This window comes from Neopelma chrysocephalum, unplaced genomic scaffold, assembly GCF_003984885.1.
Source record: "Neopelma chrysocephalum unplaced genomic scaffold, ASM398488v2 Primary Assembly neopelma1_24, whole genome shotgun sequence".
In the NCBI taxonomy this organism is placed as follows: Eukaryota; Metazoa; Chordata; class Aves; order Passeriformes; family Pipridae; genus Neopelma; species Neopelma chrysocephalum.
Genome location: NW_020897693.1, coordinates 20,209,233 through 20,316,733, shown reverse-complemented (window position 1 = coordinate 20,316,733; position 107,501 = coordinate 20,209,233). Strand labels below are relative to the sequence as shown.

Sequence of the window (107,501 nt, the reverse complement as noted above, 5' to 3'; positions counted from 1 at the left end):
TTTAAGATAGAGAACAGGGTTCCATGGGCAATACACAGGATTAAAGGACTTGACTGTTCCTATGATGCCCACTGACTCCTGTCAGCTGTGCCTTTCTAGCCAAGATCCTTCCTGGGACAGCAGGATAGTATGCTATCCCCTAAGGACCTGAGAATATATTACACACACATCCATGACAATGCAAACTCCTTATCCTCACTGCAGATACCCAGAGGCTTAACATCGTTCTTCCCTATTGGTTATCTAAAACAATGTCAGTGATTAAATCTCCCTTCTTTAATCACACCATACAATTATCCCTTCTAGGAACAAGCCATACCAGTATAAATACTACAACATAAGCATTTTTATACTGCTATAACTGTGCTCACCAAGAGGAATTCCATCTTTTTGGCACTATATGTAAAACACTGGGAGCTTGTGTATGTGGATGAGCATGGAAAATGTTCATAAATACTTCTGTAAGGTGCCATAGTGTCTAGTAGCAAAGTAAATCTGCTATGGGAATCAAATAAGCAAGTATTACATGGGCTTTCTCCTGTCATGCTCTGAGCAGATCTGAACAATATGGTTGCTAAATCAAGACATCCTGTTTTCATAATATTTTTGTTTTGGTAGTGCTGCATCAGAGGTGAGCAAGCAATTTCAAAGTACTTCAGAAAAACTTCAGTATAGGAAATAAAAGGTAAAGTCTTTTTGCAAGGCTTCTGAAATGGAGAAACTTACAAAAGAAGCAAATGTTGAATGGTGCTGCCCTATGTTAACATGGCTATATGTTAATCTTGAAATAGTGGGTATAAATATATTTAATGAGTAAAGCTATGCAGTTGCCATCATTAATACGGAAAGGATATGAATAGCAACAATCCTTTTAAATCTGGCTTCCATGGAAAAGCATCAGCTAAACAGCTCATCAAGAGCCACACTGTGCATATCAAAAGAATTCTCTAGCACAAGATATATGATTTATGCAGGAGGGGTTTGACTATACCTTCTATCTCGGTTCTCTAGATGTGATTAATCCCACAGGGCAAATATTTCATTCAGGTTCTCTCTGCTTTCATTTTAGGATGGGGATTTTCCCCTCATGGCCATTACTTCTCTCCTTCTGCTGGAGCATTGGAGTCTGCAGCTTTGAATTTAGTCACTGCAGATGGTATCTGCACAATGCTACCAAATGCTAGATAGCATCTATTTGGAGCACAAAAACCCTCATAAAATTATTTCAAAGGACACATGCCCTGTCAATGGGGTAAGTAAACTCAGTCAACAGTCCTACTTAAATACATCAGGTAAATTCAGCTTTAACTATTTTAGTGTTACATGGTACTAAGCAAAATATCTGTGCTTCCAAATCCCTCCAAAAAGATAATTTCATAGGGAGGACTGGACCTTCTAATTATTATTTTTATAAATGTGTTTTAATTTGGCTGTTCCATGGTGAGAAAGCTTCTCTTCTCAGTGGGGATCTGTGTACAAGATAACCAGGCTTAAAGACCACAACAAGTGACTGAGTAAGAAAGTCCTCAAGAAGAGAGGAACAGCTGGAGAGAGGCCAAAGTCTCTGCCAAGAGATGCTTCAGTGAGTGAGTGCATTCACTCGGATGAGGGAGGCCAGAGGATAGCTCTTGAGAAACAGTTCCTGAATTAGCTTTCAGTCTTGTTATCTGGCAATGAACTTTATAGCTTTCACAACAAGGAGCAGGCTTCACAATCCAGCCCAGTGTCCTTCTAGTGATGACATAGTGCATGTCGCTAGGCTGTATGAGAAAGATTGTCAGCTGGAAAACCTGTCAGTGAAGGCTTGAAATGTTCTTTTTCCTTACTAGGTATTGTTTGTGGCATGAGGAAGGTGCAAAAGGAAGGTTGCCAGCAAACTAATAAAAATAAAAAGGTTTAACTGGGTTTAACTTTCTAAAAGTGACTGGTTTACAGTAACGGTTTGCTGGGAACACAGAGAAAGTTTGCATGGTGGTGAACAACTGAGCATGCAATATGCTGAAAATTGCAAAGAATTTTGCCCTTTCCACTCATTAGTGAAGACTGTTCATAGCTCTACAGGATCAGGACTTATCTGAACTGCACTTCAAACTCAAGGTTTCCATTATTTGAATGGCATAAGGTTAAAATATCAAATGAACCCTACCATCTCTTTGAGGTGCCATTTACTTACTTCTTTTGAAGTCACTTGTGCTTCTTTAATAGGTTGTACTCACCACATTTATATGTCCTCTTAAATAAAATGTGTGGCTCTTGGCAATGCAGCTTATATGCTCATAAAATCTGAGTAACTTTGTGCTAAATTCTAATTAAGAAATTTAATTGAGCCTCCAGTTGCTACTCTGTCACATGAGCAGCAGCTGGGGACTACCTAATCATTCAGAGATCTGTGCTACTTTTGTTTTGTTTATTTAAAGAGCTGTACGTGACACTTCTTTCTTTAGCAAACTCCCTTGAAGTATCGGACAATTAATGCAAACAGCATGTAGACCTTGTGGCTACTCCTAGACAACCATCTGAGTACTCTGTAAGTGATACTGAAGCTCTCTCTTTTTGCCCTAGGTCAAAACCCTTTCTTGTGTCACATGGAAAAATAGCAACATTCTTTATTCTTGAAAGCATTTATTCTTAGAAAGTCTAAATTGTCAAAAGAAACGCTTTATTGTCATAGAGATTTCACCACTATTATTTTCCACTGTGTCCTTCACTCGAAGAATTTGTTATACATCAAAAAAGAATCCAATGTCAATCAATTGTCTCTCAGCAGTAGAAAGTGACATCCATATGAAGATCAGAGCCATTGAATAAGGCTGTGAACCCCCCCTGTACTGGTAAACATCCAGGACAGCTTTGCTGCAGTCATTACAGATATTCTGGTGTAACTCAGGTCAGGCTCTGTGTACAGTGCCCGGCTTCTTCTGAGAAGGATCAGTTGCACTCCAGTAAATTACACAGTAACACAAATAACAATCCAGATGCCTAGGTTTTTCAAAATTCTTCCCCCTCCCAAACCTATTTAGCTATGCTTACATATAACTAAAGCATGCAATGGCCTAACTTCTACCATATTTCAAAGCGCTTGCATCTCGATTTTGTTAAGGGCCCAGTTCTGTTGAAACGGTTTCAGCTGATAAGATTATTTCGGTAATCAGGGCTTAACCTTGGGAAAACAAAGAATGGATTGAAATAGAGAGTTCGCCCTTCCCTTCTCTTCCCGTCTACTCTTGCATGCACAGGCTGCTTGCACACTCCTCTCATTTTAAACCTCATCCACGCCTGTCCCCTTGACAGGAAATACGGTATCCTCTTCCATGCGTGCTTCCCACCGCAGGGGTGCAGAGCGCTGATCGGCCTCTGCCACCTGCTGGCAAAGCCAAAAACGGTCCAGACGTGAAATGGGAGGCTGAAGTGTTGCTTATGCACGCCAAAAATCTGTCTCCTTTAATGAAAACCATCGTGGTACAAACAGGACAGTCTTCTGCTGTTGCTCGTCCCGCAACTTTGGCTGCAAAGGTTGTGCCCGATGAACTCTGTCAGAAAAATACCTCCAAAATGAAAATAGTTGTTACTGCATATATGCAAGAAGGGTCTGTTGCTTACAGCTCAGTGCTGGGATCTGAGGCTGATTTGTGTTGGTTTTAAGGCGATTCAAGCAACAGGCAATTTTAAGATATCTGCATGTTCTAGAATTTGAGACTTAACAGCTGAACTTATCCTCATTAGGCCTAACTGATTTCTGCTCCTGAACTGTGGTAAAATTGAAGTGTAAGTCTGGATTGAAACCCTGTCTAGAGGTGAGAGTTCTCTTTTCAGCTTTGCATCCTATGCCTGGTACACTCAGTAGCCCACACAGCAGATCCGCATATGCCTTGGGAATGCTAGCTGTTTCACATATTGTGTGCAGCTGATATTCATATCTGTGAGAGGTTAATAACACCCTGTGAACCAGAGGGTTTCTGGGCACACTTGGGTAATTGCTCCAGTTAAATGCTTTAGACTCACAGCAGCCTCTGGAGATAAAATTCTCATGCAAAATTCATTCCCATGAATTACCGCAGCCCATAACAGATTCTTCTCACAAAAGTACTGAAGTGTGAATTTCTTGTACTGAAGCTTTTCTTGATCAGAAGAGCATCAACACAGTCTGACAATACAAACCTCTACAGTTTTTCACATTTGCCACAACCAGAGTCTTGCTGGTCTGTCCTCTACCCTTCAGCAAAGCTTCCTGTGCTGAAGCTGCAGTCTCTGGAAGAACAGAGCAGCCCTCAGGCTGTCCAGGTACCTACAGCACCACTAACGTTACCTTTCTATGAAACTTCAGGCCTAGGAGAGAGATGGAGAGGGAACGAAGGTCTGCCCATCTTATTAGGAAGTTAGTGGATTTGGAAAAAAAACCAAAACCTATCATCACCATTAGAAGGGGGAGGAGGGATGGTACACCAGAATTAGCTCCATCCAACTTGGATTTCTATTCCTTGCACAACAGAACCTTATGAAATCGGTTTTACCTCATCTCGCCTCATTAAGCTGCAAAGTAATTGCAGGCAGTCCAAAAGTATATTCTTATGTTACGCCTTCGGAGAAAAATAACTTTATGAACGTGCTTAGAGCATACGTCCGGAGCGAAGCTTCCCAGACAAGGAACAGATCTGCCTGCATCGGTTCCCAGGGGATTCGCCTCTCCTTTCCTTTTGCAGGAGGGGAAAGCAAATACGCCCGGCACATTTTAAGCGGACGTGATGACAGAACACAAGATATGTTCCGTGCAGCACCACAAGCACGCTCGGGAAATGCCCTTCCGGGGGCAGGCGTGGGGGCTCCGCGTCCCGCGACATCCCCTGCCCTGGGCGCTTCCGGCGGATGCGGCAGGGCGGGGCCGTGGCGGCCATGGCGGCGGAGCAGCGGGAGTTGGGGGGGCTGTCGGCGCTCGCCGTGTACCGCCGGGTAGCGGGGCCCGGGCGGCTGGAGCGGCGCCGCCGCGGGGCGCCGCTGCCCGCGGGCCGCAAGCGGGCCAAGGCCCGGCCGAGGCGCGGCCGAGCGGGAGGCGGCGGCCCGGAGCCCGAGGCCCCGCCTCAGCCGGCGTCGCCGCCCGCCGCGCCCCCGAGCCGCGTGGAGCTCCCGGTGGAGCTCCGCGTGGAGCCCCGGCCCGGGTCCGCGGCCACCGGGCCTGAGGAGAAGCCGCGGGGCGGCCCCGCGACCATCCCAGGCGGCCCGCGGGCGGCGGGGGAGGACGGCGGCGGCGTGTCGGGGCTACTGCGGCGGCTGGGGCGGCTGGAGGACAGCCGGCAGCGGGCGGCAGAGCTCTTCCGCTGGCTGCTGGCCCCGGTGGCGCCGGGCGAGTTCCTGGGGCAGCACTGGGAGCGGGCACCGCTGCTGGTGCGGCGAGGCGACCCCAGGTACTACGCGGGGCTCTTCTCCACGGCCGACTTGGACGCCGCCCTTCGGGACGGCGAAGTGCACTTTGGCACCCACCTGGACGTGACCAGCTACGCCGAGGGCGTGCGGGAAACGCACAATCCCTCGGGCCGAGCCTTGCCTGCCGTCGTCTGGGACTTCTACCAGAACGGCTGCTCCCTGCGGCTCCTCTGCCCACAGGCTTTCTCTCCCACCGTCTGGCACTTCCTCTCCATCCTGCAGGAGCAGTTTGGCAGCATGGTGGGAGCCAACACATACCTCACGCCACCGGGGACACAGGGCTTCGCCCCCCACTACGATGACATCGAGGCCTTTGTGCTGCAGCTGGAGGGGAAGAAGCACTGGCGCGTCTACAGCCCCCGGACGGATGCCGAGGTGCTGCCTCAGTTCTCCAGTTCAAACCTAACGCAGGCTGAGCTCGGTGAGCCCGTGCTGGAGACGGTGCTTGAGGCCGGGGACCTGCTGTACTTCCCCCGTGGCTTTATCCACCAGGGCGACTGTCTCCCTGATGCACACTCGCTCCACATCACTGTGTCTTCCTACCAGAGGAATTCCTGGGGGGACCTTCTGGAGAAGCTCCTCCCAGCTGCCCTGCAGATGGCCCTGGAGGAGGATGTGGAGTACCGGCGAGGGCTTCCCATGGACTACCTGGGGTACATGGGGGTTGCCAACTCAGAGGCAGTTGATGCTCGGCGAACAGCCTTTATGGAAAAGGTGCAGAGCCTGATAAAGAGACTCATTGACTATGCACCCATTGATGCTGCCGTGGATCAGATGGGCAAGTCATTTCTTCATGACTGTCTGCCCCCTCTGCTTACACAGAGTGAAAAGGCACAGAGTATCTATGGCTTCCCAGCCCGGTGGCAAGATGGAGGCCCTCACAATGTTGATATACAGATAACAAAAGACACCGAAATACGCCTCCTCCGCCATGGCATTGTTAGATTATGTAATGAAGAAGCAGGTGTGATGCTGTATTACACGACAGAAAACTCAAGAGTGTATCACAAAGAAGAACCCAAGTTCTTTGAGCTAGATCCTGAGTATACAGACAGTATCGAATTTCTGCTGTCTTCCTATCCAAATCACATCAGTGTGGGTAACCTTCCATGTGAAACCTTGGAGGAAAGGATTTCTCTAGCCACACTCCTGTTTGAGAAGGGCATTCTGACTACAAAGAAGCCTCTGGTGCATGTGTAACTCTTATTTTTTAACAAAATAAACATACATTTGTTTAGGAAGTGTTCTGTCTTGGTCTTGCCTTACACCTGCTACATGTGAATCAGCAGTCCAGGTCCCTGCATCTCATCTGGGGGCAGAAGGACTATGGTACGGGTGGGGAAATGTTCTGATTACAATGGGTATCTGCTCTAGGAGCAGAGTGGCTGAGTGACTAGAGAAGGGAAAATGTTACTACGTGTTACTACACCCTAGGTAACTTCAGGAACCTAGTGACCTTTCTTGCAGTCTGTAAATCATCTTTGTATTTTCACAGTATTTTAAAGCAGCCTGCTCTGCTGCAGGAAGTACTCTTATTATTCACAGGCAGATTTGGTGATGGTCAGTGTTCTATGTGCCTGTGCTGTGCCATGCTGCGTAGATCTTCAGGCCTATGCTGTGTTGTAAAAATCCCTTGGTCACAGAAAAAATTTGTCCAGCTCTTCCTGGAAGTGGAGCTTGCGGGCAGCTCCCACTCAGTTCCAGCTATTACATTACCTACGTGAGCCTGCCCTTATCACACAGTGCAGCAAGATGTCCTCAGGCAAACGATCTGCTGCATTTGAAATGTTTCAGGCTCACTTGCATCTTCTTCAGTCTGCAAGGTGTCTTAGTGATAAAATAACCTCCCCTACTGGTTTTCCCACAGCAGCCCCTAGCAATGAAATTATTGGTCCTTTCAAAGCAAATGGGGCACACTCTAATACGATTTTTTTTGTGCTAGGTGAAAAAAGTTTCATTTAAGGACCTATCAAATTACATGAACACATGCCTGGCTGTGTGGCCAGTTCCCATAAATACTGACAAACCTCTGATATGCTTTTCCTCAATGCTATTTGATCATAGCAGTCAGCAGGTGAGGGATATTCTGTCTTTAAAGCCTCCTGAAGCTATATCCACAAGGAGCAGGGTGTATTACCCTGTGGTCCTTCTGAGCTGTTGGATCATCAGAGTTTTGCAAGATGGCACACATGCACTTTTAACTAGTTAGGATTTAAGTGTACGCTATGTCCTCCAAGGTCCCATACTTGCAAAAGCCAGTGTGCCAGCCTTTCCTTCCTCTTTTGCCTGTATGCTTTTGCTAAATCTTGAAACTCGGGCTGTGGAAAACTGCACAGCATGAGAGTGTGCTGAGGTGCCCTGCAGCCCTCTTTGATCTGTAAATCACTAGTGGCTGGACAGAAATGCTGTTGTCACATGTCCTCTGACCCTTTTGTCATCCTTAGCAGAGGGTCAGCCATCCTTGTCCCACCATTCATGCCCCTGGTAAATATCTCATGCCCAGTTCCTAGGCTCCTCTGTGTGGCTCCTGTGCAACCACGGGCACCTGCACTGCAGTTTGCTGCTTGGGGGCTTGCAGTGCAGTGCTGCACCAGGAGCTCATGCAGCCCTTTCTGTGATGGTTGTAAGCACCCCCATGTCCATTTCAAGTACATTAATGACAATCAAAGATGGCACGAATTTTCCCTGCACCCTGTTTTCTAAAATGACGTAATACTTCAGCTGGGGTGGGAATTCTGATAATTTCTCCCCAGCTTCTGAACCTGCTAAGGAAACTGCCTGGGCTAAACACCTTACACATACTCCTCACGGTTTTATGCAGGGCTAGCCAAGCACAGAGTTTCTCTTTTTTTCTTGGGTCTTTCTCCATAAAGGTATTTCTCACTAAGACTGGGGGAGTATGCCAAATTATTTGCACTGGGAGGTGCTGGTCCATTATGATCCCAGAAAAAGCACTTTTGTAAGAAAAGCACTCACATTCTGTAAAGTATCTAAAAATGCTATTTATTAGAGCTAACACTCTAAAAAGAGACTAGTATAGATAATCTTACACCCCTTTAGATGCTGAGAACCCTGAGCAATGAAGCATGTGACAGGACTCCACCCCACATACAGCATATCTTGCAGATATGGTCCATAGCAGATTCTCCTCTTTCGGTCTTTTAAGGTATTGTAAGATTTTTGTATAAGGAAACAGCTCTATTTATCATGTCTACAGTCAAAGAGAAACAATGTTTGCATGGGAATATCTTGCTGCACTGTTTTATAAGGGCAGGGCCACGCAGGTCGCGTAACCACAGGTACTGACTGGAAGCTGCCTTTGAGATTCTGTGTGTCCTGGTTAGAACGGCTGGGACCAATTCATCACTGGATGGGTGTAACCCAAAACTGTGTATTCTATAGCCTCCATGCCATTTCCCAAAAACTGTTGTCAGTAGAGGCCTGCAAGGTGGGAAGATGTTCCTGTACCCTTCTATGGAATTCCCCGCTCTGATACCCTTTTATGGAGGAGGGACTGAGCATCCGCATGCCCTTTTATGGAATTCCCTACTCTGAGGGAGGGACTGAGCACTCCCGCCTGAACTGGAGAGTATATAACTGGGAGTTTCAGAACCTTACCACCTCTCGTGGGATCCAGAGGAATACTGCAGACCACCGCGTTCAACCAGACTGAGACCACCACCCTCGACTGGACTGCAATCACCACTTCTGACCAGACTGCAGCAGCTCTCCCACCAGCAGGTTTATCCCCTCTCCTTTTGCTTTGGACTCGGGGGTGGGCCAAGGTACACCACTCTTGTTCATACCCTAGGGTGCTGGGTATACATTTGGGTTTTGTGGGTTAAAACCAATTGTCTGTCTGTATAATTGTACTTATTGTATTATTTTAATAAATTGTTATTCTGACTTGTAAATCTCTCTTTTGAATTGAGTTCATTTTCCCTTGCTGGTTAACTTTTAAACCAGCACACTGTGTAAGGAAGAGATGGCTGAGTTTCCCATAAGGCTTGGAATCTGTGCAGCACAACACAGGCCTGAAGGCCACATTGTAAGGACAGTGCAGCACAGCACAGCACAAGCATCAAAGGCACAGGGCAGTGTTGTGTCCTCCAGAGGCTACACCATGGCTATTGGAGGGGAATGTTCTGCATGCTGTAAGGCAAGGCAAGGACCATGCTGAGAGTTCCCTCACATGGTTCCAAACAGTGCAGAAACACAAACGAAGGTACAGGGAGCACATCCAGCAACTTTTCCAAGAGGACCTGTGCAGGACAGGAGAGCTGTGAGAGAGCTGGGTTTTATTTGCTTTTGTAATCAGCCCCTCGGGGCATTGGTAAAACATCTTTTTGAAGGATACAAGGACCATTGTCTTCACAATAACCACACGGGGCACAGAAAGTGGGGAGCGAAGCCGGCCGTCCCACCTGGGCAGGAGGAGGAGGCAGCACTCCATGTCTGGCTGCCCAGGCACAGGAAGCCAGAACATCCAGCTTAAATACAGTCATGATGCAGCTGAGTGGATCACAGAAGCTGCAAAATTGCTCCCAGCCTTCTTCGCTGAGCATGGTTGTGGTCATGGCAGACAAGGTTTCTCCTATCCTGCATTTCCACATCACTCACTTATCATCCCTGGCCCCTTCCATATGCCTCTCGCCTGCTGCCTGCAGCCGTTTGATGTGCCTGTCACTCTGCCAGAGTTATCTCTGGGGAAAGCTGTACAAATACTCACCTGGCATGGCTAGCATCTACCAGAATGCTCGCCTAGGAAAGGGGAAGGATCAAACAGATATGCACTGGAAGGGCAGAGGATGGGGTACTATTCTGCTACCATCATCTGGAGTGACAGAGATGGTGTCTGAGACATAACAAGGTGGGCGGAAGTGGAGAAGAGAAACATGCATTTTTCGAAGCAGCCTTCATGAATTGTCATTACATGCCACCATATGACCCCTTAGTCTAAGAAGGGTAAAGAAAAAAGCCTTTACCAGTAGCTAACTGTGGTAAGCTGACCTCGGCTGGCTGCTAGATACCCACCTAGCCACTCTCTCAATCCCCTTTAGGAACAGGAGAGGTGAAGAAACTAAGATGAAAAACCTCATGGGTCAAGATAAGGACGGGGTGTAATTCATCAACTAACACCATGGGCAAAACAGACTTGACTTAGAGAAGATTAATTTAATTTATTGCCAGTTAATAACAGAGTAGCACAGTGAGAAATAAGAACAAAACTAAAAACATCTCCCCCCCATCTTCGGGCAGCATCAGGTCCGTCTCTGAGCTGGCTGAAACTGCCCCTGTCCAATATGGGGGAAGCCCTGGTCTCTTCTCACAGAGACCACAGCTTCCCACTACCAAAACCTTTCCACCATAGCTCTGGATAGCCTTACTTTTGTTTTGCAACCAGCACTCAAATGGTATCATTATGCTTGCTCTCTCTTGGCTATCATCAAGGAACATTTTGCATGGGAATGGAAACAATTTGTGCATAGGAGGTTCCTGTTATTTGTCCAGAAGAAAAACTAATAATTGCCATCACTTTCTTCATGCAGTTTGCAAATTCTCAGCTTTAGATGATGTTCCCCTCCATGAACCAGCTGTCACGCTTTTCAGCTCAGTACTGATGAGCATTTCCTCCCATGTGCCAGGTGAAGGGTCCAGGGATTGGCCTGCTTGGTTACTCCAAAGGAGGTGAACTGTCTCGCCATGGCTGCCTTCCTGAAGAACATCACAGCCATTGCTTCCCTCAATGGCCCTGTGGCTGCTACATTTATTCCTCTCTGTTACAAGGATAAAACCATCCCCATTTTGACCACATATGAACAACATATCAAGGTCACCAATTCCAATATTCTTGATTGTTCTGATGTCCTTATTGACCCCTTTCAAACCCCTGGCAACTGAAGCCTGATCCCAATAGAGAAAGCTGAGGCACAGTTACTATTCATCACGGGAGAAGATGACCATGTTGTCAAAAGAAAGTATTATGCTACTGAAGTCTGCAAGCTTTTCCAGGCTCAAGGGAAGGAAAATTTTCAGATTCTCTCCTACCCTGGAACAGGGCACTGCATAGACCCTACCTTTTTCCCTTTGTACCCCATAGGAAACTATCCCATTTTTCACAAGTGGGCAGTCCTGGGTGAGGAGTTCAGGGCTTATTCTAAAGCTCAGGTTCATGCTTGGCCACAGATCCAGGCTTTTTTCCAGAAATATTTAAATGACAAGTAATGTGCAACAAGTGATGTGCAAGCAACACACAACTTTGAATAACTAGATCTGATAAATTCCGTTACAGTTATCAATCTAACAGCTTGTCTCAGCTGTACAATGACAGTATCTTCCATGACTTTACACATCCATAACTCAGAAAAGAAATGGGTTTGCCTTTTCTCTTCTTCCCTGAACCTTTTTGTTCAAGTGTCAAGAAAATGCATGGCATTTTTTGTCTTTTATAAAACACCTCATGTGCCAAATGCGCTGTTATGTTTCTTGGGGAGGTTCTATTCTCCTAATGCATTCTTGACAGTACTTTCCATATCACTGTGATCTCTACATGTACACACTCATACTTGAAAGCAACACCTCCCAAATGACAGTTTTGGAGCAGGGATTTCACTGTTGTTATGGTGAATGTCTCATTGCAAATGGAAATGTCTCTGATCTCTGTGCTGCTGGGAGTATGCAAAAATGGATGCTATAGCCAGGTTGCTGGACTGTTTCTAGTTTACCCTTGGGGAAGGTCGTTTGCCTTCTGTGCCTTCTTTCCATCTTCCCTTCACAATGCTGTGTTCTGGCTAGTGGATACTTCTGGGTCCAAGATGTAATGTAAAAAACTTCCTGCTGAATTTACAGTCATTGTGATCTTCTCCCACATGATGTGTAACATTTTAATCTTTGTTATTGGGTTGAGAATTGTAATAAAGGACTGAGATTTGAAAGCCATGGAGTCATTTGTTCTGTTTTGGTTAGAAGCAGGGTTTGCAACTTGACCAGTCTCTCATCCCAGGGTGAAACCTTGGGATTGCAGAAGCTTGGGATCAAGGGCTGCCCAGGTAGGAACAGGGCACCATAGAAGATAGCTCTCTTACCTTCACTCTTCCACTCCTCTTGTGTCACCAAGCATAGAGGAGAAGGAATGTTGCTGAAGCCTCCAGGACCTTTTCCCTTAGCATCTGCTCCAGCCTATGGTTAAGCTGGTGATCAAATCCAGTACTGTAAGGATTGTTCTTCTCAACAACAGGAGTAGTTACCACACATTGAGGGCTAGACACCAGACAACATGCCCAAATGCCAGATGACAAAGCACCTCATCTGTTTAGGAGAGAATGGGTAATCTCCACAGGGAAGGAAAGACTGCTGAGACTCTGTCCAACACCTCTGACCACTTAGTATTTCCAAACAGGACAATGCTCAGGATTCCCTCAGATGCTTCCACTTGTTTCACATCACTAAGTCAGACATAAGGAGTTCAGAGTGTGAGGCACTCCTACCTGCATCTCCAGGAAGAGTCTGGGAGCCTTAGGAAACAGCTGTCCCTCTGCAGCTCCTTTTGGATCAGAAAATCCAGCTCGGGGCAAGATGGACTGAATGGCCTTCTTTTTCAAAACCTTGCAAAATCCATTACTAGAAGAGCCAGATATTTCCTGACCTACCTAAAGAGTCTGTGAAATCACTCCCTCCTCATCCCTCCTGCACCACTGACGATCCTAACCATCCTTCCCAATTCACCTGGCTGTGCAGCTGCCAGGGCTGAGCAGAGCCTGGTGGAGACATAAGCCACCTTGCCCATGCCTTGGGGCACCCAATACAGAGGCAGAACCGGCAAGGAGAGGCGAAGCACTGCCGGGCTGGTGCTGGTGTGGTTTCTCCCCGCCCCTGCTGGGGCTGGCCCACGCTCCGGTCTCTCGGCTGAGCGGCACAGCACAGTTCGGCCCTACTCGGAGTCGCCGCCGGCGGGCAACAGCTCCGCGCTGCCCCATCTCTGTGCGGTCGGTCCCACACAGGCCCTTCGCTGCCCGGACAGTGAATCCCGACTGCGATTCTGCTCGGTGGCTCGTCAACACCTCTGCCCGTCCTGCCCCCGCCCGGTCCGGGGAAGCTCGGGAGGACACTGAGAAGCTCTGGGGCCAGGACAGGTCTCAAGAACTCGGTAGAGTTTGACAGAGAACCCTCCCATAGCCGGAAGGGCAGGGTCGAAGACAGAGGAGAGGCGAAGAGTAGGCAGGCAGGGCAGCAGGGAAGCAGGCCGGCGGGGCGAGGGACCTACCGCTCCGCTCCTTCCCGCAGGGTCTTATAGCGGCACTCCGGGATCGACCCCGACTCCGGTTCCGCGGGGACCTCCCCCAGAATCCGCCCCCAGAGGCGGGAACTACCCGGGGCAATGTGGCAGATCACTGCCCGCTCCCTGCGCCGGGCCAGCTCCCGTAGCTGGCAGAGGCGACTGTCCTGGCCCGGCCCCGCGCCTGCAGCCTCACGGTGCCGCAGCCCCGCGTGGACCCCCGGGACAGCCTCTGCCCGTGGACTCGCCTCCATGGCCCCCTCCATCCGCCTCTCGCCCGCCACCCGCAGCCTCTTCGATGAGCCGCTGGCCATCGCTGTGCAGGGCCTCGGCCCGCGGCAGCAGGTCACACTGAGGACATCCTTGCGGGACGAGAAGGGAGAGCTCTTCCAGGCCAGTGCCCGCTACCAGGCGGGGGACGACGGGGAGCTGGACCTAGCCCGCTGCCCTGCCCTGCCGGGAGGCAGCTTCTCCGGCCTGGAGCCCATGGGGCTGCTCTGGGCTTTGCAGCCCCAGAGGCCCTTCTGGCGGCTGGTGAAGCGGGACGTTCAGAGCCCCTTCCTCCTGCAGCTGGAGGTGTTTGAGGGCCACGGGAAGCCTCCAGGGCGCCTCCTGGCCCAGGCGCAGCACGAGCGGGCGTTCCTGCGGGACGGGGTGCGGAGAGTCCCGGTGCGAGAGGGGAGGATCCGGGCGACGCTTTTTCTGCCCCCCGGTGAGTACCGGCCGTGCCGGGCTCCTTCTCCCACTGGTGTTGCTCTGCTTTCGGCCCCGCGCTTCCAGGCCCGGAGCGTGACCCCTTCCAGGCTTCCGAAGCCTCGCCCTGCCAGCTGGCACTGGACACTTCTCAAGGAGCGGTCTGATCAGCCCAACCCTCTTTGGTCTGCTGGGCACACTCATTACGGAGAGCAGCTATATGTGCTGAAGCACACGTGAGTTTATTTAATTGATTCTTACTGGACATGAAGGCATTTATCACAATACCCTTCTTGTTCCCAAATGCTGTGGGAGGTGGTGTCAGCCAGTCTTCAAGATACCTTTCCTCTACCTGGCTGTTTCCCAGGGAATTCAGCTAGTAATTCTTTGAGTAAGTAGACGGTTGCTCTCCCAAACTATAGAGTTTAAGCCTGCTGCTTCCCTTTCCAGCCTCTCCACAGATCCTGAACTTAGTTATATCCTAGTTGCTGAAGCTCAAGGCAATCCAAGCTGTCTTTTGCTGCCACATTTGTCCCCAATTCTTCCTTGTTTGTGAGCAGAAGATTAAGGAAAGCATTAGACAGGTTTGCTCTTACAGTATTTTTGTCAGAAAGTAATCATTACGATGGTCTGTGAGGTTTTCAGATTGCCTGACAAATGCTGTGTTGTCCTCCCAGCAGCTGTCCAGATTTCTGCTAGTTGGCTGTAGGAAACCTCATTCCCTTGGTTGAGTGGTTTGCAGTAGCTGCACCACTGCCACACCCCATCTTTCCTTCCCCCTGTGATCCAAAGGCTTTCACCAAGCATGTCTCTGGAACCCCATGTACTCAAAGAGCTCCTCTATGTATCATGTGCTTTTCCCTTTCTTCCCTGTCTGTCCCTGCCAACTCCTCCATGATAGCGCTAAAATCATACAGCACGTCCCAGCCAGTGTCCTGGGCTCTGACTCAGCTGTAGCCTTGAGGCTGGAGGTGAATTTCCAGTTCTTCTTGCTTGTTGCCCATGTTCTCCATGTTAGTCTGCAGACACCTGAGGGAAGCCTCGCCTTCCCTCCTGAGCAGGAATGGGAGCCTCCCTCTTGGCCTCCTCCTTTCCATACTTTGTTAGCAGTTTGCAGCAATCCCTCTCAGCTTTGGACTTGTCCCCTGATGCACCTAATGTAAAGCTTCTCTTACCAGGTTAGCAAGGTTAGTTTCAGATACTTTTCTTCTCTTAATCCCAGAATAAATGGCCATAGTACATTTACACTGAAACTGAGAAGCTGAAATCATCAGAAGAGGAGATTTTTTTTGGATACTGAGAAATGCAGCAAGGAAAAGCCTCCTGGGTATAATTGAAGCAGAGCTTGATACCTTTGCAGCGAATTTACATCATACAGAAACTAGTTGTGACTGTCAAAAGATCAATTCTCTTCCAGCCACATGTTCCCTGATGTTATCCAGAACATTACCAGGCCTGCTAATTTTTGCTGACTTGTTTAATATTGAAGCAATGTAGCCATTTAATTAAAACTGGCACAGTAGTTTAGGACCCTTAACGCCATTCTGCTGCTTTAGGTTTTTTTCTTTTTTTAAAAAGACACATTCCTAGGCCTATGATATTGGCATATAACTTAAGAATTGTGGGTTAATGTGTCCTGTTATATGGTCTCTCGCAGGAAATGGCCCCTTTCCGGGAATTATTGACTTATATGGAACTGGAGGAGGACTCCCTGAATACAGGGCATGCCTGCTGGCCAACTATGGCTTTGCTGTGCTGGCTCTGGCTTACTACGGCTATGAAGATCTCCCCAAAGAGATGAAGGAATTCCACCTGGAATATTTTGAAGAAGCTGTAAACTATATGTTACAACGCACCCAGGTTGGTTTGTTCATTGACTCACTACAGTGAACTCTCATTATTTAGGTCCTGTCAGACTGCAGATGGGGCAGAGCTGCTGTATTTAAAATAGCATCACTGTTAAGTTGGCTGTGATTAATTTGTTTTATATCTTTAATTCCCATTACAATGGCTCTCTGGCAGCTTATTCCAATTCTTCCTTTTGAAGTGGCCAGGAGAAACAGTGACACATAAGTAACATACTGGTAATTTCTACTCCATTCAGCCCAGTGTCATAACTAGGGTGCTAGTTGCCTGGAGGCTTATTTGACTTCCAGCAGGGCTTTTAGGTTTATGCTCTGTAGAATGTCCTGCAGATCTTAATGTCCTTTTCAGCTGTGGAGCACACGATAACCTTCTGTGATACAAGTCTCAAGGAAGTCCACCAGTACACATTTGTTGCTGTGTATTTTATACGCTGTTAGAATCACTCTAAATGTTGTTATTTGGTGAGTGTGGGTTTTAGTAGCTAGTTGTGCACTTAGGGATCCTTCTAAGTCAACACCTCTTGAAAGAGAATCTGCTTGGATCTGCATCTCCTTGCAAGCAGCTGTGCATGACAATAGCTAGAACTGTACAAGGCAATACTTGGTTTCTCTGGAGAATGAAAACAAATACCTTCCTCAACCTCAGAAAGATGAGTACATGTCTTGGTTGCTTTTCAGAAGCCTTAACCTTAACTGCTCGTGCCACCTCTCTGCCCAAAAAAATCTGAAAATTGCTTCCACTTGCCTTTTTTTTTTTCCCTGAGAGCAGTACCATTGCCTCCCATTAACACCTCCACTCATACCCTCATCATGTTTTTAATGCGTTGCAAAGTTTCAGCTGTATTTTCTAATCTCTCCCTTTCCATGTTTCAAAGTCAGTGGGTTTAGAGCCTATAACACTGGTGATAAGATACGAAAGATACTAAATTTTGATGCTGTCTCAGAGCCTTTTTGCTCCTAAGGGTCTTTGGATTTTGAAGCAGTTGTGGTATTAGCTAACCTTCTTCCAATATCCTTGGAGGCTTTCAATACCTTGTAAGGTCATTTAATTTTTCTATTCTAGTTAATTTGCCTTGTGTAAAAGAAAATGAAGGTAACCTATTCTAGATTGACTCCAGAGGACTGTACAATTCTCTTAGAAAAATGGGTTTAATAGGTTATTTCTTTAAGATGCATTTTAATGAGTAAGGTACCTCAGAATGCTTCCTGTGAGTTAGACACCAAGCATACCGGAGAAGCGGGAGAGCTGCTGATGTGGAGCCTGCCACTCCATGTTATCTTCTTAATAGGGAAACCAAAGACAGTGGTTGAGTATAAGAAATACATTATCATAAGTGATGACAATATCATAGTCATTGCTGACTTTGAGCATTTTGCACTGAAAGAAAGCATTTGTAGAAGAAGCCTCCCCTTCTCCTTCCCTCAACTGCCTTATAGGCAAAGGGAATTTGGGACTGCACATCTGCAAACACAGCTGTATTCTCTGCTTCAGCACTGAACCCTGTAGCTTTGTTAGGTGATGATGCTGCAGTCCCAGTAGGGCTTAGGACCATAAATCAAGCACAGAACAGTGCCCAGGGTCCCTCAGATGTGGGCTCTGCAAACAGGACCTTATATGCCTGTACTTGGGGTCCAAATTTGGGACAGACACGGCTGCAAATGTGGCAACATCTTAAAGAAGTGGCACGCTTTGGTTCATTCCTTGTGGTTTCTCTTCTCTCACCTTCAGGTTAAAGGTCCAGGAATTGGGTTGCTTGGAATCTCAAAGGGTGGTGACCTGTGCACCTCCATGGCCTCCTTCCTAAAGGGCATCACAGCCACTGCCCTTATCAACGGCTCAGTGGCAAATGTGGGTGCAGTGCTCCGCTACAAGGACATCACCATTCCACCTCTTAATATCAATTTGAAACGCATCAAGGTCAGCAAGTCCGGGATTGCTGATATTTTTGATATATTGAACAACCCACTAGAAGGGCCTGACCAGCAAAGCTTCATCCCTTTGGAGAAGGCCGAGTGTCGCTTCTTGTTCATTGTTGGCCAGGATGATCGCAACTGGAAAAGCGAATTCTTTGCAGTTGAGGGGAGCAAACGTTTGCAAGCTCATGGGAAGGAAAAGCCTGAGATAGTCTGTTATCCTGGAGCAGGGCACTACATTGAACCTCCCTTTTTCCCAATGTGCGCAGCCTCAATGCATCTGCTAGTTGGCAAACCTGTGGAGTGGGGAGGGGAGCCCAAGGCACACTGTGAGGCACAGATAGATGCTTGGCAGCAGATCCAAGCTTTCTTCTGGAAACACCTCACAGGCAAGCCATCTGGAACATCCAGTAATCTGTGATGTGAAGTAGATTACGTTACAGATGAAGATGCTGGTGTTTCAAGATTGCTTTGTTAAATGGCTCAGAATGAGAACAAGGAACATCAGAGAATAAGCTATTGGGTTTCTTGGAGGATGACAGCAGGTGAAAGCATGAAAGCTGCTTGGTTTCTACACCCTCCTCTAACCTTGGTTAGAGGTTCTTGGCCTCCTGCTTTGTGTAGTATAGGATTAAAAGCTGTGGAAGACAAATGTGGTAAGGCTGGGTGTTCTTTGAATGTGAATTTAAGTGGAAGGTAACTTATCCAAGCTGAGAACTGGGGTGAAAATATACCTTGGCGTTCTCAGAGGAAACATATGCCATTGCCTTTACCAGAGGCAGCTTTGTGCGCTCATTCCAGTGTTCTAGTTTTTCTGGAAGCAGCAGTTCTCTCTTCCTGCCTCCAGTATTCTTTCTGTTCTCCCTATGCACGTCCCCGTCCTTTGTTGCTCATTCCCCTTCTCTCACACCACTAAAATGCCTTTACAATATCTAATATTTCACTTAGCAAAAGCAGCAATAATGTGCCTGCTCCTCAGGTAGCAAATCTCCCGTTCGTAGGCAACAACAGCCCCTAGCCTGATGTGACATTCTGGGCACATGTAGCAGAAATGAGACATTTTAACAGTTTTTGAACGTCTGTAAGCATAAGAAAACAAAAGACCCGGCCCTGTTGGTAGTCATCCTGGAGCCGCTCTCGGGCGTCTCCTCAGCTGGCCTGGGTATCCGGTCTAGGTCCGCAGCGCTGTTGGAGGGTAGCGTCTCCCTGCCTGTACAATCCCTTAGCGCCTGCTTCCAGAAGTTACGGGAAGCAGTCCGGCTGCGGGGCTGGCTCGGCGGCTCCATGAGGCGCCGGGTGCTGTGCGGGGGTAGGCAGGCTGGAAGGGGCGGTGGGGCGGCTGCCGTGCTGTGCCGGAGCCGGGCTCCGGCTGCATGTCTGGTTCTCTCTGAGCAGCGGGGGCAGCGGGGTGAGCTGTTAGCCCAGCCGGGGATCCTCGGTAACGTTCGGCACCCAGCCAGGGTTGGAGGAGAAGGCGCTGGATGTTGCCGGCGAGTTTGCGCTGGTGTATCCAAACACTTTGCACCCCCTAGTGCCTGACAGCGCGCGCGGGCCGCATCCAGCCTCGGCTCCTCCCCGTGCGTCAGGCGGGCTTTTGCATTCCCTGTGTTTGTAATAGCTTAAAGTGAAACTTTAGCCGCTGCCCTAGTCGGTTGGACGGCTTGGGGGAGGCGGGAGCGGCCCGCGGCTGGCGACCCTTCCCGGCTTCGCTGCTCCAGTCGCTTGGATGGTTTGGGAGAGGTGGGAGCAACCCGGGGCTGTCCGCCTTTCCCGGCGGCGGGGAGGGGCTCTTCTCTCGATTGGGGCCTCCTGGAGGGGGCGGCGGCTGCGGTACTGATATTGCGGGCGGCGCGACGGCTCCGCGCAGCTGCTGCCGCCGCCATGTGGAGAGCGCTCTCCGCCGCTCCCGCCGCCCCGGCGCGGGCCCTGCTGCGCGCCCGGCCGTCCCGGCGGGCGGCCAGCCTGGCCGTGTCCCCCGCCGCCGGCCCGGCCGACGAGCAGGTGGAGACGCGGGTGGCAGGGCTGAGCCCGGGGCAGCCGGTGACTCTGCGGGCTCTGGCGGCCGGTGACCGCGGCTGCCTCTTCCAGTCGTGCGCGCACTATCGAGCGGACAGCCGCGGGGAGCTGCACCTGGGCACGGACGCCTCCCACGGCGGGGACTACACCGGCGTGGAGCCCATGGGGCTCTTCTGGAGCCTCGCCCCCGCCGCCATGGAGCGGCCGTACCAGCGCCTCGTTCCCCGCAGCACCGACGCCCCGATGAAGGTGGAGGTGTTGGTCCACCAGGGCCACAGCCCGCCCGGCGCCATGCCCGGGCCCGTGGTGGCCAAGACCGAGGTGGAGAGGTGGTTCATGGCCCCCGGCGTGCGAAGGATCCGGCTGAAGGAAGGAGTCGTAAGGGGCTCCCTCTTTCTGCCGCCGGGTGAGTGTCCCGGCCGGAGGCCTTCGCTCCGGGGCTGGCGGAACCCCCTGGTTTCTCTGACCGGAGCAGGGAAAGTCTCGCAGAACAGAAACATACATCTGCCACCCGCGGAATCCGTATTCCGTCAATGAGCCGAACGCCCTCCTGCAGACAGGTGGCCGGTTTTTTTCCCCGAAACCTTACGGAGATTCTCCCGAGTGCTTGTCGGGACAAGGCCCGGCTTGTGCGTGTCCTGGTCCTTCTCGGCGGCACGGGGCAGGCGGCTCTTGCGGGACGGGAAGGAACTGAAGGAGAACAGGGGTTCTAGAGTTTACATCGCTGCGCTCTGCCTGCGGTTTTTCAGTAGGTTGGATGTTTGTTCTGGTCTACCAGAATATGTAACATTCAGAAAAGCTGATGCGTTTCATTGTATGAGACTGTGCTGAATGTCCCAATCAGAGGCATTTTTCTTCCATGTGAAACACATGCCAGTAAGCAAAGCAACAGAAGAGCTTCTAGAAAATACACTTATTCCCCCTCTGTTACATCGGAGCCAACGCTGAGTTAGTAATTGGGTTACTTTGTGGTAAACAGGCAGAATAGATTTATCAGCAAGTTCTGCCTGTTCTGCTTGTGGGATGGTTGTGCTTTATGAGGTGTGATATTCTGATGGGCTCCTAGTGGTATTGGAAAACAAAACTTTACACCAGTGATGTCGTTTGTATGCTTTAGCCATGATCTAAACTTCTTGTAGTTCCCTGACTGTTGTGCTACAGGAACTGCACTCCACATTACCTCTAATTTAAATCTACTTGGTTCAGCAGCTCCTGTAAGTATCCCTACAGTATTAGGTATTTAAGTATTTTCAGTGAATTTCCAAACCAATATTTTTTTTATCTATTTAGATGTGGATCCAAAGTTCACTGAAGAAAAAAACAACAGCAGAGATTGAACTTTGAATTTCAGATGTTTAGTCAGCATGCTGGATTTTCCATCTCTGAGACATGATTGTTTTGCTATCCTGCCTTAGAGAATGAGTTTGATTTCTGCTGAGCTCAGTGGAAATCCAGAGATCTGCAAGATAGAACTGTGTTTTCCCCTTTAGGAAGTTTGGCATTGTAATAGTGTGGAAAAGTCTGGAATTATTGCTTAAATGATATTGGCATCCCTCGTGATGGAGGATCCAGTTACAGCATTACTACTATACCCTCCTTTGCTCCAGGGACAAAAAAATGTTAATACTGTTAAGATAGGAATCTTAAATGTGAACCATTCTTAGTAAAAGTGAAATGATGTGAGTGGGCTTATGCTGTAGTTTTGATATGAAAAATTTCTAGATTTGCGCATAAGAGTTAAGGTGTGGGGTTTTGTTTCTTTGTTTTTAAACAGTAGTAAATTTGTCTATCGTGTTTTATCCTGCTTTTCAGTGAGCTATGCAGAAACTATACTTGGGCATGTGTAGGCACTCAGGGAGGCAGTCCAGGATCCTTGTATAAGTTTAAGTTTCTCTTCATGAGAGAAACAGTCATGCTTGACTGTGTTCTGATTACGTGTTCTTGCTAGAAAGCTTTCTGGGTAGGGGTGATAAATAAATTACGTATTTTCCAGCCATGTAGGCTGACTGCTGTTAACCGAAAGTTCCTGTTGATCATGGCATGATAAATTTATCCCAACATATTTTCTCTCAAGAATATTGAACTTCTATGAAAAAAAGATCAGAACTGAAAGAGAGAGAACACAAAAGCATGGTTCAGTCCCTTTCTGACTTCATAACGCTTTAATTTAGGAGGTTTCCACCATCTAGCATGTCTTGTCCAAAACTTCCTTTTCTCAAGTGTGTTGAAGTCAGAGATCTTTTCTTTAGTGCATACAGGTAATGTCAGAGAGTTAGCACTCTCTTGCACAAGTGGGTCCTTTTTGTGAGATGGTTGTAGTGAGCTGGATCCAGGTACATCAGAGGTGATGTCTTGTGGCCAGGGAAAAAAAAAAAAGAAAAAAAGAAATTGCTTGCTTGGGGTCTTTATAACTCCACGAGGTAGTATCCTTAGCCTTTTAACCCAAGATCTGCTGGCTTGGCATACCAACATGGTACAACACAACCTTGGCTGCAAACACATGGCTGTTTAAAATTGCAGTTCTGATTATTTCTGTAGTTTTGCGGGACAAATTGTACACATGTATGTGCACATTTATCTGTATATCAGTCATGCGCGTGTAACCACACCCATAACAGCTCTCAGTTTTACCCTCCGTCTGGTCACATCTGCAGTAGCAGTTCTCCTACCAAGTGTTACAGTGCTGATGTTGAGATAGAGCTAGTTAAGTTGGTTGATTTTGTTTAGCAATTGGTGTCTCTTTGCTGTGCTTTGCTCAGTGCAGTTTATTCCAGAGTTTACGTAAGTTTTGTAGAATTGACTTTGAGGGATTAGTGCTCTTTGCTCATTACTTATGAGCTTGCACTTTGTTAATTAAGATATGACATATTTGTGGGGAAAATAGCAGACTTAGGGTATGATTGTTCTGAAGGCGAGAGGTTAAGACCATTGAAAAATACATTTAGAACAGTTGTTTTTGATTTTTTTAAAGGAAAAAAAAAGTCTAACTTCAGATATTTTTGCAGGACTTTAAAGACCTATTCTTAGTTTGAAATAGCTGAAATGGGATACAGCGCTGGTTCTCTTAATCTCTACTGCGCAAATGGAAAAGTAATGAGCATTAATAGCAAATGTCTTAAGCATTCTATATTTTGTTGTTCACTCTTCACCAGATAGTTTTTAGTGTCCTGTTTGTTAACTTGTCCTCTATACCACTTCTTTTTAATATAGGGGATGGCCCCTTTCCAGGAGTGATTGACATGTATGGTGATGAAGGAGGCTTGATTGAACTTAGATCCAGTCTCCTGGCTACCCGTGGTTTTGCTGCTCTTTCTCTGCCATATTTTGACTTTGAAGATCTTCCTAAGGTCATGAAAGAACTCAAACTCGAGTACTTTGAGGAGGCAGCTAGATTCCTACAGCGTCACCCAAAAGTGAGTGTAATGAGAGATCTCTTGGGACAAGGGAGGATTCAGCAGTCATGCCCAAGTGGTGGTGGTGATTGGTTTTTTGTTGTTTTTTTTTTTGTTTGGTTGGTTGGGTTTTTTTGAGTATCAGTTTCTGCTGAGCAGGTTTAGGCCTAATAGTGGGAAAATTGTAGACACTGCATAGGTGGCTATGCATATGACTGTGAGAGTGAATTTATTCCAGCACAAACTGTCTGTTAAATAAATTCATGCTAGAAACTAGAAGACTGCTGATCATTAGGATGGTGAAGTGCTGGAATGTCCTCCAAACAGGAGCAGTGGTGATAGTTTTTTTTTTTAATAAAAGCAATTAGTTTAAGAGAGGATGATACAAAGCTGCTCAACAGTCATTGAAAGAATGGATTCGATGGTTTGGGATGTTGCTTTCAGTTTTACTTTCCAGGCTAGAAAAAGACAAGATTAAATGCTACTTATTAATCCTTCAAATGCAATCTGTAAGGTTACTTTATTTGCCTGAGACAACACATGCTTGAATTTCTTGCTACCTGTTTTGGGAAAAAGAGAAAAATTTTGTATCAACATATGCAGTAGGGCCCAGGTGAGGATCAAGTGATGGTACATCTTATGCCTGTCTCTGAGATTTTCCGTGGGGTTTGACAGCTCTTGATGTCTCTGAAAAATAAGACAGTAAACAGAGGAGGAGCCTGGGTCCAGGCTGTAGCTTTCCAACAGGTCACATCAATAATTAACCTAACCTTTCCCTTTTTTAATAACACAACTCCAAAGTCACTTAATGGCTAATCGCATTATAATGCATACTTCCTTTATTCTTTTCTTCCTCTCTTTTCCACCCCCATCTTATCTGAAGGTGAAAGGACCAGGAGTTGGAGTGATTGGGACTGGAAAAGGGGCAGAATTAGCACTCTCCATGATCACCTTCCTGCCAGAAGTCGTGGCTGCTGTCTCCATCTCTGGCTGTAGTTCAAACACAGTTGCAGACCTCCATTACGGTGAGATGACTCTGCCTGGGCTGCGTTTTGATATGAACAAGGTCAGTGTCTCTGACACTGGTGTATTTGATATTTTTGAAGCTCTGGAGGATCCAATGAATCCTGCTAATTCTCCTTGCACGATCCCCATTGAAAAAGCAGAAGGACACTTTCTCTTAGTGGTAGGGGAAGATGATCGTATGTGGAAGAGCTCCTTATATGCTGAGCTGGCAATCAGGCGTCTACGCCAGCACGGGAAGGAGAACTTTGAACTCTTGAGTTATCCAGGAGCAGGTCACCGAATTGATCCTCCCTCTACTCCATTTTGTCATGTAGCTATGGATCGTGTTTTGGGGGTGCCTGTTCTGGGGGGTGGAGAGAGCAAAGCACATGCCCATGCACAGGAACACTCCTGGGGAAAGATTCAGGAGTTTCTGCGCTTGCATTTGGGATGAACATTTACACACATGCAAGCTGTTGCGGAACTGCAAGGACTAAACTTGAGCCACCAAAATGACTGGTGAATTGGAGGGACTGACTGAGAAAAACCTTGAAATGTGAAATAACCAAATGACTACTTAGCTACAAGTATAAATCCAAAAAGAAAGAGATTTATTTGGATCAGCCTAAGTTATTTTAACTAGGTACACAGAGGAGAAGTGAAACAATAAGCAGGCTGCACTGTGGTATAAATTTGACAGCCCAAAGTGGTCATGATAGGAAGAAAAAAAGTATCTGAAGAGCGTAGTAGGTACTTGTTTGCTTGCAGTATTTATGACTTGGAGAATGTTCACAGCCAGCCTGCACCCTCAGTAATGACAGACAGGATCACCCCTGGGGAATGATGGATGATAAACTTTGACATCAGAATGATGAATGATTCTGGCTTTGAGTCCTCAGTTACCTTAGCCCAGAACTCAGATTTACAGCCATAAACACCTTGGAAATGTTTTCTATTTGCAGGAAGCTGGAGATGTCTATTTGCAATGAGGCTTGTATACTTAGTATACCTTATGTAGTGGTCTTCTGGTGACACAGGCTGTTTCTTTCCAAGAAAAACTACCTGTAGCATGAGAAAATGAAGAGTACTTTTCCTGTCATCCAGGGAGAACAGCGGCACTAGCACTGTGTTGTATTGGGGATATAACTACTTGTTCCTGTAATGTCTTGGATTGGCATTTGACACTCAGGGTATTAGAATTCTGTTGGATAGGTTAGAGCATGGCTAAATGCAGCCAGTAAGTAAGGGATTAATTACTCTTGGACCTTTTTAGTAATGATGTCAACAGATGCTGACAGTTGTTCTTAGGGAGGAAGCAGAGTTGAGAGACAAAAAACCTTGCCTGTAGAAGATTTAAACTGACTGTAAAAAGCTGTCACCTTATGGCGATGATTAACTTAGAGTCATAATTCTTAAAAAAAAAAAGCTAAACAAAAAAACCCAACCTAACTAACAGTGCCCTCCAAAAAAACCCTGAACTCAAATCTAGGATATCTTTTCCATCACTGCCTGAGATCGTTTTTTTTTTCATCCGAGTTAATTTTTGGCTAGTACCTTATTTTTCCCCACTATTCAGGTAGAAAGAAACAACTTCTTCCCAAATGAGTTGATCTGTTTAAAGGGTCTTGCTGAAATGGTGCCAGTGCAGCAGGCCTGTTTAATGAGGACCTCTATCAAGACAATTTCTCCTTCCAAAGTCATTTTGTCAGACCAGTTTGAGAGCTGCCCAGGAAGATACAAACCCTTCAATTCTGGTAATCAGTTTTGTTTTGCTCTCAGGGATCTTCTCTCTCCAGTTAACTGTCATGATGCTGCTGCTCAGGTCTTATTAGCTTTCTGCAACTTATTACTCCTTATCATTTGATTAAAGTCACATGTTCTTTACACACAATCAATGCCAATTGAACAATTTATCCATTTTTACGATTCTTTACAAGAGAAGCCTCATCCTGCTAACTCCACACAAGATGTCTTCATACCTAGTCTCTAAACTTCCTCACTAGCTGAGGAGGCTTTTGCCAAGTCATATCTAGTGCTTGAACATCCGCTAACACCAGCAGCCCCAGAAGTCCAGGACCACAGCCTGCTGTGATGTGCTTGTTGGTGTCACTGATACTTGGTACCCTGCCTTTTTTCTAGACTCATTACAAGTGGCAGCCACAGAGGAGAGGGTTGTCTGAAGGTTTCCGTTTGTCTGTCTGCCTTGTCCTGTGCATCTTCAGTAGTCAGAGCTGTGTAATTAATTGTGCAAGAGAAGCACCTCCCCTAACCCTGTTTTGTCACTCTCCCAGCGCCAATACCTGTGTGTCCACGCTGCAGTCGTACCTCAGCATATGCATTGGTATGCAAGATTGCAATCTGGAGGATCAGGAAGTAAATGTTAATTTATAAATAAAAGCCAGGTAGGTTAAGAGTCCTCACACTTAATTTCTAAAGCACAAACCTTTAAAATAATTCAGTGTTAGATTTGGTCAGATATATGCGATTTGAAAGAGAAGTAAAACGCTTTATTAAAAAACAACCTTGTGTAAGAATTTGATGTTAGATTTTTGTTTCTGAATAGTTCATTTGTTTGGAAAACTGAATGATACTTTGTTTAAAAAGGAGGAAAAAAATAAAAAGAATGTAATTTTACTTTGAAGATCCTTTTATGAATGGGTCAGGGTCAGGGTATTCCTGGACAAAATAATTCATAGAAGGGCCTGTAGAAAACCAGCCAACTTTTGCACTAGCATTTTGTATATTTACAATGCTACCTGGAGACCAAAGACGCATTGCTGACCCTGCAGAAAACATAGCTGTTTCCTGAAGTGTACATTAAACTGAGTGTCTGTGGCCTTAGTTAAAGCCACGTTATTTATATAGGTTTACATTCACAGAATCACAGAATTGTTAGGATTGAAAGAGACCTGGACATCGTCTAGTCCAACTGCCCTGCCAAGAAGGGGTCACCCAGAGTAGGACACACAGGAGTATGTCCAGGTGGGTTTTGAATGTCTCCAGAGAGGGAAACTCCATGACCTCCCTGGGCAGCCTGTGCCAGTGTTCTGCCACCCTCAATGTAAAGAAGTTCTTCCTCGTGTTGAGATGCAACTTCTTGTGTTTCAGTTTGTGGCCATTGTCACTGGATACCATTCTCTTGACACCCACCTTTGAGATACTTCTAGGCCATTGATGAGATCCCCTCTCGGACTTCTCATCTCTAGACTATTCAGGCTCAGATCCTGCAGTCTCTCCTCATAAGAGAGATGTTCCAGACCCCTAATCATCTTTATGGCCCTCCTCTGAACCTTCTCCAGTAGCTCCTTTTCTTTCTCGTACTGAGGAGCCCAGTACTGGACAGAGTAATTCCTTGCCAGGCAAAGCTCCCATCACGTTCCATTGGGACTAGTGCTCGGGGGGCTGGATTAGCTGCACCGGCCACCTCTGGGAGGCCTCACAGCCGCCCGTGGGGTCCCAAAGCGCCCGGGGCGGCCGCCTTCCCCGGGCCGGGCCCGCACAGTGTCCCCCGCCGCGTCCCACAAGGCGCCGCGGCCGCCGCCCCCGACGCGAGTTCCGGGCCGGGGCGTTCCCGCGCCCGTAGCAACCGGAGCGTTCGCGGTAGCAACGGCACCATGGTGGGTCCTGCGGCGGGGGCGGCCGGGCGGCACCGCGGCCCGCCGGCGGCTGGGAGGGCGCGGGACGGACTGGGACCCGGCGGCGCGGGGCTGGTTCCGCGGGTGGTGTGTGAGCGGCGTCCCCCCGGGGCCGCTGCCCAGCGGTCCCTGGGCCGGCGGTGGCGGTGGCGGAGCCCTCCGCGGCCGGGCCCTGCCGAGCAGCCCGGGCTCGACGTGAGATGTCCGGGGGGCAGCTCGGGGCTCGGGGCGGCGGCTGAGGCGTGGTGGCCTGATGCTGTGCCTTGGGAAAGGGGCATTTCGGGATAGGCGAAAGAAGCGGGGAGTCTGGGGTGTCATCGCACACAAACCTCAGCGTTTTTAAAGCAGCAGTGTCTGCGATCACTACAGCGATTAGGTTGTTGTCGGTTGCTGTGCAATTCCGATTTCCTCTATTGAACATATAAATAAATGTTTCCAAATTAAGGCGAAGTGTCGCTGTTTTGCTTTTTCCTTGGGGACTAAATTTTGTAAATAGTCTATGTCCATCTGCCGTGTTTAGGGAGGGGAAATACTTCTTGTTATAACTATTGTAATACAAGTATGGTTATTTTTTCCCCTTAAGGTATTTTGTTTCTTGTTCCTGCCGTGTTGATGGCGACTCTTCAGGGTGACAATTGATCACTTGGCGTTTTGAGTATTTTAAGTATTATGACTTTCTTTAGTCTAAATACCTGTATAAAATTGTTCAATATGCAGGTAGAGGAACCCTGAAAATAAGCTGCTCGCAGGGAAGTTTCCTTTAGGTAATCTTGCTTGGCAGAAGATACTCATTATTTATCTACAGAAATTTCAAGTTCACCTCAAAGAGAATGAAATCTCTGACATGTGTTCTCCAAATAACCCACTGTGCTGATGTCCATGTTTCCAGCAACTCAGCAGAGATAAGTCAGCAGAGGTCAGGAAAGAAACTGCTTCTTGTGCTCAGATGGATCCAATCCGGTTTTAGGCATGACTTAGAAACAGAAGCAGATATTGGTCATATAAATCCATTTCTGCCTTCAACATGAGTGACCAAGATCAAGTACCCAAGTGCTGTACTGATTTACTGCCATAATTATGAAAACAGCAATGAAGTTCTGTCCAGAAAACCCAATTAGCTGGAAGCCCCTTGTTTTTGCTGGCACACTGGTAGCTGTTAATTGGATTGCATGAGGCTATTGGAATGGGAATTAAGGATGTGATTTTCTGAACAGGAAGAGGTCATGCAGCTGTTTATCTGTGGCAGACACTGAGGAGATCCTGCCTGGCACAAGTTTGCCGAGTCATCTCCAATGGGACCATGAACTAGCTGTCAGTTGGTATAGACCAGAAACAAATACTTGTCAATGGGCAGAAGCAGCTGGAACATCTGAGGATGCCCAGTGATACATGTCTAAGTGGAGGTGTGTATCGGTGATTGAGGTGCATGCTCAGGCTCCCTGGTGTTGCTGGGTCTTGGTGGTTGCTGGGTGTTCAGTGGCTGTGGCCATTTTTTATATGCAGCTGCCTCAGCTATTGTCTTTTGCCCTGAGACCAGTGTTTCCAGTGGTCCAGAGTAAAGTACCCCACACTAGAGCTCTGTGGTTGAGGTGGTTGCCTGTAAGATTTTGGGTGGAAGTTAGTTTGTTGGGTTTAACTTTTACTGTAGGGGTTTTTTTTATATCTGAATACCCGAAAGACTGCTTTTATCCGCACGTGATAGTGCTACACATAAGAGCAACAGAGATGCCAAAACTAGAGTCCTTCTATATTTGTACAAAGGAGGCTGTCGATCAGTGTTTGTGAAAGATTGGTCTCTGAAACCTTTTTAATCCAAAAGCCATCTTGGAATATGTTTAGTGTTTAGAGAAGCATTAAATATGTTGTTTATATACTACTGTTTTGGATATCTTCATGTGGTTTTATAAGGCTCTGATGTGAGACAGAAAAGTTGGAGTTAGTGACAACAGGAAGTTGGTCAGTGGGTCAGTCCCTAAATAGCCTTGTACAGCAGCTCTCAGATTTTTCAACCTGAATAATACGTTTTCACATCATATGATGCAACTCTATGCAAAGCAATTGGAAAAAAACACCAAATATAAACAATCCCAATTGCTCTTTAGTTTTGGCAAGATGTACCTCATTTTCCTCAGTGAATCTGAAGAAGGCTGTATCATTCTGTGTGCTCACAGATTTGCTTTCAAACAGGAAGTTGCTAATGGACAATAGAAAGTGTGAGGGTTTAAGAGCATTAGACCACAATTTTCAGTGCAGTAGCTTCTTATGCTGTTGAATTGAATTTCACCATCAGAGCTAACAAGCAGTGTCCCATGGGGCAGAGAGTAAGATAGGAGCATAATGTCCTGACATTAAGCCCATCATTTGCTTCTGAAAATGCTGCCAAGTACCTCAGAAAACAAATTTATGGTACACTGAGGGTTTCCAGCTTCTTCAACTCAGCTGACACAAGGCAATACAAGAAAGTGGTAGAAGGGGATAGACAAACAGGATAGGGAGAGAGAAGGGAGAGGAAATAGATTTGCAGAGAACAAGCCAATTATAAATTTGCAATGAATATTCATTTAAATTTGTTTCATTTTTAGGCCAAAGCAACAACTATCAAAGAAGCTCTAGCCAAATGGGTAAGTACTAGAACAGTGTCTAGCTGCTTTGCAGTACTCTGCGGCATGGGGTTTGACTGTATTCAGCTAAATTTGTTTTTCAAACATTGTAGGAAATACATTTGCTTGAAACATCTGCTTTAAGAAGTTTCACAAAATAAAATGTTGATTACTGTTGTTGTATAATACATTCTGTTGCATTTTCTGTATGTTCTTGTTAAATTGATATGACTGGTAAAGATGAGTCTGTTTTTCTCTCCTGCCTCATTCTGCTGCGTATGCATTGGCGTGAAGCTACAAAGGGACTTAAAGTTGGAGATGTCTTATGTTTTAATTATGCTCTTTTCACTTTACCTGACTGTAGTCCTTCCCACAGAACAAACAAGTATGAAATTTTCACTATACTGAATTCAGTGAAACTTCTACATGTCTTTTGGCATGTTGTCCCTCATATTGTGCAAAGCTTAACTCAGAATCTGAGTTTCTTGCTTGTTTTTCCTCTTAAAGTACTGTGTTAATACAGAAGGTCATTAGTTTCGTGGTGACTGACCTGGTCTTTTAGAAAACTGTGTGTTGGCAAGGGTGTGAATATAATTTCAAATGATAATGTAGGATGCTCTGGGGTCAGGTTCGCAGTCCAGTAAAATCAGTGAGACTCTTTCCCCAGTCTCAGTGAATTTTAGATAAGGGCACAGAGGTGCCACTCCGTGTACATGCACTCCCCCACTATTTCTGGCCAGCTGCTAGAGCAAGGTTTTATAAATATTTTGGTCTCTAGAAATCTGGATGTGAGACAGCATGGGCGGGTACACTTGAAAGACAGAAGATCTGTACTATCATCAGCTCAAGGTACTAGCCTGGAATTGAAGACTATTTTCATTCTGAATTTTATCATTGTTTAGTACCTTCAGTATTTCAGGGGTTTCCCAGTTATGTTGACATGTCCCACAAACTTCACTCCTGCTCTCCTAATAAGAGCTAGAATGCAACAACTTGTGGACATTAGCGTTACTAGAGGTGTGAACTGAGTGTTAAAAAAATTTGCTCTTCCTCCCTCACTCTTTCTGCCCTTCACAACCTCAGCTCTGTGTTGCGTAGTGAAGATTTATTTTCCATTTGCTTCTCTGTCACACGTCTCTTAGAGATAATAGGCCTGTGTCAATGAGTTTCCATTAATGTTAGGCATGAAGTGCTGAATTTGCTTTTCCATTCAGATTATTGGAGGTGGGTCTAAATCTTCCTTTTACTATTCCTAATCTGGGTCCCATGTGACTTGTACGATTGGATCTGGTGTTGTGTTGCATTCTGCGTGTTTTTCTTCCCTTTGGCATAAGGGTTTACTATGCCCTACAGCCAGCTTGACATTAGGTAAATCAAAGCAGCTTTAAATCAAAGCAGCTTCAACTTAGCAAATATATAACCTATTCTTAAAAAAGTGTGTCTGTTCTACCTGTGGTTTCTCTATGGCATATTGTGGTTGTGCAGCTGACCTTTCTTCCAGAAGTATTTGGCAATCAGGATGAATTTTCTTCCTGCAGGTGCTTACTGCTGTCCAGAGTCTGTGTTGGAAGCTCTCTCCCTTTCATGTTTTTAAGGCAAAATGTAGTTTTATTTATGAACCAATAGATTAGAAACTGAGCATAAATGCAAATAGATACAGTGTTGTTCTTAGAAAAGAAAGTGGAAGTTTCACATTCATACAGTGATTTAGTTTATATACATATAGCCATATTCTAGCAAAACATCTGACGTGCTTATTTGCTAAATCGCTAATTATGGGTAAAAATACTGTCACACTGAATTTGGACAGAATCTAGAATATAAGTAATTGTACAAGACAACATGCTAATTTTTTATTACATTAAGATTCCTGAAGTATTTTGGGTTCATAAAAGGGAAAATAACATTATCAAAACCTGATCTTCTGCTATGGGATTCTTAAAGCTTTCTGGGATAGGATTAATTTCATTACAAAGTAGCCATATAAACCAGGCCACACTCAGCTCTCTCTCTTTTCAGTAGCTGCCTAAAATGGGGGAGAAAACAAGAGTCCTTGTTTTGAAAGCACTGAGGTTTCTCCTTTGTTAATGGACCTCCAGTCCTCCCACTGAACACTGAGTGAATTGACAAAATGCTCCCTTTGTGCTGTCAGGGAGGCAGCTGTCCAAACTGTTGCTACTCTCTAAACAGATACTTGTTCCAAGTGTTTAGCCAATAATTGCCATCACTTCAGAATTTTAAAAGATTTAATAGAGTATGTTTTTTAATAAACCCAGATGCTGAAGTTATTTGGCCATGTTTCTAAGGCTTTGAACTTTACTAAGTATTTAATTTAGAAAATTATCAGCCTAGGTTGTAAAAAGGAAATTCATCTTTTGCTGTATCCTCTTAAGTGTGAAATCTTCCCCCACTCTTTTTTAATGGCTAATCACAATTTTTTTTTTAGATTCTTAACTCTATGAATCTGTTGAGGTTTTCCCCCCCAAAAAACCCCACTCCCCTATGTTCAGTTTGTGTTGTGAGTTAGGTGTGAGTTCTGAGGTCTCTGGATGAAGTGAGAAGGAGATTTTTCTAGCAGAGCTTTTAAGACTCTGCTTCTGCTACAGATTGGCCAAGGCTGATGTTTCCTATATGTTAGTCTCCATGGAAATACCTTAATTCGGAATTTTAAACCTCTGTCTATTTTCCATTCTTTACAGCACAGGACTCCTCAATTAAGTTCATTTAATAAACACAACTTTTAAGAAAGCATATGTAATGTGTAAGTTCTTTTGCTATTTTGAAAATAAGGTAGCCTTCCCTTTTTGTGCTACACCATCAGGAATCTTGATAAACAGGATTCAAAATGCTTTCTCTTTTCAGTAATATCTTTTAGTAGTATATTGGAATTATTTCTATAGTAATTGCTTTTGTAGTAATTTTTAAATATAGTAATTTTTGGTAATTGCATGTAGCAGTGAGCCTCTTCCTCACCTTCTCTTTTCTTTAGGAAGAAAAAAATGGCCAGAAGGCTTCAGAGGCAAAGGAGGTAAAACTGTACGGTCAGGTTCCTCCTGTAGAGAAGATGGATGAATCTCTCTCCACACTTGTTAACTGCGAGTAAGTTCAATTAAAAACAAATTGGAAACAAAATATTCTCTTCATTCTTTTTTTCAGTTTTTGTGCTGTCCACTATGCAAACATGTATTTACTATGTTTAAGTGTAGCCTTCAAAGCAGCAGCTTTCTCTTTTTTTTTTTTTGCCTCAGCTGAGCTTCTCTTTCCACAAACAGTTGCTCTTTTTAATTCACAGATCCCTGCGACTTAACTCAGAAAATGTTAGGGTAGATTCTGTATTAATATTTGTCCCCAGAAAAATGGTATATAATTACAGGTCTGTGTTTGGAGTCTGTCAACTAACTGGCACATTTATGATCCACTCCAAAACTTTGGAAAAAAAAAAAAAGCGGGGATTTAAGCAGGACTTTCAGAAAGAGATTAGAGCCACTTTAAAAATAAACATCTATGCATTTGATAAGGCTAGGCACCAAAAGATAATTCAGTATGTCATATAAGTACCTCATGGTATTTTCCCAGAAGCTAAATAAAGTTCAAGAAGCCTTGATGGTTTGAGGATATTTTGAGTCTGTTAACACACACAGTCAGTTCACCATCTATTGAGAGAACAAGAGAAAATTATTTCTAATGCAGTGGTGTTTAGATGTGGAATTCTTCCAATATAGTGATCCCATATATACTGTGAATTGATTATTCTTGCTTTTAAAGGAAACTATCGCTGTCTACAAACTGCATTGAAAGAATCGCCAACTTGAACAACCTAAGTAAGTGACAAGCCAGCCAGCCATAATGTTTGTTTTCTAGTTGTTTGTTAGGATATATACTGTCATTTGTTATATGTATCCAGCTTTATTTAGTCCTATTCTTATCCTTTTTTATTCCTTCCTCTTAGAACACTACAATTACAATGTTAGAATTATCAGTCTTACTGGAGAATTCATGCTTAGCAGTAATGGTGTATTGAAACAGGTATCCCTGCACTAGCCTTGACAGTTGTCTTACTGCAAGTTTAACAGAAAAAAACAAAAAATTCCCTTCAGTAAGCACTTCAGTACCCTCCAGTGGGCCTCACTGTGCTATTCAACACCTCATCAATTCTAGAGTGATGTAATGACCGTTTTCCACACTCATGATGGATATAGTCTGCAGTTCAACAACTCCACAATTGCCTTATTGCTTGAAGTGAGGTTGGAGTGTTGTAGACCTGGATGGAAAAATGTCATTCCACTTTGCAGAGGATTGGATGTACTTGGTTTCATTTTGTTCATGCTTTATAAATGGATGTGCCACTTGTCTAGAAGTAGAACTTTTCTTTCTTGGACAGCTGTCTATCAAACTCATTGAGCTACTAACTTCAGGACAGAAGTCTTAATGGTCTGTCGTCAAGACTTTGATTCTGTGGCATGAGGATGGCAAAGAGCTGCAGGTTTTGGGGTGGAGCTTCCAGGCTTTTCTGTTCCCATTAACATGCCAGTGGACAGACAAGGAACCTGGAATCTTGTCCTCTCCAACTGCACATCAATAGGTTTCTCAAAGAGCTTTATGAACTTAATTATTTTCATAATATGCTCAGACTTCAAAAAATTTGCAAATTCTAATCAGGGAAAAAATATTCCAATAGTCTTTCCAATTAACTGTACTGTAATACTTCAATTTGAGTAACTCTATCATGAGAGAAAATAATTAGCCACTTATACATAAAAGTGAAATCAACTAAATTTTTGTGGGATCAAACATTAAAAGCTTTTAAAGCATCTTTAATATTTATATTAATAAAAAGTGGATTCAAAGCATCCAGTCTGTACCAAATACTTGATCCTAAAGCCTACAGCTTCTGTCTCTTAAAGGTACAGCAAATGAGGAACTCATGTCTGTTGGCTTCTGTGAAAGAGAGGGATAGCAGTACTTACAGCTATAAACAGGGTGCTAATTATTACGTACTTGCTTTTGCTTATTTCAAAGAGGAAGACGAGAAACCATTTTAAGGATCTACACTGTTTTCAGATGGAAAATATTATTATAATGTATATACCTGATATGGTAGTTATGTCAAGTAGATAATTCTGTCTAAATGATCGCGCCCCTGTATCTGTACACAAGGAAGAGGTTTTAGATGACAGCAACAAGTGTTAGTTTTGTGTTTTAGAGAGTATAAATATTCCATGAGGGAGGTTTTTATTCCCTTAAAATATATAATATCTCAGAACAAGAGTGATAAAAAACAGTAACAGCAGTTGGAAACAATTTTAAGACATGGCTTTTTAAGCAATCTGTCATTTTGGTATTTGTGTCCTTTCATTTCTCACAGATTTCAAAAGCTAGGGCAAACCTGTAATTTATAAATGTGAGTTACAGAAAGAATAGCTGGCTAGATCAAAAGACCATCTCCCAGCATTCTCCCTCATGGATGGGGATACTTGGATATATTCTGGAGAATATTAGCTATAGTAGGCATAAAATAGTTTAGACTTAGTTTAAACATGAAATTTTAGACTTACTGGTTATGATTCTTTATTTTTGAGCATGGTCGTGTATTAAGTTGTTGTGCTTCAAAAGAAAAAGAATTTTCATTATACCTCAACTTTTTAGTGAAAACTAATCTTCCTGTGGTTTTAGTAGGTATGGTTTCATCAGGTGTGGTTTCATCCCTGCATTTCTTGAGACAGAACATACAACTGTCTGTTCTTGATTAGCATTGAATCTTCATCTGTAGCAATCTCAAGATGCTACATGTGCTGTCTATGGAGTATCTGTGGCTACTTGGCTGGAACTTGCATTGATCTTGCCCTTAATTACTGTATTTTCAATCATTATTCGTACAAGAGCAAAGCAAGATCATTAAGTATTTCATTCTTAATGCAGTTAAGAAGTGTTAAAACATTTGTGAAAGGTATACATCTGAAGCTAATGCAGTTACATGCTGCAACTCAGTTTGCTTGTTTACAGCTACAAGAAAGTTTGTGGGATAAATGAAAATGATTATCACAAAGACTGCTAGTTTGTGGTAGCTTTGAGGTACACTAGTATTATACTACACCCCAGCGTGAACAGCTCACTTGGAAAGGAGTTTTGTCTGCCTGCTAGACGAAGTTGAAATGCTTGTCATCAGACACTGTAAGGCAGCTTTATATGCTGCCTCTAGTTTAGAAACCAAATATACTGCCTTAAAATAAGATCAGAACAACTTTTCCCTGGAGGAGAAGGGATATGAATTATGTAAGATCAAAACAAGCAAGTCAGCAGTTAGAGTTCAGGTGCAAGGTGAAATAATAATTTTTAGTCAGTATTTATCTGGACTGAATTTCAACTAGGTAACCTACACATGAGCAGCTTTGTGTTCATGAGTGTATTTCTGAGTTGTCTCCTGTATCCATTCCTGCTGATCTGTGTAGTCAGGAGGTTTTGTTTCTGTTAGGTCATTCTTTCTTAAGACAGCCTGTTCAGAGTGCAGTTTGTAAGTAGAATATGATGTTTTACCTGACTTCTAGCATCTTCTTATTTTAAAAAAAACCCTGTTTATTAACAAGAGTTTTTTTTATCTGTTACAGAAAATTTGAGGATTCTGTCTTTGGGGAGAAATAACATAAAGAACTTGAATGGATTGGTATGTGCTTCTTAGTATCAATTCTTCACTAACAAAATGGAATACTGTCTAGAATGTGGGGTGATTCCCCTATGTTTATACAAGTCTCTGCTGAATTTAATAAAATTTTATTTTCTACTTTTGCTATGATCTGTTCACCCTCTTGTTACACATTGCTTCTGAATTTTCGGATAATCTTTCACTTTTTTAAAAAATTCTCTTCATGTTTGGAAATTCTGCTACACTAATTTACTACTCAGAAGAATTTTAGAAAGAGAGATTTTGGTGTCTTTGATAAAGATGAGCAGAACTTTTACTTGAAAACTGCTGCCCATTTGTAAAGCCATGTAAATTCCACTGGCTTTACATGAGTGTAATTCCTACAGACGTTTTGCATACAGAATTTTCTACCTGAAGATATTTAGGCTATTCTTTACTACAAATATTGACAATTCAGTGAACACACACTTCCTGAGAGAATGTCCCTTTTATGCTGACTGGCACCTGGAGCTGTATGGATTAAGAGAAGATGATCGTAGGACTGAGTCTACCGCGTAGGGAAAAATTTTTTGAGGAAAAAATTGGATCAATAATTTTGTTACATTTTAATTCAGGGCAGAAGAACTTTTTTCCAATCAACACATTTTTAATGAATATATAAATTATTTCCTTTCTCAAGAGATACTGTGTGTTTCTTCTGCAGAATGTTTCTCTTCAAAGCTATTTCCACCTTCAGAGATGCCATATCTCTTAAGTGTAAAATACAAAGTTAGTGTGTAATGACTGGTCTAAAAAACCCTCTCTATTGAGAGAATTATGAAAGCAATTTCTGGCCAACAGGTACAAACACACGCATCTGAATGAATGATTCTCTCTCATACTGTATAACATCCCTTCTAAAGCAGTTTTTGAATTACATTCACTTCATGTATGCTTGCAGGGCACAAGCAGCAAAATTTGTCTCCTCTGCCCCTATACCTTAAGAACAACTACTCCAGCCAGCTATTTCTTGTTTTATTCTAATATTGCGATTTCTGTCCTCCTTACATATATTTGCATATATAATTTTGCTTTTAATTCCCATGAGCATTTGTCATGCATAATTGGGGACCCACTTAAAATGAAATGAGGACCAATATACCTTAGTATTTTCTCACATGAGGTGTCCTGTACGGAGTGAAGAAAGAGTCTGAAGAATAAGAGAGATGTACTTCTGCTTACCTGAATAGTCCTGTCATTTTCCAGGAGGCAGTTGCTGATACTTTAGAGGAGCTGTGGATCTCATACAACTTAATTGAGAAACTGAGGGGTATCCGTGTAATGAGGAAGCTGAAGGTTCTTTATATGTCAAATAATTTGGTGAAAGACTGGGGTAAGCCTTGCATCTATACTCTGTAATTTCTCCTGTAGTATGATGAATGCATGACTTAAGTCACCAAGTAAAACATAGTGCTGTATCTTACAAGGTTTTGAGTCCAACTGACAAGCCTGCAGACATGTGCAGAATCCCTAAATATCTACTCATTCAAGACAGTAAAAATAGTTTGAATATTGAATTTGACTTCTAAGTCCAATGAAGTTTGTGCTTTGAATCATCATCTTGGATCTCTTTTAAAATGCATACCTGCTCTTTAACCTGATACCAGTTAGAGCCAAGTAGTCCCTCTCCTGTTATATCCCATGCTCTTTAAGTTTGAACTGAGTTTGAAAGGAATGTGTGGTGCAGATGTTCTTTCCATGTTCCACAATCTGGTTGGTGTTTTCACCTTTGTGCTTGCAGCAGAGTTTGTGAGACTGGCAGAGCTGCCATTACTAGAGGATCTGGTGTTTGTAGGCAATCCACTACAAGAGAAATATGCCTCCTCTGATCAGAAGAACAGTTGGATTGAAGAAGCAACCAAACGTGTACCAAAGTTGAAAAAACTGGATGGTGAGTTTGGGGCATGAAGCAGTTGGTGGGAGTTAACAGCGTGATATAAAGACAACCACAGGGAAAGGAATCATAACCTCAGAGATTCATCTGTGTGCTCATGAAATTAATATTCCTCCCTCTGCTCTTTGGAGTTATTCAGAAGTAGTTACTCAGATCCTGACTGCAGGATCCTCTGAGAGTGTTTGGTGGATTTTGGAGTGTTAAGTCCAAGTGGCCTTGCAGCCTACAGTTGGGCATTACTCCATAGTTACCCAAGTCATTTTAGCATATGACTAATAAGGAACTGAAAGATTTTGTATTAAATAACAAGGCTTTCATCTGCCAAGTTGAATTGCAGTTTTCCCAGCAAATTTGATGTACAGTTTTCCCAAAAAAAGAGGTGACGTGAGGGAGTGGAGGTAGGCAGGGATATGCTCTGCTTTGCTTTGGATGCAAGGGCAAATTTTCAAAACTTCATGCAAGTTTCCTAAATGCATGAATATCCTCCTCCATCACACTGATCTCTTCTCTGTGGTGATCAGTGAGAGGACCCAAGGGAATGCCCTGAAGTTGTGTCAGGGGAGGTTTAGGTTGGATATTAGGAAAAGTTTTTTCACGCAGAGGGTGGTTGGGCACTGGAACAGGCTCCCCAGGGAAGTGGTCACAGCACCAAGGCTGACAGAGTTCAAGAAACATTTGGACAATACTATCAGGCACATGGTGTGACTTCTGGGGATAGTCCTGTGCAGGACCATGAGTTGGACTCAATGATCTTTGTGGGTTCCTTCCAACTCAGCATATTCTGTGATTCTGTAATTTGTGAGCTGTCCTCTCCTATTCAAGACACTGATATGAAAAGATACTAAACCATGTCCTGGTTAGTAACTAAAAATTAGATAATTTTAAAATATATTTTTTAATATGTTACTTTCTGTTAATGGAGATGTTAGCTGTTCACTGTTATCCCGTTTACTAAAGCAGTGAAGAGGAGAGCGGGACTGGTAACACTAACAAAGAGAATAGCAGTAGGGAAGGGAAGAGTGTAGGGATGTTGACAAGAGGAGACAGCTTAATTACAAGGAGCAATAGATGGGAAATCTATTAGCAGATTCTATCTAAAACTAGATCAACTGCAGTAAAAGAGGAAGTGGAAGCCTGATGAGAGAATTGCACTGCTAGGAAGGGTGGCCTGCAGTAGTCCATTTGTTGTTGTAGTAGGAAACATTTTGAGAGTGAAACAAAAAATGAAACAGGGCACATATTTTTACAGGCAAAAGGTAACCTTGGTAATATAAGGTTAGACTTACTAGCCATACTAAAACTTGGTCATGTATGTCGTGGAAATAGCAGCACAAAGTAGGGGCCCCACAAGAACGGTGATATACCTCACCCCAAGAGAAGGGTGATGTTGGTTGTTAGCAGTTGAACTGACGTAGTGCATCTCCCAAAGACCATTTGAGGTTGATCTTTTCAGATCCTGCTTTAGTACCTTTTTATTCCCTGTTACCCAAGAAGCTGGAAAAATATCCAACAGAAGAGCTCATCATTTGAAAGCTTTTCTATTTAAGACCAGTTCAGGTATGCAGAAGTTCATGTCGGTTAGAAACAGGCAGGAAATACAACTCTTGACTTTTTCCAACAGCTTTCAGGTAGATCAGCATTAACTATGTCTTTCTCTGAATAATCTGTTCATAAATCTTTACAGATTTTTTTCTCTTTTTTTTTTCTTTCTCTTAGGTACCCTAGTTGTTAAAGAAGAAGAAGAAGAAGGAGCAGAAGGAGCAGAAGGAGCAGAAGGAGCAAACTGATGACACTTTCTTGTTGGGTATTTAAATATTTAAGTGACTCCAGATAGCTTGGCACATAGAACTTTTATATAAAATATTTGAAGAAAATCTTTGGGCCATTTTTAAAAGACCAGCTTGTCTCCACAGTCTATCATCCAAAGAGTTAGTTACCAAAAATTGGTCACACTGATTGTGTCAAGCTTATGACACTTTCTGTAGAGACTAGTGGAGCTGAGTTTATCTGCTCTTTGGCTAGCAAGAGATCTTTACCTAAACTAACATATAGCTGTTTTTAATTCCTGATTAGTGATGCTTGTTCACTCTTGGGTTATAAGAGAACCATTTTAGCTTGTTAGGTGCAGCTGGCCAACATTTAATTGGAAACACTGAGGCCAAAAGAACAATTTTGTGGTTTAGAGAACCTTACAAGCTTTGTTGTGTTTAATTTTGTCGTGGGACTCCCTCAATATTTTTAATATGCAAGTTTGCCTTTTTATTCCCTGAACTGTTATGCCAAACAGGCCCAGTAGTTGTGGATACACGCACAAAAAAGGTATTGATCTGATGATCGTTTGTTCCTGGCCTTAAGTTTTGAAATGGGCTTCTGACATTGGAACTCAACTGCATTGCTTAGGAGGCCGTGTATAACTTATATATATTTATTTATTAAGAGGCAATGGGAATTCTTTGCATGGTTTCAGTGAGACTAAAATATCTGCTAGCTTTTTTTTTCATCTCTAACTAAAAAATTACTTTGGATTGGAATATTAGCCTGCAGCTGGTTCCTGGGTTTGGATTTGGTCACTGGTGGACATAATCCTTCTCAGCTCTGGAATCTTCCTATAACTAAGTAGGCTGATACTAATAGAGAAACAAACAGAGAACAGAAGACCTGGGCTTGAGGACAGAAAAGTTTGGCTTTGGGGATACTCATTTTTTATGAAAGTACAGGTGTAAGAAAAAGCACAGGTGTAAGCAGTGAGAGAAGGTGTACGTAGTCAGTGGGGAAGGTGAGATGAGATGAGATGGAAAGTGGGCATTGGGGAAAAAAGTATTGAAGATGTACTAAATATGCTATTTTGCAGGGTAACTAGTTCTTATATGACTATTTCTAGTGAAAAGTATTAAACAATGGTGAAGACAGGCCCGATTGCACTGTGGGATGCCAGTAGTGCGGTTTAAATTCTTCTCTTTGAAGAACAGATTGAGTCACCTGAATAGATTTTTCTGCAGCTCCTTTTTGGTTTTTTACCAAGCTTTTCTTCTAATTTGTGGTACCATCTTTGTTTAAATTCAGGTGGTGACAAGTGCACCTGCTGGTTCCAGCCCAGACATAGAAGGGGTGGAGGCAGAACACCACTCTTAATTATTTTGTTTGTGAAGGTGTGACAGGAGTAGAAATCTTGGAAGTCATGGTCAGGAAAAAAAAGGTAGAACTGGCCCAGGCAACAGTGGTACTGATCTCAAGCTCCAGGTATAATTGTAGTAGAAGATACTATCTCTCTAATCAATTTCTAAGTGCACTGTGAAGTAGATGATTACATGACAATCACAGTTTATTTTCAATATATTGATACTTAATCTGTGATTGTTAGAGGAATTCTAAAGCATTCCAGTTTAAATTGGCAATTGCTGATGAAGTTTGAATTTGATTTAGATCTGTTACTAAAAAGGTCAAAAGCACAATAGCAAAAACTGTGGACATTCTTCACTCAGCACAAACTATTTCCAGGTAGCTGTTCTCTTGATCAGAAACTAGTTTTGTAGTTAACTAAGTTCACTGGATTTAGCTTACAGACAACTTCATATTGGTATGTTATTTCTTTTAGAAGTATTCTCCTCGCTTTTTCATTAGTAAAGGCACCACTGACCAAGAAGCACCACGGGAGAGAGTGCCTATAGCCAACAGCCATTTCATACGGGTGTCTTCTGAAGCTAAGCCTCTCAGTTCACTTGGAGCCAACCACTCTTGGCAAAGTGGATATGCTTTGGCAGTACAGAGCCTGTGGCGCATGTGAGCCCTACTGACCCCATTTGCTGGGGGGGGGGCTGTGCCCTTGACGACTGTAATTGAAGTGTGGGAAAGTGTGGGTACCATGAGCCAGAGCTTGAGTGACACAAAACTTGCCTTCTGAATGCTTCCAACAAACAGAAATGCCAAATTCATCTCTGTGTTTGGAGATATTTTCAGAATAGACCATGTGGTGCTCTTGTCCTAGCGCTTGGCCACAAAGAAAAGTGGTTGAACCTCTGTACCTGGTGTCTCCTAGAACAACATCTGCAAGTGTGGTGTGTATGGCTGGGTTTAGCTCCTCACATGAGATGTGACAGGAGAGAAAGGGAGTGACGAACACAGGCCAATGCCAAGAAATCCTGCTGGTTGATCTTTTAATATCTAAATATGGTCTAAGTCTGTACATTTCTGAAGGTCATGTTAGATACAGCAAATACTCTACACTTTGGCTATTTTGGGACATTCTGAGAGCAAAATAGAAACTTAGTGTTCTGACTACATGGTGACAACTGAAATGAAACACAGCTCCATTGACAAGTCCTGAGGGATAAGAGCAGTTCCTGGCTCTTTTAAGTGACCACTAGAGGCTACACCTATGGGAATCAGTTCAAGAACTGTTGTAGATGGTGGTGGAGCTGGATATACTGTGTGGCCCACTGTCACTGGCCCCTTCTACACATTTAACAGCACAAATTCTAAAGCTCTTTTTTGGGGGGCTGCATTGTAAGCACCACCAAAAAAGAAAAAAAATTATTGAAGGAATGGAGCATCCAGTCTCAACACAATTATAACAGCAGCATGAGATGCAAGATTTCCCTCACCTTTCATCCTTCATGCTGTGATAAATTAGCATATAATTTAAAACCTTTCTCATAAAAACTATGTGTCAGTCTCAAGGAGACAACACAGTAAGAAAAGAATAAACTGTGGCTCTTGTTTGTCAGGAGAAGCTTCATCTTGAAGCTGGGTGAGAGCTTTAGCTTAACCTTGCTTTTCCTAGTGAGTCATGATCATTCTCAAGACCAACCTCCCCCCCCCAACTTTTTCTCCTCCAAAATAAGTTTTCCTAAATTTTTAAATTTGCACTTTAAAATTATGCACTGGATGTGGTGGAAGACATACAGAGGTGGTAGAATTAGAACAGATGGTTTGCATATTGCTGGTGCTACACGATGTCATGTATAAGCTGACAGCGACACTCGGCCTGTGTGCCTGGAGGGACGTCCGAGGGAGATGCGGGAAGGCCTGGCTTTCACTGGTACACTTTGCTCTTCCCCTAGCACACCACATCCAAGGAAGTAGTAAGCACATTATTATTCATGGATGAAAAGAGTACCCATGTAAAACATGCAAGCCATGTGGAATTCTGCTTTTCCCTGTGAATTTATGGAGGAGTAGCATCCACTTTATTCCTTAGAGAAATATCCTAAAATTAAATTAGTAGTAGGAAACAGCTAAGTTTTTTTGCTTGCTTGTTGGCACGGTGCCCTGTCTTCAAAAGAGCTGATATATGCAGTGATTATTGAGAACTGCTGGAAAAATAAGAGAAGAGACCTGAGAACCAGCAGATGACTCAGGTTACATTAGAAGTAGGCTCATCTAGAAAAATCTTCAAGCAAGAGAGCACTTTTAACATCCCCTTTGGCTATCTTTTGTATACATAATTTTGTAGCATGAAAAGCTGTTAAATTTGCTGTGTTTAAATTATTTAGGCTTATGTTTATAAATGTTATTCTGTGAAACTTGGTTTAAAAATAATATAACCTTATTTTATACAAACGTCTTTGGTTGTTGTGTAATGAAATAATTCAGCTTGTGAAGACTGCTCAGAAATTCAATTTTGTTCTCATTAAACTTTCCTAGCTGCTCAGGGAGCAATGTATTAATAGTATGATAGCATGTAAATGCTGTTCCTTATTGCCTCTCTATTTTAGAACAGAAGAACTTAAGACTTTAAAAATGCTGATATATTGTGATCATTGTCATCTGATACATAAATATTTTCCAATCTTTTAAGACACTGGTTGTCAGGATTTGTTCTTAGGTCCTAAGAGAAAAGTCTACTATTGCTATATAGGAAAAAAAAATCCAAATAAGTTAAAGAAATGGCTATTCTTTCTTCAGTACAAAATTACTAATTCACTTTGAATTTAAATTCTGTTAACAGCAATATACTATCAGTTCCTTTAAACCCAGATAAGGGAAGGCTTCTCTAATAGAAACTTTAGCCTTCAGTAGACCGTGTCACTGAAATGTAATTTCAAAACTGTGACATAAAGAAAACACTTTGTACGCCACAGCCCATCTCAATAATGACAAGAGCAGCATCCTACAGTGATGGTTGTAACGCTATTTAAAAAACATATAGGGAGCTGCTGCAGAATTCCTCACAATAGCACTAATTCAAAGCTTACTAATCACTAAAATGCTTTATAAGGTCTCTTTCAGTAACCAATATAACTTCCAGAAGCTTGGGCTTAGATCCATCAGTTAAAAAAAGATGGAAACCAAAATGTCAAAAACTTGTGACTTTTTTGATATCCAAAGTTTGTTTGCATGGCTTCACAGTTTTAGTACAAACTACTAAACTTTAGCACTTTTGCCAGCTAGCTTTGATGGGAAGGCAAACACATTTATTTAAAGCCTTAAAGTCCTGATCTGTTATCTCAAGTGAAGGCCTTGATGTTCCCTGTCTCTTCTGCACACCAAGCAAAATACCACTTACTTCTCCAAACGCTATTGCTGATCAACAGCCACAGGCACAGGACTAAGCTAAAGCAAGGACTTCTACACTGAGCTGAAAAAAATGAGCATTTTCCTGTCTTGGGCTGAGTCTTTCTCCTGCCAGCTTTGCTAAGAACATTGAAATGAAACCATCAGCATAAATTAAATAAACCAAAAATAACAGCTAAAAATAAAGCAGGTGTGCTGCCTTAGATTCTCACTGCAATCTCACAGGAGGCCGGTCAGGCACTGGTACGTGTTCCTGCCATCTGCTTTGTGCAGCAAAACATTTGCAGCTTTTAAAGATGTCATGCCCATAGGTGTGAGAAACACCTATGTAGCTTAGTTAACTAAAAACAATTAAGTACCAAAGCAGAAGGAAGGTGTTTTGAGGATGGATGGAAACATATGGATATTTAAAATCACAGCAAGAGATCCAGCTACTGCCAGAGGGAACAAAAATAAGTGCTGTGTAACAAAATAGGTTTAAAAACCCCCTTAGATTCAGGTAACAGACAAGGGTCTTTAAGACAGTATTTACTAAAACTTTTTTTAAACTCTACCATTGAAAAATGTGGTGCAATGTGATTTACAACTGAAGCCACCCAGGAATGTGATGCAGGCCCCTCAGGTACTAAGTTACTCCATGATGCCTTTGCTCTGCCCACTGTCTTTGTAGTTGTTTCAGGCAGTGTCAGAACCCCACTGGCCTTACTTACAGCACAGCGGACCCAGAACTATTCCCCATGAATCGCTGGCTTTCTGTGAAGGTGCTTGGCTTCAAGTGGAACACACACCCCCATCAACACTTCTGTAAAGCAACGGAGCCACATCTGCCAGTTATCTTCTTGGATATAAGACATAAAACGTTGCAGGCAGGTGTCTTGGGGGAGAGGTTTACACTGAGAAACAGCCTCGAGGGTTGCTATGAAAAACACAGGCAAGTATGATGAGAGAGCAGCCTGGCTAGAAGGACTCGTAACAGCTTCCTCTGCACCACAGCCAGCCTGAGCCGCCCAGACACTCCCTCATACCATCAAAAAACTCAGCTATGAAACTATTTTTAAACCTCTTTTAATAAAAGGTATTTTAGATATATAGAGGATATTAAGTAAATAAGTTACATAGTACAATACAATCACATTAGCAAGATTTCCTTTAGTGTATTAATATTTTATAAAAAAGCACACAAAAAATAAATTCAGTCCAGTCTATCACAACTGTACAGCAACAGGTAAATATATTTATATATGTACATTTTAAACACATAACAGTCTTTTAAAAGGTGCCCTAGGCAGCAGACACACAAAAGGAAGTGCCTGCTCACTTGTTAAAATAAAAGTAATATACTTTATTATAAAGCATTTATACAGTAATTACAAAGGCAAACTGCTCCTGTACAGTACACCAAAGCTTTGACTACAAATTTAAAAACGGAACATAAAAAGAATGAACACAAAAAAAGTTCATATCAAATCTGAACTACAAGGGGAAAAATACATGTGGTGAAGCTGCAGGAAACTTTTTTAAAATACACAATTACATTTCTATAAAAATATATGTTGTCATCTGATCTGGAGAAGTTAAGGGGTTTTTCTCAGGCTCAGCTGTCAGTGGAATCTTAGTCTTGGAAAGAAAGATCCTCAGACAGCTGGGAATTCAAAGTTTGTGTCTTTCTAACATATGACACAGGAGAGAAGGAGGGCGAGTAAAGCAGCTGAACCCAAGTGACGAATTTATATGGAAACTCACCCCCACAGAAATCAAACATGATTTGTAGGTTCTGTTTCTCTGTCTCTTTAAAGCTTTATGAACTTCCAGACATAGATCAGAAGATAAAGCAGGGAGAAAGTTTGTGTGGGAAAATGTGGATTAGAATAAGGTCTCTGGCAGAGGTAAGCATTGGACTGAAAGTGCCATTCTATGAAAGCAGAGAAGACTCCTAGGGCCAGTAGTCCTCCCTACTCCCATTTCTTTAAAATAAAGATATGTATCTATAGAAACTTTCTAGTCCACTGCCTGAAAGAGAATTAAGAAGTGTGTAACTGCTGAGAATGGTTTAGGAAACACTTTTTTTAAAATGTTGATTTTAATCTAAGCTTGTTGCAATGATAAAAATAACCAAAACCTCAGTTTGACAAACCAGAGAGAATTTTTAGCTAATTTGGACGTTGTCTACAATGGGATTTAACAGATGAGTTACCTTTAAGCTTTTGAATTTCTATCTCCACCCTGTCTTTAAGCAGCTCCATTCCTACCTGTTCCTAGCCAGCAAAATGCCACAGTCCTGCACAGCTGAGTGAGATTCTGTAGGCCTTCAACTTACAGAGCTGAGTTCTTGCAGATAACATCAGCTGTATCAGTAAATGGACAAACATAAAATAAATTAAAATGCAGACTGGTTCTTGCAGCAAGACTGCAAAACACCTGCAGCTATATCAGATATGCATCACAAGTGCATGCATCTATCTAGTAGTTACATTCTAGTAGTTACATACACACAGTCTTAAAAAAATCAGATGCTTTCCCATGCAGATCACAAACCTGACAGATTGAATTTATTTGTAACAGGCAGAAAGAAGCACAGGCAGAAGTACGTGATCAGGGCAAAACATGACCTGTTGCTGCATCTCCGTGATGCCCAGTGCTGGTATCAGGACTCAGGTAATGGTTTTGAAATACAGCCACCTGAAGCCTGATCTTGCACTGTAAAAGGCAAATCTATTAGCACACATTGACGGAATTGCAGTCTATAAATCTTGTATTTATTCCCACAGAAAGAGCTAAAGCAAAGGGAAGCCTTCTTCAAACTTAATGACTGAGCTTTTACTGCCTGTTTTCTAAATTAGCAGCAAACCCTTACACTAAATGGGGATCAATCAATAGGCCTTTAAATGATGGAAAATAATGACCATGGAGTTTTAAAATAGATATAGCAACAGAACATAGACAAGAATTTTGTTTCTTTTGGGTGGGTTTTTTTAAACCCTAACTGAACAACACAGCCTTAAATTAACACTGTACTGCAGTAAAGAGCCACTCAAGTTATTTTCCCCCCACTAAGAATAGGAACATGACTCACTCCAGATTAGACAAATTCAGTTCAAATGCTTTGTCCACAGAAATTGGGATTGGTTTTTGGGTTTTGTTTTTGGGTTTTTTTTAAACAATTCTCTGCCAAGTTTTGCTAGTAAGCACGATCTAATTAAAATGTAGGATCAATTCCAAACTCCTACTGTAAGCAGGGGGGGCAGCAGGTTTGGTTTTGCTTGTTTGTTTTTTAAGATGATACTTGGAGGAATAGTTTTCCTTATTACCATGACAGAAAAGAGGTCTTCTGGTGGCTACTAGCAATTTGTAAATATGCTCAGAAACATTCCAACTTGATGCCACTTACTTGGAACATTTATCTGATTGTGGTCAGCCATGCTAACCCACAGCTGTTAAAGAGGTTATCCTCAGAAAAAGCCCTTTTCTGATTTTCTCCCAGTGACAGACCTCACTGTGTCCACTTTTCCTGTTCTCTTATACTGCAGCACGGTGGGGGAGGAACAACCAGTACTGGAATCAGTGTGTAATATACACAATGTTTTTGTGCAAGTAAAGAAAATCTCCAATTTATCTTTATCAGCACCTCAATGCTTTGTCCCTGATCAGAGGAAAAATTATATCAGTTTCCTAAAATAGGGAAAATCAGTGAAAGATCTGGTCTTCGGAAGACTTATAACAGTGCTTGCATTCATGCATCATTGTATTTGAAACAATTGGTACTTAATGCAATCCCATGATTTGCTCCCTAAATCTTTGTTCTTCAAAGAATTCAACTGATCATTTTATCTGATCAGTTGTTTGTCACCATAATTTGTTTTGCCTTAGCTAAAACTACTTCAAGCTTGAAAACTCCTAAGGGCCATGACTAAATGTTTGCTCATTATCACCCAGGCAGACTTCCAGACACTAAAAAAAATAAATTAGTAAATGCACCTGACGTACAAGGAAGGTAAAAGGCAGGGAAATACCCTGATTTTCTGCCCATAAGGAGACAAGTATATTTCAGCACAAAACTCTTTGAAGATTTACCTTACAGGAGAACAGACATAAGTTCTTCTAGCTTAGCATCCTATTTTCTAGCTGGAACTATACCTAGTTCATCCTGTCCCTCACTTTTTCCTAAGCATCTGCTCCTGATCACTGTTAGAAACAAGACCTGAAGCTAGACAGAACTTTGGTTTGTCCCAATATGAACAGGTTCTGCTTTTCCCTAAGAGATTACATTGATTGATTTTGTACTGCTTTAGCAAGGACAGTAAAAGCATTTTCCCAAGACACTTTGATTAACTTTATTTTAGTTCTCAAGTTTAATCAGATCTCCTCCCCAATCTAAAAAAAATATTCATTTTTTTTGCCATGATTCTCAGTGTGTGTGAGTTCCGCCTCCGTTTCTTTATTATGTGTTTCTAGACCTGCTGCAGCACAGGTATTCCAGACAAATACATCCCTTACAACAGGATCAGGTTCTACATCTATAGTGTAGAATATCTACATTACTTTAAATCCTATTTAGATACACTCACAAGCCCTGCTTGTTTCTGACCTGTTGCCCTGCAGTTCTCAGGATCCGGCAACTTCCCAGAAACATACATCAGAACTTTGTTTATTTGCATCATTTTTTTTTACTGGAATTAATTCCAGAACTATAAGTGGACCATGAGGTCCAGCTGCTTCACCTATACTCTCCATCCTGGCACAGTGTTCTAAAGCTTCTGTTCTCCCCAAGGGCCCTAGGATAACGGCGGAAAAGCATTTTCTCCAATTTATAAAAAAAAGTCAACAATCAACAATGAAACTCTTAATAAGAAGACTGATTTGCTTAAGCTTCTTTTTAAAGATTAGCAGCTTTTAGTTCTTTGCAGTTTTTGAATGATTTTAACAGCTCATGAAGTGCCATCTGCTTCCACAGCCTAGTTAGTCAACAAGACCCATGCATGAAACAGTCATCCAAACGCTGAAAGGAAACCCAATTTTGACAGGAATGAAAAGTACAACCTTGGCAGAAAATTGAACACTTACAGGCAAAAGTGTCAACATTGCAAAAAGTGCAGTCCTCATGATACTCCTACTGATTTTGTAAGAGTAGTAACTGTTTCTGCTATTAAGAAAAAGGATTCTATGCAAAGGCATAGATATGTCAAAGCAAACATGGTACAACATGAGCCTCCCAAACGAGTGAAGCCATCATGGTTGCATAAAACCACAGGGCAGGAAGACTGCCAGATGGCATGCTGGAGTTAAAGCCCCTTTCCATAGATAACCAGGAATTTATCTAGCAACTTGAAGGGTCAAGATTTAAAAAAAAAAAAAGCCAGTCAGGCACAGTCTGTAGTTCACATCCAACAATGTCTCTTGGATCCCTGCTCAGGAATGCAGGAGCGATTGGCTCCTTTGGTACTGCCAGCACCCAGGAAGCTGGGGATCAGTGCTGCCCCAAGGACTGGCTGGAGGAAGGGAGCTGGGCAGCCACGGTACGGGCTGGGACCAACCAGTCATGAAGCACAAGGAAGTGATCCGATTCTCTGCATCCTTACAAAGTAATGATAAATGTGGGCTAAAAGATGTACAGAACAATCCTGTGCAAATCTAACATCTGTCACCTGGACCACTTTACTTCTTCTTAACTCTCTTTCACCAGGAGCTTTTGGTGTATAGACTTTTTGGCTATTAGCTTGTGTCAGTTCTGAAGGAAGAGTCAGCCTTTCAGCAGGACAACCCAGCAGGCAGTGCTGCACAGCCACTGGTGTGTAAATAGGTGACAAGTTTCTCCTGCACATACATACTGTCTGTCAGGAAGTATTTGGGAAACTAGGGCCCCATCATAAAAGCTCTTGATGATGGCAATTTCAAGGAGTAAATGAGGGATGCCACAAGACAGAAATGGATATTGAGAGTTAAAAAACATTCACAAAGGCATCACTGCTGGAGATGAGAGTCCATTCCTCCCATCTCTGAGGTGCACACAATCCAGTGCACAAAACTTGGGTTCATTTTCACTAAACAAACTTGCTCCCATTTATGCAAAGTCAAACCCAGCAGTTTTCATTTCAAATTGCACTTGTGAAGCCCAGACTACTTTCCTTAAGGTTAATCAAAGGCATACTATTTTGTTTTCCAAGATGAGACAACTCGCAAGGCCTGTGGCTACTCTAATCCCACAGGGTATTTTTATATCCATTGCTGCATTCTTAATGCCTTAAAAGAAATTACCTCAGGCTTTTTTTGAAAAATAAAACTTCCTCTCAAAAGGAAGAAGAGTGTCTTGCTCATCCCACTTTTCATTTTTGTGAAACAGAGGTCAAAAGTGCACACTATCTTTCCACAAAATTTGTTGTCTGCCTGAATAATTGCTCAGAAAGAAAGACAGGAAAGCGTAACAGGAAGGAGAACTTGCTGAGAAAGGAAACATCTAGAAGTCACCAGTGTCACAGTAACTGGATACACATAGCCCAGAGTAGAGTTTTACTTTCTTGCTCTGGTCTGGAAACCTTTATATTCAAGAGTCCTGTTAGCATGATTCCCGACAAGAACAAAAAGAAAGGTCTGACTGACCTGAGAGAATTCACTTCCACTGCCGGTGACATAGTCTTATTATGTACCTTGGGTATCATTATAAATAGAATAGAAATCTTATTAGTCTTAAGAAAAAAAAAATCCAAGTTATCCACCATTCTGGCTTGGTCAGTACTGGCAAGGTGAAGTGGAACATGTGGCATGAGGAAATGGCAGCACTGAAACCGAGACCTGATGGTTCAGGTAAGAAAGTGCAAGCAAAAGAAGTGAGACCACCAAGAGGGAGGTTGGGTCCAGCCTTACTACTCCCTCCACTTCTGGTCAGCTGCTATATTTCTCCATCTTCATCCGAGCTTGCACTGCTGCTCCCACTGCTGCTGCTCCCACTCTCGCTGCTCTCTTCCTGCTGGGCCTGGCTCTGGGCTGCTGCTGCTGCTGCCGCTGCCGCCGCCTCCTTCTCTTGCTGCCTCAGCGCAGCCGCCTTCTTTTCCTGCTCCGCATGGCTTTTCATGTGAGCACTGCGGCTCTTCACCTTGTAGAACACCCTGAGGAAGGCACACGTACATTAGCAGTGGTCTCTCCTATTACTTCTTCAAAAGAGCTTCTGCTGCTCCAGCCTCAAGTTTGTGAGCTTCAGCACTGGAGCTCACGCTGCCATTGCAATAGAGCATCCACAACAAACACCAATGCTGACTTGGCATGACAGCATGAGGTGGAATGCCAGCAGGAGATCCTGAGCACCCTCAAACCACTTGCTTCATTTCTTAATATGGCTATTTCCTCTTATTTCACATTCAGCTCTAAATTCAGAGGTGCAGTGCTGGTATCAGAATTATGCACATGCTGCTTAACACAACAGGGCCCTGGTTTTCAGGCATTCTCCTGTGCTGCAAAAATACAAACATGGAGGCAAACGATGGCCCAGTGCCCCTCCTGAGCCTTGTGCCCTCCTGAGCCTTGTACACACAGCTAGAAATACTTGAGCTTTTTCCTCCTGACTTTGCACTTCTATGATCTGTTCCTCCATCTTTCGCCATTAACTATTTGGATTTTGCATCAAATGCCACAAGAAAAGATTAGACACCATTAAGAATCCTTTCCTGATTGTCCTTTGTCAGAGGCCAAGACCAAATCCTAACTGCCTGACCTCCTACAGCACTGCCTTTTCCAATGCCCTGAGGGCACAGAGACAGGATGCCTTCAGGAAAGTCCCAGCCACAGCAGGAATCTGTCACAGCCCTGGTGAGGTAACTGGACAGATTGCATTTTCTTGCCATCCTCTACCTTGCTGTCTTTTTTAAATAAAGGGATAACCACTGGTATTATAAGACTCTCTTGTTTTAAAAATGAGCAATTTATGTAGAAAACTGAATTACAGTTATGATTCTGTTGGCAACAAACCTAAAAAACTGCTAAAACTGTGTAAGGAAAGACAAACATATTTTACATCCACCACAGATGAGCACAAATTTAACTAGATGAACTATGTACCTACTGGCCTAATCCCTGCTGCTATAACAATGGTAGTGTCTTACGTTTCTACACTACTGTTATTAAGTCTACACTATGTTTTTAATATGTGATCCAACAAATACATAGAAACTACTCATTACAAAAATGCAGATGTTACAGTGGGGCAATACAGCAGCTGCTTGAAAGTACAGCTTAACACTAAACAGTGTACATAGTTGAAATGCAGGTGGTGTCTTATTCCATTTGAGGAAAAACAGTCTGTAGTTTGCAAGTATTAGTGAGGCAATAAGTCATTAAAATTACTGCAATATCTCTGGCCTAAACAGAAAGATGAAAAGCTCATTTGAGAAAAAGCTTCCACAGGAGACGCCCTACAGTGATTCTGTGCCTACTGCTGGAAGCAGAGTTGCTCTTACCTGCCACATTTTTTACATGGAAATGTGTTTTCTGTGTTTTGAGTTTTACTGGTAGCATCTGATTTTATCTTCTGTTTCCGCTTCTTCCTCTGCACTGGAGCAGTAATAAGCTTTCGAGGCTTCATGGTTGTCTCCCTTGGCTTCCTTCCAATTCTGCCTGTGACAATTGCCTCTTGATTCCTCATATTGCCATCACTTGCCTTTGGAGAGAGGGGAAGAGTTAAGGCAAATTGACACTTAAACCCACCATCAGAAAGAAAACAATGGCTGAGCTCCTGTGCTTCCTTTATTCCAGACCAAGGTTTTATTTAATGAGAAAGTCTTCAGGCTTTCAGGACATTTCTCATCATAGTCTTATGTGTGCACCAACCACAAAGAATTACATTTCATTTTTCTTTCTTACACATCCCAGTTCTCCCCTCACAGCACAGAATCTGGCTGATAGTAATACTCTGAGCTACCTTAGTCCAGTCTCTTGCTCCGGGAGAAGTTGGAGGTGGAAACTTTTTACACCTGGAACTGCCCACCTGCTATTTTCTAAACTACTTGCAGAGTGAAGATGGCATAGAAAGCACGATATGCACAATGCAGCACTTACTATTACACCATGTTGTAGTGTCTGTTCATCTTTGAGAGCATCTGCACTCCTCTTTCTGTTTTCTAACCCTTCCTCTGCCTCCTCTTCTTCCTCCTCTTCCTCCTCCTCCACATGCCCCTGTTCTTCACTGAAGATGTCCCTTCTGAGAGGAAGAACACGCGCAAACCTATGGGAACTCTTCATCAGAAGATAAAGGAACTGTTAATTTTGGTGTCTGTAAGTAAAGGTCATTATGTGATACAGGACACAAGTTTATGGGTCTGGACTCCTCCTGTAGAGGAGCCAGACTGTTTCTGCTTTTGATTTGACAGCAAATGAGACAACACACAAGACTTCAAACACACTCCAAAAGAGGTGAAAGAAATTTAGGAAATTACCTTGATGTCAACTTCAGCTTCATCTTTCATAGATCTCTCATTAGCACCATCAATGTCCCCAAAGATCAAGGTCCCATTCCGACCAATTTTCACCTGTTTCTTGTATGTGTAGTAGAATTCCACACACTGAGCCACTGTTTTGGTTTTTATCTGGTGTTTAAAAAACATCAAAGTCCAATGGATCACATGATTATAAGAAGGCTTATAAATAATTACTAAGGGTGCAATAAATATACTTCATATTTTCTTTCCTCAGTAATCTCCATTCCACCACTGCTGCTAAAGCCTTCTTTTCTGTGTCACACTCACCTGTATGCCTCATCCCACAGCCCATCCCCTATTGCCATTGTTATTCACTTAGAACTACAGGACCAACTTTCCAAAGAAAAGCTGGTCAATGTAAAGGTGACAGAACCTTAAACTTTGTAAGCTTAATGCACCTCTTGGCCTCTGAAATGTTCCAGTTGAGCTGTCAGCCTTGAAAGCAGCCTTTCAGTTTTTTTGGGGGAGCTTTATTTTCCAGTAGCACTTCAGAGAAGACCAGACCAGAATACCAATCCAAAAATGGAGATGAAGGTTTGCAGCCCTTTCCCATTTTGGCCACATGCATTTCATAGGCATATGATGGTACACAATTTTCAGTACAGACTTGTGAACCATCTACATATCCTGTATCAGTGATTTTTCTGAAAGTTTTGGGATACATTCTTAGCTTCTAAGCTTTTGCAACTTAAATGCCTTTGGGAATTTATATGTAAATTTATATGTATCGACTCCTGGTTTTGCACTCTCCTTCAGTGATTTCCCCCTTGCTGACATGTCATACCACATCAAAATATGGGAGTGATCACTTTTACAGTCATTGTCACAAGAAACTGGAAAGAGAGGTCCTAAAGGATACATCATTCACACATCCTCTAGTGCTTTCCATCAGTGGCAAGGATGTGTTTCTATATAGTTTCACAGGCAAGCCATTTAAGCCAAACATTACCAGCGCTCTATAAATATGCCCTGCAGAGGAGTTATCTGCAGCACAGACTAATGGAAGTAATGCAGCAAGTACCAAGGTTAAGTAAACAACAACAGTGAAAGGAACACTACTGTTCTGGCTTTCTAGTGAGATTTTATGCTGTGCTGGATGATAAAATTTCTCTGAAATCTTCTGAGTGCAGGACTTAATGCTTAAAACTGAGGTTTCAGAAAAATTAAGATTGAACTTCCTATATTAAATGCTTAACAAACATGTAAGAATGTATCATTGTTGTAATTTAAAAAAAAAAAAGGTTACTTACAAGCTTTTGGACTAAGAAAAAGTCTTTCTTGTAGATTGCAATGCCTTTGTTGAATAACTTTTTTTCTGCAACTTTCCACTTGTCTGATCCTGCAGGTAAAAACAAAAGTTGTAATGGAAGCCCATGCTATTTCAAATGATCTTTTGTTCATGTTTGCCTTAAATAAGATTAATACATACATATAAGGGTGCAGTCTCTCCTCACACCTACTCCAGCAAAACTGCAGACTGCTGTTAAACCCTCCCCTACTGCTCCACCTCAGTTCTCCTCTCGTCACTTCCTTTGTGTTAGATCTAATGCTCATCACCACAGGTTAATTCAGTTCAGCTTGAAAAACCACTCAATTAGATGAACTAAGATGTTGCCCAACCAAACAGCAATGTGAATAGACATACTTAGTGGTGGCCCAGTCATAGATTTTATAGACAGGAAATGGTGGGGCAGGAGAACAAGATCTTCTCTTCCAGCAGCAATCCACTCTACTTGAAGATTTATTACATCTCAAATATTCCTCAAATATTCCTTGCCTCTAATAATAAACACATTTTTTAACTCCTTCCTTCCTTTTAGATATTTATCAAGTAATATTTGCCAACCATTGCAGTAGTGTGTAATAATGAAGAAATGTAATTTCTATGCTTTACCACCTTACATCAGGTCTTTCAGGTGTCTCAGGTTACTCTTGATCACTGAAATTAGTGTCGCACAGCTGACTACTTTCTAATTAGGTGCAAGACTACAGAGGCAGTTTATGACATTTAAATTTTGCAGAAACACTGACAGGCATCAAGAGCTGGCTGAGGCTTCTTCACCAAGGTTGAAAGCTCTTTGTCATAAAACCCCTGCTTAATGCTACCCTGGAAACTCATGCCAGACAGGCTGTGATTCTAAGGCAATGGCAGGCTTTCTTTCTATCTTTCTGCATTCTCTGTGGCTCAGTGCAAGGGATTGCATTCTCTTTTCCCCATAAAGGAAATCAGAACACATACATATGCCAGCACACACATGCACATTTTCAGAAGGAAGCAGTGTTTCTTATAAGTGTCATAATTTGCACAGGCAAAATTTCTGGCATGACATCATTTGATTTATGGGAGAGGAGTGGTCTTTTAATCTTATTGTAATGTTACAGAGTGCCTCAAAAAATCAGAAAATAATAGAAAAATTCCGGTATGATAAGCAGGCAGCACGGAGTTATTCGGTTAACAAACCTGTGTAGTGATAATCTGCCAAAGGGTGGGTAGGCGGTCGCACTGGCCTCTTCAACAGCAGTTTGGTCAGAGCTCCCTAAGATAAATACAAGTAAAATAATGAATTTAATGCTTGGGGTATTAAAAACAAATATCAGGCAATTGTTAATCATCCCCTTTTTGTGGCAAGCTAACTGAAAAGAACCATAGCACAGTTTAACAGTTGAGACAACTTTAAAAATTACGTTCTTGACTATCCACCTAGTCTTGGGTACCACAGGCAAGTGGTATGTTCTTGTCCCTTCTTCACATCTGTGAATTGATACAATCACCACAGTACTGGGAGAGAGCCAATTCCATAGACAGAGACCATGCAGCAGTTTCCTCTCATTAACCAAAGGCCTCTATTACATACTCACATCCAAAAACGCTGCCGTAAATTATGCCTGCCTTACACATCCAAGTCATTGTGATCTGATCTCACTTAACTAAGCAATATTTCAAAATAAAATAGCGGTCACACGACTGAAAGATTCCGCGCACATACACAAAAACCCCCCACCTCTCAAGCTGCTTCTTCATTTGTATTTAAACTGGAAGTGCTTTCAAAGTTAGTAGGAAGGTGACAACAGAGTCATGCTTCCACTGGCAGTGTAAACCACCTGAACAATGATCTCCTGCTGCCAGAGGCAGTCCTGCTCCTCCCTTATGCCAGCAACAGCACTCACAACATGGGCTGGCAGAAACCTAACACACACACACAAAAACTACTTTGTATTTGTTCTCTTCTCCATACAGGTAAATGCAGTATCACAAATTCAGTGCCAGGGGACAAGAAACAAGCAGTCAGGCAAAAGTGTTGGATGCTCTTGACCACTCCCAGAAGTGTCAAAGCACAATAATGGAAGTGTATCATGTCTTACAATACTGATAAAAAAGTAGCAGCACAGCCATTCTACAGACACAGAGAAGTTAAATGGATCTGCCAAAACAAAAAGAAGCAAGACATTGCACTCTGACTCAGCTTCAGCCCCGGCCTCTTATTTTTCCTTCCAAAATGGTAATCTTCCCAGGAAGACAACATTTAAGACTCATTTATCAGTCTTGGCTCACTCACCCTGGTAGACTGTCAGTGCATCTCTTAAAAAGCCAAACGTTGAAGTTGGAAATATAAAAGATAGTAAGCGAACATGGCACTGTACATCAGACAGAACCCACTTTAGGGACATCCAAGGGACACTAAACAGTGGAAGCCAGATGCATTGCAAGGAGTTTGCAAGGCTTTCCTCTCAGGAGTGAAAGGTTATCTGACCTTCCCAAACATCTTTGACCACACTGAGTTGAACACCTGGGAAGACTCACCAGAATGCTTCCCTTTGCTTCATGTAAGAAATGCAATGCCAGCTCTTGGTTGGTTCCAGCCCCAGGAAAAATGCTTGAACAGGCAGCAGCTAGCAGGTTTTCCACTATTTCCAGAGGAGTACAAAAAAATTCAGGTAAGAGAATTAAAATGAAATTTCCTACAGATTTCCATGATTAATTTGCTCTTTTGAAGGAGGACTAGGCATACCAGAAAGTAAAACTTTCAGAGAAAGGTCATGCAGTACTGTTTCCACACAGAGTTTCTTGCAAATCTCCTCCCTCCTATAATGTCTTCCCACCTCCCTTCACCTCAGCGACTTCTTGAATCCCCTCTTATATTGTGAATTTCCATTTCACAATACCCTTTATCCTCTCTAATCAGAAAGATTTCTTCCAAACCTGTCCACTTCCTCTTCCCTTTAGGATTTATACAGGCCACAACTCATCTGCAGCAAAAGCAGACAGCTCACCAAGTCTGCTTACTAGCTGCCACAACTCCTGCTTCCTCATCCTGACTTCTGTCTACAAACTTGATTTTTTCCAAAATTTACTATTATGTCCAGAACATCCCTCAAAAATACAGACGTGTATGTGGCTTTCAAATGTTAACAAAAACAATGAAGCTTCACTGAGCAAAAGGCTGCTCTTTACCTGACTAGAAACAAATGGTCCCAGTTTTCTGTCAATTAAAAAAAAAACAATCCTACTAACCTCCCCCTCCCCACACACGCAACCTGATAAACAAGTTTTACTCCTAGAATTGTTTCCAAGACCATTCAAACATGTCACTTGACTGGCAGCTCAGAGATTTTAAATTATGCCTACAATAGATCTGTGGTTACCCCTAAAACCACTGTGACAATTCAGTCCTATTTACCAGCCTTCCAACTTCTTACCTTTCTCTTGGGTGTCTTTGTTGGTTTCCAGGTCGCCCCACGGTTGCCACACCAGCTCTGCTTTATGCTCATCAACTTCTGCCAGAGACCTGTCCTGGAGTGATGGGATTTCTGCTTGAAAGCGAGTTCCTACATTTATTCGCCTGCAGGGAAGGAAAAAAGTAACAGTTAGGACCCCTTTACAATATCCAGGAAGTCTCCATCTCTGCTAGAAACACTAATTATGAAGAAAAAAATGCAGCAGGCTCTTGCATATAACACAACAGTGTTGTAGGTTACATTATGACTCAGAAGTTGAGAGGTTTTACGTCCATTACCAGTTTCCATTGTCTTATCAGCAACCGTTGGAAGTTGTATTTAAATTAGCATCCCCTAATAGCTGCTCAAATAACAGTTATTAGCTTCCAATAAACATCACTTTTTGAGAGGCTGTCACACAGAGTCCTCTTATGGCAAGCTTGCTCCTCATGCATAAGACGGGTGAGCCTGTTTAAGTATCAGGGTTTTGTCAGCCACAACAGCAGAACCATAGTCTCCAGAAGTCCTTTTCAACCTACACAATGCCATCTGGTCCAAATGCCAATTCAAAGCAGGATCAAAATTTGGTCTGTTATGATCTTGACACAAGGTAGTGTCTTCTAGATACTCTTTCTAACAACCGAAACAAAAAATAGGAGGTAATGAAAGCAGTATTGCTCATTCTGTATCAAAACCAAATCCCATTCTGTTAGCAGCAATCTCATACTTTTAGATCTGAATCAGCAGAAGATTTTTCACTACACGCAATCCACAGAGCCCTACACTTGCTTTAAGTCAAAGGACCATCCAGAGACATTCTACTCCGTACTAGCAAATGTGACTTTGTGCACAGAGATAGGTAAGAACCCCCACTAAAAGACTGTTCTACCAGACTTTGAGGTCTGGAGGTCTACACCAAGAGCACAGCAAGCAGTGACAGCATGGAAGTACTTTATCATTACTCTATGTCTCAGTGGCAAAATACGCAGAGAGACAGCAGTAGCTACACAAACTCTGCAAAATATGGCCAAGGACAACTTTTTAAGTAACACAGAAACTATACATACAATTCAGAGGTCCAGAGGAGAGAACAAAAGAAATGTCCAAGCTAAGTAAGCAAAAGAAAAAAACCCTTCAGGAAACCATGATATCAGAAAATCTAAGATATTTGAGAACAGCTGCTGCTCAGACCACTTAGAATACAATGAAAACCTCCTATTCTGAAATAAGGTATTTATACGTAATGCAAAAGTGTGCCTCTTTCAGATGTCAGTCAACTAGCACCACACTGGTAGCTCCTGAAACAGTAAAGTATATAGAAATAAGCTCTTTTTTTGAGAGGACAAATCAGGCAGTGTGCACAAGATGATTAAATTCTGGAGGTGCTTCAATAGAAAGAAGATAAAACCCCCTGGCAAGGTTTCCTATAATTCTCAAGTCTTGGCTTCATGTCCTCCCAGCATGAGGGGAAGCACAACTACCAGAGAAAAAGCACGATCTAGTGCAATAAGGAATAGTAACAAAAACATCCAAGAAATAAATGCCAACCTCCAGACTTTTCTCATCCTCTGGTATACTGAAATGACACATGCGTGTCTATTACAAAAACAAGGGTTTGGAAAAGGTGTGGGTAGGCCTTGAAACAACACATATAACCCATACAAAAATCCAGAGAGATACTAGCAAGTGTTTCAATAGGATATTTTGAAGTCCTAAGAGACTGTGATATCAAAGGGAAGGAAACAAGTATCATTTAAGGAGGAAAAGCAAACACCTTATTTCCCTCTTTTATGCCCAATACATCATTTTGGTTTTGTCAGTAAACATCGGAATCATGAGATGTCATGTGCTGGAAAAGCTTGCAGTCAAAAAAATGTCTGGCTTCTAACACACATAAAAAGATATTTTAAAAACTGTTTCTTTTGCATCTATAGCAGATCCAGATCTACTTAAGAGGAACATGTAAACAAAGAGATACAGAAGTTAACTAGCCTACACACTTGTTCTGACTTCATCACCCATTCAGCAGCAACTCAACTCTGACGGGGTGGGATTCCTCCTTGGACAAGCAGAATCTGCTAGATACGCAGACTGGTGCTAACTTTCTCTCAGTAGGTGATGGCAAGTTGACATCCAGCATGATAGATGTAACAGGGAAGTTTTAAACAGGCTGCCATATACTATCTGTCTTTTTCCCCAAAACACTACCTCCAATACCTATTGAAGGTATAAATCAATAGGAACATTACACATCTCAAATCATGGCCATGGGCAGGGAAGAACTAAAGCAGTTGAAAATGTTTTCCATTTTTCCTTCCCATGTCCTGTTCATTTTGGACACAAAAAGCACAATCCAGACTAAAAATAAAAAGCAAGAGATTTCATGCAACACTGAGAAGACATGGCTAGAAAACAAAGCAAAACAACTACCCTGGTAAGCCAGCCCTCCTCTCAGCACATTGTGGCATACTGCAGAGAGATGTTCATGTGGTGTCTTCTGCTCACTGTGATTAGTCTCGCTTACTGTTATGGCCTGCACTTTCACAAAGGAGGAAAGGGTTATGAATTACGCTCTGCCCTAGAAGGGATGACATCTGAAAACTGACACTTTGCTGTCACCTTGTATTGGGTTTCTGTGACCAGTTTTTGGTAGCGGGGAGGCTACAGGGGTGGCTTCTGTGAGAAGTTGCTGGAAGCTTCCCCCATGTCTGGTAGAGCCAGTGCCAGGCAGCTCCAGGATAGACTCACCACTGGCCAAGGCCAAGCCAATGAGAAATGGTGGCAATGCCTCTGTGATAACACATTTAAGAAGGAAAAAAAAAAAGCTATTGTGCAAATGAAAATTGCAGCCAGAGAAGAGCAGAGTGAGAACATGTGAACAACTCTGCAGACACCAAGGTCAGTGGAGAAGAAGGGGCAGGAGATGCTCCAGGCACCAGAGCTGAGGTTCCCCTGCAGCCCATGGTGCAGACCATGGTGGAGCAGCTGTGCCCCTGCAGCCCATGGGGGATCACAGGGATGCAGATCCACCTGCAGCCCCTGGAGGAGACCCGCGCTGGAGCAGGTGGATGCCCGAAGGAGGCTGTGACCCATGGGAGGCCTATGATGGAGCAGGGTCCTGGCAGGTACCTGCTGAGCCATGGGGAGAGGAGTCCATGCTGGAACAGGTTTTCCTGATAGGACTTGTGGCTCTCTGGAGGACCCATGTTGGAGCAGCCTGTGCCTGAAGGACTGCACCCTGTGGAAGAGTGACCCATGTTGCAGCTGTTTGTGAAGAACTGTTGCCCATGTGATGGACTCACATTGGAGAAGTTCAAGAAGGACTGTCTCCCGTGGGAGGGACCCTACGCTGGACTCCTCTCTCTGAGCAGCAGCAGAAACGTGTGATGAACTGACCGTAACCCCCATTCCCCGTCTCCCTGCGCTGCTGTGGGGGGAGGAGGTAGAACTTGGTAAGGAGGTAGGGGTGGGGGAAGATGTTTATAAGACTTACTTTACTTCTCATTCTCCTGCTCTCATTCTGTTAGTTATAAATTTAATTAATATCCCCACTCTGAGTCTGTTTTGCTGATGACAGTGATAGGTAAGCAATCTGCCCCTGTCCTTATCTCAACTCATGAACCCTTTGTTATATTTTCTCTCCTTTGTCCAGTTGCAGAGGGGAGTGAGAGCGCGGCTTTAGTGGGTACCTGGCATCCGGTCAAGGTCAACCCACTACACACTACAAAGAGATAAAAAGACTGTTAACTGCACTGGGAAATTTTAGAGATTTTGTGTCCCAAGACACAGACTCCTCTGACTTTACTTGTGAGAAGGAAAGACACAAATGGAAAAGCTGGAGGGAAAGAATGTGGGCCTTCCTGAAAGGCTATCAGAAGTTACTTTTTATCTTGAAACTAAACTTGGAATGATATCTCTGTGCTAGCAAAGACTAAGAATTGTACCTTCTACCTGCAATGCCCAAGTAAAGCTGGCATTCTACTGCAAGAGTTGACCTGAGCAACTTGATCTAGCCTGCTCTGAGCAAGGGGGTGGACCAGAGGACCTCCAGAGGTCCATTCAAGCATTATTCCACTGTTCCTTTGCTTATGAAACCTAGATATCAGTACAACAAGAGTTCTTGCCTGTAAGCAACGATGGTGCCCCTGCAATGCCCACTGGGCAGCTGAGTGTGGCAACATCCTGAATTGAGGCTGTGAATTGGGAAAGCGATTCACAGCTGATACACCACAGCTACATTTCAGGCTGCCTAGCTGAGGGGAAGCTTCAAGACTTTGGCACAATTGAATTACAAAACCAGTAGGACACAAGGATCTGTGACACCAACTGCCTATTGTACCACTTCACAAAGAATAAAGCTTCATTATCACATTTCCTATTCCAAATCTCTGCAATGAAATGACCTTTTGGGAAGCATTAGCAGAAGGTTTGTGAAAGCACAAGCAATTAAGAACACTGTATTGGGTAATCACAAATTAGGGTCAAGACTACAAATAAAATTAAACATTTTCTTTTCTTTTGCAAAAAAACTGCTTCCTGCCACATTTTCTTCAAGGAAGGTATGTCTATATAACTGACCACAACACTGCTGCCAAACACAGAATGACACCACTTTATTAATTTATCATGGTTAAAAGTTAAAAGGTATCTACCTGCTTAAGCATCTGTTCAGTGAGACAATGACAGCAAGACAACTCTGCACGTAACTCCCTTTTGGCAAATGGAAATGAACTTGCATTACTAAGTTACTATGGTTTGAAACTTCTAGCAACATGTCCGCAAATTTTCACACACAACTGAATTCACAGCTAAAATTATGCCATTAACTTCAGCAATTTAAACCAACAGACACAACAGCCAAAGGCAATTGCACCACAGAGAGGTCAAAGATCAAAACAGGGGGGCAGGGGGCGGGGGAAAGAGAAACAAAAATCTTTTCAAGAAGTTCCCCTGGATTAGTGTGAAATGAACCAACAGCAAAAAGATTAATTAGGCCATTTCTAAAACGGATTTAAACAACACCAAATGTGCTTATTTCCATAAATGGGCTCAGTCTAGAGGAGATTTGCAAAGGCGACAAGAATAATCTGGGTTCATTCACAATTGCAACACTTGCTCAGGACAGCCTCCTACCACAAGTGCAGAAAAATGAACTTCAAACAGGAAGGCAGAATGGAAAAAGGGCAAGAAAAAAATAAATTGTCAACAAATGCTCCAGTCCATTTTTAAAATATAAGCCATTTTGGAAGGAAAAGCAAAATAAGCCCTGTATTTATCTGGAGAGAGTTTGAGTTAAATATCTCAAATGTTACAGGATACACTGCAGAGTTAGAGCAGAGATTCTGCACTGTACAGTCAGTGACGCAGAGCCACGTGGGTGTCTTTATGCCATATGGGTGTTTCCATGCCATGCATCTCCATGATTAGATTTTGCAAGAGTTCATTAACTAGGTGTAATAATGAACTGGAACTACCTTGGTGTAGTTCTGCAGCACTGAGCCTGAGCTGATAACACTTCCCAGAGCATTTGCAAAGGCTGTGCAGACGTGCTACTCTGCTCAGGTTTATCAGGACTGGCCCCAAGCCTAAGCTTACAACGCCAGCTGCAGTATCCCCAAATTGTGTTCCCTAGTGCTGCTGTGCCCACATACATCTGAGCTTTCCCAGCACACATCCCCCATATGCCACCGTCTGCAGTGCTTTCAACTGAGCTCGCCTGGGGGGAGTGAAGTGTTCATAGTTGTGCTGCAGCTACAACACACCACAGGGATAAACAGTGATCTGACCAGTTCATGTGAGAGCTAACTACAGTTTTCCATACTATATTCTGTCCTTCCTCTAAAAGAGCATTATCTTCCCACTAAAACAAACACAGCATACAAAGAAGTGCTCCTATACAACCAAACAGGACAGATTCACCCTTAGTTAACTAATAGTATTTCAGCCCAGAGACAGACAAGCAGTAATAGAAAGCAATTGTTATCTCCAGAATTACATCCAACAAACATTATTTTTTGTACAGAGTAATTTTTAATGAAGACAACTTATATTTTGAATCATCAGTAGGAATAGCTTTAATACTTCTAACAGATACACCAGTTGTACAGAGAGCAGCCTGAAGGTTTAGAAGGAAGAAATGAAGCACATTTACTAAGAGGCTAAGGATCTGTGATGTACTTACGGTTCAATGCTGACTGGGGTGGCTTCCCCCACTACCGTAAGAACCGGAGGGGTAACTTCTGAACTATCTGCAAGGAGAAAAAAATAACTGCTCAGGCAGCTCAGCTTCATATCTGAGATTTACATTTCACACAGCCTGCAAATCTAATCAGAGCTGTCCATCTCTCAAAAAAAGTACCCACACACTAAAGGAGTTTAACATGACCAAGAACGTGCCTTCCTCCCCTCAGTTCAAGATACTGATAATCTGCTACAGAGGAACGGCCTTTCCATTCTGAAGAACGTCAGCAGGGGGTGTTGAAGATTGCTTGTGAACGAGTCTTAACACCCCCAACAACACATTTCCTCCATCCCAGTTCCCCAGACAATCATTAAGAAGCCCCAGTTCCACACAACCACACTTCCTAAAGGCATAATCTTCCCCCTATTACTCCAGAGTTCCTAATCATAGATTACCCAGGAAAGGAAGGATAAAGTAAAAACTTACTTGATCTAAGAAGAGTTCTGTGACCACTTTTCGGTGTCATTGGAGGTGGAACCGAGTGACCACTTGTAGAGAGGATAGCATTAAAATATAGCCCAGATCCTTCTCTCACTGGACTAAGAATTGGTGGAGGAGTGTAAGGAGGTAGCTCAAAGTTCCTGTCTGAAGGATGATCTGCCAGACGGACAGGTGACCGTAAGTGGCTCTGATATGGAGTAATGTTAGAATAAACAGGGGGTGCAATAAAGGTGCCAGCTTTTGGTGGTATGAAGAGTGGCTCAGGTCTTGGCCGCTGCTTTGGTTTTCGGGCAAAGCCCTCTGCTTCATCCTTTGGAACAGCATCTTCATGCTATTGAAAAAAAAAAAATTACATACTTTAATTTTAAAACCTGAGGTCATTTGAAAAACTTCAGAGAGATGACAACACACTTTCATGGCAGCTCAAAATCTGGATAGGACAGTTGGGGGGGGTGTCAATAATTAGCACAAAAGGAAAGAGGGAGGAAGAAGACAGGGAATGGAATGGACACAGGAATTATTAGGTAGCAGCACTATCTCTGAGTCATTACAGAGTTATATTTTACAAGAACTACACATACATCTGGTCCAATCTTTATAGTAACTTTAAAAGAGGACACAAAAGCATAGCAGAATCCTGGTATACCAGTGTGATATCAAATAGCAGTAAGAGAACAGAAGACAATATAACAATATTTTATTAGATGGCCAAGCATCTAATTTCAGAGAAACTTCCTTAGATTCCTGCCATTTCTCTGATATCTGAACAATCTGTTGTACTTCTGGATAGAAGAGAGAGACGAAATTAAAAAAAAAAAAAAAAAAGAAAAAAAATCAACCCACCCACTCACTACCACCACCACACTGCCGCGGAGCACAAGTACCGACCTTCAGAATCTCAGTAAGAGGTTTCAACTCCATGAGAATAAATCTTCACCTTGGATTTTATTCATATAGAGAGATATGTGCACTATGTACAATTTATTAGTATCTATGTATGTACGGAGAAACCACTCTTGGCACAGACAATTAATCTAGTATTATTGCCCATATGGCTTTGTTCACTGTTTGGTAGTGGGGCATAGCATTAGCTGTAGGTCATGAAAAGCCAGCAATGCCCAAATATATGGCAATATTATGATGAAAAAAAAAATCCCCAGACTACACACATTCTAAGTTCAAGGCCTGAGATCAAACTACTTTCATAGAAAAGTTTATGGCTAAAAACTGTGCAATTAAATCTAACAGATCTGGCCTATCTTTGGTTTCTTAGCCTATCCATACCTGACTTGAGGTTTCCACGTTAGTATTACGATTAGATCGCCTCCGAGTGACTATCACAGAAGGCTTGCGTTCACAAGAAGCGCGATCGTTTGTTTGGCCTCTCAGCAGCTTTCCATCCTCAGACTTTTCCTTTTCAAGGCTCTGCAGGTCAATTTTTCTCACTGGCACAGACACAGGAATGATAAGAGGCACAAGGCTGTTGTCCTCCCGGGCTTTTTTGGGAGCTGGTGAAGAACTGGCAAATTCCACAACACTTTTTGCAGCTGTAGGTCCTGGAGCTGTTACCAGCACACTCTTCTCCTCTGAATTATCCAGTTCCTGAGAAGAAAAATAGATTCCTAAAAAGTTCTGTAGTACTTACATAATAAATGAGATGATATCTCACCTTCAGTGTATATCAAGTTTCTCAATGCAATTTGCAAGCTGAAATGGATTTGGAGGCATTACTGAAGGAAAAAGAATACTTCAGAGTGTTACCAAAATTTTACAGAATTACTTGAGGACTGCCCGTAGTCTCAACTGCTAGAATATTTATATACATCATTCTTAAGAATCATTTCACTATCTATGTTTTGACATTTTATTTTCCAGATAAATTTGTGCCCTGCTTTATTTGTGCCCTGCTGGAAGTTATTCCAGCAAAGGTTGTTCAGTTCTAGTAATGATGAAAAGCTGCAGGTTATTAATTTCAAATATTGGATTTCTGTTCCAGGAAAGACTGAACAGTGATCATATTTTAATTAAATTTCTCACACACAAAAAAAGCAGAACTAGTTTTTTGCTGCATTTTTTTTTCTGACTTACAGGAAAAAAAGAGATTTTTCTTATTATAACTTGAGCCTTTAAGTTTTGTTGTCTAACTAGGCTTGAGCACGAAGCACTTATGCTTGCAGAATCAACAAGGTATAACTGCAAGGCAGCACTTTTGGCGTTGATATTTCGGTTTCCATGTCTGTTTTACTCATGGAAACTGTAGCACACTGAGCTCCAAGGATATGGGAACGGAGGATGAGTTACTGGATAAACACATGAATACTCTAACACCAAATGGCTTTAAGTACTGCTAGAGATCATTGATTTCTAGTCCTTCAAATTACTATCAACATATTCATTTCACTCTCAGTTCTGAAGCACTTGCCAGCTCACTTAGAAGCCAGATGTTAAATACAACTTTCAAAAACACCTCTCTCCAGAGATGTAAGAGGTCTTCTTGAGCTCTGATGAAGTGCAGTGTAGAAGCTGTAGAAGATGCTCCTTTCGGTGTTTCAGAACATCTCCCACCTTCAAGCTCTGTTTGGAAAGCCTTTGGATAGGATCAGGTATGCAAAGTCATCCTCCACCAGAGCCACAATCTATTGAGAAATCCAGCTGAACAGCTGTGTTTTTTAGGTAGAAACTAAGGCACATAATCTCTCAGATATGACAACAGGTCTCCAACCTGGACTTTCAAAATTTTGCAGGGATTTACTGAAGCCCTCAAACAGAACCTATTGTGTGTCATAATGAGTACCTAGTCCTGATGAAAAAGCTGACATGAGAGGTTTTGTCCTAAGGGTTCAGACACAACCCCAGTCATTTCACTGTGGTCATAGATGAAGAAAGTCATTCAGCTTCACTGATGAGCAAGAGAACATGCTCCAGCTGGCCCACGAAGAGTCAATCCATGATAGCTAGAAGGACACTAGGCTGAAGTCTCATTTTGATACTATATTTATATTGAGGGAAGCACAACTGTACTGTCACAACATGCATCAGTCAGAGCCTAGGGTTAGTGCTCTGGTCTCTCTCCAAATGAGAGTCCTGGTAATTTTTGTTGTTTTTAAGAGCAAGCAGGTCCACCCTGGAAAACATTAAGCCTTCAAAATAAGCCAGGTACCAAGCCTGAGCACGTAAAATCTACCATATCAAGAAGATTCAGGACCGCCTCCTTCCAAGACCTTTTATTAGAGTAGGGCTAAGTGAGCACAGAAAGGTTTATCCTGTAAATGACACTGCAGTTTAGAAGTCTGACTGCTTCTTCACAGAGACTGCAAATGTCTGCCCCTACCACGCAGCGATGAAACACACAACTGTAAAGCCACAAGTGGCTTCTGCTGTCCCAAATTGCGCTTCAGGAGAAATTAACGAGCTCCAAGGACCTGCCTTCACTCCAGGCTACTGACATACACCTGTACTTTCCCATAAAACTACCAATTTTGGATTCGGAGAGCATTCATGCTGACAGACATGTCTCTAGGACCCACCATCTCAAGGCAGTAAAGGACTCTTGTAAATTTTCATAGCCTCCCTCCATCACTTCAGGAAAGAGAGACTAACAAGGATGCCTTTTAAACACTTGAACAGGTCATCTACTGGAAACAGATATCTATGCCTACTGGTCCTGCCCACACCTGAAGAAGCAGCTCACACCTGCTGCTCTCCATATGCCTCCATTCATCAGGGAAATTGATGCTGTTATCACCTTATTACTGAAGCCTAGTTAAACACCTGGCATAGCTCTGGGGTCATCTGACAGCAAGATCCACAGCAGATAGTTTTGAACCACTGTTTGGAGCAGTGCATTCACACCACATTGTTCAGACCACTGTCAAGAAAAGTCTTGGTTTTAATCAGGTTACTTTTTATCCACCTGACATAGCTCTTACTAGAGCAAGCACTTTGGCCTACTTTGTGCAATAAAACAAGTAATCACAATGGGAATATGTGAACAAGCACCAATTCTGACCAAAAAAACCTCAGGTACTTCCTGTGTGCTACATATATCTCTGTAGGTCAAGAGTCATGAACTAATTTCCTGACTACAAGGAGGAAATTATGGCAGCTAGTCACACAAAAGATGTCACTTTTCTCTGACTGTACAATCAGCTAACCATGCTCTTTTTATTTTCAAGACTGGGAGGTTACCAGCAAAGGACTCTCCTCCTTAATGACAGGAGAGATGACCCCTTCAACAGAAAAGAGGAAGAGGAGACCTGAACAGGAGCAAAGGCTGAGAAAAGGCACCACTGGGAACTTAATATATAAATAGTTGAGACATCCTTAAAGATGTTCTGGTTCACACCAGAGCTTTTCTGGTCATGAAAGACCACACATACCTAAGTTTTACTAAGAGGAGACATGATTAATTTTGGAATTAAGCTATTTGTTTCAGATCCCCAAATATTTTCTCAACTGTTTGATTATTCTTAGAGGTAAGCAGAAAGGAGTCTCTGACCAAGGGATGGGATCTTCAGTTTTAGAACTGCTAGGGGATTTTCAGCTACCTCAGCATCCCTGTTGCAGAATTTGGGACAGGAGGTCTGCTGGATAACTCCAGCAAGTGCAACTTGTTGCACTTTCACTTAGACTCTTGCATAAATATTGCAGGATGAACTAGTACAGTCCTCCAGGAAACTCATCAGACGTCCTGGCGTTGATCCTGCCTATCCCTCAAGTTGTTTCTAAAAAAACTTAGAATTCACAGACAAAACTCAACTGCAACAGCTGGAAGAACTGTTTCAAGGCCACTGCTGTGATCAGACAAGAACCCACACCAGGCTTTCAGAAACACCTGCCCACACAGTGCTTTCTGCCATCATTTTGCATCAAGTAGAGGCAGCTTCCCTCTGCAGTTAAAAAGAAAGCTTGTCCATGAAGGAGTTCCGTAAATAAAACTTTTTTTTTCTTTTGTAGGTGAGTCCAGAACCACAATTCCACAAATAAAACTTTTTTTTTTCTCTTATATGTAGCAGCTGGTGCCCTGGTAACCAAAGTTACCAAAGAGGCCAGGTAACCAAAATCTCTGTCTCCCTTCCATAAAGGAATATTTAAATGCAGACACCCTTTAAGATGACCATTTCAGATTTGAGAAAAGTTTTCTGCACTATTTAAGACAACAAATCACAATGCCCTTTTGCATATAACAGCTATATGTGAAATGAAACCATAAAACTAAGAGCTGAGAATTTACTGCAGCCTGTAAGCAGCAATAAGCTTGCACCACCTGAAAAGAGGCAAGCACAGCTGATGGGCAGCTCTGGTGCAAAGCATCAGTCGTGACACTGCATGTAGACAGATATTGCTGTCCAGAACACTATTTCTGCATAAGATACACACACCTACATTGGAATGTTCAAACAACTTGTTCAAAATACGATGTATCTTCTTTCATCAACAATTTAACTCTACAGCCTTCTACACACTCTCCACAGAACCATGTAGAGAAGGCTTCTAGGTTGTTTGTAACAGAAGGACACTAGTAAGAGAAGCAGATCACTTTTCTCCAGTAAATGTTTTCTTTTTCTCCCTTGCATGATATCCAATCCCCTAAAGATGCAAAATCCATCAGACCTCAGGTAAGAATTTAACATTCTTCAAAAGCTTATCCTGAAGGCCTGAACAGATCTAAACATAGAGTTCTTCTGCTAGTGCCATCATGGAAGCAAACAAGCTGCTTGCCTAACAGCAAAGAACAAAAGAGCATCTGTCAAAACACTTCTCTGTTTGGTGTTTACATTATGAATCAAGCTGCAAGCGGACATGCCTTCAAATGGCCAGTTCCTTCCTTCACCTCTCAGGGCCTTTTCCTAGATGCTCTATTTGCTTTTTCTTGCTGCTCTGTTGGTGATCAGAGTGCAATGTGAACTGTAGGCCTTCTGCAATATAACCACACAATGGCTGGGAAATGTATGAGCAAACAGACCACGCTACTAGTTTTCTACCAAATCTGCTTGTTCAACTGGAGTTGAGAGCAAAAAGGATTGAAGGCAGCATCAACCATCAGTTACTGTTTGCTGCCTGCTGTGAAGGAGATGAAGCAGGCTATGGATATTCACCACATTGTTTTTTAGTACTGTTTTTTCACTGAAATAGCACATTCCTCTAAGGAAGAGATGGGCACAAACCAGCCACAAACAAACTAGGAAAAAAAATGATGATGAGAACAAGACTGGGAATAAAATACTCTTCCCTCTGCTGTCTGACTGGGCAGCAACACAAGTGGCAAAAACTGTAGATAAAAGTGGCTCATGCCCTAACATCTGTATTTCATCAACCTTTGGCAACAAAGCTTCCAAGGTAAAAGTGTATGGTTACTTCTCATGACAGACACTCAATGAAAGATTAGTCAAACCACTACTGTAAGAAAATCTTCAAAAAACAATCCCTCAAAAAACTCCACCCAACTCCAAAAATCCCTTGCCTCCCCCTAGGACAGTTAATTTTGAACTCTATCATCTTGCCATATGGAATATATACTGTACAGTTTAGACTGATGGGATGCCAAAAGGACAGGAGAGGTGAACTACCTAATCAGCCAACACTAGATTTCTTCCCCATCAAGCCCTACAGACAGTCTACAGGCAGACTTTATTCTCAGGTCATTTTCAGAAACAAGATGCTGCATGAGACAGACCTTTGTTATGCTTGGTATAAGTTCTTCATGTAAGTGAGGCTTTCTCAGACATTTAATATTTGGGAAATATTGAACATGCATTATGTAATTTTTAGAGAGCACAGTTTAGAAATGCTTCAACTGCTGAAACTGAAAAACTGGCAGGTAAGCCAGTTAAGTCTTTTAACAGAAGAGAACATTAAATTGGTAAAAAGACAAGTACACTGCTTACAATTGTCTCTCAAAATTCCTGATATCTTGAGGCCTAAGATGAAAACACCCATATTTTGAAGTCCTGGGCTAAAATCACATTCAGTTTTAGTGAAATAAAACTGCCCTGAGGTGGTTTCACTCCATTAGATCTCTGCTCTCCCACATCTATGAATTACAGAAGTTGAATTTACATGCCTCCACTCCAGAGCTGCCCTTGCTGTACAGTTCAAGATACCATCCTATCCTGCATATGAACATAAATTCCTTTCATTTCAGCCCTATTCTGTAGTCTAAAACATGCTATATTGGTTAGGATGTATACCTTACCTTTACATTCTGAAGAGAAGCCAATTCAACGGCTTTTTGGGCCAAAGTCAGCAAATTGGCCTCTTGAGAAACACGTCGTCTCCGTCGAGTACTCTGGATTACACCACCTCTGACTCCCTGAAAATCATTAGTTCTCTGAGTGTTTTCTTCAGCTGCTGCTGCCTGTTTCTCCTCATCTCTACCGTTCTGGGCTGGGGCTTGCCTGTCTGTTTCCATCTGGCACTGCTCACTATTGACCAGGACATCCTTCTGCTCCAGATCCATTCTTTTGGGGTGTGAAAAGCCACTTTTGTTGTGAGCCAGCGATTCAGACGGATGCTGTAATGGGACCTCTTGCTGATGCGATTGCCAGTGATGCAGAAATAAATTGCCAGGTTGTTCTTCTGCCTGCTTGGAAGGCAACACTTCTCCTGCAGATGTCAGCATGACACCTTCTTTGGAGAGTCTCCGTGACCTTCTTGGAAAGGGAATCTGGGTCTGAGGTAGCACAGTCTGTTGATTCTGCTCTGTTAATGCCTTGAATAGTTCCTGGTTCCTCTCTGTTTGCTGAAACTGGTGTGCCACCATGTGATGCTGAGGTGCTGCAGCTGCCACATGAGGCTGTGCTATGGAAGTAGTTTGCTGCAACCCAAAGGTTTGTGCAGCAGCCTGCTGCTGCTGCTGCTGAGGATAGAAATTTTCAAACAGCTGTAGCTGAGGAAGAGCTTGCTGCTTTTGTTGAGCAGTAAATGCTGGACTGGAAGAAGCTGGGGCTTCTTGAAAGACATGTAACAACTCAGGAAGACCTTGCTTTTGACCTTGGTGACCAAATGCAAGTTGGAAAGGCTGCAATGGCAGACTTTGATTCTGCTGCTGCTGCTGCTTTTGCATTTGATGAAAAGAATTCATTTGAGCTTGCTGTCTAACCAGGGCTTGCTGTTCCAGCTGAGCCTTCTGGGACATCATCTGCTGGACAGCATCTCCATATAAGTCCAGCTGTGACACGAACACTCCTTTCTCTTGATTTCTTTTAAGGGCCTCTGGGTGGCCATAGAAGCCTGGGGCACCAGCATTGGAGTGGGGTCCTTTTGGGTTGCCTCCAAAAACCATACTGTGGTTCCACACTGAAGGTGGAGATTGCCAGTGGCTGTCGCCCCTCTCTGGCAACCGGTTTCCCATTAGTGAATTCTGCCATTTGACAGTTGTTACTGACTGGGGCATCATCATTGATTCTCCCCTATCTTGATTGTAAACAGAGTTCATCAAAGCAACACTGTTGGGTGCACTTGTTAATCCTCCTGTGTGAGGAATCTCCATAGTTTGGGAGACTGGTATATTCCCTCCATGACCATAGTACTGTCCTTCCTTAAGCTGCTGCTGTGGTTCTTTTGACAACACGCCTATTTCCTGCTCATTAAAATAGGCAACTCGTTTCCCAGTCCTTTTGCTTGAAGACTTTTGCTGAGCCTGAAGATTCATGGTTCAGCCTATTCTCTCGGTTGCATGCATAGTATTTACAATCCACCCATCCCTAAGGCTGGGGGAGGAAAGGCACAGAAGTCTCTCTTTTCCATTCAGTTTTAGTAATAAAGGGCAGAAAGAAGTCCAGAGGAAAGTGCATTCACTTCCTTTTTCTTTGAGTGCTTCTCCCACTTCTTTTCACTCCTATACTTTGTGGTTCAGAGGTCAGTAGGGTCCACTTAGTTACAGGTCCTGAAATAGAGAAGCAATTGCAATGAATCATCACCAGACATAACTGGCCTAAGAACGCTCACGCGATAAGCAACAATGTGTATGTCTGTCCTGTTTCCCACAGAAATGAAGACCAGGATAATACAGGTAAGAAACAATAGATCTGACCTGCTACAAGAATGTAAACCAAAACAACTTAGTTTTACAAAACAGATATCACACTGTACTTGCATGATGCAACTCCCAATTGCACACAGACTTCTGACTAATCACTCAAGCTCATCCTGAAGGTTTTTCTCTTAAACTCCCTCTCATCTGGCCAATTACTTCTAAGTCTTCCAGAATAATCTGTTTCTAATCTCAACTCAAAACCACAAAACAAAAAAACCTTCATGGCTTGCCAAAAGGCCACATTTCCCAAAGACCTTTACAACACACACGTACACGAAGGCTGCAGCCAAACACACAGCAAGATGCTCAATGCAGTGTTCTGAAGGAAAGGGCCAGGCAGCAGCTCATCAGTCACACTGCTCCCCGCTCCCCCCCAGTCATTACAGCTGCTTTCCAATTAAGAACTGCCCACCAAACATCCAAGCACTGGAGACAGGGCCTGCTCTACCTGTTGCTCTTTCAGATGTTTTCTTCAATAGCTGAAAGCAAATGCTCCTGCTCAGATCATACCGAAAAGTAGTTCAGGCAGAATGTTACAGCTGCTCCCACACACTGGCAAGTATCTGTTACTGTAGAGCTACAAACATAACAGAAGAAAGCCTTTCCGTAACAGGCAGTCTAAGACAATTCTACCCTCTCACCCTCTTCTTCCACAGAAAAAAAGCTATGCACAAACTCTAAGAGCCTTGCAGGATTAAGGTCTAACATGTTAACACATACACTAGTATTTCTACTAGGACACTTAAAACGTTTTAAAATGTTTAGTTTCAAATTTAATTAAATTCTTAAACTAGTACTACTAACATTCAAGTTATTAAGAGCAAGTCTCTATCTTTTTAAATACACACTCCGTTCCACTTCAGTTCACACTGCCAACATATTTCAGAAAGATTATAACAAATCGTTAAAAACTTATTCTTGTTACAGCCCTTTTGCTACATGATCAAGTTTCTCTTGAGTGGAGCAGGTAAGACTAACACACATCCACTCCAATGAAACCTGCAATCCATTTATCTCTCTTTAAAATGAAAAATAATAAACAGAGATTATATAGCACACTGAAGTCCTGTAACCTGAGCTTCCTCTAAACAGATATGGGTACAGTGCAGTTTTTAATACTGAGGTGGGGTTGGAAATATGAGGAGGAGGAAAAGACAAAGAGTTTCAATTAACTTACACAACTTCCACCTCAGAAGCCAAGCTTGGCTTCAGTGCTACTGGAACCATGGGACTGTGTTTCAGAGCGAAGTGAGTCACTTCCTCAGGCTGTTACATAGCTGTTCCCCCACACTGCCCCCCCCTTCACCCTGGCTACAAATCATGGACTCCTGACACCTCATAGTACAGAGCCAGGGCATTCCTCCCTCCTCTAAGCACAATGTCTCAGCGCGTTTTCCAGGCCTCTCTAACCAGGATGAAAATAACTCTAGGAGAAATTACGGACACGTGAGATGGAAAATTCTTTCTAAACTGCAACTACTATACAACCGAATACTTCATAAAGTAAGTTTTTCCTATTTCAAAACTTCACTAGGAAAGGAAAAAACATCTTACAGCAGGAAACTAATCCCTGGTAGCAAAAATGTAGAGGTGGAAAGGTTGCTATATGCCTCTCAGGAGCATTAATGTTATCTTCTCTCCTTGCCATTTGCAGCACTGCAAATGTATCAGTGCTAACAGCTAAACCGCAAGACCTGAGGTAATACTACTAACAGTGGTTTCTGACAGTCTTACTTTCTGAAATCATTACAAGCTGTTTTTCTCTCCAAACTAGACAACCTTGTAACAATTTTCCTTCCACTGATGCTTCTACTTGCTTTTATATTGATCAGTCACATAATTCCGATAAAAACAATGCAAGGTTTTCTGTGTACCAGAAGATGTTATCACTAGATCAAATTTTAATCTGTCAGACAGCTTTCTGAAGTTCTGTACCTTGAGGAAAAATGTAATAGTAACTGCCAAAAAGCTGGTATTCAACTTCAAGAGTCCATGTTTTCAACCTGCCTTCAAAAAAAATTTAAAAAGAAGAAAAAAAGAAATAAAAATTTAAAAAAAAATCACAAAAAAACCCAATTGATGTTGTTCTTAATAGTGGTGGCTGAGATTTGCAGCTACCACACAGACAAGTATTCAGAAGACCTTTAGCAAAAGGATTCTCAGGTTAGTGAGAAAGCATTGCATTAGCACAGCTTTCCAAACCTCCAGTTGTGTGGACTTTGGCTCTGTTTTTTCCATTACCAGATAAGAAGCCACCAGCATTACAAGACCTAGCTCAGACCAGTTTAGAACTGCACTGATCTGCGAAAAAGATAAAAAGATGCAAAGTTTAAAATTAAGTAAGTTCAGATATAACCTAAAGGCAAAGGAGAATGTACAACTGAAGTTGTTCTTCAGCACAAGACCCAGGATAGTGAAAAGGACATTACCAAGGAGGAAGAAGATTTAAGGTACTTTGAACAAGACGCGATTACTGAACATCCCAGTTATCCCAGTTACATGCAAAAATAACTATAACCTAACCAAGCGATCACCAAGAACAAAAGAGGATTTGGTGCATCCAGTATTAGATAATAAAAGAACACATCATAAAACCAGCTCTTTAGAAGTTCTTTCTATATAGAAAAAAATGAAGAAGAATATCTTTTATGACATCCTAATAATAATAATAGTCCATAGTTTAAGCTGCAGTGATAAATGTTCAAGCAGCAGCATGACTGTGCTTCAGGAAAGCTCACACTTGGCAGCTTCACTGGATGAGCACTGCTGGCTCTCTGACTAAGCAGGCTTACCTCCCTGAGGTTGAGGGATGAGCTCACGCTATCATCATCCTAGCCAATTACCAGCTTTGGGCCTTTTTTTTTCTTTTGTTTTACTTTAATTTCAGCACAAGAGTCAGCCTGCAGTAGCACAGTAAAATGCCAACACACTTCTAGCCTTACGTGTGCTTTGGAGCAGTACACCCCTGACCATTTCTTATCTTTGAATAAAGCACAAAGCCAATTCCAATACTGTAATTCCCTGAAGATACTGTGTCTTACCTCCAAATATACTGAGGTGTTATCACACCTTGCACTGCTTTTACACTGCACAGAGAAAAAGCAGAACCTAGCATCAGTGTATTTTGTTTTAATAACGCTAAGATTTGGCATGCAACATCATCAGTTATTTTCACTTCCAGGAACTTCTGACATTCAAGAACATCTCTTGAACTTTCTTCAGATGAATATGAATTGTACGCCACCTCCTTTAATACTGTAAATATTTTCAGGTTTCTAAGGAATTTTTCATATTGCAAGGCTTTCTCTTCTAGACCTAAAAAGAATGTCAAATTAGATACACACACACCCAATGGGCACATATGCAGTATTTTCTGGAATGAAATGAAAAATACATAAGCAAAGTAACCTATGGGACCTTACCGAAAAAGGTCAGAGCTAAATCTTCTCCAGTGTATCTGCAGTACTGCCTTAAAGAAAATCATAAAAATAAATTAAATACTGTGTGGGCTACGTTCAGGCAGAGCATCTTGAAGGACTTCCTCAAGTACACAACAGAACTGTGAAGGAGTCTCTGCCTGCATCCAGGATGTTGGTTCTGAAATTATGAAGTCCTTTCAAAGCAGAGATATCTGAGAAGTGCAAGGCACAGGCACTCAGAGCCACTCACTAGGGTGGTACCAGCCCTGAGGACCCATCAGCAGATTTTACTCAACCCAAAGCAGAATTGTTTAGACATCCCTATCCATTGCAACCATCTTGTCCCAGTTTAACATTAGCCTGAAGAGTTTGCCATAAAACGTTAATTAAAGGTTATTTGATTTAGGGGACAAATTAAAAACACTCAACTGCAATCATTTAATGTAAAATATATCTACCTCTCTTTAAAACTTGTTGCATGTATACTTAATATCTACCCACCATTATTGCATTTCTGTAAATATCTCTTCACTAACCATGTGCATATTTGTACAATTTCACATATCAAGTTCATGACCTCACACACTGCAATAACCTTAAAATTTACTCTTTAATTCACCTGTTGAGGGTTGTGCTGTCCTGTGCTTTGTTTAGTCCATTTGCTGTACCACCTGTATCTGGCATGATAAGCAAGTTTAAATTGTGCACACTCCTCATCTCCTTTGAGATCATTTGCACACAATTCTCTGACAGCATGCTGCAGAAATGACTCAGGAAAGACTCTGACTTCTCCTTAAACCTCAGCAAAATTAAGGATTCAGTGCTTATAGACCATCTTCTATTCCACCATCTTAGCTTTTAAATTCCTCTATCTTAGTGGGGGGGGTTTCCTGTAAAATAAAGTGCTCCTGGGTTCTAGCTAATGTACATTCTCAGCCTTAACTACAGCAATGCTGTCACAGTTCCTTACAGGAAACTGTCAAATCAGAGTGATGAGAATCATTTCTCACTAAGTCCTCCTGCTGCCAGCAGCTGAAATTATCTATCTTCCCTGTGAGAACCTCAATCACTTTTAATGATGATGAACAGATTTCAAGAACAATTGTTACACTTAAGTCAAATGCAAAAAGCGACTTGGTGTTCTTCTGACACAGCGCAACCAAACCTTCCTTCTCCAATTTGCTCATTATGGTCAAATCCCACATTTATGAAACACAAAGAATCATGACACACATTTTATTAATGAGGAACAGAAACAGAGGAACTAACTCACTTCTAAGATCACACAAAAAGAAGGTCAAAAATTAAGCACAGAATAAAGGATACCAGCTACCAGTTCCCCTTCAAACCTAGAGGAAAACACAGGTTTAATTAAATCTACCTGTAAAAGATAAAAATTGGGTGTGCCATTTACACATGTGCAGAAAGAGCAAAAGAAAATATAATTCCTCCGGTGTAATAGCAGGACCAAAGAGGTTCAATAAGGTAGGTTTTGGTTCTTTGTGCTTTTAAAATGACTGAAGATGTACAGGGCATCACAAACAAGAAACTTGTTCCAGCTGACAAAAATTTGCCCCTATAGAACCACCAGCACCATTTGCAACAGTCTTGAGTAAGAACTGAGAAAGGGAAGAAGACATGGGACAATTTTTGCATTTGATAAAACATTTACAAACCTTATTGCACATATCCTATGCTTACCCTGCTGTATATGACAACAGCTTCAATCCCTCCTTCCAAAGCCTCTCCCGCACACTCTTTGTCACATTTTCTTCCAGACAGTTAGCTACATAAAAATTCCTGCAGATTGTTTGCAACCTCCTACTCACCACCTTCAGACACCTTGAACAGGAAAGGTAACAGAACAGAAAATAGACCATGTTTGTAAATTCTATACAGCAAGCACAGCAATCTATCTCCTGAAGAAAGGCAGGGGAAAGCTCAAAGCAACTGAGAAACACAACTGTGTCCAAGAAAGCCAAAAACATAAATGGAAGACGATAGTTTTACATTCCTGTCACCTTATCCCAAATGGTACGACACTTTCCTGACACCTAGAATGCCTATCTCTATACAAAAGGGCAGCAACTGAAGCCCAAAATGAGCAAGCAAAACCAACCAACTGAACAGTCTCCAGTTAAAAAGAAGCCTACTACAAAAGAATGTAAGTACGTATCAATCATCTACCCAGTGAGAAACTAATCTAGAGAACTGTATCACCTAGAATCAATAAAGGCTATGAAATTAGGAAGGCTGACTTGTTTCTGTAACACTGCATAGCAAAAAAGGGAATCCTACAGCATGCCCATAATAAAGGCAAAGAGATGAAAGGAAAGCTGCTTCACTGACAGACAGACAACAAAAGGGAAAACAGAGCATCCAGGAAGTTTGACAACTTCCACGGTTTCCTGAAGGTGCCTGCCTGGGGCTAGCAAACACTTACCTAAATTAGTATGCACGGCAGATATTTATAAGCTACTCGAATTTTCACGTCATTGGCCCATTTCTATTGCAGAGAAAGATTGGGACTACAATGAGTGAGTACAAAGGTGCCTCTGCCCTGAGGGCAGCATTGTTAAAAATACTTTGCTACCACTTTCACTTTCCCATTTTCAGAGACTGGGAACTGATAAAGCCTTATTAAACCACTGTACTAACCAGAGAGTCAAAAGTGAAATCCATCAGCTCTGTGAGGTGAAGCATGGGAGACAACAGTCATACTGAAGGACTTTGTGCCAGCAAAATCAGGTAGATTTTATTGTGCCACCAGATGCAACAAACTACTGCTCCAATCTAGACCATTCCTGACATTTAGCACCAGAGGTTAATTACCCACAGCAAGCACAATAACACAAAATGTAGAACTGACATATTGTTTGGGAAAAATACACATACCCAAACAGAAAAATACGAACTACACCTCATGAACTATTCAATCCAAGGAGAAATACAAATCCTACTTCAATAAAATATTTTGGTCTACAGTAAAGGATGTAATAAAGGTGAGGCAGCGAAAATGCATTCTCATAAACATTATTTAATTGAGTGGTTTTCTGTTCAAATGGTCTTCAAGTTCACCAAACCATGCCATCTGATTCAATTTGGACCTACTATTCACATCCATGGACTGGTTTGATTTATCCCCATCACCACAATTTTCCACATTCCATCTAAACACACAGATCCACTCTAGTATGTACAACATTATAGAGAAGGATTTTTGGGGTTTGAATTACAGGGTCTGAAGCACCACAGATGCACCTCAAAGAGAAGTTTTCTTTCTTCTAGAGTTGTGTACTATGAACACTCAAAAAATAACCTGTTTTTTGGGTTGTCTTCTTCAATTCAAGCTGTAAACTTGGTACAAGTATTGGAGGCTTGCTTTTCAAAACACACTTGGAATTTTCCACATAACTTTGTTAAAGGATGAGAAAGAGACAAAAAGTTGATACAAAGAAAATGCCAATTAAGTGTTGATTAGTCTTGTCCTTATAACAAATAAGCCAGACAAAACCTGGCTTACACAAATAGCTGCACCAGAACAAAATCAGCACAGATAAAGAAGAAAAAAAACTAAAAAGACAAACTTAAATTTTAAAACTTAGCAGATTATTAAACAAACAACAAAAGAAAAAAAAGCAAACCTGATTTATTTTTAAAGGAACTGACAACATTGTTTCTATCAGCTACTGAAGAGGTACAAGTCAGATCCTCAATTTCATTTCTTTTCGAGCAAAACTTTGAATGGTATTTCCAAAATAATTGAAATTTTGGAACCTCATCTCATGAAAACACACGATTCACGATTTACACCAGACCAGTCTTTCATCTTGCACTATGAGAGAGGCAGCTACATAAACCAGTCTTTTGTAAACATATAAGCAGGAAAGCCCATCTTTACAAATGGCTTTGCAACACAGACCAGGTTTTTATTCTTTAATAAAATAGGTACGTGGTACATTTCTTAAATTGGTTAGTGTTTATAAACTGTATATTGAGTTTAGGCATATTAGCTATTACAACCTGCCATCATGATAAACACCATGATCTGAAGAGGCTGAGGCAGCCTTAGAGTGCAAAATGAGCACAGCAATTACAGAGTAGGAAATGCTGCTTTCAGGCTTTTTAAAGTTACATGAACACTATTCTTTCCCACTGGAAATGCATTAACAGTTCTAATTGTAAGCCCTTAGATAGCTATTTTAAGCTTTTTGGTTTGGAGCTGTCAGGGAAGGCAGTTGCTAGCAACAGAGAGACCAATACTCCAACATGCAGGAATCGCAGCAGGCTCCAAAGTCAGAATGGCGAAGAGCAGGCCAAAAGCTTTTCCCTGCCCTCGCATTCACATACCTGACGTCACCACAATGTGTCCTTCACTCCAAATGCCTCTACTGCCACAAACACACCAGCTGCTGAATTGCATGGACACCCCAGAAACAAAGCAAATCTGTCTGCACCTTAGCCCTGAGAAGAAAACACATCCGAATGCACTGAGCTGCAACAGGAAAGATTGCTGCAAATTCAGGTGTTTCCATCTCAGCCTCTCCAGCACAAAACTAGTCATGCATAGATGTCCAGTGCATGGAATACCACAGTTTGAGTGCTCCACAGATTCCTTCAAGGTTTTGCAAGAGGTAATGGGCTACAAATAAGGGAAGAGAATGGTGAAAGTTCACAGACACAATGATACTTTCCATTCCCAGAAGTTTCTTCATGAGCAACTGAAATGCACTCAATAACTAGGCCATAGCCCTCAGCATGGACATTCTTAACACCATCAAGCAGGCATTATCACTCACCCAACTCTGGCTGGAGAAGAGCTGAGACTAAAAGTACAGGCAGAACCCCAGAGGATCTGGGATCAGTTTCCAGCTCTGCTACAGACATACATCTTAAACAAGACACTTCAGACTGGTTCATAAAATGAGAATAATACTTGAAACCCAATACACAGATATTAATGAAGTAGTCTGAGGTCAAAAAAGTTGTATTGTCTTTAAAAGTAGCCATTAACAGCCTGGATGGGGATTCTTCCACAAAGAGCTTAGAAGTCTAATTTGAGACATGATGCAACCAGGGTAGTGATAACCAAAGATGAGGGAGTAAGCCAAAAAATGAAGGAAAAAGGTCACACAATAGCACAGTTGTTCTTTTGTCATACGCCTGCCTCTATCTCACTTGACCCAGAAATATCTTTGTTTATCAGCAGTTATCTAACCTGAAGCAGTACTGACCTTGGTTTGCCTACATCCACACACTTTTAGCAGACAGATGATAGTATTGACTGAGATAATCTATTATAAAACTACCCAAGCAGTCAGTCTGTAACAGCACTGACAGGGCATTAGTCCAAATTTCTAAAATTATGTCTTTTAAGAATTCCTGCTGTCACTGTTGACTATAAAAGGGTCTTTTTATTGTGCTGGTCTGTTACAAGGTACAGTAAGCTCTCGGCCATGACTGGGGCTGTCAGGCATTACAACAACGCAGCCAAGCAAATGCCCACTAATACTGGGAGTAGGAACACTGAAAGACATGGGCAAGTATAATCATTACATGGTGAAAAACAGCAAGGTTTTAAGAATCCAGGGGCCCAGAGAGCACTCTGATTTCCTAATCTTTAATAAAGAATCAAAGCACTCTCCAGGCCCCCAGATTCTAGAGTTCCCTGCCAGTTACCTGCCAGACAGCTGCCCAATATCCTCCTTTTAGGCACAGGGATTTCAGTGGATGAAGGAAAGAGCAGATGGTTGGCACCAATACTGGATCAAATACAAAGCTCTCCCATTTCTGTAGTGGCTTATTTGTATCCTTACTAACATTATGAAGCACTACCACAATGGGGCCTAAGTGACATTAGCCTCATACTGATATATTACTCAGAGCAAAGTCAGAAGCTTCCTAAAGATTCAGCTCAACAAGGCTACCTGAAACGAAACAAACCACTCATCCTGCACTTTATAACTAGAAAGAAAAAGTCATTCAAGAACAGCATGAGGAAAGGTCTCCTCTATTAAGAACCCTTACAAAGCTATTTTAAACCGAGCAAAAGACTCAGTTCTTAGTAAAATACAAGGTCACAATGATTAAGTTCAATACTGCAGGAAAAACTTAAGTTTATTCATTAATCCACCTGAACATGGAATTCTATGAGTGTTAAGCAGATCAGAAAGTATCTTGCACTTACATAGGCAACTCTGTGAGTCCTGGAACATAAATACATTTTAATTGAAGTCATAACATTTTGGGTCAGTAATACCACATTACACTTTGAACAAATGTATTTGCTAAAGATACAAAACTATGTAATTGCTATTAACAGGAATATTAAGTCCTTGCAATTTGTGAAAAAAAGCCAGGTCATAAATAATTGGAAAGTCATACAGCAACTTACCAGAAAAGCTGTTAAGAGGATCTGCGCTAAACACCTGACCATCTCCAAAAGAAGCCACTAAGCATTAAGAAAAAAAATAAAATCCCTTACATAATATAGTTTTCACTTTGGAATGAAAGGCTAATAAACTAATCATGTCTTTCGGTATAGGGATTCCATTAACCTGATCCTCTCACAACAAAGAAATTCTGTGATTGATGCTCCTTCACAATACATAATGCATCTAGTCACCTAGTTCAAGGCTAGGTTGGATAGGCCTCCAAGCAACCCTGTCTAGTGGAAGGTGTCCCTGGACCATGATATGGGTTGGAATGAGATGATCTTTAAGGTCCCTTCCAACCCAAACCACTTTGTGATTCTGTGATAGTAGATTCTAAAGGACTTTTTCACACCAGCTAGATAGCACTCTCTTTATTTTAATAAACAGGTTACTAATTCAGTTTATGTCCCACAGCTTCTGATGACTTTACTATTTTCAGCAAATCTCCAAACAATAAGAATCAACATCCAGTCTCTCATCATCAGGTTGACATTTGTTACACAGTTCTTCCCCATTTGGAAAAGATTTAGAAATCAACCAAGGCAGAAAAACATTCTACCAGATGTTACACTGCAGACAAATTTCTCTGGGGGAAAGTAGTTGAAGTAATTTGTCCACAAACAAACCTGATGTTATTGGAATAGTCACCATTTACATAATACTTCCCAACAGTTAAAGCAATATATTAACACCAATTCATCCAACCTCACCACATGGGTCATGTGCAACATTCTGTACTTTTAACAGGTAAACAAAGAGAGACAAAGCAGTCTGTTTTGCACTAAAAAGCAAAAACGTAGCCAACAAGAGATTACTCTTCTGTAATTACTTGATCTCAGTTTTGCTCACAGACTGCACTTGCAAGATGTCAGGTAAAGCAACTTCATTTTAAAAAGATACACCATAATTCAGAAACTGATATAGAACATTACACATGAAGTATGCCGTAGAAACTCTCCCCGCCCTGATGTTAATGTTAAGGCTATTTTGATATTAAAGTCACAATGTCTTCTAAAGCACATGAAAGTTCACCCACCTATATCTGAAGAAGAGCTCTAACATTAAAATATTCATGTCAGTGTCACACTAGAGATCTCTAGCCAATCAATACTCCACAGATGCAGTGTTCTACAGTGCCTCTGCACTGTCCACAAGTTCTGCCTGGCACTGCAGGCTAAGGGCAAGAGCTCTTCCACTTGCATGAACAGTACTGGTTGGGGCTTTTGCATTTTCTAAGAAAATGACAACACTAGCCAGGTGTACTCTTCTTATTGTCCATGGCTTCATTTCTTGCACTGTAGTACAGAAACTGAATTACAGCAATTTCTACTTTACACGGTTGCATGGCCTCATACTCATACTATAACAGCATTATATACTCTTAATGCACTTACTCTGGCAAGGCCTCTTTAAGGGATGGAACTAGTATTATACCCATTTTACTGAAGAGGACTAAGTCTGGGAGAGAGAAACTCTGAAATCACTTGCCTGAAGGTCTGTGACAGAGAAGATAACCTAACTCAGTGTCAAGCTATTGCCCTACCCTTTCAATCATCTTTAGACTCTTATTCTGTTTGAAATCCCATCCTACGGATGGCTAAAGTACACATGTAAACCTCTCCAAAACATTTCTTTCTATGTCAGCCCACCCACAAGACTGTATGCCATGCAAAATAATAAACTCGAGATAAGCATGTAGCAGTCAATGCAGGTTTATTGTCGATCTAAAAATACTGTCCTAGCTTTTATTAAAGTTGTCACCTATAAGGCATATGTGCATAGTGATACGCTAGCCTTGGCTGCAGTAGTGTCCAGGGGACACACAGAGCAATCCAGGATACTAGGCAGGCCTATTCAGATGCAATCCTGAACTGTTATTAATTTTGACTAGGGATTCCGTAACAATGCTGAAGAACTTCATCAAATTCTTTCCCTGCATGCAATTACAAATTCAAGTGGAGAACAAAGGGAAGGAACATACTAATTTTTAGCTATATATAGATTAACTTTGATACATATTTTCATGTGTTTACATCACTTATAATCACCATAAGCATAAAAGCACACTTTGGAATCAGAGAATTAAAAAATAGAGCTCTTAAATCTGTAAGACAGTGCTTTTAGCAATTACCATGGCATATATATTCCTCCCATTTTTGCAATCTCCTTCCTGACAACCACTCCAAGGGAAAAGAATTTTTGTTCTTTTCCCACAACTGCAACATCCAAGGCACCACAAATAAGAAACAGTTTTCAGGCCCATAAGATAACGGATGAATGATAGAATTGCATGAGTGAGCTCACCTGTGCAGGGACAAGCTTCCATCCTTTGAACTCTCTAATTGAATTTTCTGTTCAATCCGGACAAGTTAAGAGCAACTTGTACTGATAGCAGGAACACAGCACAAATTGCAGCAGCTGGTCTGCAGGAACAAGGACTCCTTCAGCAGACCACGGAAAGGGCTCTGCCACTGCCATCACTGGCCTTTCTGAGGCCCCAGAGGTCAGGGAGCACCATGGTCGTTGGCCACTGTTTTGCCCTACAGATTTCTGTTATTGAAGGGGTGAGAGGGGGAAGGGAGGAGCAGAACCATCATGCATTTGGTTGTGAAACATAACAAGGTTTCACAGAAAAAAATAAAATAGGGGCCAGAGTTTTTGAAATGCAAATCTCATTTCCCCCCTCTCCATAAAAAGCTATGTATTTTTCGCAGCTATTTAGGGGAGGGAGAACAACAAACAAAAAAACAACAAGAAAACCAAGCCTTCAGAGCTATGCATGAGGAATGCTAAGTCACAGTGTTACTTAGAAAGAAAGAACAAGTACTAATTTGCACATAACTGTGATGGCATTCACAGTAGATTAAGTCGTTAAGTCAATGTTCTTCTTAAATCTCACAGCACTCGAATTTGTGGCTTTGTTCTCTGCCTGCCTGCCTGAAAATCTTGAACACTGCACAAAAGGTTCCCTTGCAGACAAAATCTGCCAAATCAGAGTCACAAAAGTACTGTCAGAGCCATAAAAATGAACAAAAAAGCAGAAGAAATTTCACACTCATTGCTATCTGCATATCATACCCTCAAGAAACAAAAGTTTAGATAAAAGAATGGCTTCTACTCCTACATAGTTCCTGCAGGTAGCAAGCTAAGTTTGTATTATTATGCAGACATTTCTAAACTCAGCAGCTTTGCGTAAGCAAGGTTTCCACGTTCTCCAGCTAACTTCAGCTCACTTTCTGCAAGACGTGTGACCCTGGTGTTGGCGTAAAGCTTCACAGTAGCATCAGTGCAGAGACAGGGATTCCCCCAGCAGCACTTTCAGAGGCCCAGGGCTGAAGAATTCATCACTTTCGATTTCAGACTGAGGTCAAGTACGATGGTTGGTTTCCATTCACGTTGCAACACGTGGGAAGCTAACACGAGAGAAAAGGGTGAGGCGACGAAAAAACTGGCAGAAAGAAGAAAATCTCTCCCTCCTGAAACCACAAGTGTATTGGACTCTCCAGATGCCCTTCCTCTTGCACCTACAGTTCCAGTAGATTTTGTCCATTTTCTAGGACACAGTGCCTTCCAGTTATATATACTTAGTTCCACTAAGATACCACAGCAGGACAAACTGTTTTAAAAGACATGAACCACACATCCAACTAAGCAACAATAATAACATCTTAGAGTGCCACCCCCTTTATTTTTTTAAGTTAGCTTCTCAGACTTGGTAATTTCTTTAATATAATTTTTCTACTTATACCTTATCTGGAAATAATAGGATAAATTTGGACATAAAACCACTGCCAATAAAAAGAAGTTGTTTACCATTTTAATTATACTTCTCAGCTCCCTTCCTGAAGGAATAAAAGGTTTTCCAAAACATTTTGCTTGTTAATATATATATTTTAATTTTATGCACAGATATTGCATGGTAAAGAGGAATTAGCACTTTTTTTAATATGGAAAGTATGTTTTATGCCAAATTTTTCAATATAATTGGAGGAAATATTGCAAATTGTTAAAAATTTGAAAAATTTCATACACAAACCTCCCCCTAGCATTCAGTAGACATTGGATTTAGAGGTTCAAGTTTTTAACAGCAGTGGTTGGAAAAAAACCCAACTGTCAATTGCTCAGCTCCCAGTATCACTTCACTAGCTCAAATTCTAAAATAACTATATCTGCAGCTCTAATGTTAAAAAAAGAAATTGCCTGCCACGCTCCCATTTTTTAAACTTTTTATGCCTTAAGTAAAATGACACTTCTGGTGTCTTTGAATAAACAGTTTAAAATAAAGTCCCCAGCAATAAATATACTTTGCTTGTCTAGCTGCAATAGTAAAAATTTCCGCAGCCGAACATGGACACATTCTTTTCCTCTTCAGTGTGGAGAACTAATTCTTCAGTAATAAAATCCACCCACCGTGTGTTTCTTGCTAATCTGTATACTTACAACAGTCTCTACTATTGAGAGTGACTGAGTTGTTACACTAAATCAGCCTAGGAATATTTTTCACCATCATTCTGGGGAGGAATGCGGGGAGATGTATATGTGTAAATGGTTAACACTCTCTTCAAGCAAACTCTTGAATTTTGGCTTCAATTCCCTAAAGTAGCTTCATGCGCAAAATCGACATGTGGAAAGAATAATCCATGGTGACCAACTTGCTGAGGGTTGTGGAAAACTGGTCTGTGCAGCACAGCAAGCTCTTGCCAGAGATCTGCTGCCGCGCAGACCTCAGCGAACGTGCACCACAAAAGCAGCACCATGTCCTTCCCAGGCATTCTGGAAAACTTCAGTGTTTAAAAGCAATCACTGACCACCTCCAGCCTCCCACACTAAAACTGAATAAGCCTTTATTTTTTTCTTTTTTTAAAGAAAAAAAGACAGACATACAATTACAAATATATGCACTAACTTAAAGTCACGTTTTAGCCTTTAAGGCATGCAACTCCATCACATGGCCCTAAGGCCTCCTCTGGGTACTGGCACCATTTCTATCAGGAGACAATCCATTTATTTTAAGACACAGAGGGTGTTGTTTAAACCTACGAATTTGCTTTCAGTTTGAAGCTGCCTTTTTAAAGCAAAATCACACCAGTAACAACGCCCTCTTCATGAAACATATTAAAATTTGAAAATTATGAACTTCAGTACTTCAGGATTTATTAAAGAACTCCCTTGTTCATTAACAAACCAATTAAATAAACCTCGAATTATCTTATACCAGATCCACTATTTTACAATCATAATTCCTTCTTGAATAAGCATCAAAGTCTCATAAGTGCTGTCTACGTATAATTTTAGCTCAGTACTTTGCTCTACTATTACAAAATATTTTAAAATAAGTGTATCTGTAATTACTAGATATCTTCCAAATTTGCAAATTTTTTTTTAAATATCTTATTTTTCTGTATTTTGGAGGTAGCAAAACACTGGGTTTCTCCCTGGCAGGGGAGTGCTATCCTCCCCTGCTCTCTCTGAGCACACTGATGTCCAGTAGGTCAGTACCTCCAGCACACAGACCTATGTTACCATGGTCCATTCACACTGCTGTAGAAGAACTGCTCCCAGACACTTTTGGAGGCATCTGGGCATCAGTAAATTTTAGCATACATTGCTGTTGCAGCTCATGGCTGGTGTCTCCCTAGGTCCTTTATTTTTTCAAACTCCATGAGATGCCTGTCTCGTTCCTACTAAACAGGAGTAGTGTACTCCAATCGCTGCTACAAGAAGCTGGTATAAGCACAAATTTCCATTTATAGGTCTCTACTGAAGTTTTCTCTCTTGTTCAGGCAAACACTGGACTCACTATGATTACAATCCATCTGTGCATATATCTGGTAGAAAAGTTATTTCCTCTTACAGGGGCTCATATTTATTTAGCTGTTCCAGTACAGCTGCTCCAAAGCCATTTGGAGTCCAAAAGCATGCTTTTCTGATGTTGCATTTCCCAATGAAATGCCTCAGCTGCTGAGCAAGAACCCAAGTGATAGCCTGAAGAAACATTATCTTTCAAAGGGTTTGTGTCCACCCTGCAGCTGAGCTCACCGGTCTTGAGAGTCATGAAGCACAGGCTGCCCCCACAAACAGGCACCTGGCAGCTCCCCCTGCCCTCACAGGCAGCCTGGCATGCCACGACCTGTGGCTGCAGCTGCTGTGACACTCAGTCCCCACCTTCATTAATTCAGGCCCACCCAGGCTCAGCCAGGCACTAAACACCCCTGCACAGGCAGGCGGGGCTATAGACGTTGGCAGCACAGAGTCCTGCACTCTGTCCTGCAGTGCACAGAAAGGCGTCCTGGAACACAGTTACTACAGTTAGGTCTTAGATGAGGATTTTTCTTTTCTATTTTTTTTTAAATATACAACCCCTTTTGTTGTTTATACTACTTATTCTGCATTTCTACAAGCAATGAATATACACAGCTCCTTTTCCAAGTTCTCCACTGCAAGGAAAGGAAGCTCCCTAAAATGATAAATTAAAAAGTCTAACTACATAACAGCACTCAGACTTCATTAATGGGGAAGATTTTTCTGTTTTGTTTTAATATTTAAAAAACCCCATACACTGCTACCAACAATCCTCAAGAAAAAATCCTAAACAAATTCTCTCTCAGCTGCTTTAATCCTCAACTTCCAAGAGATGCAATGCTTTCAATGAAATTAAGGCCGTAACATATTTGTATATCTTGTTTGGTAAGAAGAGAAGACTAATGCTATTTGCAAGCACAATGTGCTTGTTGTTGTGACTTCAAACAACACCCTTTATCATTAACTAGTTGTATTCTATCTTGGCCATATGTTACACCTATGCTGTATTTACATGCATACGTTTACATGACTACACACACTGCAGGTATGAACAATTTCTTCCATCTAAATTGTTTCTTAAGTAATTTACTTAAATATTTTTTCTTAAAATAATGCTTTATCCCCATAAACAAGCATTACACAACACAATCCGATTAAATTACAAAGGCTCCAGCATATTAATAATGTCTTTGCAATCATCAAAAACATGCTCCTTTGTTTAAATTTTAAAATAAAAGCAGTTATTTTGCTTTCAACAAGTTCTTTTAAAGGATGCATCAAGGACCTCAGAGTTTTTTCACCATTACTTTTCATGTTTAACCAATAAGGTGTTTGTAATTGTTAAACTTGTGTTTAAGGTCATCTACAAATAGGAGGGAAAAATATTTTCAGCTGGCTATATTTTAGTATTTAAAAGATACTGCAATGGTATTCTTAAAATTAGGCACATCTTATAAAAAATGCTAGACAAAATGAAAATTTATTAAAATGAAGCTGAAAATTAGCACTGACAGCACTGAGAAGAAAAAAGAACTCACTGTATTAACATCCCTGCCTTCAATTAAGATGTGAGACTCAAGACAAATTTTTCCAGCAATTGTATTTAACAATAGTAGGGGATCAGGACTGTTACTGAACAGATAAGCTGACATTGTTCCAGACACATGAGTTTTCCAGATCTTCCTTTTTATTAAAAAAAACCCCACACCACTTCTATTTCTAATTAAAAAAAAAAAAAAAGGATGGTGGAGAAGTCATCTTTAAAGTAAAATGGTCTCCATAAGTCCAGTCAGTTTGCCAAGTCTTAACCTTTGCTTTATTTTATTTCTTCATCTGTGGGCATTTTAAAAATTTTGTTTTTATAACACACAAAAATCAGATCAGTGATTCTTTCCTTTCAAAGTGATCAGTAACTTATCTGCTCTCGCAATTCAGCATTTGCAAGAAATCCTGCAATGCTGGTGTGAGACTACAAGTGAACTGTGTGAATGAATAAAGGGATATGGAATAATTAAGAGTAACAAACACAACTTTAACTTTTCAGTAAGACGACTGCAAGTAACTTTAAGTAAAATGCTTTGAAGTTATTTATTTCCAGCAATGAAGTTGTTTTCAACTAAACTGACAATGCAGTTGAATTTCTGATGCTGTCAGAGTACTGAATATGAAAGGCCAAGAGAAAACCAACTGTCTTCCACAATAAACTCCCCATGCAAACTTGTATCAGCTCTCCAAACTAGGACTATAAGTAGCAGCTACAAGGAACATGCTACAAGAAAGCTGTCTGGGTTTCACTCTTATGCACTATGTGAAGGGTACTGGTTTTCAGTAAACCAGTCACGAGCAGAAAACTTACGATAGAAGGAACAAAATTTCCACAACACTTTGCAGTTGTTACTGTCAATTTTTGATTCTGTCTACTGGGTCTCTCTAGCCACATAGTGCAAAAACAGTATCAGTGTCATACAAAATACAGCTGTGCTTTTGTATACATAAATACAACGTCTCTCAGCTCCTTACTTGCTTGTAACCCAATATCACTTGTGTGCAAGATTGCTCTGACGTTTTTATGTTGCAGCCTCTTGTGCCCAGGACCAATTTTGAATCCAGGCTATAGCTATTCCCAGTGAAGGGTATAACATAAAAGTTACCAACAAGCAATCTATCACCAAATAATTTTTCCCCTTTTTCAAGCATGAAAACTTCATACTCTTCAAATCTGACACATTAAGCCATTTTGTGTTGACAGAGTAGTATTAGATTTTCATTAAAATATATCAACACTATGCAAAAATGTTCATGGAAAAGCAAAGGGTTAAAATCTCCATGATAGTTGCTGCAAAGAAATAGTAGCAAGTATATTCACTAAGTCTCCTGCATTCAAAGTCATGATGCTTTTCCCTTTCAGACAGGGTCACTGTGTTCTGCCAATTCATGAGTTCCCAAAAATAAACTAGTTGAGTAACTAAAGATGTCAATAGATTTTCACATTGCCTCCATGCATCCAAACTGTGCAGCTTAGACAGTTACTTGTAAACAGCCAGGCATCCTACACTTAACCTAGAGCACTTTCCTAAGCAAATTCTGTCACTTAAAATTACTCTGTTATAGCTGTCACTGAACACAGAATATTCTTCTACCTCCAAACTGTGCTTCTCTCATAAATCAAGTCACTCAGAAAGAACTGGCTTCTTAAAATGCTTTTTAGCACAGCAAAATTAAGTAGTTCTATTCATCTCCACAATAAAAAAACCACAATAGAGCAGCTGAGAAATGTAAAAAATGCCCTGAACCCATGCTCTAAGGGAGAAAGTTGATCCACCACTTTGGTTTCTTCCATCTTTTACCTTTTCAATGACACTGACAAAATTACCCAACCCAGAAACAGAAAAGTATGAAATAACTCTGCATAAGGGCCAGGCTGAAATCACCTAAGTGCATAGAACCAGGGAGACAATTTTGTTCACTGACAACATGATTTAAAGCCAAGTAACCTGGCTAGGGAAATCTCAATCTACTCAGCACCAAGCCTGAGTTCAAGAAGCGTTTGGACAACGCTCTCAGGCACACAGTGTGATTCTTGGGGTGTCTTGTGCAGGGCCAGGAGTTGGACTCCATGATACTGATGGGTCCCTTCTAACTCAGCATACTCTACGATTCTAGGAATCTGTTCCACGCAGAAACTGGTGACTCATTTCTAGACTACAATCCAGAAGTCTCAATTCCATATCTCAGATTTCTAGAATATGATGGGATTAAGCAGCTCATAGAGAACCAAAAATCAGCCTTTTAATCACAGTGTCTGGGCAAAAGCCAGTCAAAAGGCACCCACAGAGAATGTATATAGGCAAACATGTATCTGCAGTTCAATGCAAAAAGTTGCTATTTTACCCAAGACTTGAGTGCCTGTATCTTAAGTGGCTCTGTGTGCCCACCACAGAGGGTGCCAATAACCATTTCATAACAGCAAAGTCAGCTCCTTCTCAAACACAGTCGGCGTGAGAGGACGTGAACTCCTGTACACAGTCTGCTGACAAAACACTCACCCAGCCATGGAGATGCAAATTCAGACTCACATATCACACCTTCCCCTATCAGAGCCCCCCTCAATCAGTCAATCAACTCACCTGCGTGGGGAAAAATCTCCATTCCCACTCACATTATGCCACTAATGTTAGGTCAGAGTAAGGTTCTGTAGCCTCTTGGTTGAAAACAATTACCTCACCACAAAATGAGGATGATAACAAGGCACAAACAGTGTAAACTGCTTTTCAGCAGCAAGCTTGCAAGAAAGGGAGAAAGCTGGAAACAGGTTTTTTGTGTGTCCTATGGCACCAGAAAACACTTCCTCCCTGAATAGGATTTTATTGTCTTCTCTTTCAAGTCTGCCTGTCTTTAGTCCTATTTATCCCATAGTTGTCTTAACAACTATGTTAAGTTTGTAGATGCAAGTGCAGGCTCATACATCAAATCCAGGAAATTCCATGACTGGAAGGCCTAATGGGTATTCTGGGTGAGGACAAAGAATGTGACTTGTTCTAAGCTCAAGGTACCTTGTGCTGACCATTTTAGTTTCAGTATAAGCAGCTTGTTTTGTCTAAGGGTGAATAAAAGGTTCCATGAAATCATAATTCATCACTTCCCCTTAAGGTTGGGTTGTCACAAAAAGAACAATGAAAGCACTTCAGCCTACTGAAACAGAGATTAAGAGTAAGATTTTATTTAATATTTTAAAAGGCTACACAATGCCATTGCCTTCTTGGGAAGAGTATGGATGTGACTTCTTAAACATATATTTAGAAAGTTATATATATTAGAAAGCTCCCCCTAACTTCAATTTCTAGGCTGTATTCCTGAAACAGATCGCCATAAGAACTGCTGGTACAGGCCCAGTCACAGCATTGCAACCTTCACTTGCAAATCAGACCCTCAAATTTACTTTTGACAAAAGGGAAACCTATAGGTCACTTAGCCTTTTAAAGGTCTAAATGTAGCCTGCGCCTTTGTTACATATTATTCAAACTAAAAACCGGTAAAATGGTAAAAACCTGCAGTTAAAACCATACTGCCTCAGAATATGGAAGTAAAACTGTACACTTATCTATACCATGTAGCCTGAGAGCAAGTGTAGTCCTTTTTACTGATCCTTATGATGTAAAGTGTAGAAGCAAATCATCTTATGCAGATTTGAATTATTCTCAAAAACCCTTTTCACTAGATCTCTGCTCAGACTTTTGACGAAAATATAGAAAACTGGATTTTTTTGCTTCATAAGAAATTATCTTTCTGTATTTGACACCAAAGAGTTGCTGCAAATGGTAGTGCCATCTCTGCTCTTTAGCTGAGTAACATGTGAATCAGTTCAAATACTGAGTTTTCTTGTTTGCTTTTTGTCATATGGTCCTTGAAGTATGCTATTTTGTAGTATATGGACTTAGCATTTACAATTTGAGATCAAAATTCAAGTAGAGTTTAAATACCAACATATCTCATGAAGGAAACATTAAAAGCTTCTAAATTTAAGTGTCTTCCTACCTTGGCATTTTTTTATTTTGTGTGTGCATGAGAATGTTTGTTTGCAGCTTGTCTTTTAAAAACAGGAAGTTTTGCCCTTCATCTAAATATCATCCTTCCATAAACATTAACTATAACTTGACACTACTATAATAATAGAATATTACTGATCAGGATTGGAACAGATTATTGATTTATCACCCCTGGGAAAAACAAAACAAAAACCAAAAAGCCATTTCAACATGACTTTTGTCAGCACAGAAGCAGCAGCACCTTGACAACGTGGGTGTTTTAACATCAACTCCAAGTATCAAATACACTGTCCCTTTAACTAAATATCCACGCATGCATGGTCAAGCAAGTGTTGGTGTTGACAAGTATTTGGGCCACTGCCCTTGGTCTCATACTTGCCTAATGATACCTCTGACAGAGGTGCCTAGTGGAGAAATCCATAAACTTGCTAAAAAGCAGCAGTGCAACCTGAAGGCCAGTAAAAGGTCTCCAATCTTGCTCTATCACCTCTGTGTTATAGATGCCTTGCTTCTTTTTGACCAGTCTATCCAAGTTTCATCTGTCTCCCGTGCTTAACAATTTAGCAAACATATGTTGATGTCATTCTTAGACAAACAAACAAAAACCTGCATAGGCAGGCTAGCTCATTTTAAAATGCCAGGAGAGATTACCTGAATAAGGAAACTGAATTTTCCAGTGTGCAATTTATATCAATAGTAATTATTATTAATAATAAAAAGCTCTTCCAGTTTTAGAGAAAAACTTACAAATCAAGGCTTCAAATCTGCATTTTATTTCTTTTGCTAACAAAGCTCTCTGTATTTTAATTTCCTCTGTAAAGGTAAGGTGTAGTGGCTTTCCGTGGCTGCGTTTTGATAGTGGGGGGGCTACAGGGGTGGCTTCTGTTAGAGGCTGCTAGAAGCTTCCCCTGTCTGGAGGAGTCAATGCCAGCCAGCTCCAGGATGGACTTCCTGCCGCTGGCTAAGGCCAAGCCAATCAAGAGTGTGAGTAACTCCTCTGTGATAACACATTTAAGAACAGAAGGTTGTGGCGCAGAAAGAATTCCAGCCAGGGAAGAGCAGAGTGAGAGCATGTGAACAACTCTGCAGACACCAAGGTCAGTGCACATGGAGGGGCAGGAGGTGCTCCAGGCACCAAAGCTGTGGCCCCTACAGCCCGTGGTGCAGACCATGGTGGAGCAGCTGTGCCCCTGCAGCCCATGAAGGACCATCGGGGTGCAGAGACCCACCTGCAGCCCATGGAGGAGCCCATGCTGGGGCAGGTGGATAGCTGAAGGAGGCTGTGAACCTGTGGGAGGCCCAGGATGGAGCAGGGTCCTGCCAGAGACCTGCAGCCCATGGGGAGGGAAGCCCACGCTGGAGCAGGTTTTTCCCAGGTGGGACTTGTGGCCCCTGTGGGGGACCCATGTTGGTACAGCTCATTCGTGAAGGACTGCACCCCACGGAGAAGTGACCCACGGGACAGCAGTTTGGGAAGAACCGTGATGGTGATAAGTAAGTGACCCCTCCCAGCTTTTATCTCAACTCATGAATCTTTCACTATTTTTTTTCTCTCCTCTGTCCAGTTGCAGAGGGGAGTGAGAGTAGTACTGCGGCTGTAGTGAGTACCTGGGGTCCAGCCAGGGTCAACCCACTACATAAGGTAACTAGGTTTATTTATATTGTAAATAAAAAAAATCAGCTAACTTCATTCATATTTTAAATAAAAAATATCAGCATTGACTTCAACAAAGCTTCTTGCAAGGCAGCCCTTTACTCACTGTTAACACGTGCAAAACCTAAGTATAGTATCAGCTACACCAAATTTCCCAGGTTTTTAATACCTCGTTTCTTCAAATGTTTGTTCTTTACATCTCAAATTCAAAATTAAAACTAATTGTTTATAAGGACTTTCAGATTCTTCTTTTCATATTCTTAGACAATAAAAGGGCATTTTTATTACAGATCAAATTTTTCTACAGAAAAAGTTACAGTACATTTTCTACAGAAAGAGAGCTGCAATAGCAAAATAAGTCAGCTGAGTCAGTACCATACCTGAAATATTTCACTTCTGCCAAAATAAGAAGAGGACTAAACTGAGGAGGAGTCTATGTAGTTCTCATACTTCAACAGGAAAGAAGAAATGTCTTAAATACATTTTGTACTCTTGAATGTATTTAGAAATAGCAACAAAGACCACTTCAATATCGAAATTAAATAAGAAAAAACTGAAGCCCATAATCAAATGCAACATTTTGCACAATTATTTACTTGCAATCTCACCCTTTACAGGCAAGAGACTTTCCAACTATTCAAGGAGGACATCTTAGACTCTTAATAATAAGAATGCTCAATGGTACAGTAATATTTCATTAGTCATAGCTTTCATTTATAATATATTCCTTTACTTCTCCAAGTAAAGGAATCATCTCAACATCTCTTAAAACATGTCAATTTAAACAAATACCATTACAGAAAGACTACATGGTTTACTCATGATACAGCTTTCTAATAAAAAACAAAATTTATAATCTTAATTAAATAGAATAAATATTATAATTGTTCCCTACATTTAGCATGTCTCATATAGGATAACATCTAGAGCTTGTTGAAAAAGATTCTAAGAAAATAATTCAACTCAGAGATTTCCAAGTCTTGAAATCAAACTAAACCAGTCAGATTTTCCTGACAGTTTCACACAGATGAGTATTTGGGATCCTAAATTGTCATCACTGGAATCTCCTAAAGAAATCAGAAGGCCTTACAGCTGTGTCTTTCTCTCCCTCCTTTCACCAGGAATTTGGTAGTGCTGGTATTTTTTTCTCAAATGGTATAAAACCGAATTTAAAATACGAAAGTAGTTTGCTAAATTCTCCTCCGCCCAAGTGCAGCAATTTTCCACAAACACAGCAAACTCTCACGAAGTGCATGAAAGAATAATCAATACATTATGTAGGAAGAAATAAAGCCTGAAATTACAACAGTTTTCTGGCGAATAATCCAGTTAAAATATCAAGAGTATTGTTAATGTATGGCACTTCGTTTTGCTTTACTTTTCAATGTGTCTAAAGGTGACTGTTTAGGATGGAGAATCTGAAGAGATAAGAGTATTATAAAACTGCAAGAATAGTTGACTTGCATTACTATAAAACTCAATAATGCAATTAATGACAAATCGCCAGGAGACATGCAGGAGTTCAAAAGGAGATGCTCAAGGAATCCTGAGTGTACGCAGGCGCAGCAGATAAGGCCGCACACAAGCATACACGATTAAGCCAAGTCTGAAATCACGGAATAATGTCAAGTAACGTGGGATGCACTTTTACCTATGAACTACACCATAACAAGGCAATTTGGAGATTATTCAAATTGGAGATTATTCAACTTTGGACCTCATCATGATGCAAACCACAGACAAGATGACAAGCATTTCAGCAGGCTGACTGCCCCACTACAGGCAGCTTCAGAGAACAACAGATTCTAGTTTACCCACACCAAAGGGAAGCAGATGATCTGGTACCTGGAAATCAACCACACAACACTGTACTACTACCAGGCTGCAAAACTAAACCTGTATTTCAAAAATCCTTTCAGTTAAATGCCCTTCATTATAAAAAAAAAGAAAAGACAAGAATAAATCTTGTAATCACAATTCATGCATGTTTTGGTCGCTATAGCTCTAGAAAGACCAAAAGCAACATTATCAAAGACAACAAATTAAGATAAACCCCAAAATTTAGCACAATATTTAAGCTTGAAATAATAGTACAAACAGTCAAAAAACACTCAGGGGACCTGAGTTACAACATGAGAAATTTAATGGTGTATTAACAGAATAGTGTGTGTTAATGTATAATTATAAATATACATACACATTTAATTTGTCTTCCTAAAATAAATGACAAGAGGATATACCAATATATATTATTGCAGTAACCTTTCCTATTAGTAAGCTATGATGGGGAAAGCCAAGCAACGGAGAACCAATTTTCATGTGAAAAGATAATATACAGAAAATTAAAAATAAAGCATGGATATGGACTTGATTCCATTCCCTGTCTCTTTATATCTCAACACTGAACATGTAATGAATCGGTAACATATTTAGTAAAAAAGATATCAAAACTGTTTCTCAGTTTACTACTTTAGTCATTAATAGCATTTAACGTTTAAAATCACAGAATATGCTGAGTTGGAGTCCAACTGCTGGCCCTGCGCGGGACACCCTAAGAATCACACCGTGCGCCTGAGAGCATTGTCCACACACTTCCTGAACTCTGTCAGGCTTGGTGCTGTGAACACGTCCCTGAGGAGGCTCTTCCAGTGCCCCACCACCCTCTGGCTGAAAAACTTTTTCTTGATATCCAACTTAACCTCCCCTGACACAGTTTCATGCCATTTCCTTGAGTCCTGTCACTGGTCAGGAGACTGAAGAGATCAGTACTTGCTCTTCCACTTCCCCTCACAAGTTTCAATCATTACCAATACTTAAGTCAAACTATACAAAACTTTATAATTAATTTTCATTAATTAATGAAGAGTAAAAAAGAAAGCATTATTTCATGTTTTGCTGTAGGCCTTTCAAGATGCCTTTAAAAACAAACAAACAAAAAATTAACACATATTGAACGCTTTGCCACCCCCTCCAAATCAAGCTGTTCCCAGTTTTCAACTTCTTGAACAACAACAGCTGTCACTTCAACAAGGGGCATTCATGCAATTTACTTGTACATAAAGAGAACATTAATTTTTGGGATATGTACATTTCAAAGAATATCTGCACATCTTCCATATTATATACATAGTAATGAATTATATTACTTGGAAGTCTGGTTATCGCTGGTTGTCCAAATATGATAAAAAGCATCAATACAGTCAGAAAAGCAAAGAATTAACTACCAAGATTATCTCTCCATCCACATTTGAATGGTTGCTCCTAAATACCTGCATATTGGCTGCATTCAAAATGCATATATTCACATTTTTTCCCAGTGTGCCGACTATAGGTTTTACTCATAACATTCTGTGTATTTTTCAGTCACTGGAGTTGATCAGCAGAGCACTGAGAAGGGCTACAGTTGGAGACCATTCAGAAACAGAAGTTATGCAAAGCATTGTGAGCTGCTTATTGAGCAGCCTCATGCTGCAAACACATGTCATTTGTGCACTGGAAGCTGCTGTAGCTGCCAAGGAGCTTCCATGCAGAATGCAAGTTGCTGGTATGCAGCTACAGAAATTGAAATTGTTACTTGACCAGCCACCTCCTTCAGGGACCTACATAACACATGACGAGGATTTCTTGCTTTGGATGCTCAAATCACACTAAAGGGAACGTGTGATTCAAAGTACAAACAACTCCCATCTGACAGACAGCTCTCTGCCACACTTCCAATTATTAAGGAAGGTCCTCAGGATGATATTTCCTTGAATTAGCAGTACATCCCTCCTATTTACAAATTGCTCAGTGACAAGTCTTCTCTTTGGTTGTGACTCATGAGCCTTGGCTTGCCCATGCCAGAACTTGCAGCTTTTTGGACATGTGTTGCAAAACCTCACCACCAGAGCTCGTTTCCCTCACCTCCCCCTTTCACACAGTGAACACTCAGAGAAAAGTGGTTTGTTTCTCACTTTATGTCATTTAGAATTTAACTAATTGCACTGGAGACAGCATGCAAATTTACTAGACTTCATTTTAGCATACACTGTAATTTACTGCAACCATTACTAAGATTTTATACAATGCTTCAGACAAGAAAAAGATATCTGGTTTTGGTGGTGGTGATGTTTTTTAGAAAAGGTGAAACAATAAAAATGAGCTCTTACCAACATCCTCATTCAACAATTCCATCAGTAGGTTAAAAAAAGTGTCTGCTAAATGTTTACCTATGCTCAACAGAAAACCAGGTAAGTTTCCTGAGTAGAAACTCAAAAATTGCTAAGCATATAGGAAACATATCCATCTTTGGAAACCAGGCCACAGGTTAGGCAGACTCCCATTCTGATTCATGACAGTCACTCTTGTCTCCTTACAGGCCTGGACACACCTCCCCACATACACACTGCTGTACCATCATCACCAAGGTGCCCATTTCCAAAGAAAGGCTGCAGGTCCTCCATCAGGGGAAACTTAAGGGATAGCTTAGCAGCTCGACAGAACAGTGTCATGGAAGGGATGACAGGCTTGAAAATATCTCCTGCAGTTCTGCAGCCACCACTGACAGGTGATAGTAAGAGTGAAAATGCAAAAACATAACTAATATCTGGAATGTCCATGCAGATTCTCAAAATGCTTGTACTGTGCTACAGCTCTCACCATTTCATATTACCACTACTCCCCTGCACCTCGACGGGTTAAAGGCCAGCACGGCTATGCCTCTGTTTTGCTAACATGCACACAAATGTATATATATCTATGACTAATTCCACTGAGTACCACAGGACGACTCAAGGACATGCAAGTTACCTACTCCTTAGTATACAAGCCTGAGGAATCTTGGCCTAAAACTTTCTCTCCTAACACACAGGTTGTGAAAAGCAAAAGACTTAGCATAAGGAATGACTACATTGTATCACCACTACAAATGATCCAAGGAATCTTTAAGCACTATTCCTGTTTTACTCCAGAGGTAATTTTGACATTAAAACACCCAGTATAGGACAGATTGACAAGTCAGACAAGACATGAAGTACAATCCCATGAAAAATCTACAGGTAGAACACCACAGTAATGCACAGATTAACATATATGCATTTTGTATTAAAAGAAAATGCTCCAATAAAATTATAGAAGGATGACTATGAAAGTTTATCAAGTGACAGGCCTTGTCCTGTAGATCATTAGCCACTTGCTAAAAAAAAAAAAAAAAAGAAAACCAACACCACCATCAGTACATCTGTATATTCTTCATTAACAAAGCTACAGACATTTTACATGAAGTATTTCATTGACAACCTGAGGAAACTACCAATAATAAGATGATCTGTGTGTTTAGCTAAAATATGTTCTAATTGAACATCAAGTAATTTTAAAGCAGGTTTCCATATTTATAGTACTTTCCATCACAGTACTCAAAACACTTTACAAGCCTTTGTCGCACTTAAGATATCAGCAGTGATGGCTAAAGATAACATTTCTAGAAAAATGTCTCTAATATTAGAAAGGCCAATTTCTGAGTACCAGATCTGAAATCTTTCAGATCTGATATTTCCTTAATTTCAAGTACTTCCAAAACTAAGATGATAAAAATAACAGATAATCAGCACCTCTGAAAAACAAATCTTAGCGACCTTAAGTTGTACCCACAAGAACTTTGGCATAACTATGTCAGTCTTTCAAAGTCTTACCTAAAACACTTACTAGTACAGTGTCAGTGGCACACATTACCAATGCTTCTTACTATCCCCTCAGTCAATACTGCCTGCAAGAAAGATGGAACTCTAGTTAAAGTTGAAGCAGCATGCTCTAAGCGTACCTCCTTTCAAGCTGTAATTTTTGTGGCCTGACACAGAAACTCTCCTCAATACTCTTCTCTCCATTTCCAAGCAAGCTAGCTGAGCTGCAGTTGCTTATTTTAACACAAGCACAGAAGAAATCAGACCAGAGCAAGAATTACACTAAACCTGCAGGAGCTTTAGCAAGCCTGCTTGATTTTCACTTGCTGCATAATCACTTTAGAAACATGAACCCACAGATTCAACGAGCTTTCAGTTTCTGTCTGCTGTGATTTCAGAGACTACTCGAGGCATTTCTGCTGCGTATTTCAGGTCTGTGACTTCTATGATCAGCCTCGCTCCACTTCTCCCCACCTCCTCTTCTAATTCTCCGATTAAGTTAAAGAGGAACGTGGCAGTTCAATGCAGAATACGTTCTCTTTAGCATTTGCAATGCAAACCTAGGTTTTGTTCGGTACAGAAATCTTGCACAATAGCCTGTGTATACGTATTCGTTCCAACAATGCTGTCCTATGCAATCACTCTGTAATTACACACAGTCATAAAGCTGATGCTGTTCTGTTTGGAACTGCAGTCTCGCCCTCTAAACAACCTAATATCAGTGTCCGCATTAGGACAATTCTTTTCTCTCTTCCCCTCCCTTAACTTGCTTGCTCCAGTACAGATGGCCTTTAAACTGCGCTCAAAACACGTAGTCAGAATGAAATCAAATTATTATAAAAAATTAAGCTGTTTTAAAGAAGGTGGAAAGTAAATCTCTGTCGAGCAAAACGAATGTTTCGCTAATTCTGCAAGCTGCTACCACACAAGACTTTACAAACCAAAAATAAATCCTGCTTATGCCTGTTTAAAAAAAACCCCGTAAGTATTATATAAGACTCTCACATACGCGCGTAGGTGTATTGTTAGCTTTTAGTGCTAAACTGCAACGAATCAGTCCTTTGCAGTTGCTGCCAGAAAAGAGCTGTACACTGGCGAGCACGGGATTTTCAGAAATTATCTAACAAATTCCTCCCCATCCCCCTCCACTGCGTAAACCCCAGCAGAGCGATCTAACCCCGGCCACGCTGCTCGCTCGGCGGCGGCCGAGGCTCGGCGGCTCCCCGCAGCGCCCAGGGCCGCCGCACACGCCGGGCTGCCCCGGCTCCGTCACGCAGCGAGCAAAGGGAACCTCTCCCCGACCCAAACCAATCCCGCAAAGTACCATCCGCAGGCAGCTCACCCGGACACGGACACATCCCGAACGCCCTGCCGCAGCCAGGCAGCCGCGTAGAAACCCCTCCGGAGCGTTCGTAACAACTCTCGGCAAGGCGGGAGGCGATGGCTCAGCAGCCGAGCACGGCCCCCCGCAGCAGGCGGGCCGGCAGTGCCGCTGCCCCGGCCCCGCGGAGCTGCGCGGCTCGGGCGCGGAGCCAGCCGCCCTCATCACCTCCACAGGTACTTCTGCTCCTCATCCTGCACCCAGCACCCACAGACAAAGCACGCACCACCACCCTCAAAAGAAAAGCCCCAGGAAAGCCACCCCTCTCTCCAAAATGGCAGGAAAACGGAAGCAAATCGTGCGAATTAAAAAAAAAAATAAAGGCGCGGAAAACATGAGAGGGAAGAAAGAGAACGTGCTGGCTCACCTGCGCAGCGAGGCACGGCGGGCGCCGCGGAGGACGCGGAGCGCCTCTTCGGAAAGGGGGGCGGGGGCGCAGAAGGAGGGGAAAAAAACCCAAACTTTGTTTCTTTCTCTCCGGGACTCAGGGAAAGCGTCACTTCCTAGTGCGGTAAGCGGGGAGGCTCCCGGGCCCGGGCTCCTCAACTCCTCCTCCTTCTCCCGCCCTCCTCCTCCTCCTCCTCCTCCCCCCCCTCCCCCCCCCCCCCCCCCCTTCCCCCCCAGGCGCAGCTCCCCGCGGGCTCTCAGCGCCTCTGCCTGGGCCCCCTGCCCTTGTGCACACATCTCGGCTTGACCTTCTGCGCTCGGCTGTGGCTGCTGGCAGGGAAGGAGGGGAAAACCCCAACGAGTGAGGGGCGGGCAGAGAGTTTGCAGCACTGATTTGGAAGCCAAGCCCTGCAAAATACTGCCGTGTCCAACACCTGGTGGAACGCGCCGCTCTGATGCCGCGAGTTCAGTGCCGGCCTCCCCAGCAAAGTTAGGCTTCATGGCTTTTCTGTCTAAAGAAAAACAAACTAACACCTTTAGTTTTTAAGGAACCACTTGTACTGGAGGAAAACGTGTTTTTCTGTTTCCCCCTTTTGGGCCCTTTTTTCGCAGCTTTTTCAGAAGAAAAAACGGAAAAACTGGGAAGGGAGAAAGGATTTTTGTCTAATGCAAATCCTCAGGTCATGTCTATACTGTTGGCTATTTTACCAAAAACCTGAAATGTACTTTCACAAGAACACATACTGCTGAGGTTTCTAAAAATGTTCAGCTCGTCTACAGGAATATGGCTTCCTCTGTTGCCTTGGTCCGAGAGTAAAAAACACAGTGTGCTGGCCAATACAGGCATGCTACTCTACCCTACTAAGGCAGGAAATAAAGAAGCTGCTTTGTCATTGCTCCTTCTGTAGACTGCTCTGCTACTCGAGTTTGTTTACAATCAATGAAACTTTTAGATTACAAAATGACCTTTAGACAGCATTCACAGATTATACTCACATTCAGTGAGATGTGCCAAGCAACATGAAAACGCGAAACATTTTTCTCTAATGTGCACGTTGCCACGTGTTTACTTCATCCAGACTCAGATCATTCAGTGCACGCAGTAGCATAGCTGCTTTCTTCTTTTTTTTTTTTTTTTCCAGACCAGCAGGGCAGTTTCCCTTCCAGCATGTATTGCTCTATAGAGTGAAATACAGAAGTAATTTTTGCATTGCTTACTGTAGTTTGCATTTCTTTCTCAATAGTTCCTGCAGAACTTTTTACCAGGGAAGCTCAAGATGTGTAGAAACAGAAGCCCAGAGAAGTGACTTGCCCATGACTACAGAACATATCAGATGCATAACCAGGTTTCTCTGACGAGTCCCAGGTCAGTAGTCTAATTACCACACCCAATCTTTTCCTGTCATAGTGCAGAGACTAACAGTGA

General features: G+C 42.1%; 4 protein-coding genes across 12 annotated transcripts; 3 read left to right on the top strand and 1 right to left on the bottom strand.

The window, feature by feature from the left end:
* The first annotated feature begins 4,890 nt into the window (after window positions 1–4,890).
* Window positions 4,891–6,659, top strand: RIOX1 (ribosomal oxygenase 1). The gene has a single exon (XM_027674223.1). The coding sequence runs from the start codon at window positions 4,891–4,893 to the stop codon at window positions 6,616–6,618; it is 1,728 nt and encodes a 575-aa protein (XP_027530024.1). The 3' UTR covers window positions 6,619–6,659.
* Window positions 6,660–13,483: 6,824 nt separating this feature from the next.
* LOC113979786 (acyl-coenzyme A thioesterase 1-like) lies at window positions 13,484–18,820 on the top strand. Its single transcript, XM_027707076.1, has 3 exons — window positions 13,484–14,405; window positions 16,044–16,246; window positions 17,981–18,820. Exons 1-3 carry the CDS (start codon window positions 13,796–13,798, stop codon window positions 18,584–18,586), a joined length of 1,419 nt encoding a protein of 472 aa, XP_027562877.1. The 5' UTR covers window positions 13,484–13,795; the 3' UTR covers window positions 18,587–18,820.
* Window positions 18,821–19,816: 996 nt separating this feature from the next.
* Window positions 19,817–61,213, top strand: LOC113979793 (dynein light chain 1, axonemal-like). Of its 8 annotated transcripts, none has more exons than XM_027707099.1 (11): window positions 20,242–20,587; window positions 23,392–23,594; window positions 24,457–24,639; window positions 30,796–30,834; window positions 33,803–33,912; window positions 34,579–34,634; window positions 37,419–37,474; window positions 38,699–38,825; window positions 39,234–39,383; window positions 41,103–41,190; window positions 60,090–61,213. In XM_027707099.1, the coding sequence occupies exons 1-10, from the start codon at window positions 20,344–20,346 to the stop codon at window positions 41,171–41,173; spliced, it is 1,239 nt and encodes a 412-aa protein (XP_027562900.1). In that variant the 5' UTR covers window positions 20,242–20,343; the 3' UTR covers window positions 41,174–41,190; window positions 60,090–61,213. The 8 variants fall into 8 exon arrangements, with proteins under 8 accessions (XP_027562919.1, XP_027562882.1, XP_027562900.1 ...); XM_027707093.1 differs by lacking the exon at window positions 60,090–61,213 and adding an exon at window positions 58,599–59,067; XM_027707118.1 differs by lacking the exons at window positions 20,242–20,587; window positions 60,090–61,213 and adding an exon at window positions 19,817–19,905 and having other exon boundaries at window positions 41,103–44,949.
* On the bottom strand, window positions 46,946–106,176 carry ELMSAN1 (ELM2 and Myb/SANT domain containing 1). 2 transcript variants are annotated; one of them, XM_027707061.1, is made up of 13 exons: window positions 106,056–106,176; window positions 73,954–75,645; window positions 68,043–68,360; window positions 66,744–67,089; window positions 66,258–66,324; window positions 60,059–60,201; window positions 59,163–59,266; window positions 57,822–57,897; window positions 56,611–56,699; window positions 55,319–55,468; window positions 54,942–55,118; window positions 54,344–54,543; window positions 46,946–52,999 (listed from the first exon to the last, which is right to left on the bottom strand). In XM_027707061.1, the coding sequence occupies exons 2-13, from the start codon at window positions 75,409–75,411 to the stop codon at window positions 52,783–52,785; spliced, it is 3,345 nt and encodes a 1,114-aa protein (XP_027562862.1). In that variant the 5' UTR covers window positions 75,412–75,645; window positions 106,056–106,176; the 3' UTR covers window positions 46,946–52,782. The 2 variants fall into 2 exon arrangements, with proteins under 2 accessions (XP_027562862.1, XP_027562868.1); XM_027707067.1 differs by lacking the exon at window positions 106,056–106,176 and adding an exon at window positions 105,650–105,745.
* Window positions 106,177–107,501: the final 1,325 nt, after the last annotated feature.

Coding starts and splice junctions, on each gene's coding strand:
- LOC113979786 (XM_027707076.1), top strand. CDS start 13,796: ATGTGGCAGATCACTGCCCGCTCCCTGCGCCGGGCCAGCTCCCGTAGC. Junction 14,406..16,043: donor GACGCTTTTTCTGCCCCCCG/GTGAGTACCGGC, acceptor GGTCTCTCGCAG/GAAATGGCCCCTTTCCGGGA. Junction 16,247..17,980: donor ATATGTTACAACGCACCCAG/GTTGGTTTGTTC, acceptor TCTCACCTTCAG/GTTAAAGGTCCAGGAATTGG.
- LOC113979793 (XM_027707081.1), top strand. CDS start 20,047: ATGTGGAGAGCGCTCTCCGCCGCTCCCGCCGCCCCGGCGCGGGCCCTG. Junction 20,588..23,391: donor CTCCCTCTTTCTGCCGCCGG/GTGAGTGTCCCG, acceptor TTTTTAATATAG/GGGATGGCCCCTTTCCAGGA. Junction 23,595..24,456: donor TCCTACAGCGTCACCCAAAA/GTGAGTGTAATG, acceptor TCTTATCTGAAG/GTGAAAGGACCAGGAGTTGG.
- RIOX1 (XM_027674223.1), top strand. CDS start 4,891: ATGGCGGCGGAGCAGCGGGAGTTGGGGGGGCTGTCGGCGCTCGCCGTG.
- ELMSAN1 (XM_027707061.1), bottom strand. CDS start 75,411: ATGAATCTTCAGGCTCAGCAAAAGTCTTCAAGCAAAAGGACTGGGAAA. Junction 67,090..68,042: donor ACGTGGAAACCTCAAGTCAG/GTATGGATAGGC, acceptor TTTTTTCAATAG/CATGAAGATGCTGTTCCAAA. Junction 59,267..60,058: donor CAAAGACACCCAAGAGAAAG/GTAAGAAGTTGG, acceptor CTCTGGAAATAG/TGGAAAACCTGCTAGCTGCT.